At 45.1% G+C, this 144,179-nt stretch overlaps 2 protein-coding genes across 6 annotated transcripts; one reads left to right on the forward strand and one right to left on the reverse strand.

Annotated features, from left to right (window-relative positions):
* Positions 1-36,901: 36,901 nt before the first annotated feature.
* Positions 36,902-73,968, reverse strand: LOC140212002 (semaphorin-7A-like). 3 transcript variants are annotated; one of them, XM_072282346.1, is made up of 14 exons: positions 73,750-73,968; positions 72,264-72,400; positions 58,555-58,599; positions 57,658-57,756; positions 57,073-57,175; positions 56,878-56,985; positions 55,846-55,967; positions 54,518-54,696; positions 53,505-53,616; positions 51,298-51,493; positions 48,227-48,342; positions 47,753-47,913; positions 40,472-40,521; positions 36,902-39,912 (listed from the first exon to the last, which is right to left on the reverse strand). In XM_072282346.1, the coding sequence occupies exons 1-14, from the start codon at positions 73,826-73,828 to the stop codon at positions 39,548-39,550; spliced, it is 1,872 nt and encodes a 623-aa protein (XP_072138447.1). In that variant the 5' UTR covers positions 73,829-73,968; the 3' UTR covers positions 36,902-39,547. The 3 variants fall into 3 exon arrangements, with proteins under 3 accessions (XP_072138447.1, XP_072138448.1, XP_072138449.1); XM_072282348.1 differs by having other exon boundaries at positions 36,903-38,552; XM_072282347.1 differs by lacking the exon at positions 58,555-58,599.
* A 369-nt stretch (positions 73,969-74,337) lies between these two features.
* On the forward strand, positions 74,338-107,207 carry LOC140211805 (NACHT, LRR and PYD domains-containing protein 12-like). 3 transcript variants are annotated; one of them, XM_072281954.1, is made up of 11 exons: positions 74,451-74,486; positions 77,164-77,285; positions 77,443-77,594; positions 77,882-78,053; positions 78,270-78,335; positions 78,872-80,561; positions 94,102-94,188; positions 101,170-101,331; positions 104,569-104,733; positions 104,955-105,122; positions 107,040-107,207. In XM_072281954.1, the coding sequence occupies exons 2-11, from the start codon at positions 77,180-77,182 to the stop codon at positions 107,128-107,130; spliced, it is 2,859 nt and encodes a 952-aa protein (XP_072138055.1). In that variant the 5' UTR covers positions 74,451-74,486; positions 77,164-77,179; the 3' UTR covers positions 107,131-107,207. The 3 variants fall into 3 exon arrangements, with proteins under 3 accessions (XP_072138056.1, XP_072138055.1, XP_072138054.1); XM_072281953.1 differs by lacking the exon at positions 74,451-74,486 and adding an exon at positions 74,498-74,544; XM_072281955.1 differs by lacking the exons at positions 77,164-77,285; positions 77,443-77,594 and having other exon boundaries at positions 74,338-74,486.
* Positions 107,208-144,179: the final 36,972 nt, after the last annotated feature.

The raw sequence follows: 144,179 nt of genomic DNA on the forward strand, positions 1-144,179 counted from the left end.
TCCCGTATCCTCGGGGAGCAGACAATTCAGGATTCACCACCCTCCAAGCAGAAAACTTTCTTCACACTTTGAGCAGCCCCTTATTTTGAAACTACGTCCGCTTGTTCATGACTCTCCCACCAATGAGAACTTCTTAACGTCGACCCTGCACAAGATCAGAAAATGCTGCAGAAGCTCATAAGCTCAGCCAGCTCCATCATGGTCAGAAGCCTCCCCACCAAGGACGTCTTCAAAATATCATGCCTCCGGTATGCGGCATCCATCATGAAGGACTCTCACCACTGTACCTCCTTTCTCATAACTCCAATGGGGAGGAGGTACAGGAGCCTGAAGACCCACACTTAACGTTTCAGAAACAGCTTCTTCCTCTCTGCCCTCAGATTTCTGAATGGTTCACGAACAGTCCCACTGCTTTTCTCTCTTCTTGCACAATTTATTTATTGATTATACACTCAGTGGCCATTTTATTGCACAACTTCTGTAACTAATAACGTGTCCACTGAGTGTAAGTTTGTGATCTTCTGCAGTAGCCCATCCACTTCACAGTTCGACATGTTCTGGCTATTTGAGTTACTGTCACCTTTCTGTTAGCTTGAACCAGTCTGGCCATTGTCCTCTGACCTCTTTAACAAGGTATATTTGCCCACAAGACTGCTGCTCATTGGATGTTCTTGTTTGTTTTCTGCACCATTCTCTGTAGAGAATCCTAGGGAGTGTTTTGTGTAAAAATCCCAGAAGATCAGCAGTTTCTGACGTGTTTCCGTCACATTTCTTAACCACTCTGATGTTTGGTCTGATCAACAACCTCTTGACCATTTCTGCATACTTTTATGCATTGAGTGGCTGCCACGTGATTGGCTGATTAGATATTTGCGTTAACGAGCAGGTGTACAGGTGTACCTAATAAAGTAGCAATGAGTGTAGATTTCTTGTTATAACTTACAGTACTTTTTTAATGTCTTGCACTGTACTGTTGCTGCAAATCAGCAAATTTTACAAGATACGACAGTGATTCCGATTCTAATTGGAGGGGCTAATTGGCCACTTCACTTCCTAGAGCATTTGGTTCATATAGGTCACAGAGCTGATAGATACATGACACCATCATTCTAAAACCAATCTACCACCCCTATCTAAACATCTCCCATCTTGCAAGTAGAGCAGTTTTGCACACAACATTAACCATTTATTCCCCTCTGCGGATGCTGCCTGACCTGCTGAGTTCCTCCAGCATTGTGAGTGTGTATCAAATACTCAATTAGGTTTTCTTCTGGAATCATCAGCAACCGACACGGGACACCCTTGAGACCACACAGGAGAAAGGAGATCGTGCATCCTGTGTGCTGGTCCCCAAGCAGATTGTCAGTCATTTGGCAGAACTCCCAAACAAGCACCAGGTCAAAGTCAAAGTCAAAGTCAAACTGCACTTACTGCCAAGTGCACAAGTACATGTACGCACCGTGCAATGAAACACAACAGCATCAGAAACACATAAATTATTCAAGAAAGAATAAATTGTACTTTCTGTAGATCAGCTAGTGCCTGTCTTCACTGAGACATTTAATGCCTCCATCCAATTAGGCAGGGTTCTGGACTGCTTTAAAGTTGCTATAAATATTCCAGTTCCCAAGAAAGGGAAGATCACAGGACTTACTAATTATAGGCCAGCGGCTTTGATTTGAGTAGTTATGAAAACCTTTGAACGTCTGATGTGGGCCTACTTTAAGTCCATTACTGATCCTCTTCCTGACCTGCTACTGTTTGCTTATAGAGAAAACAATGTCTCTATTGTGTTGTCCGTTACGGTATTGTCTTGTGTTTTATGCTTAGCACCAAACCATACCAATCAATTCTGCTTTGTTTCACATACTGACAATAAAGTGACTCTGAATTAGAACAAACAAAAACAAAGTCCATTGTCATGCGATGTGGTCAGTGTTGCTATAATAACGTAGAGATCAGGGCTGTAGGGATTAGTGATTAGAGTTGTGCCACTTGGTTCAGAAACCAAATGGCTGAAGGGGAGTAGCTGTTCCTGAACCTGGTGGTGTCGGGCTTCAGGCTTCTGTACCTCCTGGCCACTGGTGGGGATCTTTGATATTGTCTTCTTCAGTTTAAACCTCATGTGGATACTACTGGTGGTGGAGCAATGGCCCATGATGTACTGGACTGAGTCCAACTTTTTGAATTCCTACGCATTCGAGTTGCCATACCAGGCTATGATGCAACCAGTCAGGATATTTTCAACTGCACATTGCTTGGCTGCTGAGGAGAAGGACCTTTCCCATCAGATCCTCTGAGCACAGAGTCCTTCTCCTTTGTATCCTGTCCTTGAGGTGGCTGTGGTGCAGATGAGACAGTTGTCCACCTTCTTGTCGACTCAGTACCTGAAAGGAAAATTGATCTCGCACTAACACTAGATGAGGGAGGTTTTGGTGCAAACTTTATGAATGATCTTCAATGAGTGGAATAAAGTTATGATGGTGCCATAGAGAGACTCCTCTGTTTGCATCTTTGGAAACAGCTCTATTTCTATCTTTGATATCTCTTTTATCCCTTTTAAGGGTTTTGTGAAGACCGTGACCTGGAGTTACACCCTGACTTCGGTTCTTTGCGGGAATGGGACCTGCTCTCACGGCCTCACGAGCGGGCACTTTTTGATATCCCAAGGACCCGGCCTGGAAGACTAGCGTGCCTTCAGGGTGCCGGATTTTTGTGGCTCTGGAGACATGAAGATTCAAGGTCGGTGCCACTGACTGAGGCGTCGCAGGAGAACACAGAACTTTGGGAGCAGTGGGCTAGCTGCCGACTGTGTGTCCAGAGACGTGAAACTCTCCGGGGCCGATTCTCTGGGTGCAGAGCTGGGAAAAAGTGATGCAACAGACTTTTAACACCATAAATCAGCAGGTTGTTTGTTATGTCTCTCCTCTCACTGTGAAACGGAGACATCTCTTTTTCCCCTTATTAGGGAGAGAGAGAACCTGCGGTACATCGAATACCGGGTGAACGAGTAGTCCTCGGGGTACTGCAAGTCTGTGTCTTTATTGGTGCTTTGCTGCATGCTTGAGTGCTCGGTGGAGGGTGCTGATGCTTTTTTGCTGGTGGGGGGGTGGGGAGGGGTTGTCGTTGCCTTGCTGCTGCTTGATCATGGGAGGGGGGAAAGCTGGGGGGCGGGGTTGGAGTCTAATGTTTTAACTGCAGGCCAAATCATTGGGTATACTTAAGGTGGAGGTTGATGGGCATCAAAGGTTAGGGAGAAAAGGCAGGAGAATGGAGCTGACAGGGAAAATAAACCACATGAAGGAATGGCAGATCAGACTTAATGGGCCAATTAGCTTAATCCTGCTCGGAGGTCTTACGTTCTAACAGATGCTGCTCGACCCACTGCCAATGGCAGATGCAATCTCAATGGCTCTCCACATGGCTTTAGACCACCTGGGCCACACAAGCACCGATGTCAGGATGCTGTTCATCGACTGTAGCTCAGCATTTAATACCATCATTCCCACAATGCTGATTGAAAAGTTGCAGAACCTGGGCCTCTGTACCTCCCTCTGCAATTGGATCCTCGACTTCCTGACTGGAAGACCACAATCTGTGCAGATTGGTGATAACATATCCTCCTCGCTGACGATCAACACTGGCGCAGCTCAGGGGTGTGTGCTTAGCCCACTGCTCTACTCTCTGTATACACATGACTGTGTGGCTAGGCATAGCTCAAATACCATCTATAAATATGCTGATGATAAAACCATTGTTGGTAGAATCTCAGGTGGTGACGAGAGGGCGTACAGGAGTGAGATATGCCAACTAGTGGAGTGGTGCCGCAGCAACAACCTGGCACTCAATGTCAGTAAGACGAAAGAGCTGATTGTGGACTTCAGGAAGGGTAAGATGAAGGAACACATACCAATCCTCATAGAGGGATCAGAAGTGGAGAGAGTGAGCACTTTCAATTTCCTGGGTGTCAAGGTCTCTGAGGACCTAACCTGGCCCCAACATATCGATGTAGTTATAAAGAAGGCAAGACAGCGGCTATACTCTATTAGGAGTTTGAAGAGATTTGGCATGTCAACAAATACACTCAAAAACTTCTATAGTTGTACCGTGGAGAGCATTCTGACAGGCTGCATCACTGTCTGGTATGGAGGGGCTACTGCACAGGTCTGAAAGAAGCTGTAGGAAGTTGTAAATCTACTCAGCTCCATCTTGGGTACTAGCCTACAAAGTACCCAGGACATCTTCAGGGAGCGGTGTCTCAGAAAGGCAGTGTCCATTATTAAAGACCTCCAGCACCCAGGGCATGCCATTTTCTCACTGCCACCATCAGGTAGGAGATACAGAAGCCTGAAGGCATAGACTCAGTGATTCAGGAACAGCTTCTTCCCCTCTGCCATCCAATTCCTAAATGGACATTGAATCTTTGGGCACTACCCCTCCTTTTTTTATTAAATATACAGTATTTGTGTTTTTGCACTTTAAAAAAAATCTATTCAATATACATATACTGTAACTGATTTACTTGTTATTGATTATTATTATTTTTATTTTATCTATTTTTTCTCTCTGCTAGATTATGTATTGCATTGAACTGCTGCTGCTAAGTTAACAAATTTCATGTCACACGCTGGTGATAATAAACCTGATTTTGAAGTTCCTACAGCAGATTTTTCGCTGTTCCAGATTCCAGCACCTGTCATCTCTTGTGTCCCCAGAACATATACCAGCTTTATGAAACTTGAAATGGCCAAGGAAGTCTTTTATGGCTGTGCCAATGTGACATAAAGGTGGCAAGCAGCTGCCTTGAACCATTGTAATCCCTCTGATGAAAGTCTCTCAGGGCCCGTGGGAGAGGAAACTCCAGGATTTAGGCCCAGCTACGATGGAACCTGCTTATTTTTGACCAATTATTTCCAGGCTAGGAGGGCTTGCAACTTGTAACCTGGGTCTCCTGTGCACCTGCTGCCCTTGAGGTTGAGAACCAAAGTCTTGAGAAGACAGCATCAGTGAACGACTGCTATGCATTGTGTAGGTAGCAGAGCGTCATAGATAGGGTGAATGTGCACAGTACTTTTTCCCCCACAGGTGAGAAACCAAGAACCGGTGCAGACAAGTTTAAGGTGAGAGGGGAAACATTTAACAGGAAGTTGAGGCGTAACTTTTTGTTTAACACAAAGAGTGGTCAATATATGGAATGAGCTGCCAGAGGATGTGGCTGAGGCAGATATAGTAAACGCAGTTAAAAGACATTTAGACAGAGACATGAATGGAACAGAATAGATTAGAACTTTACTGTCATTGGTCAAGACAATGAGTTTGCGGTTCTACTCCGGTCTGTGCAAAACCAATATTTACAATGCACGTGATATGGCTTAATTTTTTTAAAAAAATCCTAAATTTATGATCAACAAGTGACTTTGATGGCACCTCACACTCAAAGGTCATTGACAAGCCGGGGCGTAGAATTATTCAGCTGCACAACAGCCTTTGGGAAGACCCTGTTTTTCAGTCAAGCCGTCTTGGCTAAGATGTTTCTGTATCTCCTACCAGTTGGCAGGAGATTGAACACCCAGTGTTCAGGATGGGATGGGTCTTCAATGATGTTACAAGCATTGAGAGTTGTAGATTGTCTCTGGTCCGGTAGTTGAGTCCTATTGTTGTGCTGAGCCATCCTAATCTCCTGTTGGAGTGCTTTGTGATCTGTCTCGCTGTGACGAGAGTACCACACTGTCATTCTGTATGTCAGTATGCTCTCTATCACACATCGGTAAAAGTTGGCCAGCAATTCCTGAGGCAGGTTAACTCTCCTTAAGCACCTCAGGTAGTAAAGCTGCTGCTGTGCCTTCCCTACTATCAAAATTGTGTTGACGGACCAAGAGAACTCCTCTTGGTCCGTCAAGTGGATAGGAACTGTTGAGAAGTTTACGGAGTGAAACTTAGGCAAACAGGCCTTGTTAGGATGGGCATGGACTAGACGAGCCGAAGAGCCAGTCTCTGTGCTGTATGACCCTACGGGAACGGGCTTGCATCGGTTACAACTAGTGCGACTCCGAGGAGTCAAGTACGAAGCACTTCCACTCTCTCAGCTCAAGACACTGTGGACCTGCCACTGGGCTGAGAGGTTACTCTGTCAGAGCCACCAAGACCACCACCGGTGGTTGTAGGTAGCCACCTGAGGCCTCCCACTGGTCAGGCGTGTGAGTCTGAGATGGAGAACACTAACCTTTCAATGACAGCAAATTCTATTAGTCTACCATGTATACTGGTCCTAATACTTGATCGGTTCATCTATTGCCCCCTTATCCTGATCTCATCAGTCTATCTTGGCTTGGAGTTTCAAATGTCCCTGAAGGACCAGCATACAAGTGCCAGTTGGTGACCGTTAGGTTGGTGACCAAAACTGTTCACAGTACTCTAAATTATGTCTCATCAATGTCTTATACTTCAACATAACATCCCAGCTCCCATACTCAATACTTTGATTTATGAAGGCCAATGTACCAACAGCTCTGCTTATGACCCTATCTACCTCTGATGTTACTTTCAAGCAATTATGGATCTGTTTTCCCAGATGCCTCTGTCTTACCATACTCAGTGCCCTACCATTCACCGAGTAAGTCCTACGCTGGCCCGTTCTCTGAAAGTGCACCAGTTTACACTTGCATTAAATTCCATCTGCCATTTTTCAGTCCAGTTTTCCAGCTGGTCCAGATCTCACTGCAAATTTTGATAGTCTTCCTCACTGTCCACTATCCCCCCCAATCTTGAAGTGAGTGATACACAAATTTGCTGACACAATTTACCACATTATCATCCAGATTGTTGACAAACAGCAATGGACTCAGCACCAATCCCTGCAGCACATCACTAGTCACAGGTCTCCAGTCAGACACGGGAAGTTGCTCACCAAAAGGCAAGAAGGGCCACATTGAATGGGAACATCGCCATCTGCAGGTTCCCCACCGAACTGCGCACCACCCTATCAGGAAATAAATCACCAGTTCTTCTCCAGCACTGGGTCCAAATTCTGAAACTTCTTCACCAACATCTTCACCAGAAAGGAGCAGAAGTCCAAGCTCATCAGCTCCTTCTCCGTAGCATCATGGATGAGTAAGAAATGCTGGCGTGGCTGAATGCACAAAGGACAAATGATGTTAGAGTGAAGCAGCTGAGGCGATGACTGCTCCCTTCCTTGTCCACCCAGCCCTTGTTTTGTCCCCATCTCATTCCAAGCCTTCGACTGAATCATTGGAAATAGGATGGGAAGAGTCTTGCAATTCATGTGGTCCTGCTAACCCTCCCAGACCAACACATCTGGCCACAAATGAGCTCACTCTCAGCATGACCACATCTGCAATCCACCCACTTTGGAGAGAGCTCAGATCCCATGGGCAATCTGCCTGTAAAATCCTGGGATTGAGCAGGATTAAGTGTGGGATTAGACCAAGAATATCTCACTCTGTCTGGAGAACATCCTGTGCAATTGAACTTAATCGTGAACCATGGTTTCAAATGAAAATATCAATTATTCCTTTCTTCCCACAGATGCTGCTCAACCCACTGAGTTCCTCCAGCAGATGCCATCGGTCCAGATTCCAGCATCCTATTTCGTGTTAACTTTATCCCTACTCACTTTTAAAATCAGCTGAAAAATGTCACTATCAGAGTGGTGACGTCTCCTTGATACAGGGAGCCCATTGTAAATTTGAGAACTGCTTCACTGAACACCTCCCTCCATCTGCCAAAAGCCGATCTTCCCAGTGGCCAAACATTTAAATTCCCATTCACATTCCCATTCCGACATGTCGGTTCATGGCCTCCTCTTGTGCCATGATGAGGTCACTCTGAGGGTGGAGGAGCAACACCTTATATTCCGTCTGGGCAACCTCCAAACTGACGGCGTGAGTATCGATTTCTCCTTCTGGTAAAAAAAAATTCCACCCCTCCCCTTTTCTTCTATTTCCTCTCTGACCTTTTGCCTCTTCTCACCTGCCTATAACTTCCCCCGGGTCCCCTCCTCCTTCCCTTTTTCCGATGGCCCACTCTCTTCTCCTATCAGCGTCCTTCCTCGCCAGTCCTTGACTTTCCCCACCCACCTGACCTCACCTATCACCTTCCAGCTAGTCCTCCTTCCCCTCTCTCCAGCTTTCTATTCTGGCATCTTCCCCCTTAATTTTCAGTCCTGAAGCGTCTTGACCTGAAACATCGACTGGTTATTCATTTCCATAGATGCTGCCTGACCTGCCAAGTTCCTCCAGCATTTTGTGCGGTGCTTTGGATTTCCAGCAGCGGTAGTTTCTCATGTTTATAGTCAGCTTACTCTGTTCTCCCTATGATCTTAATAGACTATCAAAATTGACATTGAAATATCATATTAAAATTACTATTGGATTGGTCAACACACAAACTGACTTACCCCAGCAACTTGGGGCAGGCCTGTTGGTGATTCTTGAAACAGTCATTTCCCTGATTCCCACACACGGGGATCAGAAATGGTCAGCATAGATCCAGACAAATCTTTTCCTGCACTGACAGCATTTGGGAATTATAACAGCCAGTGTTTATTGATCGTTCATCACTAACCTCCCTGAAGAGGGTGCTGAAGCTGTATCTTCTCCAAAGTCAACACCCTTGCCGAGCGGTTCCTGTGCATCATATGCTGTCCCCACAGACTCCAGCCGCAGCAGAGAGAAAGATGCCAATAAGACTTCACCCCATCAATAATGAGAGCCAGGTGGAGTCATGCTGACGCCAGGTGGAGTCATGCTGACGCCTTGTGGTAAAGAAAAGAACTGCAGCTGCTGAATGAAACTGCAGCAAATCCATTTGTTAGTCCTGATGAAGGGTCTCGGCCTGAAACGTCGACTGTACCTCTTCCTAGAGATGCTGCCTGGCCTGCTGCGTTCACCAGCAACTTTGATGTGTGTTGCTTGAATTTCCAGCATCCAGCATCATGTCTGAGCAAATCCATTTAATAGCTCCCGCCTCCTACTCTCCTTTCCCACTCACCTGGGTTCTGGTTCCTGGTTCCTGCACTCTCTTTCAAGTTATTTGATTCACTAGAAAATGTTTTATATTGCAGTTCTATGTAACATCTAAAAAGAGTGTCAATCAAGTATAACGGAAGTGACATACCCGGAAAGTGAAATACTGTAAAGAGTAAACGAAATCAATACGAAAGACCAAAAAAAAACATTAAATAGCCCGGAAAATGTAAATGCACGAATTATTAAATGTTTACTGCATTTGTCAAGTCTATAAAACTTTCCACGTAAAACTGAATTGGAGGGAATCAGAAATACTAGTTCGGCCACTCATATAAAGCATGTTTCACTTTAACCGGACATGGATACAGTACCGGTGATAAGTGGCTGAAACTTTGTATGTGATACCATTTGACATTAAAGTCACTCTTCTCCTGCCTGGACTCATCAGCACACACAATATTCTGCAGTGCTTGCCTCACCAGAAATAAACATAGAGCATGCTGGTAGTGGCCAGGAAACAGTCGTTATTTGCATTTCACTGGGTTCAGTACTGGCGAAGCAGTGCGGTCTCATTTAGCAGTGGAACAGATATTTCTGCCAGACACTGCCACTGTCCGCTGGAGGAAATCAGGGGAGTCGAGCAGCACCTTCTGAGTTCCTGCAGTGTTTTATCTGAACACAGACCGTAGAACGGTACTGCACAGTACAGGCCACTCGGCCCATGATGTTTAACCTACTCCCCTTCCCTCCTACGCAGCCCATATCCTGTTGTCCTCACTTAGCACGCCAAGACCCGGCACATCATATTCTGCATCTTCCGCCGTCTTCAACGGGGCCCATCATCAAACACATCCTTATCTCCTCCGGCCTGACTCTTCGCTTTCCACAGGGATTGCTCCTTCCGTGATTCCTTGTCCATTCGTTCCCCCACCCCCACCCCCCTGCCACTAATCTCCCTCCAGGCTCTTATGCCTGCAAGTGGAAAAAGTGCCGCACCTACCCATTTCCCTCCTCCCTTGCCTCTATTCAGGACCTCAAGCACTCCTTCCGAATGAGGCAACACTTTGCCTACTGATCTGTTGGGGTATTCGATTGTATCTGGTGCGGCCTCCTCCTTGTCGGAATCAGAATCAGGTTTAATATCACCGGCGTGTGTTGCGAGATTTGTCATATTAGCGAAGCAGTGAAATGCAATGCATGATAAAAAAAAGATAAACAAATCAACTACAGTAAGTATGTACATGTATATTAAATAATTAAATTTAAAATAGTACAAAAAGAGAAATAATATTTAAAAACCGAGGTCGTGTTAATTGGTTCTATATTGGAGAGATCCAACGTTGATTGGGGGACCGCTTGGCTGAGCACATTCACTCCAGCTGCAAAAGGCAGGATTTCCTGGTGCTAACAATGTCAATTCCAATTCCCCATTTCCAATCCATCATGTTGGTTCATGGTTTCCTCTTTGGCCATGATGAAGCCTCTCTCAGATTGGAGGAGAAACACCTTATATTCTATCTAAGTGGCCTCCAACCTGTAATTTTATCCCCCTCCACCATCCCTCTTCTTCAATTCTCCACTCTGGCTCTTACTTCCTCTCCTCACTGCCTATCATCTCCCCCGGTGACCATCCACCTTCCCTTTTCTCCAGAGTCCACTCTCCTCTCCTATCAGATTCCGTCCTCTCCAGCTCTTTGCCTTTTCCACCCACCTGGCCTCACCTGTCTCCTTCCACCTTCCTCTTTCCCCACTTTCTTGTGTCTTCACCCTTCCTTTCCCGTCCTGATGAAGGGTCTCAGCCAAAAACATCAACTGCTTATTCATTTTCCTAGATGCTGACTGACACATTGAGCTCCCAAAGCATTTTTATTTATTGAGGTATAGCAAGGAACAGGCCCTTCGGCCCTTCAAGCCATGCTGCCCAGCAATCACGTGATTTCATCTGAGCCGAATCTCAGGACAATGACCAATTAACCGACCAATCGGTACATCTGTGGGGTGTTGCTCTGGATTTCCAGCATCTGTGATGTGCAGTGTATATCCCTCAAGATCGGAGCCCATGGTATTACAGGAAAGGTACAGCGTGGATAGAGGTTTGGCTGACTGTCAGGAGGCAAAGAGTGGGAATAAAGAGGCCTTTTCTAGTTGGCTGCTGGTGACTAGTGGAGTTCGCAGGGGTAAGTATTGGGACCCCTTCTTTTCACATTATATGTCAACGATTTGGATGACAGAATTGATGGTGGTGTGGCCAAATTTGCAGATGATACAAAGATAGGTGGAAGGACAGCCTCAGAGTAAAGCGGTACCTATTTAGAACAGAGATGAGGAGGAATTTCTTTAGCTAGAGGGTGGTGACTCTGTAGAATTCATTGCCATGGTGAATCTGTGGAGGCCTAGTCATTCAGTACATTTAAAGCTCCAGTTGATAGGTTCTTGATTTGTTAGGGCATCAAAGGTTACGGTGAGAAAGCAGGAGAATCCAGAACCCCATGCAAGTGGTCTAAAGAACTTCCACCTTTCTGTTGTGCATTCCCCGGAATACCCAATTTATACTCCCAAATTCTTGAATTGAATTGAATTGAGTTCACTTTATTTCTTACATCCTTCACAAACGTGAAGAGTAAAAATCTTTATGTTGCATCTCTGTCTGAATGTGCAATGTGCAAATTATAGTAATTTGTCATAAATAGTATATACAGTAAGATATACAACAGAACCGTCATTACGGCTTAGAAATACAATTGTGTCAGCATGAATTAAGCAGTCTGATGGCCTGGTGGAAGAAGCTGTCCCGGAGCCTGTTGGTTCTGGCTTTTTATGCTGCGGTACTGTTTCCCGGATGGTAGCAGCAGGAACAGTTTGTGCTTGGGGTGACTCGGGTCCCAATGATTCTTTGGGCCCTTTTTACACACCTATCACTGTAAATGTCCTGTATAGTGGGAAGTTCACATCTACAGATGCGCTGGGTTGTCCGCACCACTCTCTGCAGAGTCCTGCAATTGAGGGAAGTACAATTCCAGGTAGTGATGCAGCCAGCCCCTGTAGAAAGCCCTTAGGATTTGGAGACTCATGTTTTCTTGCCTAATACTGTGATAATCAGCCCTCCTCCATTTGAACACTTTCCATACTGTGCTATATTTATGGTACTGGGAAGCCGGGTAGCCGTGAATAGCACACACGAGGGACAGAGAGATGAGGAACAAACATACAGCTGTATAGTTTACTTATAAGTCATCGACCCAGAACGCTCTCTCACATTATGCTCAGTACGTAACACACACACACTAGCTCGAGAGCAACCCGGAAGGGTCAAAATACGCATGAATACATAACATATCCCTCTCCCCTTATTTTGAAGGTTTCTCCCCCTTCCCACACACAGACCAGCTGCTGAACTATTAACATTCAATGGAGTAATCATCAGATTCAAACAAAACCAAAAAAAAAAACATTTTTTTAACTAAACTTGGGAAAGAGAGCAGACTGCCTCTATTCCCAGACATAACCGTGGGGATTATTCTTTCCCATGTGCTGAGAGTTAGTCACTAAAAATTCAGTCTGTCCAGGGGCTGCCTCTTCCTGTGAGGGTACCAATGACCTGGGGATAATATCAAAGCCATTCTATCTCATAGTGGCATATGTGTGTGTGTGTGTGTGTGTGTGTGTGTGTGTGTGTGTGTGTGTGTGTGTGTGTGTGTGTGTGTGTGTACGCGCACGTCTTAGCCTGGGTACTGCATTGTCAGTAGGGGGCACCTCAGAAAGCACAAGGGAGGGGGAGTCTAAGCAAGTCAAACCGGGTGTGAGGCTATTTTTCCATCAGTGCAGTGGCTGGAGCCATTTTGCTGGTGGTGTGAGGGGTGTTGCGGTATGTCACCAAGAAGGCGCTAACACATTGGTTGAGGGATGCCCTTCTCGCTAAAGTCTTGAGGGCTTGTTTCATTGTTTGTACAAATTGTTCAGCAAGGCCTTTAATGGCTGGATGATATGATGCTCACTTGATGTGCTGAATACTGTTTACTTCCATAAATTTTTTTTATTTCAAAATATACTTTATTCAAAAATAAAATTATGTACAATAAACCATTCAATAACTTTCCATCCTTTACATACGTTACTATTATAGTCAGTACATATCCATACTTATGGCTACCCATGTGGCACTCCAGATGTTCACCTTACCACACCACTGTTGAGGGGTATACTCCCCGCCACCCGACCCCTCCCACTCCCATGGGAGAAGAACCCTAAACTGTGGTCCTTCCCCACCGGGCCCTTGCGGCGGCTGCACCAAGTTTCAGTGCGTCCCTCAGCACGTACTCCTGCAGCCGAGAATGTGCCAGTCGACAGCATTCTCCCACGGACATCTCCATGTGCTGGTAGATCATCAAGTTTCGGGCCGACCAAAGAGCGTCTTTCACCGAGTTGATGATCTGCCAGCAGCACCGGATGTTGGTCTCCGTGTGTGTCCCTGGGAACAGCCCGTAGATCAGAGAGTCCTCTGTTACGCAGCTGCTGGGGATGAAACGTGACACTAGCCCGTCCATCCTCCTCCACACCCTCTCTGCGAACTGACAGTGTGCAAAGAGGTGGGTCACAGACTCCTCCTCACTGCAGTCCTCCTTCCATAAATGCCTTCAGACAGGAGATGTAGGCTATTGCCACTGCTGAGGAAGCCCAAAACAGCTGAAGATGGAACATAGCTCCTCAGTGCATTTTTCAGCTGCCGTGTTCTTTATGATGGCAACCTCTGCTCACTTGCTGTGTGTGTCCACTATGACCAAGACCATGTAACCTTCTACAGATCCTGCATCATCTACAGTATATGAATCCTCTGCCATAGTGATTCATTCCCATGGATGCAAAGGAGCTAGTGAGCAGTATTTCTCACTGGCTGACAATGTGGGCATGGGCATGCTTTAATTGTTAAATCCCGTCCTGTTCATGCCCGTTACACCCAAGTGTAGTGTGCATGGAAGCACTCGCTTTCTAAATGGTGGAGGAATGAAAACGCGGTAGCTCCGTAGAAACATCCTGCTTGCACTGTGAGCTCCTTCCATCGAGCCTGGTAAGTTCTATGGTTGGCTTTCCTTCCTATTCATGAGTTACCACGTCCACCACTTCAGATGGAACAGGGTCAATATGTGCACTTTCCTATTTGCTTTGGAGCTATAACAGCTAAAGGAAGTCTGGATAGTCCACCAGCATTTGAAAGGAGCTCAGACCTCCGGTATTTTATATCATACTGATCTGCCATTCCAAGGAAACCGCAAACCTCTGATATACTTGCAGGGTTTTCCATGTTCCAGACTCCTGCCAGTTTGTCTGAATCTGGTTACACTCCCCCGAGGACAGTTGGTGGCCTAAGAACTTCACTTCCAACTTTCCAAATTCGCATTTCTTTTTGTTTAGGGTGATTCCAGCCTGTTTCACTTTCTCCAAGGCAGCTTCCACTCTTTTGTCATGTTCCTCGCTTGAGTCTCCGAAGGTGGGTATATTGTCCATGTGGCAGACTACTCCTTCCAGTCTCTCCAAGGTTTGGTTCATCCTCATCTGAAAGAGTTCAGGGGCTGATGAGATGCCAAAAGGGAGTCTCTTGAAGGCATGGTGTCCATATGGTGTGATAAAGGTTGTGAGCTTCTGTGACTCTGGAGCTAAACAGATCAGCCAGAAGCCTGAACTTGTCATAGGGAGGTGGCTGGGAATGGACCCAAGTGCAAGACACAGACACTGAAGTACTAGGGACAGGACTAGGATACAGGGTGAGGGCTAGGACATGGATGCAAAAACCGGGAACCCAGAACAGGACTGGACAAGAGAGCTAGGAGCCCAGGCTTGGATTTCGAGCCAGAGACTGGACAAGGACCCAGAACCTGGGTCTTTCCTCTGGCTCGAACCCCAGAACTAGGCAAGGGCTTGACTTGGCTGGCAGGCAGGATGAGGCTGGAGGCCAGAGACTTGAGGCGAGGCTTGGCTAGAGACTTGAGGCTTGGGGTCTTGAAGCTCCTCCTGGGCAGCGCGCAGATCACCTCCCGGAGGCAAGGGACAGGAAGGGACAGAACCAACTGCAGAGTAACGGCAAGACGGCCTGACTTACCTGGCGGAGGCAAGGGACAGGAAGGGAGCTAGGTACAGAGTAGCTCCAAGACAAGACTTCAGGCAAGATGAGGTGAGAGTTACCAGCAAGACAAGGCAAGGCTTCAGGCGAGGAAACAGAAGGCAGGGGAAGGGATACAAGGAGTAAGGACAAGAACAATCCAGCAGCCATGCCCTGGTCTCTGAAGGTATTTATGCAGCCAGCCCCAACGAGAATCAGCTGCCTCAATTAGTGTTCAACAGGAACAGAAACAGGGTAGACAGGAAAATCTGGAGCAAGGGTCGATGGACCGGACCGTGAACTGGAATGTGGACTTCATGGACCGGACCATAACAGAATTTGCATCTAGTCTGGAGAAGAACTTTGCTCCACTCAACATATCCAATGTGAGCTCAGCGGAGGGCAGAATAAACTTCTCCCGCCTCACAGCATTATTCAGTTTTGTTAGATCAACACAGATCCTCATTGTGCCCTCTGGCTTGGGAACAGGAACAATGCCCGCACATCAGTCAGTAGACCCATTCACTCTAGTTATGATGTCAAGCACCTCCATTCTTTGAAGTTCAGCTTTGACTTTGTTGTGCAATGGGACTGGTATATGCCTCACTGTGGTCAGACAGAGTAGGGTGTCACTCCTGGCCTCAGATGGATAGGGTACTCTTCCTTCTGTGTCCCCAGGCCTGTGAACAACTCCGGGTACTTCTCCTGCCACTGAACATTGTTTTGCAAATCCAACTTTGCAATGAGATTCATCTTTACAATAACATGTCTCCCCAGTAGTGGTGAAAAGAAATTCTGAACAACATAGACATCCTCTTTTAATTGTATCTCATTTTTACAGGTGGAAGTAGTAAACATCCCATTCACACTGAGCTTATGTTTCCTGGGCCCAGGAGCATTTTCTTTGTTGGGTTTAGCATTATGCCAGCTTCCTTGGCCAGTTTTGTGAACAGACATTCGGGGACGTCTGCCCCAGTGTCCTTTTGAACATCACTGCCTCATTTTGCAATTAAACCATCTTACACCAGCCTCACCTATTTGAATCTAGAGCCCCAAGAAAAGCTCTCTCTTCACCTGAATCATGGTGTTCTTTGACCTCCCGAAGAACTGTTTTTGAGTGTTTTTATAACGGCCAGTTCTATTGCATTGGTGACATTTCCCTTCGTTTGCTGGACAGAGCTCTTTGATGGGAATGGAGACTTGCCGCATCTCCTGCATTTGGACATTTTACCTGCTCTTTGTTTCACTTGTCTGTTTTGTTTGAGCTGAGCTCTACTGTCACCTCTGTCTGCAGTCTTTCTGACTGCACCTTGTTTGTACCCTTTCTTTTGTACAGCTTCTAGCTTTCCCTCAGCATCGTTTTCATGCCTGCGTTCTGCCTGTTGCTGGTAAACATTCTCACTCTGCCTGACCATAGTAATAGCTTTCTGTGAGATTTGTCTGCAACTGAAGTCTCTCTGACAATTTGGTGTCAAGTAGCCCAACAACAATCCTGTCTCCAATGAGCTCATCTCTCAGATTTCCATATGCACAGTTGTCAGACAGGGCATACGATGTTGTGATGACGTCATTTATATTTTCATCTGTCTCCTGTTTTCTGGAGTTGATCTTCGCCCTCTTATATATCACACTTCAGCTTCCTGTGAAATATTCTTTGAATTTGTCCTGCATTGTTTTGTACTTTTTCTGAGCATCTGTCAGTCTCAATCCTCCCGATGATGTCATCTGCTTTATCGCCCATGCAGTATATCAGTGTGCTTACTTGATGCTCTTCTGAAGCCTTGCAATCAAGTCTTTCACATGAGGATGAACTAAATTTTGGTGCCACTGCAAGGAGTAGTCTGCCACATGAACAATATACTCATCTTCGGAGACTCAAGCGAGGAACATGACAAAAGAGTAGAAGCTGCCTTGGAAAAACTGAAACAGGCTGGAATCTCCCTAAACAAAAAGAAATGCGGATTTGGAAAATTGGAAGTGAAGTTCTTAGGCCACCAAGTATCCACAGAGAGAGTGTAACCAAACTGACGGGAGTTTAGAACATGCAAAACCCTACAAATATGTCAGAGATCTGCAGTTTCCTTGGAATGGTAAACACTAGGAAAGTTCATTCCAGATTTGGCAGAGAAAGCAAAGCCATTCCGAAACCTCCTCTCTCAAAGAAATGTTTGGACCTGGGACGCATCGCAGGAAAAATCATTCTTACCTCTTAAAGCAGAATTTATCTCTCTGTGTTCTTTGATCTGATAAATTGCACAAAAATGAGGTTAAGCGCTTCTGTCCCACTGAATTCTTAGACTTCCCACAGCAAATTGCAGGAACAGACATTTCTGAGCTGAAAAGAGACACAAACATCTTCTCACTGTGGGTTACCACTCACAGAATGGTAATAAGCTGTCCAAGCTGTCCTCCATATCCTCAGCAGCAGTCATTCAGCACCTGAAAACTGTATTCACTCACCATGGAATACCAGAGACACTTGCATTAGACAACAGTCTACAATTTAGCTGCTCAGAATTCATAGCCTTTGCTAGGGGCTATGAGTTCAAACACCAGACAAGCAATCCACGGTACCCACAGGGAAATGGTGTAGTGGAAGCCGTTACGAGTCTCCTACTGAAGGAAATAGACCCCAACAAAGCACTGCTAGCTTATCGCTCGACACCTCTTGTGAATGGTTACAGTCTGTCAGAGCTGTAACCACTGAGAACAAGTCTGCCCATTCTTCCTTCCCTCCTCCAACCTCACTTACCAGACTTAGACAAAGTGAGAAATTCTGAGACAACAACAGCACGAGAAAACGAAGGGCTTGCATGATCTCAGACACTGATCTTTGTCGCCGCTCAGGAGTGATGAAGCTGTTTGGGGATCAGACCAATTCACCAAAGGAACAATAACATGCACCACAATTGTTCGTGGCAAGAACATCACAAGGTGAAATCACTCTAACACTCTGGTTCCCTCCTCCCTACCAATTTAGTTCAAACAGTCCCCAATAGCTGTAGCAAACCTGCCAGCAAGGATATTTGTCCCGCTTGGGTTCAGGTGTAACCCGTCCCTTTTGTATAGGTCATACCTTCCCCAGAAGAGATCCCAATGATTCAGAAATCTGAAGCCCTGCCCCCTGAACCAGTTCCTCAGCTGTGCATTCATCTGCCAAATCATCCTTCCAAACATTGCCACCATTTTCAAATACAATCTCCTTCCAGAGAAATTAACTAGCCTCTCTCTCCCTCTTTTATTTGTTTTAAGTAACTATCCCATTCTCATTCTCTCCCCTCGGATTCTCCAGTTCCCAAGCTTCCTGTGGCTGTTTTCTTTTCTCTCACTCACTTTACCACCAGCGCTGCACATGGACTTTACTTGCCAAAGGGTATAAACCAGTAACTATTGCATGAGGAATTGTCGCCTCGTCACCAGGTTGCTATACCTGTGGTCCTGGGAGGATGGGTGGCCATGAATAACACACACAAGAGACGGAGAGGTGAGGTACAGCTGTTCAGTTTGCTTGTAAGTCATCTACCCTGAAGGCCCTCTCACATTACGTTCAGTACGTAACACACAGAGAGGTTTGAGAGCAACCCACAAGGGTCAAAATATATATGAATACATAACATACCATCTGCTCCTATCCTTGTCCACCGCTATGCAAAGGGCTAGGGCGCCATGGTCATCTCGGTAATGCTCGCCCACTAGAGATCTGTCCCTTGATCCAGTATGGCCTCTCCTCTAGTCAGCCTGTTCACGTACTGTGTCCAAATTCTTCCTGGACAACTAACAAATTCTGCGCCATCTAAACCTTCTGCACAAACGAAGTGCCAATTTATATTAGGGAAGTTGAAATCTCCCATGACAACAACCTTCAAGGGCCAATAAAAAGAAGTTAGGTTGAGGTGGAACAGTCATTGTGGGAGCGACTTTAGTGTGAGTGGGCAGAGTTAGAGGTGGGTAGCTGAGGCTTTGGCTCAAGAGGCAAAGGCAAGAAAATTTGGAAGCCAATGTGAGTTTCTTGTACGTTTTCCTTCTTTTTTTGTTATTGGATAAACAGGAGTGGGATCAAGGGCAGTAGTGTGCTTATCTTGTATGATAGGAAGTCAGGGGGACATCCTGTGTCCCTGGTGACTACATCTGCAAGAGGTGCATTCGGCTGTAGTTCCTTACAGACTATATTAGGGAACTGGAAATGGAGCTGGATGATGAATGGATTATTTGGGATAATGAGAGGTTGATAACAGGAGCCAGAGGGAGGCAGTCGCATCTAAGTTGAAGGAAGCAGGTGGCTGTGTGACTGTCAGGGCATAGACAGACTATGCAGAGTAACCCTGTGGCCGTTCCCCTCGATAACAAGTGTGTTGCTTTGGATACTGTCGGGGGGGAATGACCTACCCGGGGAAAGCTGCATTGACCAGTCTCTGACACTGAACTTATTTTATCTATTGACATAGAGCATGGAGTAGGCTGTTCCGAAACTTCGAGCCGTGCCACTCAGCAACACCCAATTTTACCCTAGCCGAACCACAGGACAATTTACAAAGACCAATTAACCTACCAACTGGTACGTCTTTGGACTGTGGGAGGAAACCAGAACACCCAGAGGAAACCCACGCTGTCATGGGGAGTATGTACAAATTCCTTAAAGGCACCGATGGGAATTGAACCCAGGTCGCGGATACCGCAAAGCGTTGTGCTAACCACTAGGACACCATTCCGCCGCACAACCTGGCTCTGTGGCTCAGAAGTGAAGGGGCTGAAGAGCTGAGCTGTAGTGATAGGGGATTCCATAGTTAGAGGGACAGACGGGGTATTTTGTGGATGGGGAAGAGACTCCCAAATGGTATGCTGCCTCCCAGGTGCCAGGGTTAGATTGAGTCCACAGCATTCCTAAGGGGGAGGGTGAGCAGCCAGAAGTTGAGGTACATATTGGTACCATAGGGAGGAAAAGGAATGAGGGTTAAAGAGCAAATACAGGAAGCTGGTCGGAATCTCAAAAGCAGCACCTCAGAAATAGTAATCTCTGAATTGGTCCCTGTGCCATGCACCGGTAAGGGTAAAAATAGAATGCCATGGTAGATGAATGTGTAGCTGAGGAATTGGTGCAGAGGGAAGGGTTTCAGACTTGTGGATCTTTGTAATCTCTTCTGGGGAAGGTATGACTTGTACCAAAGGGACCGGCCACACCTGAACTAAAGAAGGACCAATGTCTGGGCAAGTTTGCTGGGACTGTTGGGGAAGGGTTAAACTAGTTCCCAACCCCCTAACAAACCAGACTGATGGGTCAGAGGATGGAGCAGTTGGTGTAAGGATGCCTGGAGTTGGAGGAGGTAGGGGAGGTCTTTGATGTATACTTTGCTTCAGTCGTAGGGATTTCAAACCAGGGGTCCATGGCCTCCAGGCATAAAAGAGGTTCGGAACCTCTGAGTGAGGGAACGATGAATGTGTGGTCATCATAGATCAGGCTCATGTTTTGGAACATGTCGAGGTTAAGAAAGAGGATGCGTTGGACCTTGTGAGAAGTATTAGGATAGATAGGTAAGTCCCTTGGGGCCAGACAGGATATGTCCCACATTACTATGGGAAGTGTGGGAAGAAATTGCTGCAGCTTTGGCTGTGTGAGGGGCAGGTCGTGCCCCATGAGTATATTTTACATTTTTGAGGGGGTGACAAAATAAATTGATGAAGATAGAGTAGTGGATGTGGTGTATATGGGTTTTAGTAATGTGTTTGACATGGCTTCTATGGTAGGCTCATTCAGAAAGTCAGGAGCCATGGTATCCATGGGGGCATGGCTGCGTGGATTCCAAATTGGTTTGCCAATGGAAGGCAGAGTGTGGTAGTAGATGGGGAGTATTTTGCCTGTAGTTTGGTGACTAATAGTGTTCTACAGAGACCTGTTCACTGATGTTTATAAATGACTTGGATGAGTAAGTGGAAGGGTGAGTTAGTAAGTTTACATATGACAAAAAGGTTGGTGGTGGTGTGGATAGTGTAGTTGGCTACAATGCAATATAGACAGGATGTAGAGTTTCTCAGAGAAATGGCAGGTGAAGTTCATCCAGAGAAGTGTGAAGTAATACACGTATGAATATCAGACCTGAAGGCAGAATACAAAGTCAATGACAGGTCTCTTAGCAGTGTGGAGGAGCAGAGACTTCTTGGGGTCCAAATCCATAGATCCCTCAAAGTGGCTCTGCAAGTTGATAGGGTGGTTTAGAAGGTGTATGGTATGTTGGCCTTCATTAGTCAGGGATTGGGTTCAAGCACTACAAGGTTATTTTGCAGCTCTATAAAATTCAGGTTATTCCACGTTTGAAGTATCGTGTTCATTTTTGGTCACCTCATTACAGGAAGGATGTGGAAGCTTTAGAGGATGCAGAGGAGATTTACCAGGATGCTGCCTGGATCAGAGGACATGCCTTGTGAACAAAGGTGAGCCAGCTAGGGCTTTTTACTTTAGAGCAACGGAGGATGAGAGAGAAATTGAAAGATGTGTATAAGATTATGAAAGGCACAGACAGAGTGGACTGTCAGTGCTTTTTTCCCCATGGTGGCAGTGGCCAATACCAAAGGACATCTGTTTAAGGAAAGTTTAGGGGAGATGTCAGAGGAAAGTTTTTTTACAGAATAGTGAGTACCTGAAGCAAAATGCTGGGGATGATGGTAGTGGCCGATACGAAAGAGATATTGAAGAGACTCTTAGGCACATGAACGTTTAGGATTTGTTGGATTACGGAGTGTGTAGGAGGAAAGGAAGGATTGATTGTTACCAAATTTTTTTAAAAAAAGGACTTGGGGGAAATAAAAGCTATGTCTGATGCAGTGCGGGAAAGTGAGAGAAACATAACAAACTATTATAAACTAAAGATATAAAACTGTTAAAGGTGGAATTAGTAGTGAGTATCTCTACCCTACTTACTTGAAAACCTCAGGGTGGAACCCCTGGAGGAGAGACAATAGCCATGAAAGATCCATTGAAGCTACAGCTATAACAAACAGCGGCTGTGACAAGACAATACTGGCAGAGACAAGTGTCCCAAGATCTCTACTGGGTAACCGGGAATTAGTTTTGTTAATTCACACCAAGGGATTTGGTCAGGTTTTTTTTTTGTATAAGTTTGCGTATCGACTTGCTGTGGATGATCAAATATTTCATCCAACAAACCAGAACAAGATGGCGAGCCACCCAAGATCGAAGAACCAGTGCGGGAAAAAAATGTTTCACGACATAGAGGGTTTAATACGGTTGGATATATAAGTTTAATTTCAATTGAGGGATCTGAATTTGATTTTCTGCAAGAACTGATTATTTTTTGCAAAGACTTTGATAAGTTACTGAATGAGATTGACTTTGGTTAAAAGTTGTGACTTTGGAGGGTTGTCATGAAAGGAGTTAAGCTGTATAGATATATGATTTTTGAATTTAAATTTAATTTGTAGATATACTGACAAACTGAAACTGAAGTTAACCATAATACTTAAAAATAGGAATTCAGTCAGTTTTCTAACTAACTAGGGATAAAACAAAAAAAGGAAAGGTTAGTCTGGAAAACTTTAAATAGGGAATAACACTAGATCTAATTAGGTAGAGAAATTAGAGTAATAAAGGTTATTCCAATGAATATCACTGATTCTAACGCAACAGGAATTTGGTTTTTGTTGATATCTGATATTTGGAACCTAAACAGAATGTTGGAATTTTGAATTGTTCTTACTCATGTAAATACTTTGTAAATCTTGTTTTTTTTAATATAAACAAAACTTACCTCAGAAGCATGTGTTTTCTATTCACTGCCTCCTTCCACCATCTAGAGCTTCTGATGACCCACTAGCACCTAGTGCAGTACTATGTCATTTGACTTTCTCACAAAGAGTGCGCCGACCAGTCATACGAGATAAGACAAATGTTACACAGGTGTTACATAAAACTTGGCCAGCCAGCCAGGAGACACTGTACTAGGTAACCAGTAACACACTGTTTAGTGTACAGAGCACTAAAAGAATCTAATTGTTCAAGCTCACTTATTCAATTAAGACCTACAATGAAAGAAAAAGAAAGTCATAAAGGAAAAGGAAGTCAAAATCCCAAATGCTGTTTTAATCAATTGTATTACAGGACAGAAAAAGATGAGGAAATACTAGACTTTTTGAAAGAAAATGGCTCAATTGCCAGAGTTATTCCTCTAACTGACCCTAGTGTAGAATTTCTGAAGTCCCTCATAGTAGAGTACAATTTTGGTTCTGGCGTGCATGCTACCGTACACTCAAAAGGCAAGCGGTGACCAAAAAGTTTCCTACCATGTAGTTACTTTAGCCAGTGTTTACACTCAGAAAGTTGGAAAAGACACCACTGAAGCTTACCTTGGTGAGTTGAAGACCTTAGTGAAGCACAGTGGGAAAGAGTATAATGAAATCTTGAGAGAGATGTTAACCCAGATCAGAGCAACCTGTACTATCGAGAGCAGGGAAACAGTCTACTCTTTTTTGTAATTTATTTTTTGTTGAAATTCATCATCAAACAAACATTTCCATAAGATGTATTTCAGATACTGTACATATATATCATATAATCATATTTGTCACAAATCTCCACATAATATTTATCTGAGGTATACACTCATAGAAAGGAGAGGAAAGAAAGAACAATCGAAAGAAGAAAACTATATACAAAATAGGGAGTGATCTTTTTTTTCAACATATTCATTGACTTGTGAGAATAAAATCAGCCCTATAAGGTGTTATGTAGTTAAACCATTTTTCTCAGTATGAATCAAATTGTTCCAACTTATGATTAACAGATGCTGTTATCTTCTTCATTTTGTAAATGTCTATTGTAATTTCCATCTATACATTTAAAGTTGGGCTCTCCTGTGATAACCATTTCCTGGTAAGGGTCTTTTTACAAGCCACCAGCAGTATATTCATTAAATATTTATCTCTTTTCAACCATTCTTAAGGTACGTACCCAAAATATATGGTCTTACTTTCTAACGGTATTTCACATTTAAAGATGTCTTGTAGGGCATTATGTATCCCACTCCAATAGTCTTTGATAACGAGGCATTCCCAGAAAACATGATAATGGTTTGCATTTTCATTTCCACAATTTCTCCAGCAAACAGGGAGGTTACTATCATAACGGGATTTCTGAGAGGGTGTAATAAAATATCTTATCAAGTCTTTCCCCTGAACTCCCTCCATTTCTGTGAACTGGTACACTTCCATTGATACCTCCATATTATTGTCCATTCTTCCTCAGATATTATTATCCCTCCTTCCTTCTCCCATTTTGTTTTAATGTATGAAGTCGAATGCGTTTTAAGATATGACAAACCCTTATACACACTTGAAATGATTCTACTACCATTGACTGAATTATTGCTTTTCTAAATAGCTCTATTAGACATGTACTTGCCTTCGTTACATTTTTAACTGTCCAATTAACATATTGTCGCATCTGTAAATACCTGTAAAAGTCTTGTTTTTCTAGAAGTGTTTCTCTTTGAGTATTTCAAAACTGAACAGTGTTCCTTCTTTCTTTATATTGCAAATAGCTGTTATTCCTTAAATCTCGCATCCAGTTTAATTGGCGTAAAATCTGAGTCATATGCACACCATTTAAGAATTGCAATGTCTCTCTCTAGTTTATATCCTTTTATAATAGTTTTCCGTAGTATTTATGTAAGTTTGTAGGTTGTTATCAGCCAAAATTGCCTGTATGGGGATGGAAAGTATCCTCTCCTCAATGTTTTTCCATTGAGCGCCATATGATGGGTTGCACCAGTATATCACAGCTCTCAACTGTGCTGCAAAATAATAATCTCTAAGAGAAGGTAGGCCCCATCCCCCTTTTTCCTTGGCTAATTGCAAAGTTTTGAGATGAACTCTAGGCCTTTTACCTTGCCATATATATCTTGATAGCATCTTGTTCTATTCATTGAATTGATTTTGGTTAATTTCTATTGGTAGGGTCTGAAAGAGATATAGTAGTCTGGGCAGTATATCCATTTTAATAGATTCAATCCTTGAACTGAGACCAAGAAAGGGAATTAGGTTCCATCTTGTTATATCTTCTTTAATTTTTTTTATATATAGGTTGATAATTGCAGTCTGATAATTTTGCCAAATCTTTTGGCATAATGATGCCCAAATATTTGACAGACTCTGTTTGCCATGCCCAAGGATATCTACTTTCAATTTCTCTTGGTGGGCTATAGTTCTATGAAAGTAGTTGGGTTTTATCTATGTTGATCTTGTATCCTGATAATTGGCCATATTGTTCAAAGGATTGCATCAATTTAGGTAAAGAGTATTTTGGTTGCCCTAGATAGATCAAAATGTCATCTGCGTAACAAGCCAGTTTATGCTCCGTCCCCTTAATAGTAATTCCCCTGATATCTTCATTTTCTCTGATGTATTGAGCTAGCGGTTCCAGATATAATGCGAAGAGTAGTGGTGACGAAACAGTCTACTCTGCTGAAGATGTACCTTACAGGATCACAACTCTTAAATTCAGTCAGACTCCGCTGATACTAACCAGCAAGAAGCAGCTCTAGCTGCTATGCTGAGTAACACCACCCCTGTAAAACAAGCTAATGGAGTTGCAGTGAAGCCACCCCTCTCTCCCAGTGATCCAAACCCTCCGGGTTTTCAAAGAGCCATAGTAGAACACATAGTGCGTAGCAGTGACTTGATGGCTCATGGCAATCCTCCAGTAAAGCTCTGAACTTTTATGAGACTTGGCGTGCAAGTGTTGAACTGTTCTTGCAAGACCCAAGTGTGACTGATCTTCATAGAACACAGAAAATATGTACAAGTATTCTTCCATCAGCTTCTGACATATCAAGTCAATCATCCCTGAAGGTTCACCCACTATTTACGTACAGTTCCTGGATTCAGCTTTTGCCACCATGGAAGATGGTGATGAATTATTCGCCAAATTCATGAACACGGTACGGACCACTGGTGAAAAGCCATTTGCCTACCTACAGCGGCTACAGGTAGCGTTGACACTGACTGTAAAGCGAGGCGGAGTTGCTGAAACTGAGGCTAACAAGCATCTCTTAAAGCAGTTTTGTAGGGGATGTTGGGACCACTCCCCAATGTTACAGCTGCAACTGGAACCCGCCATTGTTTACAGAGCCATTGACATTTCTACGCTCCAAGGAAAACAAGCTTGCTTCCAGAGCTGCACGCATGAGACAGCATTTAGTCACAGTCAAACAACGTGCTGCTATATAGGCTCAGACCACAGGCGCCTGTAAAGAAAATTCTGAGCCACAGCTAATTTCAATCAGCTACTCAACTGACTAAACAAATCGTTGAGCCTCAAAGTCAACTAGCTACTCTACAAGCTATGAAACAGCGAAGGGAAAAGTGAGGTCGAAGACAGCAGGTGATATGCTACCAAAAGAAAAGGCTGACATAAAAAATAAACAAGAATCCACAACCACAAACAGCCAAATGTAAAACCAAAACCTTGCAACTGTTTTAAATGCGGTGAAGTTGGGCACATAGCCAACTCTGTAGGAAGAGGTACAGTTGACGTTTCAGGCCGGGGCCCTGCGTCAGGACTAACTGAAGGAAGAGCTAGTAAGAGATTTGAAAGTGGGAGGGGGAGGGGGAGATCCAAAATGATAGGAGAAGACAGGAGGGGGAGGGATGGAGCCAAGAGCTGGACAGGTGATTGGTAAAAGGGATATGAGAGGATCATGGGACAGGAGGCCCAGGGAGAAGGAAAAGGGGGAGGGGGGGGAAACCCAGAGGATGGGCAAGGGGTATAGTCAGAGAGACAGAGGGAGAAAAAGGAGAGAGAAAGAATGTATGTATATAAATAAATAACAGATGGGGTACGAAGGGGAGGTGGGGAATTAGCAGAAGTTAGAGAAGTCAATGTTCATGCCATCAGGTTGGAGGCTACCCAGACGGAATATAAGGTGTTGTTCCTCCAACCTGAGTGTGGCTACCCAGACGGAATATAAGGTGACTTAAACTGTTGTCTGAAAACCCCTTTTGCCAATCAACTTTCCAGCTGTTAGCTCCATCCCTCTCCCTCCTGTCTTCTCCTATCATTTCGGATCTCCCCCTCCCCATCCCTCTTTCAAATCTCTTACTATCTCTTCTTTCAGTTAGTCCTGACGAAGGATCTCAGCCTGAAACGTCGACTGTACCTCTTCCTGGAGATGCTGCCTGGCCTGCTGCGTTCACCAGCAACTTTGATGTGTGTTGCTTGAATTTCCAGCATCTGCAGAATTCCTCTATCCACTGTACCCTACCTGATGAAAGAAGTCTGAAAATTTTGTCAATCCCAAATTTGACAAGAAAAAGAGACGTGATGAATAACAATTTGCACGGAGAAGAGCCTGAACTCAGATCTTCTAGACACAGAGAAAAACCTAGAGCCCTAACATATTGTGAGCTAAGAAACCCTTTAGTAACAATACTTCAGTCCCTTTTCCAGGCTCTAATTTCAGCCATTGTAGAGTCTCTTCCAGATTTCACATATGTTGAAACACCCCCAAACCCATTACAGTGCAACCTGTAGCCATATGCAAAGGGACGTATAAATTCAAAGTGGGGAGGTGTAATCCAGGTTAAGTAAACCCAAAGATGTAACATTAGAAAGCTCCACCTGTGGAAGGATTAAAACAAGGTTTGCCAATTTTTTTTAAAAAATGGACTTGAGGGAAATAAAAGCTATGTGAGAACGAGGCGTCGCTGATGCAATGCGGGAAAGTGAGAAAAATTTTCAATAAATAGATAAATAAATAAGGGATGGGGTGCGAAGGGGAGGTGGGGCATTAACGGAAGTTAGATACTATTTTTTTCTTTCTCCCTCTTTTCTCTCTTTTTTCTCCCTCTGTCCCTCTCACTATAATTCCTTGCCCATTCTCTGGGACCCCCCCCCCCACCTTTCTTTCTCCCTAGGCCTCCCGTCCCATGATCCTCCTCTCCCTTCTCCAGCTCTGTATCCCTTTTGCCAATCAACTCCCCAGCTCTTGGCTCCATCCCTCGCCCTCCTGTCTTCTCCTATCATTTTGGATCTCCCCATCCCCCTCCCACTTTCAAATCTCTTACTATCTCTTCTTTCAGTTAGTCCTGACGAAGGGTCTCAGCCCAAAAGGTCGACTGTACCTCTTCCTATAGGTGCTGCCTGGCCTGCTGCATTCACCAGCATTTTTTGTGTGTGTTGCTTGAATTTCCAGCATCTGCAGATTTCTTCGTGTTTGTGTGCCTGAAACATTAACTCTGTTTCTATCCCACAGATGCTGCATGACCTGCTGAGTGTTTCCTGCATTTTCTGCTCTGCAGTCTTTTTTATGCAGAATGAAATTATTAAAGAAGAATGAAACAAGATTCAATTAAGTAGCCTCAAAGTCCACTTGACACCTTGCATGAACATTGTTTAATATTAATAGAAAATTTTTGGATCAAAACTTAATTAATCAGCTGCAGAATTAAAAATACTTGAATTTTCATCAAAAACATCCTTTGAATCCATATGCTCAGTTGGGCTCTACAGGATACAGAAGGTTAATACATTTCTGTTAGTACAACAGTAGTAGCAGCCTTTGGTATATTTGTGGCCTTGAACCCATTTCCAAACAAAATGGGTGTCAAACATGACATGAGAGTGGGGATCTGAGTTACGAGCTGACACCGACAGTGTATCACAGCAGCCAGAACCCATGGAGTTTGTGACTTGCCAGGGGTCTGACCTATGTGCAGGGAGACTAGGAGTGAGGTGAAAATGTTGCATCTTTTTAAAATTAGCATATTGATTACAAAAACAAGAAAACAATTTTGGAAAAACTAGTGGGTCAGGCAGCACCTGTGGAGGCAAGTCGACTTTACAGTTTGAGACCGTGCATCAGCATCAGGACTTGCCCCAACACATCGATTCCATCCTGGCACCTCCACAGATGCTTCCTGACCCACTGAGTTTTTCCAGCATTTTGCCTTTTGTTGTAGATTCCAACATCTGTGGTTTCTTTTGTGTCTTCAAAGTTTTAGTTCTCCTGGTAAAGCAGTAAATGTTTTAAAACCAGCAATGTGATGTTGCTACGACATGGACCTTGAGTCTCCAGGAATTAAAGCAACATGGCAAAAATGTAATTCAATGTAATTATGTTTTTAAATGTCTTACAAGAGGACCACTGTTGCTTCAGTCACAAGACACATTGCATTCCCTTCAACAGTATGGATCTGTTCACTGATGTTCCCTTCTAGTTGTGTGAGCACTGCGTCACATTGCTGAACACCATTGAGTACAAACCATCCTGGGTAACAAACAGGTTCTGTCTTACAGACATCTGTAAATTGACCTTGCCCATAGATTGGAGCATGCACAAAAACAACCACTTGATATGGTAACTGTACTTCCACAGTGTTGTAATAGAAGCATCAAGAGTGATAAGAAAAAAAAACAGTTCTTAAATGTCTAGAGAGAGAGAGGAAACTAGTTCTGCTGCTTCACACCACAGTGGAATGCAATCATAACATGGGCACTTGGCCCTGTGTAGTAGGTGTCTACAAGTTGGGGGCTTACAGACCACCAGGATCATTAGCCAGAACTCCAGTTCCATTCTCAGAACCATTTCACGTTGAAGGACCCTCATCAACAAAGCCTCCAGAACTCATGCAGTTAGGGAGAACTCTCTTAAACCTGCATGCCCTCCCCCCCATGAGCGTCACTATTGATGGAGAAATAACTTGTAAGATTACTACGTAACTGCTGATCACCAACCCATCAAACACCCATGGCACCAGCAAGTAGAGACGATAAGCCTTCCACCTGGTAAGCTCCAACGGCAACTCGTCCCAGCACCATAGCCTGACTTTACTCTCTCTGTTCTCCTCCAGAATCCAACGGCTTTATGCACACAGGAATCTCTGGTAGATTCTGGCACAGCAGGCAACTTTCTAGACTAGACTCTGTGTGCAGCTTGTACTTCCTACCGAGCCTATCTCTCATCCCTTCTACATCATGGCCATCGATGGACGTTCCTTAAGATCTGGGATGGTCCAAGCATGCACACGGCTTGTGCACATGAGTTTTGGAGAGCACCATGAGTCCATCCAATTCCTCTTGATTGACTCACCCAACACTCCTCTCACCTTGGGTTATCCCTGGCTCTTCACTCACTACCCTCAGTTTACCTGCTCATCTGGTTCTCTGTTCAGTTGGGACCCACCTGCTTGCAGCCTCAGTTGACCTCACCCCATAAGTTCATGGAGATGGTGGAAGCTCGCGACCTTACCAAATTCCCATATGTGTATCACAACTCAGCCATAGTTTTCAGTGAAAGGGAGACCAGCACCCTGCTCCCTCACAGACCACACGACTGTGTGATTGACCTCCTCCCAGGCACCACACTCTTCAGAGGTCATCAGTTCTCCCTCTCCCCTCCTGAGACCCAAGCCATAAATGACTACATCACTGAAATGCTACAGCACAGCTTAACTTGACCATCCCAGTCCCAAGCTGTAGCAGGACTCGTCTTTTTCACGGAATAAGATGGGGTTTTCATCCCTGCATCAACTAACATGAACTCAACAATATAATCATTAAGAACCGCTACGCTCTCCCCTTGATGGATAGTAAATTCAAAACACTCCTAGGTGCCCAGATCTTCACCAAACTGTATCTACAGAGCGCGCACAATCTGAACCGCAGCAGCCAGAAGGATGAGTGAAAGATGATGTTCAAAACATCCACTGACAACTGCAAATACCTAGTGATGCTTTCTGGACTTTCCAGCAGTCCAGCCATTTTCCAAGCCTTCATCAACAAGATCCTCTGATATATCCTTCACAGGTAAGAGTTCATCTACATCAGAGATATCATCATCCTCTCCAAGGACGCCCAAGTTTACGTCTGTCATGTCCATTCAGTCCTACACTGTTGCCTCATACACCGTTAGGAAAATGTCAGTTCCACACCTCAGTCTTTTCCGTCTTGGGTTACGTCCTTTTACCACAAGGCACAACCATGGACCCGAAGAAGGTGTGTATCATCACTGAGAGGCCCCAGCTCCACTCCCTAAAACAGCCACAGTGCTTTGGGATTCTCCAACTTCAACCATGAATTCATCAGAAACTATAGTCAAATTGCTGCTCCTCTCATCAAGTCACCCACCTCACTAGAAACTTACTCTCCTACCACAGACTACGCTTTCGAGGAGCTCAATAGGTGCTTCATCATTGCTCCCATTCTCCTCCACCCGACCCCTTCCGAACCCTTTGTGATAGAAATGAACATGGGCACCAGGGTCATCTCTCCCAGCAAGGACGAGATAGGAAGACACTTCTGTAACATCTTGTCACACAAGTTCAACTCTGCACAGTGCTGTAATGGAGTAGGAGACAGGAAGATGCTTGCCATTAAATGGGCTTAGGAAGAATGAAGAAATGGGCTGATTGGAAACGCTGAGCCTTTTCTGATCAGAACTGACCACCAGCACCTCATATCTATTCAATAGACCCACCAACTCAACCCACATCAGCCTTGCTGGACTCCCTTCTACGAGCAATTCAACTGCACCATTTCTTACAGAGCCAGCTCCAAGAACACTAAGTTGGATATCCGGTTTGATCCAGCTGAAACAGAGATCAACCCTCAGCCTATCATTCCATCCTCCCAGATATCACCGCAATCATCTTGGACTTTGAGAACCAGAGTTGCTGCCTGCCCTCAATGTGTCCAGTCCAATTCCTCTAACCAGCAGCACTCTGGGCTTCTGTTGCCCCTGCCGGTCCCCCAATGCCCTTGGTCCCACATTGCCATGGAATTCATCATGGCTATTTTCCACCTTCTGATAGGACCATGGTGATCATGACATTGGTAGACTGGTTCTCCAATGTGGCCCTTTTTATTGCTTTCCTCGAACTTCCAGCAGCCACTGAGAAGGTGGACCAGGTTTCTCCAACATGTAGTTCCCTCCATGGCTTCATCCCGGACATTATGTCAGAGCAGGGCCCAGAATTTATCTTCTGCTTCTGTCACACCTCAGTAAGTTTGTCCTCTGGCCATCATCTGCAGACCAATAGACAATCAAAAAGAACCAATCAGCAATTTCTGTGATGCTTCATTGCCTCCATCACTTCCATAGGGAAGAAGTATCTGTACTGGGCTGATCTATCCCATAATATACACAAATCCTCTGCCACAGGTATTTCACTCTTTGAAGTGTTTCATGGCTACCAAACCCTGGTGTTCCCTCCAGAGGAGCAAATGGTGGAAGTCCCATCTGCCATGGCCCTAGTTTGCTGCTGCTGAAATGCTTGTAAGAGGGAATGGAGGGCTATTCTAGCTGCCAACTGCACCGCTAACCTCTGTTGGCATCCAGCCAGACCACACTAGCCTGGGGACTGTGTCTGGCTGTCCATTTGAGATCTGCCCCTGCACACCAACTCCCATAAGCTGTCGCCCCCGTTCATTGTTTCCTTCAAGATTACCCATTGTATCAATACAGTTACTTACTGTCTCTAGTTGCCACTAGTCCCTCAGGATCACACCTACCTTCCATGTGTCCTGCTTCCAGACCATTGTCCATGGACCACTCTACCCACCTGAGCCTACGTCTCCGGAATGTAGGATGGTGCAAGGTGCTTCAGTGTACATGGTTGACTGGTTGATGGATTCACGTTGTTCACAGGGTGTGCAGTACCTGGTCAAATGAGAAGGGTATGGCCCGAAGGAGAGATTATGAATGCTGTCCAGTTACATCTCGGATCTTTCACTCATTGGGGAGTTCCACTGGATCCACCCCGGATTATCCTGGGCCATCTGAGGCCAGCCATGGTGGGTCCTGTCAGGCTTGCACATGCAGGCTCCTGCCATTCTCCGCCCAGCTAACACGAGTTACCTGCCACTCATTTCCAACTCATGACCTGCAGCCTATTTAAACCCAGCTCTCATCCACAAGTCTTGTTCACTCATTCAAACCAGCCAGGCTCAGCCACTTGCTCTTAACCCTTCAATCCAACTCCAAAACAAGAAAACTGATTAAAAGAAAGACATGGAGCTAGGAAATAACATGCACATTCTTTTGTGCTTTAAGCAAGGCGTGCACGTATGACATGGCAGCGTAATGACGTATGCCTTTTATGTACATATAACCTACAATGCATGACATAAACAACAAAAAATGAATAATCAAACAACATTTTACAAAATGCATACACAGTGGGGGATTTCTTACTCTTGTGGGATAATGTCTTTCCTGACAAGAGGGGTCACTCTGCCTGGCAGGTGAGATTTGTGGCAGTAAAACAATCTCAGGTTCTGGGGGCTTCCTCTGTGCTGGTTCTACCAGTTGACTGCAGGAAGTGGCTCTGACAGCTCTGGACACCTTTCTTCTCCTTTCTCCAAGATGCTGCACCAGCATTTCCATGATTAGTTGGCCTCTTGAATTCAATCTTGTAATGGTGTTCTCCAAGTAATAGAGTCCACCTCTACAATTGTGGTGCTGCTGTTAGTGGATCAATCTTTGGATTGAAAATGGCCACTAATGGTTGATGATCAGTAATGAGGGTACAGTAAACCCTCTCCCATACAAGTACTGGTTAAAACTTTTTTACACCCTAAACCAGACTCAGGGCATCTCTGTCAATGTGTCCATAATATTTCCCTGCAGTGGTAAGAGAACGTGATGCAAAGGCTATGGGGCATTCATTTTCATCACTCATAACATGTGACAAGACTGCACCCATACTATAGGCAAGGTATAACAGGCAAGCTTCACTGGGCTATGTGGACCATTACATATGAGCACAATGCCTAATATCACCACTTCCTTTACCTTTTTGAAAACCACCTCACACTGCTTTCTCCATTGCTATTTCTTCACTGCTCTATGATGAGTTCAAGGGGTGGATCACAGTAGCCAAGTTTGGCAGGAACCTGTTATGTTAATTGACAACTGTGACATGTATTTGGGCCTTGAGGCATCCACCGCTGCTTGAATTTTCTCAGTACGTTGTGTAACCCTTGTGAGTTGATGGAGTGACCACAGTAAGTGATGATTAGTTGTTGTTCAGTCATTGAAGCTGACTCTTCGTGACCTTGTAGACTCCTGCACACCAAACCTTCTTGTTAGAAACTGCCTAAGATCTCGAAGGTCATATGCATTGTCTGAATAATACTATCTACCATCGTAGACTCCGACATCCTCTCCTTCTTTTACTTAACATGAGTCTTCTCCAAGGAATCCTGTCTGAATTGATGGTGACCACAGATCCTGATAGACCTATTCTTCTTGGCTGTTGCCCATTGGCTTCACTGAACCTTGGAAAGAACTCCTTCAGTCTCCATGCGATTTAGCTCTCCAGCTACTTTATCATGGATGGTAAAAGGAACCAAATGGCTTTGTAAAACTTGGGTATGGCATTTTCATTTAACACTATTTTACTCTTGATATATTTAGGATTTCCAGTGCTATCCATGAACACTGGTATGGCATCATCCAGGATCTTTCTTCTTTCACTTCCAGTTGACTCTGTTGCAGAAGATGTGGCATGCAAATAGTGGGTGAATCTCCAATCAAGTTATAGTTGTCTCAGCCAATCATAACCCCACAATGCCGGCCCTCCTGTTTTTACCATATACAAGCCCTATGTGACTTGCTGGTTGTTGTATCTCACTGTCATATGTGACGCCAAACCCAAGTTATCAGACGATTGATGCTAATGAGAGAGATAAGGGAGACAATGGAGAAACGTTCAAAATGTTAATGAGAGAGGAGAGAGAGAGTAACGGAAAAGAGACACAATTCAGAATATTGACAGACCGGTTGCTTTGAACCTAAACTGTTTGAAGTTTGATGGACAGGCGATACCCCAGCAGGGGAATAAAAAGAACAGGTTCGCTAAGGCACGGGACACACCACGAGGTCACGAGATAATGAGACCCTAGAAGAGCGGTTTGCCCCCACAAGTTGGTGGGAGTTTGGAGGTCCGGTTTGCGGAACCGACCATAGACTCACAGGGTGTAAAGGTACGATCGGTGGGAAACTGGTGTGTGTGTCCGCCCTTGCCTGGGTGCCAGGTTCACCGCGGAAGAACGGTCGTATCCGGAACAGAGGGGTCACAGTCAGTGACCACAGCGGGATGGAAGACATAAAAGGGTCCACCCGAAAACCAACTGCGAAGGCATCAAAGGTCTGTCTGAATCAAACTGCAATCCCGCCCCCCCTCTCTCTCTCTCTCTCCAATGGCACAACAGCGATTACTGTGAACAGTACTAAGCTGAACTGAACTCTGAGTCACTTAAGACTGATCATTTTACCCCTAGACTGCGATACAGCTTGGTTTGATTCCTATTACCCTAGTTCTGTGTAAATGTGTGTATTATCACTGCTAACCTGTTGCATTTATATCCTTACGATTAGAGTACTGTGTTACCTATTCCTTTAATAAAACTTTATTAGCTCCTAGTAATCCAGACTCCAACTAGTGGTCTATTTCTGTTGGTTTGGTAACCCAGTTACAGGGTACGTAACACATAAAAGTCATTCCCACAGGAGTTATCTTTTCTCCAGTACAAATCCTTAGTTGGATACTTACAGGCTTCAGTTTAGTATCTTTGAAATGCATTCAAATTTATTTTGTGTCATGCCTGAAACAGCTGCGCCAGTGTCCAATTCTATATTATTTCATTTGCTGTTCACTTCTGGTGTAAGACATTTTTCTTGTCTCCTGTTAGTTTTCATATTGTAAATCTCAAGGCTACTCAGTCCTGTGTCACTCTCATCATTATCAAATCTTTCATTAACAGCATGCAGAAACTTTTTGAAACTGCAACTTGACTTTTTACCTTTTTCTCTTCCCTGTGCAGTCCATTTATTTTTGTCTGCCCAACATGCTCTTTGTGCGTGTCCTACATTGTTGCATTTTCTGCAAGCTCTGCCTTTAAACCTGCCTTAGTCTGTTGTATGTGAACCCCTGGCACAACGGTAACACAATTCGTTCAGCCAGACCAGTTTTTGTTTATACAATGAAATTTTGTTCATGCTTACTTTCTTTACTGACTGCAACTTAGTTACGTTTCTGCCAGCTGTTTCCATTGATACATTTAAAGAGCAGTTAGAATAGCTGTAAGTTGTGCTTACAGTTAGGAGCCATTTTTGAACGCTTTCTTGTGATATTCCACAAACTAAATGATCTCTCAGTGCATCATAAAGTCTATTATGCAACTGACAATGCTCAGACAACTTCTCCAATTCAGTCATGTGTGCTGAAATGGACCCCCGTCCCTTTGATTCTGCTTATGAAACCTAAAGCGTTCTGCAATCAACAATGGTTTCTGTTCTAAATGGTTGCGCATTTCTTTCACAGCATCAGCAAAGCTTGATTCGCTTGGCTTGGATGGAGCATGATCCAAACTGTATGCTTTTCTACCCAATGCACTCAGCAAAACTAACACTTGTTTCTCATCGGCTATTCCATTTACTTTAAAATACTGCTCAATTTGTTCAGTATCTGTATTCCAGTCATGACTTGTGTAAAGTGTGTCTATCTTTCTGATGTAGCCAGCTATTTCTGCATTTATGATTATCATGACCTGGGACTCACAGCTTATGTATCCATGAATTTAGTCTGTTTTCTGCCTCTTTTTAAACTCAACCTCTCTACCTCCTTGCAAAGAAGCATGTGCTGTGCTGCTTTTTTAACTACTCAAACATCTCACAGTGCTTCTTTTTAAAAATGTGAACATCTTGCTGCGCTTCAACAGGTAGGTAATCATCTTAGTTTCATTTAAAAAATCTCATCACCATTGTTATGTCTTGTAACTCCAAAACATTAAAAAAAACTAATTAAAAGAAAAACATGGAGCCAGGAGATAACTCATGTACGTTTGTTTTTACTTTAAGCAAAGTGTGCACGTAGACATGGTGGTATAATGACGTGCCATTTACATACTTTTCTATACAACCCACAGTGCATTATGTAAACAACAAAGAATGCTCAATCAAACAATATATTTACAATGTTACGCAGATATTGCCTATGAAGTTCATCTTTTCTAAACAAAATTCAAGTGCAAACTGTTGATATACAACATCAATGGTTGCGGTTCTTGGTGTTCCTTTGGGAACAATAGCATTTTGTGTGTTTCTCAGGATTAATACAACTACAATTAGGTGAAGCACCACTGAACTAGTTGTGACATCAACTCGCTCAGCCGGCACTTGTGATGAGCTCTTGCTTCCTGAAGCATCTTATGGAGCTCTGATCATCTGGACATCAGCTCAGAAACAATAAGAAATAGGAAGCTACAAGCACATCCCCACCATTGTTGGTTGAGTTCAGTATCCGCTGAAATAAACATTTGCAAACCATGTTCAGCCAGAAATGATGAATAGTTGAAAAATTTTGCATCCGGTTGAGATCCTCATTGGCAAGTCTCCAGCCAATTCCCTTCATTCCATGTGAGGTCACAACCCAGAGTACAGGACTGGGTTATGATCTCACAAAGGCTGTGGGGTTAGATAAATCTGTGACTCTGGTGCTAAAGAACTGTGCTGGTGAACTTGGTTGATTCCTGTCTAAACGGTTCTGGCATTGACCCAACAAATTGGAAAGTTGACCAGGCATATCCTATTCACTGAAACAGTATGAAGCCAATCCAACAAATTACCGACCATTCAGATTACACTCAGTCATCAGCCATGATGAAAGCTGTCAATGGTGTCTCTGAGTGTCACTAATCTACTCAACTGATTTCCAGTCAGGACCCAGGACCATCCAACTCCAGATATCACAATGTTGATCTAAATATGGAACCAAGAACCAAATTTCAGTGGTGAGATGAGTCACTGCAATGGATATTATTTTAAACTTTGACCAATTGTGGCATTAATGGGCCCTGCTAAAACTGAAGTTAGTGAGAATAGAAGTGAAAATATTGCAATCAGACAGAGTGAAAGTAACATTCAGAATGATAGGTCTCACTATCTGACTGACACCCATGCTGGTGATCACCGGAAGCTGTGACTTCTGCAAGGTACCCATTGTGTCTGAAGTGTAAACAGCTGAAGCTTATTTCACAGTGGGAACAAATTGACTTTATTGGATAACTTTGCAATGTGCAAATAACATGCATCCCTTACAATTCAGATGAATCCGTGTTGTACATAGGCTTTTTTGGGTCAAAATAAAGCTATTGCCAGCTGTTGGTCAGGACACAACATCCCCAATCACAGTAAGACCACTGTAGACTTCATAGATTAGGCTTCACCCCCACACAGTCTGGACAGCAGGGGTTAGAATACACCCATGGGTGAAATTCTCTCAACAATACAACACGTCTTCACCCCAACTGCACAAGATCTTGCCTGGCTTCGAAGTTACTATAGCAGGGTCATAGTAAACAAGAGGTGTGTGGCTATCTCCTGTTTCAGGCTTTTCATTGTCGCGAGCCAAGCTTCTCCTATCGGCTCCCACAAACATCTACTGAACAACACAGTAATGCAGCCCTGGGCAAGTAGAACAGACCTCAGTTCAGAGAGCAGGGAGTACAACACAAAGATGAAAACACGAAAATCACAAATTTTCATATCAGTAGTGACAATTAGAAAAAAATTTTATCCTGGAAAAAACTTAACAATTACAATTTCTAATAAAGTGCAGCAAATACACAGTCCCTGAGTTATAAAACTGCACTAGAAATACAAATATCCAGAATGTACTGAGTCTTCATTTTTGTTTAATATTCCTGTGAAGCATGTATATAAACAGCACAGATCTGACCGGGGCTCACTGCACACTGTAACTGAAACGAAAGGCATGAGCTGTTGCTGCCTTGACAGACGATGCACTTAGGACATGCACCAGAGCCTTCCACAACAGTGCACCACTGTTAAAATACCAAGTGGTGACTGCTGCCTGATGGCATTTCTTAAACTGACAAATTATTGGTGTGAAACATTAACTCTGGTTGTCTGTCCATAGGTGCTGCGTGGCCTGCATTTTGATCACTCTTTAGTTGGTGTTTCGGTGATTAGGGATTTAGAGGACGAACTCTTGATTCCCATGATAATAAAGTGTTGTGCTATTCTGCAACCTTTCCAGTCTCCCACATTAAAACCAAGCTTCTTGGAATTAGATAAAGGACACCCAAACAAGCTGAACATTAAAAACCTAGATGTTTGGGTGTTGGCAGGCCGATTGAACCTGGAGCCTTAAGGGGAAAGGAAGGAAATTGTTGACCCATCAGTTTGTTGTCAGGAAATTTCATGAAGGAAAATTGTTCTTTATTGTCAGGCTGCGTGGAAATGGGCCTTTTGCCCTGACTTGTCCATGCCAACCAAAGTGCCCTCCTTAACCACTCCTGATTGTGTGCACTTGGCCCAAACCCCTCTGAAATTTTTCTCCCCATGTACCTGTTCAAATGTCTTTTAAACCTTGCAAAATGATTTCCCAGTACTTTTTTGTCAGGGGAAACATAGGCTAATGCGAGGGGAAACACAACTCAAAAACATTGCCAGATGACTACAATTGACATAGAATACAATGCAGCACTGGACAGATATATTGAAGAGTCACCAGTGTTCTTAATCATGAAAGCAGCATGACGATGTTTCACTCCTCTTTCATTTGAAATACATTTGTAAGAGCCAACGTCACTCTTAGAAAGTTCACTTATGGACAGCAGACAATTATCGTCATTTGAAGAACAGGGTAGCTCCTTGAAGCTATCTTTGAAACTCCAGAAGTAATGAGCATGATAGGAATGCTTCGGGCAGGACAGGTACACAGGAACACATTCCTTAAGGGGGAAAGTGAGTACCAGCCAGCCAGAGTGATTTGCTTGCCTTAAGGAGCATGAAGATTCAGCTAGGAGGAGGAAAACAGCAGTCATTACTTTGCTGGATTGTTACAGCTCCCTTCAGCTCACTTTGCTGCTAGACTTTCTAAGGTCTTACATCTTTCAAGGTTCAATTACTTTTAACAATTATTTTAGTTCAGGTACCTGACCTCTGGGGTTTCTAAATCTTGTCAGCACAGAAGACCATTTGGCCAATTCAATCCATGCAAACTCTTTGCAGAAATTATTCCTACCCTCCTGTGTTCTCCTCAAAGCTGTGCCTCTACTGTGACCACAGTGATCTTTGCCCAAGTTGCTGTCTCACAGGAGACCTACTGTTGTTCCTGTTTTGCATGGACTAAACAGAAAGAGGAAGAGAGTCATCATTTCCTAACTCAAAAAATCAGAAAGCCAAGGGAGCTTGAGAAGAGATTTACCTACATGCACCTTGTTTAGAAATGGTCCAGACCATGTTGTCCCAGTGGCCACAAACGGGCCTTATAAGAAACATTCCCTGAAGTGAGAACTGAACCTGTGACCAGACGTATGAAACAGTACAACTTTGGGTTTTTGTCAAAGCAATATTACCTTCAGTTGGAGGACAGCTGTCACCTCTTTTGAGATCTTGAAGGGTATTCCTGCAAAAGGAAATGGAAAATAGACATCAGCATCTGGTTATGGTTTATTATTGTCAAATGTCCCGAGATACAGTGAAATGCTTTGTTTCTGATGCCATCCATACAGATAACTTTTGAACAGAAGTATATTGAAGGAATTTGAAAGGAAAAAACAATTACAGAATGCAAAATATAGTATTACAATTGCAGAGAAAGTAGTGCAGGTGGACAACTAAAGTGCAAGGGACATGTTGAAATAGAATACGAAACCTAGAGTTCATATTTATCATATGAGTGTGGATGCATTTGTTTTCAAGCTTTTGTATCTTGTGCCAGATGGGAGAGGAGAGAAGAGATGATGACTGGGGTTTGATTGGTCCTTGGTTATATTGGCTGCATTCCTGAGCCAGCACAATACAGTCACAGGAGGGGAGATTAGTTTTCCTAATAGACAGGGCCAATGTTCAAAACTGTCTGCAATCTCTTGCAGTCTTGGACAGAGCAATTGTTGCACCAAGCTGTGACGTCTCTGGATAGGATGCATTCAAATGTGCATCTGTACAAATTGGTCAGTCCTTGGGACCATGATGAAGTAGAGGCATTGGTGAGCTTTCTTCACCATAGTGTCTATGTGGCTGGACCAAGTGTTGAAAGTGGTGAAGTTATCACTGACCAGTGAGTGTTGGCAAAATAACACTTTCACCCTCTTAGACACCTCCCTTTCACAACTTCATTACTTGGTCAGCAGTACTGGACATAAATAATTGTTTGCTTTAGTTCATGCTCACCAGATCCTCTTTAGTGAACCAACTTGGCACAGGCTCTTGCCCCTCCATAACTCTGCAATGTTCTCAAGCCCTACAACCCTTCAAGGTCCCTGGCCACTCCATTTCCATGTTCTCGTGCCCCCCACATTTTCTCGGATTTGCCATGGGCTGCTATAACTTCAGCCGCATAATTTCCACTCTTCTGCAGATGGATGTCAAATACTGTGACACATCTTGTTTGGTTACATTGGGAGTGCTAATTTAAGGCAATTTGTTCAAATGGTTCAATAAAATATCAGAGAATTTATAGAGCATACAACCTGAAATTCTTACTCTTTGCAGAGACATCCACAAAACAAATCCAGAAGAATGAATGCTGGTAATAGCAGAACCCCAAAGTCCCCTCTCATGCAGAAGCACGAGGCCCCACCACCACCATGCAAGGAATAACAAAAGCCCTCAAAAGAGACCGATCTAGTCCATAACCTAGCACTTCAGTATCTCAGAAAAGACAGAGCCAGAGACATCTTGCAACAACAAGTGTGAGACCAGTAGCTCACTGTTCCAATGCTACAATCTTCTGCATTGCTTCTGCAAGCTCCCCGACTCAGGCACTGACAGGCTCACAAGAGAGGGAGAACTGTAAGTGGAAACGGATTGGTCAATACTTTAATTTCCATTGGATGTGGGTTACTGCACTGATAATGGGAGCTGAATTGGACATTGGGCTCTGAGCTGATGGTAGACATTGATGAGGGTATTGTGAGCTGTACTAATAATGGAGCAATCATAATCAATAGATAAATGTCTCCACGCAAATGAAGAATGTATTGCACATCTAATCCATGGCTGCTTCTGCACATACACACACAAATTAATTACTTACAATCAAAATCAAGTACTTAATAACTAGCATGTTATGTAATATATTATATATATATATATATATATATATAACTATTTTTTTAATAATTCACTACAGTTTATATGTAAAAGTATGTGTTTAGCACCGAACATCACACCACCTGGTTATAAGTGCATGATTCAATTAAAGACATAATGATGACCCATTCTCTTGAGCTCCAGCCTTTTTCTTGCAATTAGTCTTGCATTGGAGTTATAAAACAGAAGAGGCAACAAGGTATTTTTAAAACAAACCCAAGAAGACTGCCTATCTGTTGAAGCAGAGTGAGATGTTAGAGTTAAAGCAAAACAGTACAGCATGTGACTCTTTGGAAGGGAGAAAGATAACATGGTCAAGTTTAAAGAAAACAGAAAACGGACAAATTCTTGGGTTCATAAACAGTGAGTATCAGAGATTAATCACAAATGGAAAAAAGGAGCGGAAATGGCTCGTTACATTGGAATGACTTGGGCAGAATTTTGAAACAAATGAAACGGCCAATGAGAAGGGAGTAGAGCTTCGAAGTTTGACCGCTCCAACCACATCAGCCAAAACCAGCTTTGCTGATATTGTAAAAGTAACGCAGGAACACTGAGAACTGAAATCATTGTTGATTGCACAATGAATTAGGTTGCATAAGCGGAATGAAAAGGAAGGGGAGTCCATTTCAGAGTACATGGCTGAATTGAAGAGATTGCCTGAGCATTTAGTTCAGTGACAGGCTTAATGATGCACAGAGAGATTATTTAGTTTGTGTAATTTTAACAAGAAAGCATACAAGAACACTCAGAGATGAAGCACAGCTTACATTCAAAAGACCATTTAACATAGCTGTATCAATGGAAAAACCAGACAGATGCAATTGAGTTAAAGTCAGGAATGAAAGTGCACGTGAACAAAATTGTAGCATCTAGACAGAAACTTGCCTGGCTTAACAAATTGTATTACCATTGCAGCAGCTCACATACACCAGACCAAGGCAGGTTTGAAGGCAAAACTTGCAGAAAATGCATCAAAGTAGGACACATACAAGGACTTTGGACAAAATTAAATGGACTGCACAGGGAATGGAAAAAAATGATCAATTTTCAGTTTCAAAAAGAGCACTAATCTGCAAGCTGTTGATGAAAAATCTGATAATGATGAAAGTGATACAGGACTAAAGCAAAACAGTACAGCATGTGACTCTTTGGAAGGGAGAAAGATAACATGGTCAAGTTTAAAGAAAACAGAAAACGGACAAATTCTTGGGTTCATAAACAGTGAGTATCGGAGATTAATCACAAATGGAAAAAAGGAGCGGAAATGGCTCGTTACATTGGAATGACTTGGGCAGAATTTTGAAACAAATGAAACGGCCAATGAGAAGGGAGTAGAGCTTCGAAGTTTGACCGCTCCAACCACATCAGCCAAAACCAGCTTTGCTGATATTGTAAAAGTAACGCAGGAACACTGAGAACTGAAATCATTGTTGATTGCACAATGAATTAGGTTGCATAAGCGGAATGAAAAGGAAGGGGAGTCCATTTCAGAGTACATGGCTGAATTGAAGAGATTGCCTGAGCATTTAGTTCAGTGACAGGCTTAATGATGCACAGAGAGATTATTTAGTTTGTGTAATTTTAACAAGAAAGCATACAAGAACACTCAGAGATGAAGCACAGCTTACATTCAAAAGACCATTTAACATAGCTGTATCAATGGAAAAACCAGACAGATGCAATTGAGTTAAAGTCAGGAATGAAAGTGCACGTGAACAAAATTGTAGCATCTAGACAGAAACTTGCCTGGCTTAACAAATTGTATTACCATTGCAGCAGCTCACATACACCAGACCAAGGCAGGTTTGAAGGCAAAACTTGCAGAAAATGCATCAAAGTAGGACACATACAAGGACTTTGGACAAAATTAAATGGACTGCACAGGGAATGGAAAAAAATGATCAATTTTCAGTTTCAAAAAGAGCACTAATCTGCAAGCTGTTGATGAAAAATCTGATAATGATGAAAGTGATACAGGACTAAGTAGCTATGAGATTTACAATGTGAAAACAAGAGACATGCAAAATGGCTTATAGCAAATTAACTAAAATATATTTGGACACTGGCTTGGTTGTTTCAGTCATTCCATGAAATGGGTTTGAATGGCATTTCAAAAATACTGAACTGAAGCTTGCAGATATCCAACTAAGAAATGTATTGGAGAAAAGATAACTCTTGTGAGAATGACATTTGTAACAGTGAAATACAACAACCAACAAGCCAGATTGGGCTTGTTTCTGGTAAAAAAAAAATCTACAATTTGCATGTCACATCCCCTGAATAAAGTCAACTGCAAGCGAATTAAGATAGATACTGGATGATGCCACAGCAGTGTTCAAGGATGGCATTGGAAAACTCAAACATATTAAGTGTAAAATAAGGTAAGTAAAGGCATCCGTTAGTCTTGCGAGACCATGGATCTGCGCCTAGAAAGTCTTCACTCTCCAGGGCGCAGGCCTGGGCAAGGTTGTATGAAAAACCAGCAGTTGCCCATGCTGCAAGTCTCCCCTCTCCATGACACCAATGTTGTCCAAGGGAAGGGCATTAGGGCCCATACAGCTTGGTACCAGTGTCATCGCAGGGCATTGTGTGATTAAGTGCCTTGCTCAAGGACACAACATGTTGCCTCCGCTGGGGCTCGAACTCACAACCTTCAGGTCGCTAGTCCAATGCCTTAATCACTTGGCCACGTGCCCACATTTTACACATGCCCAGTGTAAAATAGTGTTAATGAAAATGCCACACCAAAGTTTTACAAAGCCTGTGTGGTTCCTTATACCATCTACGATAAAGCAGCCATGAGCTAGATTGCATGGAGACTAAAATAATTCTTTCCAAGTTTGAGTAGGGCCCATGGGCAATGCCGATGATCCCAGTAGCCAAGAAGAATGGGTCTGTCAGGATCCGTGATGATTTTAAGGTCACCATCAACCCAGTACTGAAAGTAGATCAATACCATCTGCCCAGGATAGAGGATATATTCGCAAACCTTTCTGGAGGAAAATACTTCAGCAAAATGAACTTAGTTGAGGCTTTCCTGCTGATGGCATTGAAAGAAGAGTCTAAAGTATTGCTCACCATAAATGCTCACAAAGGGCTTTATCTCCACAATAGGCGTATACTTGGAGTAGCATTTACACCTGCACTCTGACAGAAAGCTATGGACCAGGTGCTGCAAGGCTGCCCAGGCAGTCAGTGTTACCTGGATGACATCGTTACTGATAAGGATGACAAGGAACATCTCCAAAATCTCAAGACAGTGCTAAAAAGATTAGAAGATTATGAGCTCAGAGCAGCACACAACAAGCGTGAATTCTTTCAATCAAGCATCACTTGCTGTAGTCACACTATCTACATAGAATGATTACCCAAGTGCAGAGAGAAAATTCAAGCATCGGCGGATGTCCCAAGGTCAAAGGACATGTCACCCCTTGAACTCATTACTACAGATCAGGAAGAAATGGTAATGGTCAAAGCAGTGTGAGGTGGCTTTCCGAAAGGTAAAGGACATTGTGATGGCAGACACTGTGATCTACATCGTCCAGTGAAGCTTGCCTGTGACGCCTTGCCTTATAGTATAGGTGCGGCCATGTCACATTATGAGTGATGGAAGTGAATATCTTTGCACCACGTTCTCTTACCACTGCAGTGTAAAATAAGCACAGATTGACAGACAGGCCTCAAGCCTGGTTTGGGGTGTAAGACGTTTCAACCAGTCTCTGTATGGGAGAAAGCCTACCCTCATTACTGAGCATCAACCACTAGTGTCCATTTTCAATCCACAGAAGGGTGTTCCACTAACAAATGCAGAGATTAGATTAGATTACGAGGACACCCAGTCCTCGTTTATTGTCATTTAGAAATGCATGCATTAAAAAATGATACAACATTCCTCCAGAATGATATCACAAGAAAAACACAGGACAAACCAAAACTAAAACTGACAAAACCACATAATTATAACATATAGTTACAACAGTGCTAAGCAATACCATAATTTGATAAAGAGCAGACCATGGGCACGGTTAAAAAAAAAGTCTCCAAGTCCCGAAAGACATATCATCTCAAGCAGGCGGCAGAAGGGAGAAACTCTCCCTCCTATGAACCTCCAAGCGCTGCCAACTTGCCAATGCAGCACCATTGGAAGCACCTGACCCCGGCGGACTCTAAGTCCGTCCGAAAACTTTGAGTCCCCAACACAGCCTCTCCGAGCACCATCCTCTGTCGAGCACTTTGACCCCACCCTGGCCACTGAGCAACAAGCAAAGCCGAGGACTCGGGGCCTTCTCCTCCGGAGGTTCTGGACCACACAGTTATAGCAGCAGCGAAGCAGGCATTTCAGAAGTTTCACCAGATGTTCTTCCGTGCTCTCACGTCCGTCTCCATCAAATCAGGATTGTGCACGGCACCCTAATTGACAAATAACAGACATCACCACCGGAGTGGCCGCTGCGAGCTGTATCACACCGCCATCTTCTCCTCCCGCTACAGATGGGCTCTGTTCTTGGAGAACAGGATTTCAAGATTGAATTCAAGAGGACAACTAATCATTTCAGGAGGAAGTGCTGATTGAGCATCTTGAAGAAAGGTGCCCAGAGCTGTCAGAACTACTTCCTGCAGTCCCAGAGTCAATTCCTACAACCAGAACAGAGGTGGCCCCAGAACCTGAGATTGTTACACAGCTGCAAGTCTCACCTGCCAAGCACAGTGACCTCCCATGTCAAGAAAGAATAAGAAATCCTCCACTGTGATTAAATCTTTCGGCCTGAATGGGACAATTTAAAATTTACTATGCTGTGGATGACCGTATAAATAGTTGTATTATCTCATATACTGTACACGTATACAAGTTGAGATGCATTCTATATTGAGTTAGCGTTTACAGCCAAGTAGGGAGGAGTGTTGAATTTTTAATATTCAGTAATATTGTAAATATATTGTTCAATTAAGCATTCTAGCTTGAATAATTCATTACAGGTTATATGTAAAAGTTTGTGATGGACATACATCATTGTGCCTCCGCATCATAAGTGCGTGCCTTGTATAAAGTAAAAACGAAATGAAGACTTGTTTTCCTGAGCTCCCATAAGTGCCCCTTTACTCCCCATGAACTACTGTGCAAGGTCAGAAAATATTGAGGCTAGAGAACTCTATGGAACTCAGGAATCCAGTAATTTTCCTCCCACAAATATGGCTTAACCAGAATTCCTCTAGCAGACTGTTGCTTTAGATTACAGGTTCTGCAATCTCTTGCATCTCCAATTCTAAAAATAATTTATACACAACAATTCCGGCTGTGTGATTACTAGGTAATGTATTTTATTGTCAATGGATGAGGGACAGTGACTGGATAACCTGGGGGAATTCTCTTGTTACATGGACATGCTTAGTGAGATGGTTCCTGTCCAATTGACAGAAGAGGTGGTGCCCTGGTTTAATGGGTCACTGGAGAGTTGATCCCTTTGACAGTGTTGCTCTCTCTCAGTACTGCATAGACCTTCAGTCTGGATTTCATACAAAGGAAAAAATAAAAGACTAACTCAGAATTGTGTGTGACTTGAACACATTCCTTTTTCTGGTTACTCCACCCACAGTAAGGATCCCTGGCCTGAACACATCCTCCACACGATCTACAGTATTCCTCACACTGCACCAGTGGGAATCGAAGCAGCTCTTTGGCAGATGTGACGTACAGGAATTTCTACAAAGAAAAGTACATATTCAATGTCTATTTTAAAAATTATTTACAATGCTTGTGTATGAATATTAAGTACTGGAAAATAATTCTGGTCAGTTCTACCAGGGGTGATCATTGACACACTTTTTTTTAAAATTCCTTTTTCAAAGGAGGTTTATTCAGTGATTACAGAGCCACACATTACAATACTACAGCATCCCACAACTTAGACTATTTCAGTTAATAAAGTCATCTCTATCCAGAATGTACTTAAACCCATGGTGCCCACCAGTCCCATTGGACCTGTAGATACGCATACTCCTCCAGGGATACTTACTCTCACGGAGTCAAGGGACATTGATAGGATTAACGCAGGTTCCTTTAAAAGGGTTAGTTCTGCTATGATGAAGGCTGAGTGACCAGTCTCAAGAACCTTCTGGACTTTACCATCTCCTGTATAAACAAAAATCATTCCCAAATTTCAGAATGTGGAGAACATTAGGAATTCATGATGCGCATATTATATAGCGAGAGATACAATATAGAAACAGGCCACTAAATCACCAGAAGTTCCAACCACACCCATTTGCTGATAAGGCATATTGTCACTTGCCCACAGGGTCACTCAAGGACCCAAAGCACTAACCAACTCTCCCACATCACCACTGAAAGGCAGCCGGAAGCTCGTTCAATTGTAACAATGACATTTAGGGGGCAAGTCTGGGTCTTGGGCAAAGTTTAATCGGATTGGTTTATGGATTTCCCTCTGTAGTTCATGCTGTGTGCTTCTGTCAATTTTTTTATTGCTATTTTGTGTGACTTTGAATTGGGGCAGCCTGCAGATAACAAACACTGAGCTGAACTAAATATGCCTGAACTCTTTCATTTTTGTGGTTTATATTCTGTGTTCTTTGTTTGTTTATTTTTTTTGTTGCCGTTTGCATGATTTTTTTGTGTGTGTGGGGTTGGTCTGATGTTTTTCTTTAAATGGGTTCCATTGTTTTCTTTGTTTCATGGCTATGAGGAAGACAAATCTCAGGGTTGTATACTGCATACATACCGTAAATTCCAGTGTATAAGCCGACCCCCCATTTTCAAGGTTAAAAAAGTGACTTTTTCATGTTACCTTTGTATAAGCTGACCCCCTTTGTAGAGGTTTTTGATTTAACCAGAAAAGACCACAAGATCTCACATGCTGGTACTCAGCTTTGCTGGATCTGGAACCTGGAAACTTTGTGAACCAGTACCTGCTAAGAAAATAGGCCTACACATTATAGAGCATTATAAGCAAATTCTTAATAAATAAATCAGGCAGGGAAGTTTTGGATTAGGTTCCCAACGGTAAAGAATCCTCGGGAATGTAACCCCCGTGAAACCATTTAGCGCCCATTGTAATCTCGTTAAAACATAATGCGGGGTGGTGGGATTAGTACGTGTACTCAGTATTGAGTTTGCGACCACCAAGTACAAAAGATTAAAACAAATCCGATATGATGCTGGCTTCAAGCTGAAGGTGGTTGATTTTGCTGAAGGAACGAATAATTCTGCAGCTGCTAAGGAGTTTAGTGTAAACCAGAAACAAGTGAGAGAGTGGAGAAAGGCAGAGGACATGCTAAGGGAAATGCCACAGAAGAAATGTGCAAACCGCGGGAAAACATGCCAGTGGCCAGAACTGGAAGAAAAAGTTTTAGAGTGGGTGAATCACCAGCGATCATCTGGATACATTGTTACCAGAGAAATGATTCGAGTTCAAGTGTTGAAATGGGACGAAAAACACCATGAGGTCAGCGAAAATTTTAAAGCTACGCGAAACTGGTGCACTCGATTTACGAATAGACGTCATCTTGTGTTGAGACAAAAAACAAAGATTGCTCAGAAGTTGCTGAGCAACCTTGAGAATAAGATTACTGCCTTCCAATCGTTCGTAATCAAGCATCGAAAGGCACATTCTTACCCGCTCTCACTGATTGGTAACATGGATGAGACACCAATGTGCTCTGATTTTGCTGGTAACCGGACTGTCAGTCAGAAGGGGGAGAAAACAGTCCTTGTCAAAACAGCTGGACACCAGAAGCAACATTTACTGTCGTGTTAATGTGTATTTCTGATGGGACCAAACTACCATCGATGGTGATTTTTAAGAGGAAAACATTCCCAAAGAAAGAATAATTCCCGCGGGGTGTTGCTATTTACGTTCAAGAACGCGGCTGGATGGACGAAGTGGGCTGCTTGAAGTGGGTTAAAGAGGTGTGGTGTCGACGTCCCAAAGGTTTCAGGAAGGAAAAGTCACTACTTGTCTGGGACATGTTCAAAGCGCACTTGTCAGGTGAGACAAAAGCAGCATTGAAAGCTGAAAGTATGGACATTGTAGTCATCCCTGCTGGTTTGACGTCCATGCTCCAGCCACTAGATGCGAGTTTAAAGTGACAACAACAGTGTGTACAAGTAAATTGAGAAACAGAATGTGTTTGCTGATCTTTTCTTTTGTGTAGATTTCATAAGTGTTTGTATTTTCTTTTATATCTGACTCAAAAACAGCCAATAAATACAACTTGTCTTCCATGTATTCATTTTTCCGAAGTTGGTACCCTCTGTATAAGCCGACCCCCTAATTTTAGGACCAAGATTTAGGGCCAAATTCTCAGCTTATACACCGGAATTTATGGCACTTTAATAAATGTACTTTGAATCTTTGAATCCAGCAAGTTGTTTACCCACTTCATGGATCCAGTAAGCAGATATTGGGAGGGCTGGTGTGGAGAGATGGATCTCCAGGACAGGGGCACCAGAGTTTCAACCACACCCATTTGCTGATCAGGCATACTGTCACTTGCCCACAGGGTCACTCAAAGACCCGACACACTAACCAGCTCTCCCACACTACCACTGAAAAGCAGCAGAAAGCAGGTTCAGTTGTAACAAAGAGATTTAGATAAGAAACGAGGCCAGGAAGCTGGAGTGTAGCTTAAGTGCTGGCATGGACAGGTTGGACCAAGTGGCCTGTTTCTATATTGTATATCTCATGCAAGTAGGATCTCATGCAAGTCATCTCAAGTGGGAGCCATTAACCCTTGTGTATCTTTCACTTATGGAAATCATATCGTAAATTGCCATATGAATATTTACAATAGTAACACTCTATGGAAACATGTTGCTCTGTAACAAAACCCACCTATGGGTGGAACTGTATCCCTACTGTTGGAGAAAAATAATGCCAATTCAATATGGAAAAAAAAGCTTCAAATAATTAATTTGACTGCTCCAAAGAGCCAGGATTAGAATTATGAACAAAATGAATGTACATTATACAGTTTCACTGTACCTTTGACAGTCAACACATTGGACTACAACAGTCAGCAACAGCAAAATTGGGCACCTTCCAAACTATTGCTGGTTATCAGCCCTTACCCATCGCCACATACAGGATACGGGACACATCTCCATTGGGGGCAAGAACAGAATCCACAACTATTTTCTTGAAGCGATTCTGATGATTGATAATGAGGGGTCTTTTTCCAATAGGATATATCCAAGACTCCATCTCTGGATTGTTCTCCACAACAGTGAGTACTTGATCTGGTAGTTCTTTTGTGTTATTGACACACTGAAATAATGAGCAAACAATAATAGAAATCATGTTATTTACCAATTCAATGTGCATCAATGTGAAAGGTGAATATCAAAAGAGTCCTTCACCAATCTAAGATATTAAATGAAGAGGTAGTGAGAGAAAAAGTTTGAGACTGAGTCAAAAGGTTTTAGTTGAAATGTGTTTTTTAAATGCATGATAAGTTACCAATCAATAAATGCAATAGGAAGAGCAGTGAACATGAAGAAGTTGACAGATGAGCACCTGGTAAAGTTGAGAGAAACAAACATTAGGAAGCTTGTTCTTTGGTCAGTTTGACTGTGTGGAGACTGGCTGACATTGTGGTGATGATAAACACTTTTACTTTTGGAATTTGGGATTTCCCAGTATGAATGAATTGAACATTTTGCCTGTAATATTTGGATATTTATCATAGATATCTTTACAGATTGGTCTTGCTATCTACCTACATATTTGAATATTTAAGAGAGACCAGTCAGGCTTAAAATTTGAAATTTGCAGATGTAGAAAGTATTATGCTTCATTGTCTTAACCTGTGAATCAGCTAATTTAGTTTGAGCTGCAAGTTTAATCAGACACTGATATTCTGTGTAATGGACGAGTCTGGTGTGTGAGAAGGAAGTGTGGAAGTCATGAATAGTGCTTGATTTTAGTTTAAAATAGATCTAAAATGAACAAAGTATTTTTTTCCTCCAGGAAATGAAAGCTATGGGGAGTGGGAGAGAAGATCTGGTTTGAAGTCCTTTAATTGACTGCAGATTTCGACAGAATGAACAGAAAGAGCAGAGCCCATTTGTGGAGACGAATGTGACCATGACCAGAGGCCACCAATACAACAGAAACACCAGGAAACTTGAGGAGAATGCAGAAGAATCTTCTTTACCCAAAGGGCAGTAAGAAAGTGGAACTCACTCCCAGAGAGGGACTGAGCTGACGCTGTTGATGCATTAGGTTCATAGTCATACATCATGGAAACAGGCTCTTTGGCCCAACTCATTCATGCTGACCAAGATGCCAATCTCAGCTAGTCCCATTTGGCTGCATTTGACCTGCATCTCTCTACTTCTTTCCTACTCATGTACCTAGCCAGGTGTTTTCTTTAAATGTTTGAACTGGACCCACCCCCAGCAATTCCTTTGGCAGAACATTCCATATATCCACCACTCTGTGTGGAAAAACCTGACCCTCAGGTTTGCTTTAGAACTTTCACTTTTCATCTTAAGCTTATGCCTTCTAGTTTCACCCTTCCCTATCTGGGGAAAAAATACGGATCATCTACCCTACAATGACTGTTGTAATTTTATTAATCTCTAAATGGCCATCCTCAGCCTCCTTTACTTCAGAGAAAAAGTCCTGGCAAATTCAATCCCACCTCATAACTCAATGTATAGGGGAGAAAGGAATACAGAGTACCACCGGTAGATTTGCATGGGAAACGAGGTGAGAAACTTGAGTGGGGCTTAAATGCCGGGATGGACTGGTTGTGCCCAATGGTCCGTTTCTGTACTGTACAGCCACGTAATCCTGTGCAAGGAGGGATCCAGTCATCCCAAGGTGAAACCGTTAAACCTTCTGTATCCTTCACTTACTTTATAAATTGCCATCTAAACATACTTAATGATGATTCTATGTAAACATGCTGCTCTGTCATTTCTCCCACCTACCGTGAATAGAACTGTGTCCCTGGTGTTGCACCTACCAGCTCCTCCCATTGTACTGCAGCCTTTCCCAGACACCACCCACCTCTAAATCCCTACTGCTCAAACTTCTGCCAGTTTTCATCCTGAATCACAAATGCTGACATTAAAGCAGTGGCTCGGACAGGGATTTAATACAGTTACTAATTGACATCCACATGCACTGGTCCAATTTTCCCCTCACTATACTGCTCACGTGCAACACCATGAGAATGTGATTACTCTAATAAAGCTAATTAAAGCCCAGTTTTCATGGGATAATTACTCTGCATTCACAAAAGTCAAATATCCAATTGGCAGTCTCTCACCTGGCCAGGTCTGGGATTGGAGGGAATACTGCCCCCGTAACCCTTAAAGGCAGATTGTCCAAACACGTCACTGATCTCCTTCATGGAGTACACACACACGGCTGTTCCGTTCCTGAAAAAGGCACAACCTCAGATAGGCGTCCAGTGAGGGAGAGAAACAGAACAAACTGAGTCATTTTTCACGCACAGCAATGAAATCCAAAAGCACCTCACCTAATGGCCTTGGGTAAGTTGTCTTCTGCCCTAAATGAACAATTTAAGAGTACCTTAACTCATCTTTTACCTTTATCTCTTGAATGTAGATCACAATTGGATTAATTTTACAGCACAAGCTTCAATATTACAATGTTGGATCTGGATCAGATTCACACGTTGAGATCTGATGAATGTTACGCTACAGGATATTGATCTTACTGATATTATAGTATTACTGTATAGAAACAATCAGATTGATAATAGTAACTCAAAGAGATCCGTACATATTGTGACCCTTTCTAGCCCTTTGTTCAGGCTTTTCTCAGTGTAAGGATGCCTCTGCACACCCTGTCCTGCTCTCTTTCCATGTCCCACAGAACACATTAGTACAAAGGTACTTAACGACAAGGTACTGAGCAGTACCCTCCCATCCTGGGACAGTTTGTTCCTTTGTTTCCAGGGATGAAGTGCCCCACGATCCGTGCACAGCTTCAAAGAGCAGTCTCTGCAGAGTGAACTTCAGGTCAGGGATGTTAACATCAGCTGGCTTACCTTTCACAAATGCCTTCTGCTCAAGGAGTTCTGAAGACAATTGGCCAAAGAAGGGCTTCTTGTCACACGAAAGTTCTTCCTAACCCTCAATGTTGAGAAAAGTGAAGCAATTCCAAGTTTGTTTAGAAAAAAAAATTGACTGGTTGGAAGAAAGTGGGGATGGTGGTGCCTTTTATCACTTAAACTGTATCAGGGTAGCTCAGGCTCACATGGAACAGCATTACATTTCATAGGTTTGATTTGTTCCACTATTCTTATAAACTCACCAATTGCTGCTAAAGACTCCATACACTCTCCCTTCACTATCATTGGGTGTCTTGTAAATAAACGCATCTTCAATCCTGTTGTAAAGGACACTGTCAGCAGGGTTGCTACAGATCAGACGGGCTTTGAGAAAGGTTGCCCACTTACTCAGCAGCCGTTGTCTGGATCCACCTCGGTCATTCTGTGAACAAAACAGATCCGAACCTGTGATAAACATCACATCGGCAGTTGACCCAAGAAAGGTGGAGTGGATGGTTGCCTACCGTCAGGTGACCAGAACATGTGGTCACAATGACTGCACGCTTTGAACCACCTTAAATCCTGGTGTCATCTCACTGAGGAGCACAAGGTATTAATTGAAGCTGTGAGCAAGTTTTATGATGAGGTCAAGTGTCCAGAGTAACGTGTGAAGAGAAAGTTACAGCAGAAATGACCACTTCACAGCAGATAGTAAAAGGGCTCAAAATTTCCAACCAACTTCAAGTAACCTGTCTGTACTTTCTCCATCGATGCTGCCTGACATGCTGAGGATTTCTAGCATTTTCTGTATTTACTTTACGCTTCCAGCATGTGCAGTATTTTTGATGATCAGCAACAATGATTTAGTTCGAACTATACCTCTTAATGGCATAAAGTTTCATAACAAAATCATCAAGGTTCTCATTGAGGACAAAGAGGTTTGAGGAATATGTTTCCAGGTTTAGGGCCTAGACTTATGAAGATGTCAACAGAGTTTGCTATTTTAGTTACTTACTAGATTAGCAAGTTTAGGCAATAAATATTCTGGACTGCATGCTCTTACTGGCTTGGTTGAGGAAAGTGGTTCAACAAGTGGCTGTGATTCAAATAGGTTCAAATTAGTCAGGGTTTATACACCTAATCATTGGCTGACTCAGATCAAGTTAGACTTACAAAAGACAGATGCTGGAAGAGCAGAGCCGATCAAACAACATTTGTGGAAGCAGAAGGTCCAAGTCAAATGTTTTGGTTAAAACCCTGCATCACGTCAGACAGCTGTGAACAGCAGGAAGACTGGAATAGGTTTGGTGGCAGCGACAGATTTAAATACATTCAACCTTTATATAAATTGTCTGCGCGGGCCGTCAGTGATTTCAGCAGTGTCCCGAGGCAGGGCTAGACCCTTCCAACATTGGGCTTGGACCTGGAGCTCGCACTAATGGGAGGGATAGAACTCTGGTTACCAACCACACTGTCCGGTTTCCTTGCAGGGAAATAAGGCGAGGGGCCGGAGGGAAGTTTCTCAGTGATGGAATAACAATCCAACTCAAGGTGACAGCAAATCCAGTCACAGTCCATGAGGCACACCCACCTTACACACTTGGCCAATCCGTGAAATCCATGGGTCAACATCCGGGTTTACCTGCGCAATCCTTTCTCTGAAGAACACATAAACCAAGTCGCCCAGCGGTGACATTCCCACAAATTTGGGATCTGAAGGGAAGGAAGCGTGATTACAGATAATTGATGAAGTGAAGGCTGTGGAAGGATCAGAGAGCTCACAATGACCAGGAAATTGAAGGGTCGGGAAATGGAGAATCCCAAACCTAACTGGGTGTCTTTGCTGTGGTAACATAGGAAACATGACAACCAATTTGAACACAACAAGCTCCCACAAAGAGTATCTTGGTTAATAAGTGGATGACCCATTTTGGAGACCTCAAAGAAATCTTACCTCACTCAAAATGGCAAATTGGACTTTGTCTGTACTCAAGGTATCAGACTGAAGATGGGACCCCTCACACTACAGCTCCACAAGTTTCCCACTGACATCCCATTGATAGAGGGCTGAAGACATCCCACACATTATAAATGTTTGAAGTTCTAGATGTTCTGATGTTCTGTTGTCACACATCCCATTTAAACCCAGGAAAATCTTCACCCTTCCCCCAAGTGAGTTGGCATTCTTTCCGGTGGTGGAAGTCTCCAGTGACCTTTTATCAAAGCACAAAAGAAGAAGGGAGCAGTGCAGGCTTAGTCCATCACCATCTCCTTTGTCTTACTGAAGTTGAGCTGCAGATGATCAGCTTACACTATTTGACAAAGTCCTCCACCAGGGCCCTGTATTCATCCTCCTGTCCTCCCTTTATACACCCAACTATTGCTGAATCATCAGAGTATTTCTGCAGATGACATGACTCAGTGTTGTATCTAAAGTCTGATGTATACAGCGTTTCAGACCCATTCACTGAACCAAAACTGGTGACACTTGTGGAAAAGGTCATGGTCCCTTCTGACAGAAGGGGTCATGGAAGAATGACAGAGACAGAAAAATAAATACTTGAGGAATTTGTAGGAAAGAAATCTATGCAGGAGAAGCCAGAGAATGGAATGTCACACTTACCTTTCATCCATTCGTCGTGAGACTTTAATCGTGAGAGTTTATCACCTTTCTTGTAACCAGTAAGGACCTCTTTGTCTCCATTAGATGCTGAAGAATAGATTCTTTCCTCTGTAAAAGTAGACACACACACACACTCTGAGTGAACTGGTTCTGGATCTCCAAATTAATGTGAATTGAAACTGCAAGAGGGCCTACCAACAACCAGTGAAGCAAAACCTCGTTGTGGAGTTTCAGGACAGATACCTCGTCCCACAGTTATGTTCTTTTCATTGAGAAATTCCTTTAATTCATTTTTAAACTGTAAAAAAAGAAAAAAGTTGGTAAGAGATACACCTTTTAAAATTAATGTTTTTATCTCTAATAGTGGAGGTAAGGAGGAAAAGATTATTCCTGACATGCAGAGGGAAGCATTAGACTCATAAGCCTAATGGTTTCTTTCCATGCTGCAACCTCGAGTAAGAAGTTACGCTGATAAGATTAGAGAACGGCCACATAACCCTAACAGGTGTAGGAATTTCTTCTTGCAGACGGTGGTAAATCTCTGAAATCATTGACTCCAGAGGATTTGTCACTAGGCAGGTTCATTCTGGCTCCAGGAGACTGTGCACAATGAACTATATTTGGGTAGCAGCCAAGGAGATGCAGACAGCAGGCAGGAGGTCCAGCCACTTCACACCATCATATAAGATTAAAATTGCTCCAAATTTGTTTTTCCAAACCTTTAAGGTGAAAGGCACAACTCAAATGAATATGTTAAAGTATTAATCGCCAGTTACTTACAAGCAGCCAACACTTTGGTCTCATCCAATTGGTTCCACACAGAAGGAAATTAGTTTTATTGAATTTGTGCAAGATCATGATATAATTCCCACAGGTACCCTGTAAAATAAAGGGGTTCAATATTTAAACAGCCAATCAGTCAAAGAAACCAGGTTCCTGATACCCAGTGGAAGAGACATTGTTCACAATGTATTCTGATACATGAAAAGGCTAAATATCACTAACTCCAAGAAGTGCAACGCCTGGAATGGACTGAGGCTCGAGGAGAGTTTGTTTGATTTGGAGACAACATCCCTGTTAAATGCTGACATTGTTTCCGTAGCCATCAAATCTCAGAGGCCATCAGGCTGAGAGGAAAGAGTTGGAGGACCACCCACTATAGGGTTTGAGAGGGTTGATGGAGATGATGTCGGGAATTTCAGAGGGACTTGGGTGGGAACAGATGTGACATCCTTTACAAACCAATGTTGGAGAGTCCCCGGGCAATCAGAAAGCTCTACAGACACATATGGCCATCAGTCCGACACAAAGGAAGAGTCTTCAACCAAGATCAGAGTCTACAGAGGAAGTCTTGCCCTCAGCACTCAGATTGCAGCTCACATAACTCAATGCACATAGATCTCTGGATTAGAGATATAATTAAAACAGACAATCAGTAACTGACTTGCAACATGATATCACTGGAAGAGGAGATTCCAGGAGCCACATCACAGTTCAACAACATTTAAAAACCACCGACTCCTTTTGGAAGCTGGCTCAGTGCTAAAAAGACGATTTAATAACAAATAAACACTCAAAACAGTTCTACCAGAGCTGTGTAAACATATCAGGATATTGCATTCCTGAAGAACTTAAGATAAGCGAATGGACTGAAAAGAATTCTGAAGCAGAACTCACCAATTTGTCCCCTGGGCATTCTTTAGGATCACCAGGCACTTTGATCTATAAGGTGAAGAGACAGGATCCATGACCAGTGACGGACAATTCCCATCAAATAACTGATTTCCATCATTGAGAAATGTTCTGTACCGTACAGGTCTATTACTGAGACAGAGAACTATCCTGCACTTGTTACTACAGCAGTCAGAATTTGAAACACATTAAAGCATCTTGCAAAAAAAAAACAAACTGTCGCAGCGCCTCACTCTGCTGAACCTCACTGGTAATTGTTTTATATTGTCACATGTACCAAGATAGTGAAAAAAAATTCTGCAAATTATCCATAGTGATCATTTCAAAACATAAGTACTTTGAGAAAAACAGGAAAAGCAGTAACAGAATGCAAAAAATAGTGTTAGAGTTACAGTACCTGCCTCAACCACTTCCTCTGGCAGCTCATTCCATTTAAGAACTAGCTGCAGTTGAAAATGTTTCCCTCATGTTCTTATTAAATCTCTCTTCCAACCTTAATCCTATGCCCCCTAGTTCTTGATTCCACAGCCCTGGAAAAAAGACTATTTACTCTAGCTATGTTTTTGATCTTTTGTACCTCTATAAGATTACTACTCATTCTCCTACACTCCAAAGAAAAATGTCAGAACTTGCTGAACCTCTCCATAACTCAGTCCCTCAAGTGCTGACAGCATTGTCTGTGCTCTTTCAAGCTTATTGACATCTTTCTTATAGCAGGGTAAACACAATATTCCAAATGCAGCCTTGCCAACATCTTGTACAACTGCAACATACAAGCAATACTATCTGTAGGAGTCATGCATTTGTTTTCTATCTACATTTCTACATTGTATTCTATATTACACATTTATTAGGGTAGCTAGTCACATAGTGTAGGGGGTGGTAAAAGTGAAGGGAATAGTTATGTATTTGTGCTTTGTTCTGGGCAGCATGGAGCTGGGACCAATGGATGTTATACAGTATCTTTTGTTGACTGCTTAGTTACGCTTAACTTTGAAACTGCTTAACCCCGATTAAGTCTGCTTAAGTACGTTTAATTACACTAGTCTTAATTTCATCACTTCAATACTCCATGTTTTGCTAGATGCTAATAAAGGATTACTTTTGGAACATTATTATTGGATTGATTAGAGGGCATGTCATACAAGGATAACAATCTGTGGGGAATTGCCAGTAGTGGCATTAGTTTGTTAGAATTGGCCAGTACATTCTGTCAGGAAAAATTTTTCACAGTTATACCAAACCAATGTCAACACTTGGATGTGACTGTGAAATCAGAAACACCGTAGCCTGTGTGCTTGGGTGTTAAACAGCTTGGAATGGTCAGCACTCACTGTAAGCTCCATAGGACGGTATTTGGCGAGGAATTCAGCACTTGGTTCCATTGAAACACTGAAATATTTTGATTGTTATTGTTTTGTCCAGTTTGCACACTTAGAAAACACCATGAGTCAAGCTGGACACAGTAACCTTGAAGTCAGGACTAAAGGCAAAATTAAAATTAGTGGGAAAGCTTTGGAGACTAGAATTGACAATGTTCAGGACTACAATAAAATTGTTAAGAAGACTGATGGTTTAATACCATTAATTAGAAGTGTTCTGGTATCAGAAGGGCAACAAGATGTTTCAAGAGTGCATTCTCATTTGGGTGAAGATGTTGCTTAGCAGCACAACTTGCTGCTGTCTTTAATGCCCATTTCAGACAAGATCAACTGAAAGCTATTAAGTATTGATATGCTTATTAATACAGCCACAGTGGAGGCTGAACAATGGTTGGAACAAACATGCAAAGTTGAAGGTCAAATTGCTGGAGGAAATGAAAATTTATAAAGCCACAGAGCATACTGTGACTACATATGAAATTGATGATTTTCAGGATAACATACTACCCTGAAGACTGTATCTAACATGCAAGCTGCAGGCTCTATTGCCAGCAGAGCATCCCATGTGTCTGATACCTCTGCTAAAATGGTGGCTAGCGTAGCTTCATTATTCACATGGCAATAATTACCGCAAGACAAACATGCGTTGGAAGAGCAAGAGCAGCGGCTTCGGAGAAGAAGCAGCAGGTCAAGTTGCAGGAAGAAATTGCAGTGCAGATGGTCAAAGTTAAGTGGTAAGAGCTTCAAGTGCTGTGCGTGCTAAACGTGCTCCAGCAGGACAGTCCTATGGTGCGAGTTCCTATGCTGACATAGCACTGAGAAAATCCAACTTGCTCGATGTCAATGTGGATACATTTGTTCCTCAAATGTCTATGAGCTACAAGTTTGGACCCCAAGGGGTAGTTCAGGATGTTTACTCTCAGCCTGCACCAAGGAGGCACTCTGAATCTGTGCCATAGCCAATAGCACAAGGTGCTTCTGAGGAGATTAATTTGCAGTATGGTGACACTCGTGTCTCAGTGCACTGGAGGCCATAAGGATGAGAAAAGGAAATAGCAAGCTTAGTGATGCAACAACATCGCAGAGCATTTCTGCCTTAAAAGAGAGATTCAATTCATCAGTGGTGATCCATTGCAGTACCATTCATGAGGGCTTTCAAGAATAGCACAAGACAGATGATTATGGCGATCGTCTCTATTTTCTTGAACAGTTCACTGGAGGTTATCCTAGAGAGCTGGTCAAAAGTTGCCAGCAAGCCAAGCCAACCCAGAGTAAGAATATCTCAAGGACAAAGCTTTATTACATGAACATTTTGTTAATGAGTGGAAAATTGCTACAGCCTACAAGAAAAAGGCTCTTTCTTAGCTGCATATCAAAACAGAAGATGTGAAAGCTCTTCAAGACTATGCAATGGGCAATGCTTGGTACATGTGAGAGCTGGACATGCCTATTAATAGCAACACTCAAAATACAGGAGGAACTCAGCAGGTCAGGTTGCATCTATGGAAAGGAGTGAACAGTCAACATTTCAGGCTGAGACCCTTCATCAGGACTGGGAAAAAAAGATGAGAAGTCAGTAAGAAGGTGGAGGAGGAAGAAGTACAAGCTTTTAGGTGGTAGGTGATAGGTGAAACCGGGAGGGGTGAAGTATAGAGCTGGGAAGTCGACTGGTGAAAGTGAGAAAGGGCAAGGGAAGGAGAATCTGATACGAGAGGTTAGAAGACCATGGAAGAAAGGGAAGGGGGAGGAGCACCAGAGGGAGGTGATGGGCAGGAAAGGAGATAAGGTGAGAGAGGGAAAACAAGAATGGGGAATGGTGAAGGTAGGGGGTGCGATTACCAGAAGATCGGGAAATTGATATCCCATGCCATCAGGTTGAGGCTACCTGGACGGAATACAAGGTGATGCTCCTCTAACCAGTGTGGCTTCATCGCGGCAGAAGAGGAGATCACAGACCAACATGTCAGAATGGGAATGGGAAATAGAATTGAAATAGGTGGTCACTGGGATAACCTGTGTTTTTGTGTCAGGCAGAGCATAGGTACTCAGCAAAGTGGTGTCCCAATCAACATTGGGTAACACGGATATAGAGGAGGCCACACTGGGAGCAACAGATACAGTAGATGACCCCAACAGAACAAGGTGAGGCAAAATATCACCCATGGAAGGACAGTTTAGGGCCCTGAATGGTCATGAGGGAGCAGGCGTGGCACTTGTTCTGTTTACAAGGACAAGTACCGGGAGAGAGATCAGTGGGAAGGGATAAATGGACAAGGGAATCATGTAAGGAGCAATCCCTGTGGGAAGTGGGGGGGGTGGGTGGGGACGGGGAGAAGAGAAAGGGAAAGATGTGCTTGGTGGTGGGATCCCATTTTAGATGGCAGAGGTTACAGAGAACTATGTGCTGAACGGGGAGGCTAGCAAGGTGGTAGGTGAGGACAAGAGAAACCCTATCCCTGGTGGGGTGGAGGGAGGATCGGGTGATGACAGACGTGTATAAGATGGAAGATGTGCTGGTGAGGACAGCATTGATGATGGAGTTCCTCCCGCAGTTTGAGGGTGTTATCTGTTTTTCCAACATCTGTTGAGTTTCTCACATTTGTGACGCCTATTAATATATAGATTGTTGTAAAGAAGTCGTCTTACATGCTTAGGGATGGGTTTTATGTGCTTGGAGATGTTTTGCCTGTGAGCTACTACATAATCACAACTGTGAAACTACTTTCACCAATCTTGTTGAGTTTATTGAAAAACAAGTGATGAGTTATTGATTTACTTATTTGACATACACCTAATGTATGGATATATGTGGGATACTACAGCACCTGCAGTAAGCAAAAGTGTGAAGAAAACTAAGTCACAAATTTATTGTAAAGCTTAAGGAAGCAGCTTTACCGCTACTGCGGCTACTGCGAAAGGCGAAGCTAAAGCGGAGCCTAGAACTGATGAAAAGGGTGCGGATTTAGAACAAGCTATGAAAAATAAGCAGCGAGTAACACTCTGCTATCTATTAGGTTATGGGGCTAGTGATAATGATTGTAAACTTTCTGCAATTCCAGTTCAGGTGAAGTCTAAGAAGAGTAAGAATTCAGTGGTTATTTATGCTTTCAAGTAAAGTTCCTGGGTGTCAAAATGCTTGAGGATCTACCCTGGTCCCAAAATATCGATGTAGCTATAAAGAAGTCAAGACAGCAGCTCTATTTCATTAGAAATTTGAAGAGATTTGGTTTGTCTACTAAGACACTTGAAAATTTCTATAGATGTAGTGTGGATAGCATTCTGAAAGGCTGCATCACTGTCTGGTACGGGGGGTGGAGGGCTACTGCACAGGACCAAAAGAAGCTACAGAAAATCATAAAATTACTCAGCTCCATCTTGAGTACTCGCCTCCATAGTACTTAAGACATCTTTAAGAAAGCCTCAGAAAGATGACGTCCATTATTAAGAAAGCCTCAGAAAGATGACGTCCATTATTAAGGGACCACGGCACCCAGGCAATGCCTTCTTCTCACTGTTACCGCCAGAGAGGAGATACAGAAGCCTGAAGGCACACACTCAGTGATCCAGGAACAGCTGCTTCCCCTCTGCATCGAATTCCTAAATGGACATTGAATCCATGAACATTACCTCACTTTTTAAAGAATAAATATTATTTCTGTTTCTGCACCAGTTCTAATCTATTATATATAATTACTGTAATTGATATATTTACTTATTCTTTCTATATTATCATGCATCACATTGAACTGCATGTAAGTTAACAAATTTCACGACACTGATAATAAATAATATCTGCCATTGATAATAAACCTGATTCTGAAAAACAGCAATGTTCTGCATAATGAGCCTCATGAACAAACTCATCTTGATGAGAAAAATAACTCATTTTCTTGCCCCATGGTGTACAAGAGAAGGTTGATTAGCTACATCATTTCAGGATTGGTAGTGGCTGGCTTAGTTTAAAGTACTGTGAACTACCCAACATCTATACGCAGGAAAGTATGTCTGCCCATGAAAGGAACATCTTTGATGGAAGATCTTCAGAAATGGTCTCACCTGAAGCATATTCGTTTGCTGGAAATTGATTCAGAAATTGAGTTGTTGATACGATCAAGTGTGCCAAAGGCACTGAACTGTTGCAAGTGATTTGCAATGCTAATGATGGACACTATGCAACCAGAACAATGCCGGTTGGACTGTTAACGAACCATTGAAAGGAGACCCTGGTGGTGGAAGAAACTATGCTCGGCCAAAGCTACCAGTTAACAGGATTTCAGTTTTACACTTAGATGAGCTTTAGCAGCAGCAATTCAAGACAGATTTCTCTGAAACAGTCAAGAGGAACAACGTAGTTTGTCAAGAGAAGATCACGATCCAGGATAGAACGCTTACCAGAGAAAGGACATTTGTATGAATATTACCATTTCATGTCTCGTGTTTTGGTAATATGTAGTTGGAATTATTATAGTATAATAATTAAGGGCTGGAATGTCGGAGCCATGCATCTGCTATCTGTCGTATTGTATTCTGGGATGTGTGCTTATTATGGTAACAAGTCACGTAGTTGGAGGTGTGGTAAAGGTGAAGGGACTAAGTTACTATTTGTGCTTTGTTCTGGGCAGTTTGGAGTCAGGGACCGACAGATGTCACGTTGACCACTTAGTTATGCTTAATTTTGTTTAATTACATTTGAAATAGTTTAACCCCACTTAACTTTGATCAGTACTTTTAACATTGCTAGTTTTAGTTTCATCGCTTCAAGATTATTAGCAACTAGCAAAACAAAGGATTGAATTTGACTTTTTTCTTTGACTTTGTCATACAATAACAATCTGTGAGGGTCACCAGCAGCAGTACTAGTTTGTTAGAATTGGCAGCTAAACTATTTATCACATTATCTATCTTTTTAACCCTTAAAAATAAACCTAGCAGACAGGTAAACACTTGAAATAGCTAAAATGACTTGAAGTAGCTTTATCATTCAAACTGGTACTTCAGTCACATGAATGCTGCTGTGTTCTATTCATCAGCCTTAAACGGTTTACAACAGAGGAATTAGATAAACGTTCAATACATGACAGAACTGCCTGGACTGAATACAGAGTTCAACAGTGTAGCACTAGGCCAGGTGACCTTACTGTTGACCTCCAGCATGTTCTAAACCTCTGCGGAGTGTAGATGTGTACAGAATACACCGCAGAATGATCAGCCCAATTAAATCTACTCGATCAGAAGTGGAGAGAGTGAGCAATTTCAAGTCCCCGGGTGTCAATATCTCTGAGGACCTAACCTTGACACAACATCTTGATGCAGTTATAAAGGTGGCGGGACAGCAGCTATATATCATTAGAAGTTTAGGGAGATTTGGTTTGAAGGAGACTAGTGTTGAAATTGCAGGGGCCCTGGCAGAAATACTTAAAATGTCGCTGTCTACAGGTGAGGTGCTGGAGGATTGGAGAGTGGCTCATGTTGTGCCATTGTTTAAAAAAGGATCGAAAAGTAATCCGGGAAATTATAGGCCGGTAAGTTTAACGTCCGTAGTAGGTAAGTTATTGGAGGGAGTACTAAGAGACAGAATCTACAAGCATTTGGATAGACAGGGACTTATTAGGGAGGGTCAACATGGCTTTGTGCTTGGTAGGTCATGTTTGACCAATCTATTGGAGTTTTTCGAGGAGGTTACCAGGAAAGTGGATGAAGGGAAGGCAGTGGATATTGTCTACATGGACTTCAGTAAGGCCTTTGACAAGGTCCCGCATGGGAGGTTAGTTAGGAAAATTCAGTCGCTAGGTATACATGGAGAGGTGGTAAATTGGATTAGACATTGGCTCAATGGAAGAAGCCAAAGAGTGGTAGTAGAGAATTGCTTCTCCGAGTAGAGGCCTGTGACTAGAGGTGTGCCACAGGGATCAGTGCTGGGTCCATTGTTATTTGCCATCTATATCAATGATCTGGATGATAATGTGGTAAATTGGATCAGCAAATATGCTGATGATACAAAGTTTGGAGGTGTAGTAGACAGTGAGGAAGATTTTCAGAGCCTGCAGAGGGACTTGGACCAGCTGGAAAAATGGGCTGAAAAATGGCAGATGGAGTTTAATACAGACAAGTGTGAGGTATTTCACGTTGGGAAGACAAACCAAGGTAGAACATACAGGGTTAACAGTAAGGCACTGAGGAGTGCAGTAGAACAGAGGGATCTGGGAATACAGATACAAAATTCCCTAAAAGTGGCGTCACAGGTAGACAGGGTCGTAAAGAGAGCTTTTGGTACATTGGCCTTTACTAATCAAAGTATTGAGTATAACAGCTGGAATGTTATGATGAGATTGTATAAGGCATTGGTGAGGCCATATCTGGAGTATTGTGTTCAGTTTTGGTCATCAAATTACAGGAAGGATATAAATAAGGTTGAAAGAGTGCAGAGAAGGTTTACAAGGATGTTGCCGGGACTTGAGAAACTCAGTTACAGAGAAAGGTTAGGACTTCATTCCCTGAAGCGTAGAAGAATGAGGGGAGATTTGATAGAGGTATATAAAATTATGATGGGTATAGATAGAGTGAATGCAAGCAGGCTTTTTCCACTGAGGCAAGGGAAGAAAAAAACCAGAGGACATGGGTTTAGGGTGAGGGGGGAAAAGTTTAAAGGGAACATTAGGGGGGGCTTCTTCACACAGAGAGTGGTGGGAGTATGGAATGAGCTGCCAGGCGAGGTGGTAAATGCGGGTTCTTTTTTAACATTTAAGAATAAATTGGACAGATACGTGGATGGGAGGTGTATGGAGGGATATGGTCCGTGTGCAGGTCAGTGGGACTAGGCAGAAAATGGTTCGGCACAGCCAAGAAGGGCCAAAAGGCCTGTTTCTGTGCTGTAGTTTTTCTATGGTTTCTATGGTTTTAACCAAAACGCTCAAACTTCTGCAAATATACTGTGGAGAGTGTTCTGACTGGTTGCATCACTGCCTAGTTTGGGGAGACTACTGCACAAGATTGAAGTACAGCAAGTTGCAGAAACTTGTAAGATTAGTCAGCTCTACCACGGGTACCAGACTTTGTACTATCCAAGATATCATCAAGGAGCGGTGCCTTAAGGAGGTAGTGTCCATCATTAAGGACCCCTACCACCCAGGACATGCCCTTTTCACACTTATACCATCGGGTAGGAAGTACAGAAGCATGAAGGCAAACACTCAGCGATTCAGGAACAGCTTCTTCCCCTCTGCAATCCGATTTCTAAATGGATAATGAACACTACCTCACTACTTTTTTTACTTCTGTTTTGCTTCCACTTACCTTAACTACATAATAGACATATTATAAACAAATAAAACTCTTGACTTTTCTTACTGTAGCCTTATGAAAAAGTGAGGTGAAGCTAGTAGTGGAGATATTGCAAGGATATTTTCATTACTGCAGACACTGGTCACTTACAAAGCAACCATAGAAGGTGTAACACTTGCTTTTGCACCTCTTTCCCCGGCACAACCCAGGGACCTAAACAGCCCTTCCAGGTAGGGCAAAGTTTCATGTACAACTTTCCTAGCTGCGCAAGTGGCATTTGGTACTCCCCATGTGGCCTCTTCCACCTTGGCAAGCTGAAGCTCAGATTAAGTGACTATTTTGCAGAGCACTTGTGCTCTGTCTATAATGGCCACACCAAGCTCCCATACATGTCATATCAATTTCCCTGCCCAACCTCAGCCTTCTCCTCTGCCAGCATGAGGCCAAACAGAAACTTGAATTGAATTGGTTTCATTACTTACATCCTTCAAATACATGAGTAAAAATCTTTTACGTTACTTCTCTGTTCAAATGTGCAATTTCTAATAAATATTATGTACAACAGGGTAGTCAATATAACATAGAAATACAGCTGTGTCAGCATGAGTTAAGCAGTCTGATGGCCTGGTGGAAGAAGCTGTCCCGGAGCCTGTTGGTCCTGGCTTTTATACTGCTGTACCATTTCCCAGATGGTAGCAGCTGGAACAGTTTGTGGTAGGGGTGACTCGGGTCTCCAATGATCCTTCAGGCCCTTTTTACACACCTGTCTTTGTAAATGTCCTGAATAGAGGGAAGTTCACATCTATAGATGCGCTGGGCTGTCCACACCACTCTCTGCAGAGTCCTGTGATTGAGGGAGGTACAGTTCCCATACCAGGCAGTGATGCAGCCAGTCAGGATGCTCTCAATTCTGCCCCTATAGAAAGTTCTTAGGATTTGGGGGCCCATACCAAACTTCCTCAACCGTCTGAGGTGAAAGAGGCGCTGTTGTGCCCAATTCACCACCCAGCCAGTATGTACAGACCACGCGAGGTCCTCGGTGATGATTATGCTGAGAAACTTAAAGCTGTTCACCCTCTCAACCTCAGATCCACTGATGTCTATAGGAGTTAGAGAGTCTCCATTCCTCCTGTAGTCCACAACCAGCTCCTTTGCTTTTGCCACATTGAGGGAGAGGTTGTTTTCTTGACACCACTGTGTCAGGGTGATGACTTCCTCTCTTTAGGCTGCCTCAATATTATTTGAGATTAGGCCAATCAGTGTAGTGTTGTCAGCAAATTTAATTAGTAGATTGGAGTCGTGGGTGGCAACACAGTCATGGGTATACAGAGAGTAGAAGAGGGGGCTTAGTACATAGCCCTGAGGAGCACCTGTGTTGAGGGTCAGAGGGTTGGAGGTGAGGGAGCCCACTCTTACCACCTGCTGGCAATCTGACAGGAAGTCCAGGATCCAGCTGCACAAGGCAGGGTGAAGGCTGAGGTCTCTGAGCTCCTTGTCGAGCCTGGATGGAATTATGGTGTTGAATGCTGAACTGTAGTCCAATAGCAGCATTCTCACATAAGCATCCCTCTTCTCCAGATGTATAAGGATGGTCTGTAGAGCCGTGACTATTGCGTTGTCCGTCGATAGGTTGTGTCAGTAGGTGAACTGTAAGGGATCCAGTGTAGGTGGCAACATGCTGCAGATGTAGTCCTTGACCAGCCTCACAAAGCATTTAGGAACTTGAAGAACAACACCTCAAATTCCACGTGGGTAGTCTACAACCGAATGGCATGAACATTGAGTTTTCCAATTTTAGATGAATCTCCCCTCGAGTGGATTTTCTCCCTCTACCCCTCCCCCTAATTTTCCTCTAGTCCTCTCATCTTTTTCTTCCCTTGCCTCACCTCTGCCACTGATTCTCCTCGACCACCGCCCCCCAGCTCCACGTCACGCATCTTCAACCTTTCCTCTCCTGCGTCCATCTACCCACTTACATACAGAATTCACTCACAGGTTACCCCTCCCCACACGCCCCAACACCTCTTGTTCTGGTTCCAATCGCCATTCACCTGTCCTCATCCCCCTCCAGTTGTCTCCTCTCCCTCCACCTGCCTCTCACTTTCTTCTTTCTCTATTACCAGTACATCCCACCTACCCCCTAACTCTTCTTTTCCTGATACATGTCTGTCACCCTTCACATCTCTCCAGTCCACCAATCACATCAGGGTCCTGTTTTATTACTTCTCTCTTACTTATGCCGGAGATTGCCTCTCCTCTCCACTCAGTCCTTTGGCACCTTCAGATACCAATCAACCCACTAACTTCCTTTAGCAGATTATTTGTTGTGCAAGATCGCAGCATCTGTTGTCACTTGTGTCTCATTATCTTCCATGCCCTTCTCCACTATAAATATAGACAAGATGTATTCATTAAGACTTCACCCATCTCCTGTGGTTGCACACACAGATTACCACAGGTCTTTCCAAGAACCTACCCTCTGCCTAGTCACCCTTTTGCTCGTAATATATCTGAAGAAAATCTAGGATTCTCATTTACCTTATCTGCCATGGACAACTTGTGTTCCTTTTTGTACTCCTGTTTAACTTCCTCCCTTCACAAGATGCTAAGGAGAGTGCTAGTCACAGCCAGTTCAATCATTGGCACAGTTCTCCCCACTACTGAGGTGACATTCACCATCAGGGACCCCCACCAACCGGTGCACACCCTCTTCTCGATGCTGCCACAGGAGCATAATGACCCACATCTCAACAACAGCTTCCTCACTATCAGGTTCTGAGCTGACATGAAAACTACTGGGCTTGACTTCAGCCCAATGAGACATCAACGAGCTTCACTTCAGCACTCCATTCTCCTCTTCAAATGTTACCCCTCTGACACTTCACACACTACCCTTCACACTTTCCACCAATCCCAACCTCACGATCAAATCTGCAGACACAGTGGAGAACTGACCTCTCCCTTGCTCGAGCCAGGCGGTAGCTCTCAGATGCCTCCACATACCTACCTCTTGAAGAGGACTCCACTCCACACCATTAGAAAACTGTCTCTTGACTTCAACTCCGGAGAACTCCCATCCACTGCTAAACTTGGTTCCCTTAGCCTGCATGGCTCACTTTTACCTGCTACCAAGATCGACAAACCTAACTGTCCGGTTGGTCCATTGTCTCTGCCTGCTCCTGCCCCACTGAACTCATATCCTCATACCTAATCTCCATTATATCCTCCTTGGTAATACTTATGCTCTCGATCTCCTCTCTAACTTTCAATTCCCTGGCCCTGACCACCTCATTTTTACCATGGATGTCCAGTAAACCCCATGAAGAAGGCCTTAAAACTCAATAAATAACCAACCAGTTCCCCTCCACCATCACCCTCCTCTGCCTGGACCTCACCCCCAACAATTTTTCCTTCAGCTCCTTCCACTTTCTCCAGACTCAAGGGGTAGCCTTGGGCACCCACATGGGCCCCAGCTATGCCTGCCTTTTCGTTGGCTATGTAGAACAGTCCATAGTTGATGCTTTCCTCGTCAGTACTCAGCTCTTCCTCCACTACATTGACAATTGCATTGGTGCTGCTTCATGCACCCTTCCTAAGCTCATCAATTTCATTGACTTTGCCTCCATCTTCCACCCTGCTTTTAAATTCACTTGGTCCATTTCTGACACCTCCCTCCCCTTTCTCACTCTCTGGAGACAAATTGTCAACTGATATCTCATATAAAGCTAGTGATTCCCATGGTTATCTTGGAATATATCTCTTCCCACCACCTCCTGTAAAAATGCTATTCCCACCGTCTCCTGTAAAAATGCTATTCCCACTTCTCAGTTCCTTCATCTCTGTCGGATCTGTCCTGATCGAAAAACTACAGAATCTAGGCCTCTGTACCTCCCTCTGCAACTAGATCCTCGAATTCCTAACCAGAAGACCACAAACTGTGCAGATTGGAAATAACATCTACACCTCACTGGCAATTAACACTGGCACTACATAGCGGTGTGTGCTTAGCCCACTGCTCTATTCTCTCTACACCTGTGATTGTGTAGCTAGGTATAGACTCAACATATCAATACAGCTATAAAGACAAGACAGCAGATACAGTATATTTTGTTAGGAGTTTGAGGAGATTTGGTTTATCATTTAAAACACTCGAAAACTTCTACAAATGAACCTTGGAGAGCATTCTGACTCGCTGCATCATCCGGTATGGGGGGAGGGGGGGAATGCTACTGCACAAGATTGAAATAAGTTGCAGAAACTTGTAAAATTATTCAGCTCCATTATGGGTACTAGCCTCCGTAGTATCTAAGTCATCTTCAAAGAACGGTGTCTTAGAAAGGCAGTGTCCATCATTAACGATCCCCACCACTCAGGACATGCCCTCTTCACACTGTTACCGTTGGGAAGGAGGTACGGAAGCCCAAAAGCACACACTCAGCGATTCAGGAACAGCTTCCTCCCCTCTGTCATTTGATTGAACCCTACCTCACTACTTTTTTTTTAAATTGCTATTTTTGCACTAATTATTTTAACTTAACTATTTAATATATATTTAATATAACAGCTTTTTTCTATACATTTATCATGTATGTCATTGTACTGTTGCCGCAAAGTTAACAAATTTCACAACATATGCTGATGATATTAAATCAGATTCTGATGTGTTCCCAGGATGCGGTTTTCCTTTCCAGGACTTCACAGGTGTCTTCCATTTCAAAGAATGGGGTTTCTCCTCCTCCACCACTGATGCTGCCCTCACACGCATCTCCTCCATTTCCCAAATATCTGCACTCAGCCCATCTTCCCACCACCTTTACAGTGATAGAGTTCCTCTTGTCCTTACCTACCACCCCATGAGCCTCCGCATCCAACACATCATTCTTCAAACACACTCTCTGCCACTTCCTCCTGCATCTTCAAAGGAGACCCACGACCAAACATTATCTTTACTTCCCCCATCCCTCCCTTAGGTATCACTCCTTTGTGATTCCCTTGTCCATATATTCCAGAAACAAGTTGATTCTACTGTACCATTACAGGTGTGGGTGATTTATCAAAGTTTATTTGATAAAGTACTCCATTTCCACCAACGTAAACAGTGCTTCCGACACGAAGAGTGGTGGCAAATCCTTCAGCTCGCTCAAACACAGTCCGATTTCCAGTTTCATCTGTCAGGAATCAGGGAATAATTTTTATGACTAACTAACATGGAAGAAGTCTGCCCTAACATAGAAGAGTACAACACAGGAATGGGACATTCAGTAAATGCAGGCTCTCAGCACGATTCCAATCTACCTAATCCAATCTGTATCTCTTTATTCCCTGCCTGCTTATGTACCTGATGAGATACTCCTTACGTGTCGCCATCGTATCTGCATCCATCCCCTTTCCTGGCAGTATATTTCAAGTACCTACCACTTTCCATGCCTCGCACATCTCCTTTAAAGTTTATCTCTCTCAACTTAATTGTACGCCTCTAGTATTTGCCATTTCCACACTGGAAAAAAAGGATCATTCACTCCATCTATGCCTTTCACAATTTTATATACCATCAGATCAACTCTCAGTCTCCAATGCCTCAGAGTAAACAATTCAAATTTGTCTAACAGCTCCTTATAGCTGATACTGTACTCTTAATTTCAAGCAACACCCTGGTGATGCTTTTCTGCACCTTCCCCAAAACCTCCTCATCCTTCCTGTGATGTGGCGTACAAAACCATATACAATTCTTCCGATACAACCTAACTGAAGTTTATACAATTGCAACACGATTTCACCACCTTTTATCCTCAATTCCCTGATCAACTAAGGCCAACATGCTGTATGTCTGGTTTTGCACCCTATCCATCTCGGTCAGTGATCAACAAACTTGTACCCAAGATCCCTCCATACAAGAGTGCTCCATTCACTCTATAATTTCTCTTTGTATGAGACCTCCTAAAACAAAACACCTTACATTTGCTCAGATTAAATTCCATCTGCCATTTCCCCACCCAAATTTCCAACTGATGAATGACCCATGGTACCTTTCACAACCTGTCTCAATATCCACAATTCCAGCATTTGAACAGATATTGAACCCATGAACACTACACTCCTTTCTTTTATTCCTCTCCTTTCCCCTACTTATTAAACTTTTAAAAATATATACTTTATGTAATTTACAGGTTTTATGTGTTGCTATGTACTGCTGCTGTACATGACATACGACTGTACTATTAAACCCGATTCATATTTTCAAGCCTCCTGCAAACCAGGCCGCCTACATTTTCATCCAAATCATTTATAATTTTACATATTACAACAGAGACTGCAGCACTGATCCAGATGGAACATTACTAGCCGCAGACCACCAGTCAGAGAAGAAACCCATACTGATCAAGCCACTGGATCACATGGGCATTAATCTCCTGGCTCGCCTACCATGAAAGCCCTTACCAAAGTCCACGCAGACAACATCCACTAACCTACCTTTGTCACTCGAGACCCCGCACCCACTCAAGGCCCCTTCACTCACCGCTGAAGTCCAGTTTGAGTCGGGGAGAATTAACCGCCACAAGGCTAGGCAACAGGAGAATAGACAGCAGAATAACCATATTTACAGCAGTAACACAGACAGCAGAGTAACCATACTTATAGCAGTAACACCACCCGCCGGGGACTAGGGGTGTGGTACCCGTGGCCGTCTGGTAACTGCTGATAAGGGCAGGACCTGGGTCTGACACTAACAGTGAAGGCATGACATGCTAAGACCGGGGCCTTTAATTGGGTGCAGGCTAGGGCGACGCCTAGTGTCTCGGTGGAGTATGTGACGGTGATGGGGGGCGCAGGACCTGGCGTCAGGGTGGAGCATGTGACAGGGGCGTGTTGCTAGGGGCGGGGCCAAGCGTGCGTTGGACAGTGAGGAGGGGCGTGGCTGGTGCCCTGGAGCTGGAGCTGGAGCCAGGTCGGTCACCCCAATTGGTCAGTAGCCGAAGGGCCGTGGCCGCATGTCCGTCCCGTCCCGCCCACTCCCCCATTCCTTGTGGCCACCACTCGTTCTTCCGGGCCACCTGCTCTCACGGGTCTTGGGATCAGACACCCATGAGGGGCGGGATGGCAGGCTCTGGGACGGAGGTGTCAAGTTTTGATTCTAACTACCCGCTGCTATCGTTGTAGCGTTACTGAACTGTAATTTTTTTGGGATCAGTGAAGTATCTCTAGGTATATAAATGTATGAAGGAAGACAGAGCGTGCTGACAGTTATAACTCCAGGTGAAATACATCAAATTACTTCTTTTTAATCTGCATTCCCGTGATCTGGGCATCGCCGGTAAGATCAGCTTTTTTTATCCGGCTCCAGTTAGACCCATTTGAAATTACGTTCTCGACATTTCAGACCTTCCTAAGATTACAGACATGCACCAAATATCCAGCGTCTTTCGAGGCATCCCTAGACTCACGCCCAATGTGTTGTGTCGGGAATATTCATACCGTGAACCTGCGACATCGACTCATTCAACCTCAAAGTTATCCGCAGTTCCACTTTACTTTTTTGCTGTATTCGGTGTTGCGTTCGGGGACTTTTATCTTCCCTGTACGATTGAACTCTTGCATTCCCACATCTCCTGGGATCTTCCTTCCGTTTCTTTCCTCAGCCCACGTCTCCCATTCCAGTCCCAACCCACTGTGTTTTACCACCTCTTTTGGTCTTCCGCTCTCTGATCCTCAACAGTCAGTCCTCTGTTTCAACTCCTACATCCTGATTTGATGAATACTGAGCTTCACCCCAAACCCTGAAGTACTGTATTTGCTGCGAAAGTGGTATTGTGGTGTGAGACACGCAGAAGTCTACAATTTCATTACTTTTGCTGTCAACAACTTCTTTCCGTCTCTTTCACGTGGTCAGACTCTGGCTTTTTCAGTTTTTTTATTATTTATCTGTCTCAATCTCAGGAGATAAACTGGCTAAAACGACGTAAGACAAGTTGATTGACGCCTCATAAAGCTCTGTCGGGTCTCCAGACAGCCTCCGGAGCAGCAGCGAAAACCGGGTTTATCCAACCTGTCCTTACAGAAAGTGCCCTCTATAATCCAGGCAAATCTTGGTAAACAACACACACAAAAAGTGCTGGTGAACGCAGCAGGCCAGGCAGCATCTCTAGGTAGAGGTACAGTCGACGTTTCGGGCCGAGACCATTCGTCAGGACCTTTTATCGACGCCTCGACTCGAATACTATTTATTCCCTTCCAGGGATACTGCCTGACTTGAGCTCCCCCAGTATTTGGTCAAGATTTCCAGCATCTGTAAAATCTCGTGTCGTTTCCCCGGCGATGTCCTCCGGCCATCGAACGGCAATCCCCGTCGAGCGTGTGCGCGCCGGCAGCCGAACTCCATCCACACCTAATGCGCGGCTTGGCTAAAGCCAGGCGGAGGACTTTCCAGGTTCCTGTCGGATCTTCGCAAGTCTCCTGGAGGCCCCAGCGAACCCACTGGATCAATCAGTAACCCAACAGCCCCATGGAAACCCCACAGATCGACGCACAGTAATCATTTAGATGCCATGGCCACTTCTCCCCAAATCCATCAGAAACTCCGTGGATCCCGTTAGAAACCCCATAGGCCCAATGGATCCCTGCAGATCGTCGTGGGATCCCTATGGAAACCCCCTGTACCCCCATAGAACCACTATAAACGCCATAGATATGACGAGAAGCCAAGAGAAATTAAAAGAAACCCTTTGACTCCTGTAGATCCTAGAGCACCATAAGATCCCATAAATAACCAGTAGGTTATCCATTGTAGGGAGAGAGAGAACTTGTGGTATGTCAAATTACTGGGTGAACAAGTAGTCTTTGGGGTACTGCAAGTTGGAGTCTACATGCTTGAGTGCTCAGTCAAGGGTGCTGGTGCTTTTTTTGCTGGAAGGGGTGAGGAGGGGTCATTGCTTGCTTCTGCTTCTGCATGGGGGGAGCTGGCGGGGCTTTAGGGTTCTAACGTTTAACTATCATTCATTCTTTGGGGCACTCCTCTGTTTTGTTGATGTTTGCCAAGAAATAGAATTTCAGGACGTATATAGTATACATTTCTCTGACATTAAATTTACCTATTGAAACCTATTGATCATACAGATAACAAATAGAAACCCTTTAAATCCTATAGAACCACCAGGAGCCTTTCAAAATAATGACCCCTTAGAAAACCTGATAGGTCCTCATAGGTTATGAGGACTCCATAGAAACCTTTAGGCTTACTTGGAAAGCTAAAGAACCCTTCTAGATATATTGGAAACTATAGACCCCATTCAGCTCACACAGTGAGAATGTACTCATAAATTCCGCAATTTTTTCTGAATTTAAGTTGCTATTTTTTCCGAATTCCCAACAATTAATTAGTTTTGTGTTGAATTATTCGTCATAGGTAATTACTTTTTGTTCATTCCTGCAGTAATGCAGGTGCGTATATTAGTGTGACAGAAAAGGAGGGGTGCAAGGGGTTCCGGAGATCAAGAGGAGTTTGTGAGAGTTGCAGAGACTGGGAGGAGATGTAGAGCACAGAGGGAAGGATGTAGGAACCACAGACAGTTACAAAGGAAGGGAGAACTGTGGGGCCCAGACGCTGGAGTGGAATTACAGATGGGGAGAGTGTAAGGCCAGGGGAGGTAACGGAGATGGGCAGACTTGTAGGGGCCGGAGGAGGTAACAACAGTGAGGAGGAGGACTGGTTATTAGGACCGGTCTTGATGAAGGGTCTTGGCCTGAAAGGTTGACTGCACTGTTTTCCATAGATGGTGCCTGGCCTGCTGAGTTCCTCCAGCATTTTGTGTGCATTGCTTCCTAGCATCTGCAGATTTTCTCTTGTTTGGTGATTAGGGTTGGGGGGTGGTCACAGAGATAGGGAGAGGAGTGTGAGTTTCCTGACATTAAATCTGGTTTCTGGTCTGGATTCCAGTCTGTGAGAGGGGGGAATGGGTAGCATTCCGAGTAAGAGGGTCCGTACCTCAGGGAGGAGGGGCCGATACCCACATGTGACCTCAGGCGAGGAACCAGAAGAGGGACCGTTAGAAGTTGGAGGTGAGTGGAACATGAACAACCTTTCCCAGCTATTTCCTTCAAACGTCTCCATATGTGCACTGAGACTAACTTGCTCTCTTGAAACTTGTCCGCTTCTGTCTCACCATGCCCCCTGACCCCTGCCCTCTCACCCTGACCCCCCTCCCCACTTCCCCAGGTGTCTCCAACATGCTGCTACGCCTGACAGACGCCGAGCTCTGCCGGGTCACAACCTTCTACCAGAGTCGCCTGGAGGAGGTCATGACCTCCAGCACGCAGGACCTCATCACTACCCTCTCCGAAGCCCCCGCCTTCAAGGAGGAGCTGAAGGTCAGAGGCCTGAGGCCTTGGGACGAGGTCAGGGATGAAGGTGGTTCGTGAGGTTGTGGGCTGAGGACTTGCTGGGTCAGGGAAGTGGGGTGTTCTCTGGCTGTCTTAGACAGGAGTTAGTATTAGCAGGCAAGGGGCAGGCTGAGAGAGAGGAGGTGGAGGCCATGAGTCATGGTTAAAGATAAAGAGTCTGGGTCATGAGTTCAAGACTGGCTCAAAGCAGGTTCGTTAACCCTCTGACCTGACCAACCTTCCTTCCCTCTCCCCCCGCCCCAACCTTGAACCAGATTGTGAAGAAGCGGCTGCTGATCGGCCAGAAGAGGGTTCGGCTCGATGGGCTGCTGAAGGTAGCAATGGAGGCGGGTGGGAGCAATGTGAGGGAGCTGTGGAAGGCGCTGGGACAGGTCTCTGTCCGAAATCCAGCCCTACAGGACATCCTGCAGGAGGTGCAAGCGAGAGGTAAGGAAGCCCCTCTTTCATGCCCTCTTCTACACCCCACCCCCACCATTCTGTCTTTCTGTCCCAGTTCCCTCCTCCTCTCCCCACCATCCATCCCCTCACACACTCCTGCTCTCCTTCCTTTTCCTGGGTTGGGTGTGGGTCGGTGGCAGATAGGTGGGAGGGGCTGGGATCCTTAATAGTGATTCTCATTGCTCTGCTCTCCCCCCTTCGCAGGTCCTGGCCTCCTGTTTTACATCACCTGGAACTCACTGAGTGAGAAACTCCCGAACTACATGGAAGGTCAGTCCTTCCCCCCCCCCCACCCCGACCTCCTCCCCTCCCTCTCCCTCTATTCCCCTCTCTCCACTTCCCTCTCAATCTCACATCTTCCCTACTTGCCATCTCTCAACCTCCCCCCACCGATCTTCTCTCTCCCATCTGCTCCCATTCCCATCCCCATCACCCTAACCTTTTCCACTCCTACTTGCCCATCCCCACCACCTCTTCTAACCCTTCTCTCCCCCCCCACTCTGCCTCTCTTCCATTGTCTCTAACCTTTCTCTCCCCAATCCTCCCCTCCCTCACCCCCTCCGTCCCCCTACCACTACCCCACTGGGTAAATCCTCTATGCCCTGCCACTTCCCCCATTGATTCAAACCTCTCTCCATCACCATCTATTGCCTCTAATCCTCTTTCCCCCTCCCACCCGCTCTCTGATTCTCTCTCTCCCAATCCCTGCCTGCACTATCTCTCTGCCCCAACTCCAGTCCCACACAACCCCATTCGCACCCACTTTTTTTTTAACCCTCTCTCTCTCTCTCTCTCTCCCCCTGCAGTGATCCAGCAAGCTAGCCTCCGCCACCGCAGGGATGTCCTGCACCAGCTCGAGCTGCTCTGGGCTGCTGGGTCTCATGACCCATGGCCCAGCCCACGCCCTGAGGACTACCCTGACTTGCTGGCCATCTCCCAGCCCACCGAGCCCAGCTTCAGCCCCGGGATGGGGGAGGGATCTGAGACTGTAAGAGTACGCCCCCTTGACCCCCGTCTCCACCTCTTCCCCCCATTCTCCAGCCCTGGAAGCCCTGGGTGTCTGACTCTGCTGACTGGAACTCCAGGGATCGGCAAGACTGCCTGCCTGCGGAACCTGGTGGCCGAGTGGGCCTCCAGTCCCTCTGTCTACCCCGAACTCCACTTCATCTTCTACATCGAGTTCCTAGCACCTGGCCCAGAGCTCAGCCTGACGGCGATGGTGCTAGAACTCTACCCTGGCCTCGCACCCCTGCTCACCACCCTCTACTCCTGCCCCCAGGCTCTGGCCTTTGTCTTTGATGGTCTAGAGAGACTGGATGCCTCCCCGCTTCCCCCCGAGAGGCCTGAATCCGTGCCCGAGGTCACGCCTGAACATAGCATGCCTGCCTGGCAAATGCTCCTCTGGTTAGCCCACGGACACCTGTTGCCTGGCTGCCAGGTGCTCCTGTCTGCCCGGCCCCACACCGCTGAGCCCTTCCTCCTGCTCCGGCCTCGGCTGTGGGCTGAGGTGCGGGGCCTGCGCCCCGAGGCCTGGCAAGCTCACCTATTGCGCTCCTTCTCGCAAGAACCCGAGGCCGGGCAGCGGCTCCTAGCTCGCTTGTTAGTCAGCCCGCTATTGAAGAGTCTTTGCTCCAACCCAGCCTACTGTTGGCTGGCTTCCCACTGCCTGGCTCCCAGAGCCAATGGGCAGGGCAAGGAGGAGGAGTGTGAGGAAATGCCGGCCACCACCACCGAGCTCTTGGCTTGTTACCTGCGCTGGGCTCTGAGCCAGGAGGGTCGTCCGCTTCTGCCGGCCCAGGGCCTAAGGAGCCTCCTCTGCCGCATTAGTGTTGTGGCCTTGCGTTGTCTGGCCGATGGCGGACGGCCCTTCCAGCCAGCTGAGTGGGCCCTGCAACCTGCTGAGCTACCACCAGGCCTAGCCCATCCTGCCGCCACCAGCAATGGCGCCTACTCCTTCCGCCAGCCCCCTGTGGCTGAATTCCTGGCAGCTCTGGCTCAGTTCCTGGGCCCTCACTCTTGGGAGGCACAGAGGGAGACCCGGGAGGCCACAGTCAGGGACGGGCGGTATGCGGGCTTCCTGTATTACTCTGCTGGTCTGAGCCGCAAGGCGGCCACCCAGCTCCTTTTGTCCCTGCTGGGGCCCCTGTCCCGTCGCTCAGTTCGCGGTGCCCTGCGATGGCTGGATAGACTGAGCCAGGACGGGGCAGGCTGGGTTACAGAAGGTGACCAACGTGGTCTGCTGGAGCTCGCCCGCTGTCTCCACGAGGCCCGCCGTCGGCGGCTGGCCCTATGGGCTGTGACTGGCTTGTCTGGCAAAAGGCTGGAGCGGTCGGGGGAACTGCCAAAGGCCAGGATGGACGCCCAGGACTGTGCTGCCCTTGCCTATCTCAAGGGCCTGTCTGGGAGCACTGACATCTATGACTTCAGTGGCTGCTGGCTCGGTGCCGTGGGGCTCCACATGCTGATGCCAACCCTGCTCCACTGCAAGAAGCTCTGGTAAGGCTCCTGACCTCCTACTTCTCGATCTTCTCCACTCTCAGGTCTTCCTTCAACCCTACTCCGGTCTCTTTCCCCCCTCCCACTGTCTTTTCACTTCCATCTTGACCTTGTCCCCACCCCAACCCTACCCCAATCTCCTCAAATCCATCCGTCTTTTCCAACACCTACCTCCGTCTTTTTCCAACGCCCCCGTCTTTTCCAACAATCCCATCTTTCCTAACACACTCCCCGTCTTTTCCCAACGCCCTCTGTTTTTTCCAACACCCCTGATCTTTTCCAAAACCCCCCATCATCCCCCGTCTTTTCCAACACTCCTCATCTTTTCCAACAACCCCCTGTCTTTTCCAACACTCCCCGCCTTTTCCAACAACCCCTATCTTTTCTTTTTTTTTGTAACTTACTTTTTGTTGAAGTTCATCATCAAACAAACATTTCCATAAGATGTATTTCAGATACTGTACATATATATCATACAATCATATTTGTCACAAATCTTCACATAATATTTATCTGAGGTATACACTTACAGAAAAGAGAGGAAAGAAAGAACAATCGAAAGAAGAAAACTATGTACAGAGTAGGGAGAAATCTTGTTTTTTACAACATATTCATTGACTTGTGAGAATAAAATCAGGTCTTTGAGGTGTAATGTAGTTAAACCATTTTTCCGAGTATGAATAAAATTGTTCCAACTTACGATTAACAGATGCTGTTAACTTCTCCATTTTGTAAATGTCCATTGTAATTTCCATCCATACATTTAAAGTTGGGTTCTCCTGTGATAACCATTTCCTGGTAAGGGTCTTTTTACAAGCCACCAGCAGTATATTCATTAAATATTTATCTCTTTTCAACCATTCTTGAGGTATATACCCAAAATATATGGTCCTACTTTCTAACTGTATTTCACATTTAAAGATGTCTTTTAGGGCATTGTGTATCCCACTCCAATAGTCTTTAATAACGGGGCATTCCCAGAAAATATGATAATGGTTTGCATTTTGATTTCCACAATTTCTCCAGCTAACAGGGAGGTTACTATCATAATGGGATTTCTGAGAGGGTGTAATAAAATATCTTATCAAGATTTTCCATCCAAACTCCCTCCATTTCTGTGAACTGGTACACTTCCATTGATACCTCCATATTATTGTCCATTCTTCCTCAGATATTATTATCCCTCCTTCCTTCTCCCATTTTGTTTTAATGTATGAAATCGAATGTGTTTTAAGATTTTACAAACCCTTATACACGCTTGAAATGATTCTATTACCGTTATCAGAATTATATGCTTTTCTAAATAACTCTATCAGACATGTACTTGCCTTGGTTACATTTTTAACCGTCCTATTAACATACTGTTGTATTTGTAAATACTGGTAAAAGTCTTGTTTTTCTAAAAGAGTTTTTCTTTGAGCATTTCAAAACTGAACAGTGTTCCTTCTTTCATTATATTGCAAATAGCTGTTATTCCTTTAGCTGTCCAGTCGTTAAATCTAGCATCCAGTTTATTTGGTGTAAAATCTGAGTCATATGCACATCATTTAAGAATTTCAATGTCTCTCTCTAGTTTATATTCTCTTATAATAGTTCTTCCATATTTTAAGAGTCCATTTCACCCATGAGTTATCAGTAGTATTTATGTAACTTTGTAGGTTGTTATCAGCCAAAATTGCCTGTATGGGGATGGAAAGTATCCTCTCCTCAATATTTTTCCATTGAGCGTCATATGATGGGTTGCACCAGTATATCACAGCTCTCAACTGTGCTGCAAAAATTCAGACAAGACGAGGGGAGGTGGTGTCTGCCTACTGATCAACACTGGGTGGTGCTCGGACACAGTGGGACTGACAAGCTCCTGCAGCCCAGACCTGGAACACCTGTCGGTGAAGTGTCGTCCCTACTATCTGCCATGGGAATTCACCTCGGTCATACTGACAGCGGTCTACATTCCCCCCCAGGCGGACATGTAGTGTGCTCTGAACATACTGTATGCCAACATCAGTGAACTTGAGACCAGGTATCTGGAGGCTTTGCTCATTGCAGCCAGGGACTTTAACCAGGCCAACCTCAGAAAGGTCCTGCCAAAGTTATACCAACATGTCTCCTGCCCCACTAGAGGCCCGAATATACTTAACCACTGCTGCACAGCAGTCAAGGATGCCTACCGTTCCATCCCACGACCTCACTTCGGAAAATTGGACCATCAGGCCGTACTCCTCCTCCCGGCTTACAAACAGAAACTGAAGCAGGAGGTCACGGTGTTAAAGGTAGTATCGCATTGGACGGAGGAAACGGATGAGGTCCTCCGTGACTGCTTTGAATCGGTGGACTGGTTAGTATTCAAGGACTCGGCAGCTAACTTCGATGAGTATGCCTCAGCTGTCACGGACTTTATCTGGAAATGCACAGAGTACTGTGTGTCTCGCAAGATGATCCGGGTATTCCCTAACCGGAAACCTTGGATGAATTATGATTTCAAGTCCCTTTTGAAGGCTAGAGCTGCGGCTTTTAGGTCCGGAGATAACAGTCGCTACACAGAATCCAGGCGTGAACTCCGGTAAACCATTAAGGGCGCCAAGAGGCAATATCGAGCCAAGTTGGAAGCCCAGGCTAACCAGAGGGATGCCGGTAGACTATGGCAGGGTCTAAATGAAATCACTGGGCGCAAAGAAAAGGCTGGGAATATCAATAACTGTGGCGCTTCTCTTCCTGACGAACTTAACATATTCTACGCAAGATTCAAACAGAAGAGCGTTCCGCTCCCTCCGGATAAACCGGACCTGGTGGCATCGAGATTCATCGTCACCGAGGAGGACGTTAGAAGGGCCGTCCTGAAGATAAATCCAAGGAAGGCAATGGGCCCAGATGGCATCCCAGGACGGGTTCTCAGGGCCTGTGCAAGTGAGCTAGCTGGAGTGTTTGCTGACATCTTCAACTGCTCCTTGCTTCAGTCTAAGGCTACGTCCAGACTATGCAGGATAATTTTGAAAACAAAGCTTTTTCTCTTCGTTTTGACCCTCTGTCCACACTGAAACGGCGTTTTCATCCCCTGAAAAAGGAGATTTTCGAAAACACTCTCCAGAGTGTGTAAATTTGAAAACGATTGTTTCGCGTTGTAGTGTGGACGGGGTAACTGGAGAGATTTAAAAACGTTGTCATGACAACACCACAACAACAATGCTTTTTCTGCTTCTGCTTGGTACTGCACAAGCACTGCCAGACGGCTGTTATAACGCACAGTCGGTGTGAATGGCGTGAGAGTTAAATTATAAAGTGAGCTTTTTTAATTAGATCCCCTAAATTGATTTGATTGAGTCTATTTTTAAAAATATTAATGTCAGAAATACTGTGTGGGTCTGGCGGCAGAAGATTCCACTCACTTGTTGATCTTGGGTAGAGGACGGCTTTGTACATGTATTGTTTACCTTATTGCCTATGTTAATAGCTTGTTTGGAGTCGAACATCTCCCTCCACGTTCTCCACTGCTTTGCTGACTTTGTAGTCGTTTGTAACTCGCAGAAACAGCTTGACTTCATCGTCTGTCCAAACAAAGAAGTCCGGTCTGCTTTTTCCAGCGGAGGTATTCTTTATATTCCTCGAAGACATTTTTGAAAACTTTCTTTCGCTGTTGTTGTAGGTACACTAGTTTTTGACCAATGGAAATAGCACAACGCCGCCGCAGAAACGTAAATATTATACTGTTTCTTCTTCGTTTGTTTTCTGTAGATGAGTCTGCGCATGCCCAGTAGGAGGAGATTCGCCCGAATATCCATTCTGGTGTGGACAGAGATATTTTGAAAAACGCCTAGTGTGAATGCCTATCATTTTTACTCGAAACCGGCGTTTTCAAAATTATCCGGTCTAGTGTGGACGTAGCCTAAGATCCCCTCATGTTTTAAGAAGGGAACGATAATCCCAGTGCCGAAGAAGAGCAAGGCAGCATGCCTGAATGACTAGCGACCTGTGGCTCTGACATCAATTGCTATGAAGTGCTTCGAGCAATTGGTTATGGCACACATCAACCACAGCCTACCGGTCAACCTCAACACTTTGCAATTCGCCTACCAGAGCAACAGGTCAACGGCAGATGCCATCTCTCTGGCCCTACCTTCATCCTTAGAACACCTGGAGAATAAAGACGCATATGTTAGGCTCCTTTTCATTGACTACAGCTCTGCCTTTAATACCATCATTCCAAATAAATTGATTCCTAAGCTCCGAAACCTGGGCCTTAGCACTCAGATCTGCAGCTGGATCTTCCAACTTCTTCACAGACAGGACCCAGGCTGTAAAAATAGGGGACAAGGTCTCCTCTACAATCACTCTGAGTACTGGTGCCCCACAAGGCTGTGTACTCAGCCCCCTGCTGTACTCACTGTACACCCATGATTGTGTAGCCAAGTTTCTATCGAACTCAATATATAAGTTTGCTGATGACACCACAATTGTAGGCCGTATCTCGGGTAATGATGAGTTTGAGTACAGAGAGGAAATTAAGAACCTGTTGGCATGGTGTGAAGACAATAACCTATCCCTCAACGTCAGCAAGACGAAGGAATTTGTTGTTGACTTCAGAAGGAGTAGCGGACCGCACAACCCTGTTTACATCGGTGGTGCGCAAGTGAACAGGTCAAAAGCTTGAAGTTCCTTGGGGTCAATATCACAAATGACATGACTTGGTCCAACCAAGCAGAGTTCACTGCCAAGAAGGCCTACCAGTGCTTTTACTTCCTGAGAAAGCGAAAGAAATTTGGCCTGTCCCCTAAAACCCTCACTAATTTTTATAGATGCACCATAGAAAGCATTCTGCTAGGGTGCATCACAACCTGGTATGGAAGTTGTCTTGTCCAAGACTGAAAGAAGCTGCGGAAGATCGTGAACACAGCCCAGCACATCACACAAACCAATCTTCTGTCCTTGGACTCACTTTACACTGCATGCTGTCGGAGCAGTGCTGCCAGGATAATCGAGGACACAACCCACCCAGCCAACACACTCTTCGTCCCTCTTCCCTCCGGGAGAAGGCTCAGGAGCTTGAGGACTCGTAAGGCCAGGTTTGGGAACAGCTTCTTTCCAACTGTGATAAGACTGCTGAACGGATCCTGACCCGGATCTGGACCATACCCTCCAAATATCCGGACCTGCCTCGGTTTTTTTGCACTACCTTACTTTCCCTTTTCTATTTTCTATTTATGATTTATAATTTAAATTTTTAATATTTACTGTCGATTTGTACTCCAGGGAACGCAAAGCGTAGAATCAAATATCACTGTGATGATTGTACATTCTAGTATCAATTTTTTGGCGACAATAAAGTATAAAGTAAATAATAATCTCTAAGAGAAGATAGGCCCCATTCCCCCTTTTCCTTGGCTAATTGCAAAGTTTTGAGACCAACCCTAGGCCTTTTACCTTGCCATATACAGGTGTCCCCCGCTTTTCTAACGTTCGCTTTATGAAACCTCACTGTTACGAAAGACCTACATTAGTACCCTGTTTTCGATTTCAGAAGGTGTTTTCACTGTTACGAAGAAAGGCAGCGCGCGACAAAAAATCAGCGCGCGATAAAAGGCAGCGCGCGCCCCGAGCAGCCGCTCTCCCCTGGATTCGGAACTGCATTCTCGCCGGCATTGCTTTAACACATGCCTGTGAGCAGCCGTTTGCAAGATGAGTCCTAGGGTGTCGGAAAAGCCTAAAAGAGCTCGTAAGGGTGTTACACTTAAGGCTGATTTATACTTCTGTGTCAACGCGTCGCCGCAAACCCTACGCAAAGCCGACGCGGAACCCTACGCGAGAGCCTGTGTTGCTGCGACGCGCACCTCTCCCAAAATGTAACCGCACGCCGTGGCAACACAGACCCAACAACTGTGATTGGTCCGCTTGGTAGCATCGCATTTCATCCTACGCTGCAATAGCTTCCCATTGGGCGACTAAAGGGCAGGGAAGGAACTCTGGCTGCAATGATTTCCATAAAGCTTTACAGGCCTCCGAAATTATGGAGGACACATTTTGCATGAAAAAAGATGCTCGTGTCTTGTTATAACCTGGGCTACCATGACCATGGAGCCTTGCGCGGGTAGGTGAGTGCACATACCTGACGTGCGCGAATTGCCGAGCACTGTAGACACACCAACGCAAAAGTATAGAAGCTCACAACGTGCGCAGGCTATTTGCGTAGGTTACAGCGTCCAGTTAATGCAGAAGTATAAATCAGCCTTCGGCGTAAAACTAGACATAATTAAGCGTTTCGATCATGGTGAACGAAGTAAGGACAAAGTGAGTTTGGCTTGTGGAAGCTGACGAAGATAATGTTGAAGAGGTGTTGGCATCCCATGACCAAGAACTGATAGATGAAGAGCTGATGCAATTGGAAGAGGAAAGGATAACAATCGAAACCGAATGCAGTAGCGAACTGAATGTGAAGCAACACGTGAGATTTTCACTGCAATGACAAAGTACGACTTTAATTTTGAAAGGGTACGTAGGTTTAGGGGATATTTGCAAGATGGTTTGAGTCCTTACAAAGAACTGTATGATAGAAAAATGTGCGAGGCTCAGCAGTCAAGCAAGCCTTCCACATCAGCCACAGCAGACGACGAACCTCGATCTTCAACATCGAGGCAGGCAGTCATAGGAGAAGATGAGCTGCCTGCTCTAATGGAAACAGACGACGATAAGATGACACCCTAGTGTCCCACCACCCCAACTCCCAGGCCACGGACAGATACCGATTCGTGGAGAATGCAACGGTAGCCAGGAGGCACACAGCACATCTTTAAGAAAAAAGCCGAAATAAACATGCTAATTAATTAGGTGCCGCCTGACACGTAATTGTGGGCCCAGGTCAGAGACAACGCAATCGGAAATCGGCACTGATCTGGGCCGACAATTACGTGCCGAGCGGCACCTAATTAATTAGCATGTTTATTTTGGGCTTTTTTCTTAAAGATGTGCTGTGTGCCTCCCGGCTACCGCTGCACCGCTGCATGTTTTGCGGTTCGGAATCGGTCGGCGGCCTGGAGGGTGGGGGCCACTACGCCACCCCAGCCTGTGATGACTCAGTCTAACACACCATCATCAGTGTGCTCTGCGCTTTCCCAATTCCGGTAAGTGATACTACACTGTACAGACATTATTTCTACTTTATATAGGCTGTGTATTTTTACGTGTTATTTGTTATGATTTGGCAGCTTCATAGCTTAAAGGTTACTGGAGAGTGCTTGCGCCGTGTTTTTGCCGACAGCGCTTGCGTGAGATTTTCTGGCGACGCGTTCACTACGGAGAACAGTACAGCAATGATTGTGGAAAAGTATTTCTACTTTATATATGCTGTGTATTTATCATATCATTCCTGCTTTTACTATATGTTACTGTTATTTTAGGTTTTATGTGTTATTTGGCATGATTTGGTAGGTTATTTTTGGGTCTGCGAACGCTCACAAAATTTTCTCATATAAATAAATGGTAATTGCTTCTTCGCTTTACGACATTTTGGCTTACGAACCATTTCATAGGAACGCTCTACCTTCGGATGGCAGGGGAAACCTGTATATCTTGATAGCATCTTGTTCCATTCATTGAATTGATTTTGGTTAATCTCTATTGGTAGGGTCTGAAAGAGATATAGTAGTCTGGGCAGTATATTCATTTTAATAGATTCAATCCTTGAACTGAGACAAGAAAAGGAATTAGGTTCCATCTTGTTATATCTTCCTTAATTTTTTTATATATAGGCTGATAATTGCATTCTGATAATTTTGCCAGATCTTTTGGCATAATGATGCCCAAATATTTGACAGACTCGAATTTGCCATGCCCAAGGATATCTACTTTCAATTTCTCTTGGTGGGCTATAGTTATATGAAAGTAGTTGGGTTTTATCTATGTTGATCTGGTATCTTGATGATTGGCCATATTGTTCAAAGGATTGCATCAATTTAGGTAAAGAGTATGTTGGTTGCCCTAGATAGATCAGAATGTCATCTGCTTCACAGGCCAATTTATGCTCTGTCCCTTTAATAGTAATTCCCCTGATATCTTCATTTTGTCTGATGTGTTGAGCTGATGGTTCCAGATATAATGTGAAGTGTAGCGGTGACCATTCACAACCGTCTCGTGCCCCTTTCTAGGGTAAAACTATTAGATAAATATCCATTGATTTTAATCCCAGCAGTAGGTTTGTCATATAGTGCCTGTATAGTTTTACTAATTGTGTCATGTAGACCAAATCTATGTAAAACTCTGTAAAGAAAATTCCAATTAACCAAATCAAATGCCTTTTAAGCATCCACGCTTATCACTATTGCTTCAATTTCATTTTTTTATATGATCCATAATGTGAAGTGTCCTTCATATACTGTCTTGTGTTTGGCGTTGTGGTATAAAACCTGTCTAATCATTATGTATCAGTGTGGGTAGAAATTCTTCGAATTGTTTGGCCATGATGGAGGTAAATATTCTATAATCCATATTAAGAACAGATATTGGTCGTGCCCATGTTCCTTTTTTTACCATGCCCATGGTTTAGTCTTCATCTAATTACGGTATTGCTTTGCACTGCTGTAACTATATGTTATAATTATGTGGTTCTGTCAGTGTTAGTCTTTGGTTTGTCCTGTTTTCTGTGATATCACTCCGGAGAAACATTGTATCATTTCTTAATGCATGTATGCATTTCTAAATGACAATAAAAGAGGACTGAGTGTTCTCATAATCTAAAATGACCCACATTCCATTTTATCCTTGCCTTCTTTCGGTATAGCTGAGATTATCGGCTCCTTCCAGCTGGGTGGCATTTGTGCCTTTCTTAGAGCCCAGTTTAGTGTGGGGAGTAAAACAGGAATTAACTCACTTCTAAATTCTTTATACCACTCTGCCGTATATCCATTTGATCCTGGTGACTTGCTTAATTTAAGCGTACTAATTGCAGTTTTTAGTTCAGCTTCAGTTATGTCAGCAGTCATCGTTCTATTTTGTTCTTTGCTTAAAGTGGGTAAGTCTAAAGCAGCGGTCCCCAACCACTGGGCCGCGGACCGGTACCAGGCTGCAGAGCATGCGCTACCGGGCCGCGAGGAAACGATATGATTTGGCGATAGGAGTCATCTGCACCTTTGCTCATTCCCTGTCACGTACTGTTGAGCTTGAACGCACGCAAGGTCATTACCCGCGCGTCATCCATGTCAACGCGGGAAGGAGATCAGCTCCTCGAGCTTGCAAATGACGGCGGGCTGAAAAGTATGTTTGACATAACATCTCTGCCGGCATTCTGGATCAAAGTCAAGGCTAAATATCCTGAGATAGCCACGAAAGCACTGGAAACGTTGCTTCCATTTCCAACATATCTCTGCAATGAATGCAATGAAAATTATAAATTGCGGAATAGACTGGACATAAGGAACCCCCTTCGAGTATCGCTGTCTCCCATTACCCCTCGATGGCACCGTCTTGTTGCAGGAAAACAAGCCCAGGGCTCCCACTGATCCAGCAATATTGGTGTGTTGCAATGATTTTATATGTTCATATGGGGAAAATATGTGCTGTGTGCTTAATATCCAAACGTTACTTAAAATGTTATGATGCTATTGACTTATATAACCATATAACAATTACAGCACGGAAACAGGCCATCTCGCCCTTCTAGTCCGTGCCGAACTCTTACTCTCACCTAGTCCCACTGACCTGCACTCAGCCCATAACCCTCCATTCCTTTCCTGTCCATATACCTATCCAATGTTTCCTTAAATGATAATATCAAACCAGCCTCTACCATTTCTACTGGAAGTTCATTCAACACTTACTTCAAGCTCCCCTGATAATTGACTTATCACTATATTCATGCGAGGGAAATATGCGCGGTGTGTTTAATATTAAATTCGTTAGATAAACCCTTTTAGAAATGAAATTGACTGTATTAGCCACTAATCACCGACATTCCGGTCGTGATTAACACCACCCCCACCGAACAGAATGGACAAAACCGATTTGCAGAGAAAAAAAATTGGCAGGTACACGCATGCGCACTGGTGCCCGCGGAACGCTTCATGGTAATTGTAGTCTTTCTCTGGGTAAACTCAACGTATTTGACTGCTACTCCTACCACCTGCCCCCCCCTCCCCGGGGTCGGCCGGTCCACAAGGATATTGTCAATATTAAACCGGTCCACAGTGCAAAAAAGGTTGGGGACCCCTGGTCTAAAGAATTCAGGAAGGTGTCAATCTGGGTTATGCTTCCCCCTGGAACTTTGGCACATAGAGTTTTGTAAAACATTTCAAAAGCTTCTTGAATTTCATTTAGCTTATTTTTTATCACTTTTGTTCTTGGATCCCTAATTCTATGAATTGTATCTTCTGCTATTTTTTTTCAGTTTCCACACCAGTATTTTCATCGATTTAGATCCACTTTCATAGTGTCTCTGTTTCAGAAACAGTGAATTTTTAAAAATTTCTTGTGTAGCCAAACTATTAATTTCATACCTAATTTTTTAAAATTTTCTCTAGTGTATCCTGTGCCAAACTCAATGTGTTTTTTTCCCTAGTTCCTTCAGCTTATTTTGTAATTCCTCTAATGTTTTATTCCTTATTTTTTTCTTATATGAAGATATCTCTATAATTTTCCCTCTTAAGACAGCTTTCAGAGTATCCCATTGAATGGGAGGTGAAACCTCTCCATTATCATTGAATTCTAAGTAAAGACCAATTTCTTTTTTAATTTGTTCCTTAAAATAAGGATCATTGAGTAGACTTGAATTTAGTTTTCAAATAGTATTCTTTGGTTGTAGGTCTAAATCAACAGATAAATATATAGGTGCATGGCCACTTACATCTATTGTCCCAATTCCACAGGTGATTATTTTGTCTCTATCTTTTCCAAATGTTATGAAATGGTCTATTCTTGTATATACGGAATGGGGGGGGGGGTGCAGAATAATGAGTGTAATCCCTTCTGTCGGGGAAAAGGTCCCTCCATATATCAATTAGAACAACATCCTCAAATAGAGCGTTAACTTTCTTACATAAGGACTTTGTTTCATAAGATTTTCTATTGGAAGAGTGTGACTTTGGTTGTAATTGTAAATTTAAGTCTCCCCCACATATCAAGAGACCTTCTGTTTCTGTTACCATAATATTAGTAATTTTCTGGAAGAAACTAATATCACTTCCTGGGGGTGCGTATATATTCAATAAAGTAACTGGATTTCAGTCTATATTCCCCCTTACCAGAATATATCTGCCCTCCTTATCTCTTATTTTGAATACTTTTTCAAAATTTAGTTTGCTTGAGATGAGAATATGTCCTGATTTATATGAGGAGAAAAACGAATTAGTGAAGCCTATTCTCTTTAATTTTCCATGCTCATTATCACAAGTGAGTTTCCTGTAAATATACTACATGGGCTTGTTCTTTTTTCATTTTTGATAGAATTTGACTGCGTTTGATTGGATTTAACAGCCCATTGACATTAAAAGGAATGAATTTTACTTTGTCCTTAGCCATGTGTATTTATCTGTTAGTGTATCATTGAAATTTGCAGAATATAACTTAATCGATCTACTCCCTGAACAAATAACAACCAAGAAACACAAATAATTTTAAAAAAAGGTAACAAAGGTGTAATTCGAAGGCTGGGGTCTCTAGATGACCCTGGGTTGAGCTAGAGGAAACGTCTAGCCGTGGGGGATAGCTCCTCCTACCTGTGAGTTGAGGGCCCCCGCTGCAGTACCCATAAAAGTAAGTTAAAAAAATCTATGTCCATTATACCGAAATGATTTCCCTGTGTATTCCTCCCATGTATATATTCTTATTTAGGTGGGGAAAAAAGAGTGAATGAATGATTTTTTAAAAATTGAGTAATATAAAATCCACATTATAATACGTATTTCTCGAGATAGGTATATCACTGTCTATTTTTGCTTCTATTTAGTTTATCAGCACTTAAAGTTAGCCAAACCTTATGGCTCTTCTGGAGGAGGTGAGGGCTGTCTTCGGAGAACTCACAGTCTCTTCCTAATATCCTTCTCTCGTCCTCCTCCCGTCCCCTGCTTTCTCGTTTCTCTTACTATTTCCCAAGCAGATCGGGATAACTGCTCAGCCAGGGTTTCCCTCGGTCTGACCACGCTAATGGGCAGCCCTCTGTTCTTCATGTCTGTAGTCGCCTCTTCCACCGTCTGATATAGCTGTATCCCTTCTTGGTAACATACCCTCAGTTTAGCAGGGTACAGGGTTTGGAATTTAATCTTTTCTTGCCTTAATATTCGTTCCGCTTTGGAATATTCCTTCCGTTTCTGTAGGACCGCCGGGGGGTAATCTTCATCTAAGTATATTAACTTCCCGTTCCAAAACACCCTCTTCTTATCCCAGGCCCTTCGTAGAATCTCCGGCTTGCTCTTGAATCGAAGGAATCTAAGTACTATTGAGCGCGGCTTACCTTCTCTGTCTCCGGGAGGCCTCGGGACGAGTGCACGATACGCCCTCTCAATTTCAATCTCCATAGTCGGGGGAATCTCCAGCGCTTCCCACAGCAGCTTGTCTACAAACTTCATCATTAACAACCCCTCCACTCCTTCGGGAACATTATAAATCCTGATAATTTTCCGTTGCGATCTTCCCTCCTGGTCAAGCAATTTACTTTCCTGTTGATATAATATTTTTATCGTCTTACTTAGTATCTGTTCCACGTTTTGCACGCGATCTTCCACCTTCTCAATTCGTGTCTCTGCCATCGCGATTTTCTAATTGACGTTGGCGAGCTCTGACTTTATATCACTTAGTTGCTGTTTTATATCTTTTTGGACTTCCCTTATCTTTTCCAGAATCTTTATCATATCAGTCCCATCGCCTGAACGAGACCCAGCGTCAGCTTCGCCGCCACGCACACGTGTGGAAGAGCCGCGCGTTGTACCTCTCTCTTCCATAGGCTCCGCAGTGGTGTTTTTTTAAATCTCCATTCTTGCCCCGCTTATCAATTCAGATATTTTTCGAAAGATCTTATATTTGATGGATTAACGGGGCAAAATATGCGTTTTTCCAGAGGAGCTATTGATTCATCGGAACTAACCCCTGTCTTTTCTGACACCCCCCACCGTCTTTTCCAACAATCCTGTCTTTTCCAACACCCCCTGTCTTTTCTAACAACCACCCTTTTTCCCACGCCCCCGTGTCTTTTCTAAATCCCCCCATCTTTTCTCACACTCCCCATCTTCCCTAAACCTCCCTCATCTTCTCTTCCTCCATCTTCTGTTCCCCATCTTCTGGTTTTACCCTGACTTCTCTTTCATCTGTTTTCTCTTCGCCACATCTCCGCAGCTACCGTCTCCTCTCATTCCCCTGACTCTATCTCCTTCCCCCCGACCACCTATCCCTTATCCCTCCCACACCTTTACCCCACTCTCTCCTTCCCATCCCCCCATGCCAAACACTTCTCCCCATGCTCCACCCCTCTCCACCTGCCCCACCATCCTTGCTCCTCCCCACCCTATCCTCCTCTCTCAGTGTCACCCGACTGGGGGCATCAAATTGTCTGTTTTTGTCTCCCCAGCCTCACCTGCAACAACCTGGGTGATGAGGGAATGAGAATCCTCGCCATTCTCCTTCGTGACCCCGAGTGTCAAATCACCCATTTAGAGTGAGTTTTGCTCTGACCCTCAACCCATCTCTTGGGAGTCATGGAGAGATGGAGGAATGTGGACATCAGGGGGGTTCGAGCAAGGGGGTGAGAGGGATGATGGAATGAGGGGAAGAGGAGGATGTAGGGGGAGAGTGGGGAGAGATGATGGGATGGAAGATGGAGGAAAGATAGGGGAGGGAGAGGTGTGTCGGGATGGGAAGGAGAGGTGCAGAGGGGTTGTGGAAGAGGGTAGGGGGGAGAGCTAGAGAGGGAGTTAGAGGAGAGGGATACATGGGGATCTAGAGTGGGAAAACTGGAGAGGGAGCATGGAGGAGTGAAATTGGAGACATAAAAGGATCATGCGAACACTCAGTCCTCGTTTATTGTCATTAAGAGATGCATGCATTCATTAGGAAATGACACAATGTTCCTCCAGAGTGATATCACAAAAAAAAGGACAAACCAAAGACCAACACTGACAAGACCAAATAATTATAACATATAGTTACAGCAATGCAAAGCAATACCATAATTTTATAAAGAACAGACCCTGGAAACGGTTAAAAAAAAAGTCTCAAAGTTCCGATCGACTCCCGATAGTCCCCGATAGCAGGCGGCAGAAGGGAGAAACTCTCTCTGCCATAAACCGCCAGGCATCGACAACTGTCGATGCATTGGAAGCACCTGATCCCAGCCGACTCTGAGTCCGTCCGAAAACTTCGAGCCTCCAACCTGAGGGACAGAGCTCGGGATGGCGGAGTAGGGTTGGGGGGAGAGAGCTCTCAAGGGCGTTGGAGTAGAGTGGGGGAGAGAGCTGGACAGGGCGTTGTAGGGTGGGGGAGAGAGTTGGGGAGGGTGTTGTAGTGTGGGGGAGAGAGCTGGGGAGGGTGTTGTAGAGTAGGGGAGAGAGCTGGAGAGGGTGTTGTAGAGTGGGGGAGAGATCTGGGGAGGGTGTTGGAGTAGAGTGGGGGAGAGATCTGGGGAGGGTCGTGGAGTAGAGTGGGGGAGAGATCTGGGGAGGGTGTTGGGGTAGATGTGGGGGAGAGCTGGGGAGGGTGGTGTAGGGTGGGGGAGAGAGCTGGGGAAGGTGTTGGGGTTGAGTGGGAGAGAGCTGGGGAGGGTGTTGTAGGCTGGGGAAGAGCTGGGGAGGGTGTTGAAGAGTGGGGGAGAGCTGGGGAGGGTGTTGAAGAGTGGGAGAGAGCTGGGGAGGTGTTGGAGTAGAGTGGGGGAGAGAGCTGGGGAGGGTGTTGTAGAGTGGGGGAGAGATCTGGGGAGGGTGTTGGAGTAGAGTGGGAGAGAGAGCTAGGGAGGGTGTTGTAGAGTGGGGGAGAGAGCTGGGGAGGGTGTTGTAGGGTTGGGGGAGAGAGTTGGGGAGGGTATTGTAGGGTGGGGGAGAGAGCTGGGGAGAGTGTGGTAGAGTAGGGGAGAGAGCTGGGGAGGGTGTTGTAGAGTGGGGGAGAGATCTGGGGAGGGTGTTGGAGTAGAGTGGGGGAGAGATCTGGGGAGAGGGTTGGGGGAGAGATCTCAGGGGGTTTTGGAGTAGAATGGGGGAGATATCTGGGGTGGGTGTTGGAGTAGAGTGGGCGAGAGAGCTAGGGAGGGTGTTGTAGAGTGGGGGAGAGAGCTGGGGAGGGTGTTGTAGGGTTGGGGGAGAGAGTTGGGGAGAGTGTTGTAGGGTGGGGGAGAGAGCTGGGGAGGGTGTTGTAGAGTGGGAGAGATCTGGGGAGGATGTTGGAGTAGGGTTGGGGAGAGGTCTGGCAAGGGTCATGGAGTAGAGTGGGGGAGAGATCTGGGGAGGGTGTTGGAGTAGAGTGGGGGAGAGATCAGGGGAGGGTGTTGGGGTAGAGTGGGGGAGAGCGGTGGGGAGGGTGTTGTAGGGTAGGGTAGAGAGCTGGGGAGGGTGTTGGAGTAGAGTGGGAGAGAGCTGGGGAGGGTGTTGTAGAGTGGGGGAGAGAACTGGGGAGGGTGTTGTAGGGTGGGGGGAGAGAGTTGGGGAGGGTGTTGTAGGGTGGGGGGAGAGAGTTGGGGAGGGTGTTGTAGGGTGGGGGAGAGAGCTGGGGAGAGTGTTGTAGAGTAGGGGAGAGAGCTGGAGAGGGTGTTGTAGAGTGGGGGAGAGATCAGGGGAGGGTGTTGGAGAGATCTGGGGGGGTGTTGGAGTAGAGTGGGAGAGAGATCTGGGGTGGGTATTGGAGTAGAGTGGGGGAGAGATCTGAGGAGGGTGTTGGAGTAGAGTGGGGGAGAGATCTGTGGAGGGTGTTGGGGTAGAGATCTGGGGAGGGTGTTGGAGTAGAGTAGGGCAGAGATCTGCGGAGGGTGTTGGAGTATAGTGGCGGAGAGATCTGGGGAGGGTGTTGGGGTAGAGTGAGGGAGAGAGCTGGGGAGGGTGTTGCAGAGTGGGTGAGAGAGCTGGGGAGGGTGTTGGGGCAGAGTAGGGGGCAGAGCTGGGGAGGGTCTTGGGGTAGAGTGGGGGAGAGAGGTGGGGAGGGTGTTGGGGGAGAGATCTGGGGAGGGTGTTGGGGTAGAGTGGGGGAGAGAGCTGGGGAGGATGTTGGGGTAGAGTGGGGGAGAGAGCTGGGGAGGGTGTTATAGGGTGGAGGAGAGAGCTGGGGAGGGTGTTGGGGGAGAGATCTGCGGAGGGTGTTGGGGTAGAGTGGGGGAGAGAGCTGGGGAGGATGTTGGGGTAGAGTGGAGGAGAGAGCTGGGGAGGGTATTGTAGGGTGGGGGAGAGAGCTGGGGAGGTTGTTGTAGAGTGGGGGAGAGATCTGGGGAGGGTGTTGTAGGGTGGGGGAGAAAGCTGGGGAGGGAGTTGTAGGGTGGGGGAGAGAGCTGGTGAGGGTGTTGTAGAGTGGTGGAGAGATCTGGGGAGGGTGTTGGAGTAGAGTGGGAGAGAGAGCTGGGAGGGTGTTGTAGAGTGGGGGAGAGAGCTGGGGAGGGTGTTGTAGGGTGGGGGGAGAGAGTTGGGGAGGGTGTTGTAGGGTGGCGGAGAGAGCTGGGGAGGGTGTTGTAGGGTGGGGGAGAGTGCTGGGGAGGGTGATGGAATAGAGTGGGGGAGAGATCAGGGGAGGGTGTTGGAGTAGAGTGTGGGAGAGATCTGGGGAGGGTGTTGTAGGGTGGGGAGAGAGCTGGGGAGCGTGTTGGGGTGGAGTGGGGGAGAAATCTGCGGAGGGTGTTGGGGGAGAGATCTGGGGATGGTGTTGGAGTAGAGTGGGGAAGAGATCAGGGGAGGGTGTTGGACTAGAGTGGGGGAGAGATCTGGGGTTTTGGGGGAGAGATCTGGGAGGGTGTTTGGGTAGAGTGGGGGAGAGAGCTGGGGAGGGTGCTGGGGTAGAGTCGGGGAGAAAGCTAAGGGAGGCTGTTGCAGGGTGGGGGAGAGAGTTGGGGAGGGTGTTGTAGGGTGGGGGAGAGAGCTGGGGAGGGTGTTGTAGAGTCGGGGAGAGATCTGGGGGGGTGTTGGGAAGAGTGGGGGAAAGAGCTGGGGAGGGTGTTGGGGCTGAGTGGGAGAGAGCTGGGAGAGTGTTGGGGTAGAGTGGGGGGTGAAGCTGGGGAAGGTGTTGGGGTAGAGTGGGGATAGAGGTGGGGAGGGTGTTGGGGTAGAGTGGGGGAGAGATCTGTGGAGCGTGTTGGAGTAGAGTGGGGGACAGATCGGGGGAGGTTGTTGGGGTAGAGTGGGGGAGAGACCTGGGGAGGGTGTTGGGGTGGAGTGGGAGAGAGATGGGGATGGTATTGTAGAGTGGAAGAGAGCTGGGAGGGTGTTGGGGTAGAGTGGGAGAGATCTGGGGAGGGTGTAGGGTGGTGGAGAGATCTGGGGAGGGTGTTGGAGTAGAGTGGGGGAGAGATCTGTGGAGGGTGTTGGGGTAGAGATCAGGGGAGGGTGTTGGACTAGAGTGGGGGAGAGATCTGGGGTTTTGGGGGAGAGATCTGGGAGGGTGTTTGGGTAGAGTGGGGGAGAGAGCTGGGGAGGGTGCTGGGGTAGAGTCGGGGAGAAAGCTAAGGGAGGCTGTTGCAGGGTGGGGGAGAGAGTTGGGGAGGGTGTTGTAGGGTGGGGGAGAGAGCTGGGGAGGGTGTTGTAGAGTCGGGGAGAGATCTGGGTGGGGTGTTGGGAAGAGTGGGGGAAAGAGCTGGGGAGGGTGTTGGGGCTGAGTGGGAGAGAGCTGGGAGAGTGTTGGGGTAGAGTGGGGGGTGAAGCTGGGGAAGGTGTTGGGGTAGAGTGGGGATAGAGGTGGGGAGGGTGTTGGGGTAGAGTAGGGGAGAGATCTGTGGAGCGTGTTGGAGTAGAGTGGGGGACAGATCGGGGGAGGTTGTTGGGGTAGAGTGGGGGAGAGACCTGGGGAGGGTGTTGGGGTGGAGTGGGAGAGAGATGGGGATGGTATTGTAGAGTGGAAGAGAGCTGGGAGGGTGTTGGGGTAGAGTGGGAGAGATCTGGGGAGGGTGTAGGGTGGTGGAGAGATCTGGGGAGGGTGTTGGATTAGAGTGGGAGAGAGCTGGGGAGGGTGTTGTAGAGTGGAGGAGAGAGCTGGGGAGGGTGTTGTAGGGTAGGGGAGAGAGCTCGGGAGGGTGTTGGAGTAGAGTGGGAGAGAGCTGGGGAGGGTGTTGTAGGGTGGGGGTGAGAGCTCGAGAGGGTGTCGTAGGGTGGGGGGAGAGAGTTCGGAAGGGTGTTGTAGGGTGGGGGAGAGATCTGGGGAGGGTGTTGGAGTAGAGTGGGGGAGAGATCTGGGGAGGGTGTTGGAGTAGAGTGGGGGAGAGATCTGGGGAGGCTGTTGGGGTAGAGTGGGAGAAAGATCTGGGGAGGGTGTTGGGGTAGAGTGGGGGAGTGAGCTGGGGAGGGTGTTGTAGGGTGGGGGAGAGAGCTGGGGAGGATGTTGGGGTAGGGTGGGGGGGCGAGCTGGGGAGGGTGTTGAAGGGTGGGGGAGAGAGCTGGGGAGGATGTTGTAGGGTGGGGGAGAGAGCTGGGGAGGGTGTTGTAGGGTGTGAGAGAGAGCTGGGGAGGGTGTTGTAGAGTGGGGGAGAGAGCTGGGGAGTGTGTTGTAGGGTGGGGGGAGAGAGTTGGGGAGGGTGTTGTAGGGTGGGGGAGAGAGCTGGGGAGGGTGTTGTAGAGTAGGGGAGAGAGCTGGGGAGTGTGTTGGGGGAGAGATCTGGGGAGGGTGTTGGAGTAGAGTGGTGGAGAGATCTGGGGCGGGTGTTCGGGTAGAGTGGGGGAGAGAGCTGGGGAGGGTGTTGTAGGGTGGGGGAGAGAGTTGGGGAGGGTGTTGTAGGGTGGGGGAGAGATCTGGGGAGGGTGTTGGGGTAGAGTGGGAGAGAGAGCTGGCAAGGGTGTTGTAGAGTAGGGGAGAGAGCCGGGGAGGGTGTTGCAGAGTGGGGGAGAGAGCTGGGGAGGGTGTTGCAGAGTGGGGGAGAGAGCTGGGGAGGGTGTTGGGGCAGAGTGGGGGCAAGAGCTGGGGAGGGTGTTGTACGGTGGGGGAGAGATCTGGGGAGGGTGTTAGGTTAGAGTGGGGGAGAGAGTTGGGGAGGGTGTTGTAGGGTGGGGGAGAGAGCCGGGGAGGGTGTTGCAGAGTGGGGGAGAGAGCTGGGGAGGGTGTTGGGGCAGAGTGGGGCGAGAGCTGGGGAGGGTGTTGTAGACTGGGGGAGAGATCTGGGGAAGGTGTTGGGTTAGAGTGGGAGAGAGTTGGGGAGGGTGTTGTAGGGTGGGGAACAGAGCTGGGGAGGGTGTTGTAGGGTGGGGGGAGATCTGGGGAGGGTGTTGAAGTAGAGTGGGGGAGAGAACTGGGGTGGGTGTTGTAGGGTGGGGGAGAGAGCTGGGGAGGGTGTTGGAGTAGGGTGGGGGAGAGAGCTGGGGAGGGTGTTGTAGGGTAGGGGAGAGAGCTGGGGAGGGTGTTGTAGGGTGGGGAGGAGATCTGGGGAGGGTGTTGAAGTAGAGTGGGGGAGAGAACTGGGGTGGGTGTTGTAGGGTGGGGGAGAGAGCTGGGGAGGGTGTTGTAGGGTGGGGGACAGAGCTGGGGAGGGTGTTGCAGAGTTGGGGAGAGAGCTGGGGAGTGTGTTGGGGTAGGGTGGGGGAGAGAGCTGGGGAGGGTGTTGTAGGGTGTGGGAGAGATCTGGGGAGGGTGTTGGGGGAGAGAACTGGGGAGGATGTTGTAGGGTGGGAGAGAGAGCTGGGGAGGGTGTTGTAGAGTTGGAGAGAGAGCTGGGGAGGGTGTTGGAGTAGGGTGGGGGAGAGAGCTGGGGTGGGTGTTGTAGGGTAGGGGAGAGAGCTGGGGAGGGTGTTGTAGAGTGGGGGAGAGAGCTGGGGAGGGTGTTGGGGGAGAGCGGTGGGGAGGGTGTTGTAGAGTGGGGGAGAGAGCTGGGGACGGTGTTGTAGGGTGGGGAAGAGAGCTGGGGAGGGTGTTGGGGTAGAGTGGGAGAGAGCTGGCGAGTGTGTTGTAGGGTGGGGGAGAGAGCTGGGGAGGGTGTTGCAGATGGGGGGAAAAGCTGGTGGAGGGTGTTGGAGTAGAGTGGGGACAGCTTTAGAGCACAATGGGGGTGGGATAGCTAGGAAGGGTATTGGAGGGGTTGTGAGCTCAGGAGAGAGATGGGGAGGGTTTGGGGGAGTGTCTGGGAGAGGTGGAGAGTGAATGCTAGGGGGTAGTGGGGGAGAGGGGACTGGTAGTGATGTGAAGATCTAGGGAGGGAGAGTGGGGGAGAGGGTAGGGTGAGTATTGGTTGGGAGGAGTGATGGGATGGGGTTTGAGTAAGGGATAGAGTTTAAAGTCGAGATGGGGAGAAGTGAGGGATGGGTGGTAAGCTATGTGAAAGGGGAGGGAGGGAAATGAGGCTCCCTCAGGCAGCATCTATGAGGAGGATAAATAGTTGATGTTTCGGGCTGAGTCAGTTTATCAGTACCAGTGAGTAACTCTCTCCTCTCATTTCTCAACCGCCCCCCCCCCCGTGTATCCGTGTCTCTCACCTCCTTTCTCCCTCGCTCCCTGTCCCTCCCCCCTTTCTTTCTTCTGTCACCACCCCCTACAGTCTGACCCAGAATGAGCTCACCCCGTCCTGTGTCCCAGACCTGGCATCAGGAATCTTTTCCCTCCGAGGACTCAGCCTCAATGAAAACTACTTGGGTGATGATGCTGTCCAAGAGCTCTGTGAGGCCCTCTCTGGTCCCTCATGTCGTATGGAGGTGTTACAGTGAGTACAGAACCTTCTAGAAGGGTTGAGAGACCTCGTTTTAGCCCCTGCCATTAACCTGTCAACAGTTATAAAGTCCCACTGCGCGGAAACATGCCCGCTGACCTGCCTTCAATTTGCTTTTGCCCATATCCCACTAAACCTTAACCATGGGTAGCACAGCGATTAGCATAACTCTTGACATCACTATTGACGGGGGTTCAATTCCTGCCACTGTCTGTAAGTAGTTAGTACGTTCTCCCCGTGACCGTGTAGATCTCCTCCAGGTGCTTTGTTTTCCACCCACATGCCAAAGACATGGGTTAGGATTGTTAAATTGTGGGCATGCTATGTTGGTGACAGAAGCAGAGTGACTGTTGTGGGCTGACCCCAACACATGCTGGGACATAAGTGACGCATTTCACTGTATATTTTAATGCGCATGTGGCAAATAAGGTTAATCTTAGGCTTTAAAATCTCTCCTATTTATGACCTGTCCTTTTAAATATTATTAATGTGCCTACTGTATCAGAATCAAGTTTAATACCTCTAATATATATCATGAAATTTGTTGTTTTATGGCAGCAGTGCATTGCAATACATAACAATAAAAAATCATAAAAACTATAGATTACAATAAACAATACATATAAGAAGTTAAATTACCATGTAATGGAAAAAAGAGCAATAATAGTGAGTTTATGGATTCATTGTCCATTTAGAAATCTGATGGCGGAGGGAAAGAACCTGCTCCTGAAATGTTAACTGTGTGTCTTTAGATTCCTGTACCTCTTCCTTGATGGTAACAATGAGAAGGGGGCCTGTCTTGGGTAGATGGAGGTCCTTAATGATGGATGCTGCCTTTCTGAGGCATCGCCTTTTCAGGGTGACCTCGGTGTTGGGGTAGTGCTGGCTGAGTTTACAACTTTCTGCAGCTTTTTCCGATCCTATGCATTGTCCCCTCCGTACCAGATGGTGTTGCAATCGGTACAGTGCTCTCCACGGTACACCTGTAGAAACTTGTGAGAGTGAGAGTACCTATATATATAAAACAAAGGTTCCAGCACTGATTCTTGGTCACAAACCCCCAGCCAAAGAAACGCCTTCCACCCCTCTGTTTTACCTTCTATGGGCAAACCAGTTCCAAATCCAAACTTGCAACTCACACTGGATCCCATGCACCTTTATGTTCTGAATCAACCTACCATGAGGGATCTTATTAAATGTCTTACTAGAAGTCTGTGTAGATAACGTTCACTGCCTTACCTTCATCAAGCACCTTTGTCGCCTCAAAAATCTCAATCAAGTTTGTAAAGCATGACCTGTCCTGCATACTGCCATGCTGACTGTCCGAAACAGGCCATGCCCTTCCAAATGCACATTAATCTTATCTCTCAGTATTCTCTCCAGTAACTTCCTCACCATAGATGTGAAGCTCACTGGCCTATAATTACCTGGATTATTCCCTTCTCCCGTCTTGAACAAAAGCACAACATTACTCTCCAGTCTTCCATGACCTTGCCTGTTGCTAGCATGGACACAAAGATCTTTGTCAAATGGCCCAGCATTTTCCTCACTTGCTTCTTTCGTATGCAATCGGGCCCTGGGGATTTATCCACCTTAATACTTCTCAGAAACCCAGCAGCACAACCTACTTAATCTTAAAATGCCACAGCAAATTAGCATGCACCATCATGTTTTTTTCATCCTTCAAATTCTTCTTGGTAAATACTGGCACAAGGTACTCATTTAGTACTTCAGCCAATATCCCTGACTGCGAGCACAAATTTCCTCCTTTGTCCTTGAATAGACCTACTGTCTCCTCAGTTATCTTTTTTTCTGAAAGAAATACTACTTGTTACACCACTGGCATTTAGGGCAGCAACAAAAGTCCTGTCTCTGGTGGTGTTCAGGGCTTCCTTCAATGTGTCAATAGCTTACTCTCAGTTTTCACAACTCTCAGTCATGCAAGCCCTGGGTGGAGACTCAGGAATACCATCATACTCAGATGTAGAAGGATTCTTCACTGCTGTTTCTTTAATAATTTTGTTTGTCCAATCAGGGTTGTAAGTCCTGAGCTGAACCCCCAATGTGGAGGACCGATGGACCACTCTTAGTCTGACCTCTACCCTTTGACCTGTTTGGCATGGGTGACCCTACCAAGAACCAAAGCATAAAGCCCTGACTCCAGCCAGCATAGCTCTCTGAGTCATTGAGGCACACAAGCCTCCAAACCACGACAAAGTTGTTTCTCTTCAGATCGTATAAATTTTTTGCCTTTTTTTCTTAATAAAAGAATAAAATGCCTTGGGATTCTTCTTAATCTACTTGCCAAGGATATTTCATGGCTCCCTTTAACCTTCCTATTGTCTGGTTGAGTACCACTAGCAAACTTCCTGGTGATGATGTTAGTTCCCCTCCAGTTCAGATGAAAAGCATGGTGTTTGTACAGATACCAACTCTCCTTGAAGGGAGGCCAAGAATCAATAAATCTGAAGCCCTCTCTTTTGCACTAGCTCCTTAAACACATATTGAATTTCACCATGTATCTATTTCTCACCTCACCAGTATGTGGTGTGAGTTATAATCTTGAGATTACAACCCTGGAAACTCTGTTTTTAAAAATTTTCTACTTAACTCCCTAAAGTCACTTTACAGAACCTCACCCCTGCTCCAGCCAATGCCATTAGTACCACGTTGAACCACGACATCTGGCTGCTCACCCTTTCCTCCGAGACTGCCCCTTATGAGACGTGCTTGACCCTGGCACCAGGGAATGATGGGCATATTGAAGCAGATGCAGGTCACCTTTGTGGCAGGTGTTGATTTGCAACATAACAAACCTCTTGAAAGCCCTGCAGTATAAGAGATGGGACCCTATAAAGCTCAGAAAAGAGAGATTGAAGATTCCGTAAGTACTCCAGCCATTTGATCTGCACAGACCCTTAGCACTTGGCCAGGTATACTGTGTGGACCAGGGACTTCCTGTGGGTTCACCCTCTTCAAGAGTATGAGTGTCACAGACTGAGATTACAGGGTCATTTGGAGATGTTGGGGCACGCGTGGGTGTGACATTGTTCTCCCTCTCAAAATTAACTAACACTAAACTGAAAAACTCGACGCTCGATGAGTGATTATTGTTGCAGCACCACTCAGCCAGGCATCCTTGCTCACTCCAGTACTCTGCATCGTCCCCACCCGTGTTTTGTCCTACAACAAGTGGTGTGGTCCCCGTATTGTGTACCCTTTCTCCCACAGGTTGACGAGGAACAGGCTGACCAGCGCCATTGTCCCCGTCCTCTGTAAACTACTGAGTGTTTGCGACCGACTCCACTGGCTCAGCCTGGATGGGAACAGTGTGGGGGACGAGGGGGTGAAGGATCTTTCTGCCAGTCTCAACACATCAAGACTCCGTATGCTAGGGTGAGAGAAACTCTTGCTTTTTCTTTCTTTTTTTTTCTCTCTCTCATTCACCCACTTCTCTCTTTATCCTCCCTTCCCACCCCCTCTTTCCTACCCTCTCTCTTCCCCTCCATCCCTTCCCAACACCTCCCTCCCACTCCACAAGCCCTTTCCACCCCACAAACCCTCTCCCCAACACCCCCACCCCCAGCATGCACTGACACATCGCCTCTCTCTCCTAGACTCTCCTCCAATGGACTCACAGATGCCTCTGTCCCAGAACTGGTCAACGCACTTGGGGTTCAAAGGTCCATCCGCCACCTGAAGCTGTCAAACAACTTGATCACTGACATCTCCCTGCCCCACATCTCCAATCTTGTCAAAACCTGCCATCGGCTGCAGAAACTTTGGTGAGTTTCCGTCTCCCACTATTCCCAATCCTCACCGCCTTCTCTCCTCACTATTCCTCTCCTACACCGCTCCCTCCCACCTCCCACCACCCCTCTCCCCTACCACTCCCTCCTCACTCACACTCTCCCACACTCCTCTACCCTCACCACCCCTCTCCCACACAGCTCCCTCCTCACCACCCCTCTCCCCTACCACTCCCTCCTCACTGCCACTCTCCCACACGGCTTCCTCCTCACTGCCAGTCTCCCACACTCCTCTACCCTCACCACCCCTCTCCCACACGGCTCCCTCCTCACCACGTCTTTCCCCTACCACTCCCTCCTCACTGCCTCTCTCCCACGTGGCTCCCTCTTCACCACCTCTCTCCCCCTACCACTCCCTCCTCACTGCCACTCTCCCACACCCCTCCACCCTCATCACCCCTCTCCCACATGGCTCCCTCCTCACCACTCCTTCCACACCCCTCTCTCACACTGCTCCCTCCCACCACCCCTCTGCTTCACCCTTCCCTCCTCACCACTCCTCCCATACCACTCCCTACACACTGTCCCCTCCTGCATTACTTCCACTTGCCACCCCTCACTCCTCACCGTCCCTCGTCCTGCCCCTCCCGTGTTGTTTCCTCCTTGTCACCCCTTGAACATTGAATTTAAAACATAGTGTATGCGATCATGCTCTTTGTCCCACCCTCACAGGTAGACAAGGTGGTGAAAAAGGCTGTTAGCACACTGACCTTCATTAGTCAGGGCTTTAAGTACCGGAGTAATGACATTATGTTGCATTTGTATGTCACTGGTGAGGCCACACCTGGAGTACTGTGTACAGCTTTGGTCACCCTGTTTTGGGAACGATGTGGTGAGAAAGGAAAGCTTTAAAAGGAACCTAGGTTTTCACCAAGAGGATGGAACGAGCTTTCAGAGGAAGTGGTTGAGGCAGGTACAGTAATATCTTTAAAGAAACACTTAGAGGGTCTGAGAAAAATGCAGGAGATCGGGACTAGCTGGGTGGGCACCATGGTCAACATGTACTCATTGGGCAGATGGGACTGTATCTGTGCTGTATTGCTCTATAACTCTCTGAGTCTGTTTGTAACATGATGCCGAACTAAATCACATCTGCTTGCAAGTGATCCATACCCCTCCACTCTCTCCAGTTTCTGTGTCTAAGATCCTCTTAAACACCACTATTATATCTTCTTCCAACACCCCCCTCCTCCCTGCCAGCAGGGCATTCCAGGATTTCAGGCACCCGCCGCTCCCTGTGTGAAAGAAACTTGCCTTACACATCTCCTTTAAACCTTTGCCCTCTAGTACTTGGCTTTTCCACCCTGGGAAAAAGATTCTGACAGAATTCCATATTTACGTCCCTCATCATTTTATAAACCTCCATTAGGTCTTCCCACAGCCTCTGACACTCTGGTAAAAACTAGGTGCACAGGTGCGTAGTTCCCTGAACGTGACATCACAGGTGGACGGTGGTGCAGAAGGTGTGTGGCACGCTGACCTTCATCAGAGTAGAGAACTTGAGATGTCACGTTGCAGTTGACAACACTTGGAGTATTGTGTTTACTTTTGGTTACCCCGCTGTGGGAGAGAAACCATTAAGGTGGAAGGAGTGCAGAAGAGATTTATGAGGAACTTGCTGGGACTCAAGGAACTAAGTTCTGGAGATTGGTTGGGACTTTATCCCTTGAATGTACATTAACAACATCTAAAAGGTACTTGGACAGGTAATTTGACAAAAAGGTTTAGAGGGATATGGGCCAAACCCGGTCAGGATGGACCAGTTGGGTTGAAGGCTCTCTTTCCATAGTGGATGACCCTGCCACTCTTAAATAATTTCACTACTGTTAGGAAATCCTGCTGAAGGAACTGAACTGGACTCTCTCCTCCCTCTTTGATCCTCACTGCACACAGGGTGATGAACAACCTTTTCACCGAGAACGGACTGCAGTTCCTGAGTTCCCTCACTCAAGACCAGAAGTCGCTGAATTTGGTCATCCACTGAGGAGTGGGGCTTCTCCTTGGGAACAAGACTGCAGCTCCATAACCCAACTCCACGAAGGTCACCTTTTCTAATAAATCATCCCCTTAGAGATTTATCTGTCGATTTATTTCAGTCCCATTCTGTGACCTACTCCAGCCCTCTGCCCCTCCCTTCCCTGTCTCCATGAACCTTCTGGCCAAGTGCCCCTCCCTGTCTCTGTGAACCCCTCAGACTGCCCCTGTCTCCATGAACCCCCCTGGCTGTGCCCCTCCCTGTCTCCGTGAACCCCTCAGACTGCCTCTGCCTCCGTGAACCCCCCCGGCTGTGCCCCTCCCTGTCTCTGTGAAACCCTCTGGCCAAGTGCCCCTCCCTATCTCTGTGAACGCCTCAGACTGCCCCTGTCTCCGTGAACCCCTCCTGGCTATGCCCCTCCCTGTCTCTGTGAACCCCTCAGACCGCCCCTGTCTCCGTGACCCCCCCCCCCCCCGGCTGTGCCCCTCCCTGTCTCTGTGAAACCCTCTGGCCAAGTGCCCCTCCCTGTCTCTGTGAACGCCTCAGACTGCCCCTGTCTCCGTGAACCCCCCTGGTTATGCCCCTCCCTGTCTCTGTGAACCCCTCAGACTGCCCCACCCTGTCTCTGTAAACCTTCTGGCCAATTGCCCCTCTCTGTCTCTGTGAATCCCTCTGACTGCCCCTCCGTGCCTCTGTAAGTCTTCTGGCCAAGTGCACCTCTCTGTCTCCATGAACCCCTCTGACTGCCCCTCCCTGTCTCTGTAAACCTTCTGGCCAAGTGCACCTCTCTGTCTCTGTGAACCCCTCTGACTGCCCCTCCCTGTCTCTGTAAATCTTCTGGCCAAGTGCCCCTCTCTGTCTCTGTGAACCCCTCCTACTGCCCCACCCTGTCTCCATGAACCCCTCTGACTGCCCCTCCCTGTCTCTGTAAACCTTCTGGCCAAGTGCCCCTCTCTGTCTCTGTGAATCCCTCTGACTGCCCCACACTGTCTCCATGAACCCCTCTGTGCCCCTCCCTTTCTCTGTGAACCCATCTGGAGGTGCACCCTTCCCTTTCTCTGTGAATCCCTCTGGACTCTACACCACTTCCTGTCTCTAACATTTTACACTCCCCCCTTCCCACCCTCACTCTGATCTGGAAAATTTTCTCCATCTTTTCAATGGAGATGGCAGGCAGGAGTGCAGACTGTTTGTGTCAAGCGTGTAGTTTTATTGCAGAATCTTAGTCTCTGCAGATACAGACAGGAGGAGGGGTGTGGGGCTGTGTCTAGGATATCCACTCTCACCCCACAGACTGATGCCTCTCACTAGCTGACCCTTTCTGCCTCAGTGTTACCCTCAGCCCATTGACTCTGTCTTCCAGCCCATTGACAAGTGACTTGCATTCCTTCTCAGCCTGCGCCTGGGCTCTCTACTCCGCGCTCTCCACCTCTGCCTGGTCCCAAGGTATTGGCATGAGGAGGACAGTTGGAGCTGCATTGGGGTTGGCTAGAGAGCTGCTCCTCATGAGACAGACCTCTTCTGGCTGGGGAGATGGTCACACCCTGGAGAGGGTTTGATTGGACCTGTTTGGTGGTGGGGGGAGAGGGAGTGAAAGGGAGAAAGGAAGAGAAAGAATTCCATATTCAATTCTGCCACTGTTTGGCCCACAGTGTCCATACTGCATATGAAAACAAATCTTCAAGCACGCATAGGCCATCTGATACATTGAGCCTGCTCTGCTATAACAGTGGTCCCCAACCACCGGTACCGGGCCGTGAGGAAACGATACGGGTCAGCTGCACCTTTCCTCATTCCCTGTCACGCACTGTTGAACTTGAACATAGGGTTGCCAACTGTCCCATATTTGCCGGGACATCCCGTATATTGGGCTAAATTGGTTTGTCCCGTATCTCCCCCGCTAAGGTAGAGCGTTCCTATGAAACCTTTCGTGCCGAAATGACGTAAAGCAAAAAAGCAATTACCATTAATTTATATGGGAAAAATTTTTGAGCATTCCCAGACCCAAAAAATAACCTACCAAATCATACCAAATAACACATAAAACCTAAAAGAACACTAACATATAGTAAAAGCAGGAATTATATTTTAAATGCACAGCCTATATAAAGTAGAAATAATGTATGTACCATATAGTCGGGAAGATTAAGCCAAAGCGGATTTGTGGGGAAAAAACTTGGCACGTATGTGCATGCACACATCACACATACGCACACAGGTGCCCGCGCAAGGCTTCATGGTCATGGTAGTCTTTCTGGGGTAAATATACGTATCCCAGGATTTGACTGCTACTTTCGTCCCTTATTTGGGAGTGAGAAAGTTGGCAACCCTAACGGTAAAAGACATGTTGAGGTGAGTTTAACCCTACTTGAACACCCCCGGTCGGCCGGTCCGCAAGAATGTTGTCAATATTAAACTGGTCCGCGGTGCAAAAAAGGTTGGGGACCCCGGTGCTATACAATAAAATCAATGGTGATCATCTGAATTTGGGTTTCCTGTTCCAGCTTTCTTTTCCACATCCCTTATTCTCTCCAGCCCCAGGAATAACCCATGATCTTTTATGATCTGACCATAGTACCTGTCCATACTCGTCCACTTCCCAGTGCTCAAATACTGGGCCCGTAGCCTTCTGTGCCTTTGGTCATCTAACTTTCCTCCCACATTCCAAAGACTTGCAGGTTAGTAGATTAATTGTCACATGGGTGTAGTTGGGTGGCGCGGGCTCATTGGGCTGGAAGGCTCTGTTACCATGCTGTCTCTCTAAGTAAATAAATGGTACTTTATTGTAGAAGTGGGTGTCTCCATCCTACCCCCAACAGCTCCCCAGACGGTAAATCCCATATTCCAGCCAGCCTTTGGATGAAACATTCTTCTGGAGTTCCTATCAATACCTCCTAGTCCTGAGCTGAACTTTTGCCCATTAGCAGACAATGCTCTTGAGAAAATGCTGCCCCTTCTATATCCTCATGATTGTTGAATCCCTCTGTCAAAGTGTTTCTGCAGCCTCTGTATTCCTTGGGAAACAAATCCAACTTAACCACTCGGTGATATGGCTCTATTCCAGGCAACGGGATTTCAACCGGGTGTTCCTGTGTCCGCCCACATTCCAAAGATGTACAGGTTAGGATTAGTAAATTGTGGCGTGGAAAGTGTGGAGACACTCACAGGCTGCCCCCAACACATCCTCAGTGCAAACGACGTATTTCACTGTATGGTTTGATGTGCATGTGACAAATAAGCAAATCGTTAATCTGATCTGTTTAATTCCATCCCCCAGTTAATTAAAGCAAGTGTCCTGTGCGCACTGTTATCACCTGGGTCACACATGAAAGTCGTTGAAGTCACAACACAGAAATGGGTCTATCAGTGCACAGTCTGTGCTGACCAAGCACCCACTTATTTCCTTACCTCTGCCCTTAGCTCCTGGTGGAGCGTAGGCATTCGATGGCCTCCCATCTCTGTCCTCCTCTGAAGTCAATGGTGTGGTTGAAGTTCATCAACAAGTCTGCAATCCACTGTACAGGGGATTGGCCTGTACAGCTTCTCCAGAGCGCTGTTGGCCGGCCTTACCCATTTCCACCTCTCACGACAGGGACGTAGGGTTGGACTTCGGGAAGCCAAACACCCACTTACCCTCTATTTTGTTCTCCCCGCGTTCCTATCGTTCCCAGAGTCTACCTCTTACCTACACAGGAGGGGAGGTTGACATGCTAGCTCGCGGCATGGCGTGGGCGGAAATGAGCAGCCTGGGGAAAGGCAGTTGGTTACGAGGAGGAAATGTGGGAGAAATGCCACTCGAACACTGCCAGAGATCAGGATCACGAGCTGTGAGGCAGCCACCCTACCAGCTGTGCCATTACATCCTCCCTGTCGACAGTACTTCCTCGGACACTACCAATAAATTCTGCTCCTGTCTTTCAGGGTCTTATTATTAATGTGCCAAAATGCAACGCCTCATTCCTCAGGATTCAGATTCATTTATTCAGTTATCACAGGTGCTTCAAAAGAAACAGAGAAATGTGCTGCTTGCATTAACAATTAAGGATGTGCTGGGGCAGCTCGCCACACGTTCCAGCACCAATATAGCACACCCACAATGCTCAGCAGAACAACACAAACAACAACAACAAACAAAACAACAGCAAAACAAGCTACTTCTCTTCCCCAGCTCCCACCACCCACTCAATTCTATTCATCCAAGGGATTTTCGGGAGTTCTTTCCCTGAGGAGCACCTTGCGCAGGACAGCTTACAGGAAATTCCTGGGCTCATCACCCACTGCATGGGATGAGGCTACATTACTGGCGGACGTACGTCCGTGCTTCCAGGGTAAACCCATCAATCCAGTACATCAGAACTATTTATTTATTGGCAAAATTTATCTCCCAATTATTGCCAAAGTGCTAGATTGGATTATAATCAGGACATTGACCCCCAGAGGGGTGAGAGCTGCTGCTGGTTTAAAGGATGATGCGTGGGTCGGAGGGAGTGAAGAACTGGGCCATTTCTGAATTAACACTGCTGGCAGCCCGGAGCCGTGCTCTGCCCTTTGTTACTGAATGCCTGGTGTTTCTGCCCCTTCTCCTGTGCAGTGACTGTCACATGCCCCTGTTACGTGGAAAGAGGGTGTCACTGCTGTTGAGTGTCGGTCTGGGTGCCAGAAGCAGCGAGGAGCCTCGTCAGTGAATGTGTCACAGGCAGCGAGAACCACAGTAATAAGCAGAATGAAATCAATGGCTGTTAGCTGCCGATCTGATAAAGACTCCCATGGCCTTTCACTAAGAGCCGCTTTTGCCATCTTTGTCCCTCCGCTGCCGGATAAATTACTGACCGATCAGTAATTCATTAATTACTTCATTTTCATAATTTCATTATAGTTTAAATAGTCAAATTTGTTACTGCAGTTTCAACCAACTTTTTTTATCATTTTGAAATAAAACAGTGAGAGTATTGTACAGTTTTTGAGTTACACATAAATGAATAGTTACCTTAACTCCTGGCATTTGTACAGCTGGGGCCCAGCCATCAGAGTCTTTCACACTGAATGTGGCAGCGATCCAGTTCAAAGTGATTTATTGTATCATTGGCCCCAAGGACATGAGGCAGGGCCATGCAGTCAATCGGGGTCAGTCCCAATCCGCTGACTGAAAGTATTTCCACAGGTCCCAGTGTGGCCTGAGCCAGTCACTATTCTGAGATTCACACAGATAGTTCAGAAGTTTTCTTTTGGTCCTGTCTCTAATTTAACATCTAACTCCTCCTTCACCCAGTCACTTGCCAGGTTGTTTGATGAGGAAATGGACCCAGAAACTCCTCCAGGTGCCAAGCTAACCCTGGGGAGGAGAGCTCAGCAACAAAATGGAAAATAATTTCTCAAATCACCCATGTGGACTTCAGTGAGGAATTTCAGGATATCCCTGGGATCTGGAGTCAGGAATTGCATGAGTGTGGCTATGAACTCTTGGGTGGTGAGGTGTGGGAATGCCTACACCTCGTTCTTGTGGAATCCCTTCCAAAAGCTCCATTAGGAACTGGAAAGGCTGTAGTAATTCAAAGTTTCAAAGTGCATTTATTATCAAAGAATGCATAAATTATACAACCTTGAGCTATGTTTGCTTACAGGCAGTCGCAAAACAAGGAACCCAATTGAAAAAATAAGACCACCCTCTCACCAGTGCCCACAGAGAAAAAGAAAAAAACCATATAAACAATAGAAACCATCAACTTCAGCATTCCGAAACAAATTGAGTCCTGAGATCCAAATTCCCAGAGTAGGCCCAAAGCCTCGGTATTCAGTTCATCATATTAACAGGGCAAATTGCCGCAAAGTTCACAGACACGAAGCACAGCAGCCGGGGACAGTCTTACAACCTTAGCATTGTGGAACGAGAAGCTTGCACACTATCTGGGCCAGCGTTTAAATTGTCTGAGCCTCACACTAGGACCCAGGCCCCGTCGCTGGCAAACTGCTGTAGGCCTCGAACATGTCACTCCATGGATTTGTTTCGGACCTGGATTTCACTACGGAAGAGCTCATTCTTGACCACTCCAATCTGGCCTGGCATTTAAGGCGATCCACCCTCATACCTGGGTTAGCTAGACGGGCATTAGAACTCCTCCAAACCTTCTCCCCTCTGAATCATTCACTCTAAACACGGCTCCAATTCCAAGTGCATTGCTTTTGCAGCACACCAGCAAGGCACATCTCGCAAATTTGCTTTCCCCTCACTCACTTTTTCATTGCTTGTGGTGATAGCTTACCGCAATTTTCTTTGAAAAGTATTATTAATAATGGTTTTATTGAAATCTTTTGCTTTTGAAATACCAGTAAGTATGTCTTTGGCTGCATCATCTTAAACCGGACTTTTTTTTTCCACAGTCTAAGTACATTACATCACTTGCACCTAGGCCGGCATGCAGATGCAGAGAACAATTTGGATGACATATGGTATATAGGAGGTTTACTTACAAAACCAATGCATTATTGGAATAAAAAAGTTTAATGCAACTGTACAGGGCCAAGATCAGTCTGCATTTGAGTATCATAGGGGGACTAGTTACCTGTCAATCGAAAAATGCTTCTACCACGTCGATCATCGATTGGCCTGTTTGAAGAATGCAGCAGCTCTTTCCCTGTGGTTGCCTTGTGTGCCATGGCACTGGTGTCTGGTTTCAAGCACCTCTAGGGTATAAGAATAGCACATGCTGGAGGCTCGGCCTCTTTTCTTTCATCCCCGAGGCCTGCTGCACACTGAGGTGGCACCCAGTGCTGAAGAACCATTGGGAAAGTATGCTGCAGATAGGAGGGCCCTCGCACACTCTTAGCAAAGTATCTGTTTGTTAAATGTTTAGTTTTGTAGTTTGTGTAATTTGGGGAGGGGGCTTTGATGTTTGGTAGACTGTTTTACTGTTTGTGAAAAAAATATTAATATACTTACTCGTAATCAGTGCCTTCTGTCTCACTTAACAAACCCATGAACCAGCTTTCTCGCGACATTGAATTACAGCTACCTTTCCATGAAAGAGATAGAGGAAGTACAGAGAATATGATGCCAGGCTGGCAGGTTTTATGTATGAGAGGCTGAGCAGACTGGGAGAGGATTCCTTACAGATTAGAATGGGTGGCAATCACGTTGTAACATAGAGTTCTGAAAGTGCTTGGTATGAAGGCACAGACCAGACCGGGACTCCAGTGGGTCCCAGCACCCGGTGTTGGGTGGGTAGCAGGCTCTGGGCATGGGGAGCTACTAACCTCCTGTTGTGGCTTAACCGAAGGATTTAGGTGAAGGAAGCTGTGAGCACAGGAGATAATGTGCTGAGAGTTGCAACCCTAGATGAAATATAACAAATTAATTCTTTCTAATCTTCACTCCCATGATCTGGGCATCACCTGTAAGACCAGCATTTATTGCCGGGTCCATTTTGTCTGTACTGCTCTCCTCGAGTGTGAAGTAGGAAGTATACCCAAACACCACTTAATTGACACGGGAGTCAGGATATAGTGTTAATATACTGGTGCTTTATTGGGCAGCACTCACATGTATAATGGAATTGGAGTAAAACTGAGAGAGAACCAGAAAAAGTATCATAAGTACTTAATGCAGCAAAACTTACGATGATTAAGTGACACATTCATAAGAAATTAGGCATACATGAAGCTTGACTTACATGTAAAATAACCAAAAATTATACACAACATGAGTAAACAAAGTTTTACTTTTTGTGAGAAGATTAATATGTAAGCATTCCTTAAATTACCAAGGCTAGTTAAACACTGCATTGATAATCAGGAATATACTTTTCCACAATATTAAGTAAAATATTGCTCAGATATTGTGCTTCTTTATGATGTAAAACAACACTTACAGATGATTTGGATTGAACAAATTAAAGAAAGGCCACAAAGAATCATGTATATGTGCTTCAGTCTGACAAAAATAAAACCAATACTAAAAACAAAATGATTGTCCTGATGTGGTTCAATTGAACTTCAAAATTAAAGTCAGCATGGTTATATTTCAAAATAAAAGACTGAACACGCCACACTTGGCATCTATGAAAATGCCACAGGTATTTAATGGAATAGGATACAAAGTTCATAGAAACATAGAAAACCTACAGCACAATACAGGCCCTTTGGCCCACAGAGCTGTGCCGAACATGTCCTTACCTTAGAAATTACCTAGGGTTACCCATAGCCCTCAGTCCCGCTTTTTCAGAAAGAACAATCTCAGACACAGGCCTGAAAAATTTCTTGCTTGACCCTTGCTTTATCACTTTGAACTCTTACTTTGCAAACTCCACCATCTTCAGTTGAAAAGGTGTGTGTCAATAATGCCACAGACCAGTCATTTTGGGCTACTCTGCTGCCTTTCAGAAGCACGACATTACTGTCTTCACTCACAACACGCTGGAGGAACTCAGCAGGTCGGGCAGCATCCAAGGAAAAGATCGGTCGACGTTTCGGGCCGGAACCCTTCGTCAGGATTCCGACCCGAAACGTCGACTGATCTTTTCCACAGATGCTGCCCGACCTGCTGAGTTCCTCCAGCGTGTTGTGAGTGTTGCTTTGACTCCAGCATCTGCAGATTATTTTGTGTTTACATTACTGTCTTCAGTGTTAGAGCATGACTTGCCATTTGTGACAAACTTGCAGTGTCTGCAGGTATTCTTGTTCCCATCACCTCCAGAATTGGTCAGCTAAGTTCTGCACTTGAAGCCATTGCTGTTTATAGAGGTCATTTTCCGCAAAGTTTCCAGTTGGGGCCGGAGCAATATGTTGTTGTGTGAGAAGTATCATAGAAGTAAGGATGTAAGGTGAGGGTGAGTGCATCTGCAGAGACTGGAACCAATGGCCTCAAGTTGATAATTGCCATTTCTTCTGGCATGAGAGTGCATCAGACCTCTTGACTCAAACTGGAAGATCTTGTGCTTGTAGGCCTAGAGTCCAAGGTTCTCCTCGACAGTCCAATCGTGCTCCCATGCGCTGCCTGTGTGTGCGGTGTGTGGATTAAACTCCTCAGTGCAGCCTTGGCTGGTGATGTACCTCTGCATCTTAGAGGCCTTTGCTGCTTTCTGCAACTCACGGTCATGGCAAGCACCATCAAAAGTCATACCACAGTCAGAGTATTGTCCTTCAGAGCGATCACAGATGGCAAAGAACATCCCAGTCCATTAGTGCGACTAGATGTATCCACGGACTCAATCATTTCTATGTGAGCACCTTGAGTACTCAGGTTGCTATGAGCAAAACCTCCTCGTGTACATCTACTAACCACAGTCCGAGGACCAAAGACATGCTGACCAGTGTATGTGAAGGGTGCAGAGGTGCTTAGTCACTCCACTGGCAAGTCTGGCATCATTTGCCTTTCCACTTACCCCACAATTTACGACAAGTGGCACAGTCATGCAAAATGTTACTTGTGCAGCTCCTGCGCAACACATTCAAAATGCTGGACGAACTCAGCTGGTCAGGCAGTACCTGTAGAAATGAATGAATGGTCAATGTTGCAAGCCAAGACTCTTCTTTGGGTTGGGAAATGAAGGGGGACAATGCCAGAATAAAAAGGTGGGGTGAGGGGTAGGAGGCTAGAAAGTAATAGGTGAAGTCAGGTTGGTGGGAAAGGTAAAGGGTTGGGCAGGGAGGAATCTGACAAGATGCTTGCCTCCAGTCATATACCAGCAGCTCTATTGTCTCTGTCCGTGAATGTGTATCCTTGATTCTCCAGTTGCTCATGATAATGTCATATGAATAACATGGAGGTGTGATGCTTGCAAAGCAAGATAATGGGGTTCCCTTCCGAGCTCCTCAAATCTACATATCTTAATCTTCCTGTAACTCTGAGCAGGCTGCCTTTGCCTAAGATTGGATTCAATTTAGTGAGTGAGTTGTTCTTGTTGAGGTTTTCTCCCTCAAAACGAATTTCTAATTCATCAGACAAGGTGGTTGTATGCACAAATTGGATTATTATGTTCATTGCCTTGGAAAGTACTCCCAATGGTGTGGGGTCTCAAGCTAATCTCATGCCAACTTCTACACTTGATAGGAAGCTAAGTGGTAGGCTTTAAAGAGTAAACTATATGAACGAGAGTTGCAAGTACTCTTTGCAAGGAGTTCCAGAAAGAGAATTTTTCCAACCTCCCTGAGGTCAGCACCCTATCTGTTGTGCCAGTGGCCTAGCTTGTCACTTGTGGTTGAATGTCTCTATCAGCATCAGGATCAATTAGCTCATAGATTTGGTTGTGTGCAGCAAGTAGACTGTGGTTTGTACAGGAACACCGGTCCTGTGAACCAGTTGATGTCACCGCAGTTCGGATATGGCCCAAGTGCAGAGTGAGAGACACTGAAGCGGGTCGATAGTTCACAGAATTTAATGCGAAAAGAGTTAAAGGGAAAAGAAAACAATAAGTGCTAGGCCAAACAGGGCCATTAAGTAAAGCTCCCAAATGGAAAACGAAGCCTACGCTGTGGCTGAAAGGAATAACTAAATATAAAACGAATACCACTGGTCTTCAGAGTCAGTTGACTCGAGAGTCCAATTTCTCAGGCAAGGCCAAATGCAAACAGGATGTGAAGCGTTGCTGTGCTGTGTTCAAGTTTCAGCAAACGCTACAATGGAATGAATGGAGTTAAATACTATCACAATGAAATAATTAACTGACATGTGCTTATTCACGAGCGCAATTGCCATATCTACTGTGCTGCTGAATCTATGGTTATGACAGTTGATTGGTGTTGGTGAACTGTGAGGCTTGGACAGATCTGGAAGTGTGATCTGTGGGATTATGCTCTGTAGGTCCATACTCCACTGATCTGGCCGTGTGAACACTCAACTTCATTGGACCCTGTTATGGTTGATATTCAAGTCTGGTGCAATGAGCAGCACGTTATTCAGATTGATGCCACCGTGTTGTGCACTAGAGTTGAAAACCATCATGATCTGGTCTATCTTTTTGGAGTGGAAGACTCCAAAAGTGGGTAGATACCAGCTTTCTTTTCCTTAGTCAGTGGAAGGGCTAGCACTGCAAGGTCATTGTCAAATATCTTCCGGGTGAAAGAAACAAACTACTCTTTTATCTTCAGCTTTTGATCAAACATGCTCCACAGAGAAGAGAGGGGAGTCAAGGCTTGTTCTCTATTGTTGGGCAGAAGTGGTTTGGGAAACTTAAAGCTGTTGGGCTCATCTTGGGAGACCTGTTGTTCTACAGTCCTAAGAACGAGTTCATCTTTGAAAGCGAGTGCAAGTTTATGATCTTCCTCTGTCCTTTTGAAGACTGTGAGCCCAAGGCAGTCTTCATCTGTTCTGCTGATACTGATGCTTTGCAAAAGACCATGTTGAGGCTGTGAACTTGAGTTTACCTTTTTTTTTAAGGTAAACATGGATGGTGCAAGAGCTAAACAGTGAAAATTGTTGCATTCATCACACCTTATTTGGTCATGCATTTACGTGTGAAATGTGATGATGAAGAACAGCATTTGAAGCAAATCCCTTGCTCTTTCAGCTAAGCTTTTCATTCCTCAATGGTTTTTAGCCTAAAGCCATGGCACTCCACAATGGGTGAGGTTTATTATGCATGGAGCAATGTTTTGCTGGGTCATCTTGAAGTACAGTTTCATTCTGACCTGTAGGTTGGGAGACAGTGGTCTTGTGGACTGACACTACAGTCCTAATGTTTGTGTGCTTTAGAGGAGGTTTCTTGCTCCGAGTTGAGCTATGGTTGGGAAGAGCAAAGCTGGGTCATTTTTTCATTTTAGCTTGATGGCAGATGAAATAAATGAAAAACGAAAAGGAGGGAATATGTGACTCAATACTCCTCTTTATACTTTGAACCTTGACAAATCTATTTCTCTTGCAAAGAATGTGACAGCTTTTCAGCAATAGAACTAATGTTACAGCAATGTCTAAGTAAGCTAAGCCAGGCAGATAACCATCTTCCTTTGCTGCAAACAGCTCCATTAACAGATCCCCAAATTCTCGTATCTTATAGCTATCTTTATTTGCAATCTTTGGAAAGCTGCCCAGCTTCTTGAAAAGTGCACTTTCTATTACCTCTGGTGCACTGTAACATTCGACGAGCCAGTGCCAGATCGTTCTTAAAGCTGCAGCTGGGTTGATTATATGAACTGCTCTAAAGATCATGAGGCCATAAGGCACAGGAGCAGAATTGTACCACTCGACCCATCGAATCTGCTCTGCCATGCGATCATGGCTGATTTATTATCCCTCTCAACCCCATTTTTCTGCCTTCTCCACATAACCTTTGCCACCCTGACTAACCAAGAAATTGTCAACCTTTGCTTTAAATATACTCAATAGTTTGGCTCCTACAGCCATCCAGAGCAATGAATTCCACGGAGTCACCACTCCCTGCCTAAAGAAATTCCTTCTCACTTCTGTTCTAAACAGATGTCCCTCTGTTCTGAGACTGTGTCCTCTGGTCTCAGACTCACCCACGATGGGAAGCATCTTTCCACATCCACTTTGTCTAAGCCTTTCAATATTCAATAGGTTTCAATGAGATCCCCCCTCTTACTTCTAAACTCCAGCGAGTGCAGGCCCAGAGTCATCAAACAGTCCTCATACAGTAATCTTTCATTCCTGGAGTAATTCTCGTGAAGTTCCCCTGGACTGTCTCCAATGTTAGCACATCTTTTCCCAGATAGTGGCCCAAAATTGCTCACAATACTCTGCTCGGTCTGAAAACTGTCCCGTAAAGCCTCAGCATCACATCCTTGCTCTTTACGAATTGACAATAAACTGGACTGGTCTAAGAACACTGAGGCTGTCTACAAGAAGGGTCAGAGCTGTCTCTATTTCCTGAGGAGACTGAGGTCCTGTAACATCTGCCGGACGATGCTGAGGATGTTCTACAAGTCTGTGGTGGCCAGTGCGATCATGTTTGCTGTTGTGTGCTGGGGCAGCAGGCTGAGGGTAGCAGACACCAACAGAGTCAACAAACTCATTCGTAAGGCCAGTGATGTTGTGGAGATGGAACTGCACTCTCTGACGGTGGTGTCCGAAAAGAGGATGCTGTCTAAGTTGCATGCCATCTTGGTCAATGTCTCCCATCCACTACATAATGTACTGGGTGGGCACACGAGTACATTCAGCCAGAGACTCATTCCACCGAGATGCAACACAGAGCGTCATAGGAAGTCATTCCTGCCCGTGGCCATCAAACTTTACAACTCCTCCCTTGGAGGGTCAGACACCCTGAGCCGATAGGCTGGTCCTGGACTTATTTCCTGGCATAATTTACATATTGCTATTTAACTATTTATGGTTCTATTACTATTTATTATTTATGGTGCAACTGTAACGAAAACCAATTTCCCCCGGGATCAATAAAGTATGACTATGACTATGACTATATTCTAGTTTGCTTGAAATAAATGCTAACATTGCATTTGCCTTCCTTACCACTGACTCAACCTGAAAGTTAACCTTTAGGGAAACCTGCATGAGGACTCACAAATCCCTTTGCACCTCAGATTTTTGAATTTTCTCCCTGTTTAGAAAATGGTCTACGCCCTTATTCCTTCTACCAAAGTACATGCCCATACATTTCCCCACAATATATTCCATCTGCCGCTTCTTTGCCCATTCTTCCAATCTGTCCAAGTCCATCTGCAGATTCCTTACTTCCTCAGCACTACCTGGCTCTTCACCTGTCATTGTATCATCTACAAACTTGGCCAAAAAGCCATCAATTCTATCACCCAAATCATTTATATATAATGTGAAAAGCAGCGGCTCCAATACCGATCCCTACAGAACACCATTTGTCACTGGGAGCCAACCAGAATAGGCATCATTTATTCTGACACTTTGCCGCCGCCAGTCAGCCAAACTTCTATCCATGCTAGTATCTTTCCTGTAATACCATGGGCTCTTATCTTGTCAAGCAGCTTCATGTGTGGCACCTTGTCAAAAGCCTTCTGAAAATCCAAGTAAACAATATCCACCGACTCTCCTTTGTTTATCCTGCCTGTCATTTTCTTAAAGAATTACAACACATTTGTCAGGCAAGATTTACCCTTAAAGAAGCAATACCGACTTTGGCCTGATTTATAATATGCCGCTAAGTATGTCGGAACCTCATCCTTAATAATGAACTCCAACATCTTCCCGATCGCTGAAGTCAGGCTAACTGGGCTTTAATTTATTTTCTTCTGCTTCCCTCTCTTCTTAAAGTGGAGTGAAACTTGCAATTTTCCAGTCCTCCAAAACTATTCCAGAATCTAATGTTTCTTGAAAGATCATTACTAATGCCTCCACAATCTCTCCAGCTACCTCATTCAGAACCCTGGGGTGGAGTCCATCTGGTCCAGGTGATTTATCTCCCTTCAGACCTCTCAGCTTCCCAAGCACCTTCTCCTTGGTAATACCATCCACACTCACTCCTTCCCCCGACACTCTTGAATTCCTGGGATTCTACTAGTATCTTCCACAGTGAAGGCTGTCGCAAAATACGTATGAAGTTCTTCCGCCTTTTCTTTGTTCCCTATTACTACCTTTCCAGTGGTCCAATATCCACTCTCACCTCTTTTACTATTTATATACTGTATCTTAAAAATCTTTTGGGAACCTCTTTGTTGTTTTTGCCTAGCTTACCTTCATAATTCATTTTTTCTCTCCTTGTAGTTTTTTTTTGTTGCCTTCTGTTGGTTTTTAAAAGCTTCTCAATTCTCTAACTTTCCACTAATTTTTACTATATTATATGATCTCATTTTTACTTTTATGCTGTCTTTGACTTCCCTTGTCACCCACAGTTGCCTCATCCTTCCTTTAAAATACATTTTCATCTTTGGGATGTATTTATCCTGCACCTTCCAAATTGCCTCCAGAACTCCAGCCATTGGTGTTTTGCCATCATTCCTGCTAGTGTACCCTTCCAATCAACTTTAGCCGGCCCCTGTCTTGTGCCTCTGCAATTCCCTTCACTCCAATGTAATACAGATACATCTGACTTTATCCTCTCCCTTTCAAGCTGCAGGGTGAATTCTATCATATTATAATCACTGTCTCCTCTGGGTTCCCTTACCTTGAGCTCCCTAATCAAATCAGGTTCATTACACAACACCTAATCCAGAATTACCTTTCCCTTGTTGGCTCAACCACAAGCTGCTCTACAAAGCCATCTTGTAAGGATTCTACCAATTCCTTCTCTTGGGATCCCGCACCAATCTGATTTTTCCAATCTACCTACATATTGAAATCCCCCTTGAATATCACAACATTGCCCTTTTTACATACTTGTTTTATTTCCCGTTGAAATTTCTATCCCACATCCTGGCTACTGTTCGGGGCCTGTATATAACTTCCGTCAGGGTCTTTTTACCCTTGGAGTTCCTTAACTAACCACAAGAGTTCAATGTCTTCCAATCCCATTTCATCTCTTTCTAATGATTTGATTTTATTTTGTACCAAAAGAGTCACCCACCCCCTCTGCCTACCTACCTGTCCTTATGCTCCTAACTACAATCTTCTTTCAGCCATGTCGCAATGATGTCATAACTGCCAATCTCTAGTAACTGCACTACAAGCGCATCTTCCTCATACCATATACTCCGTGTGTTCAAATATAACACCTTTAGTCCTGTATTAATCACCCCTTTCAATTTTTCCCCCATGTTACACTTCAATTCATCCCACTGACTGCAATTTTGCCCTGTCACCTGCCTATCCATCCTCAAGTCTCACTACACATTGCTTCAACTTGTATCCCTACTGTCCCATCGCTCCAGTTCCCATCCTCCTCCCAACTTAGTTCAAACCCTCCTCAACAGCTCCAGCAAACCTGCCCGCAATGATATTGGTCTCCTTTGGGTACAGATGTAAGCTATCCTTTTTGCACAGGTCACAACTTCCCCAGAGATGATTCATAACTCTGAAACCCTGCCTCTGCACCACTTCTTCAGCCACTCATTCACCTGTCATCCTATTCCTGCCCTGACTAGCACAGTACTGGGAGTAATCCAGAGACTACTACCTTGGAGGTCCTGCTCTTCAGCCTCTTCCCTAACTCCCTGTACTCACTGCACAGGACCTCTTCCCCCTTTCTACCTATGTCATTGGTGCAAATGTGCACCACAACCTCGGGCTGCTCACCTTCCCTCTTGAGAATCATGTGTAACCACTCTGAGACATCCTAGACTATAGCATCTGGGAGGCTACATACCATCTTAGCTTCTCTTTTGCCACCACAGAATCTCCTGTCTGTTCCCCTAATATTGAGTCTCCTATCGCAATCCCTCTGCCTGACTTTACTCTGCTGAGCTCCAGAGCCTGCCACAGTGCCATTGGCTTGTCTGCATTAGATGGCTTTTCTCTTTCTTGTCAGATTCAAAGATGATAAATTTCAACTCTTGCTTTCCATATACCCCCCAGAAATTTCTCCCCCTTCTTTCCTTAGACCACGTCTCCTTCCCCAGTCTCACCAGCACTGTGTTTTCACCACCTCTCTAATCTTTTGCTTGTTGACCCTGAGTAATCAGATCTCAACAGAAGCCTCAACTTAACCCCCTATGTCCCATCTAATGAATTCTGAGCTTGGCATGACACCCTGACCTCTTCTTCCTCTAGCTCTGTGTCCATTTCTTTGGCCAGGAGCCTTCACCCCAAACTCTGGAGCATTTGCTCCATCTTCAATATTCCTGATCCACTGCAAACACCCCTTTGGCCAATGGTCCTCTCTCTATCTATTCATTACTAACGTGACATTGACCACTGTGGCTATTCCACTTCTCTGTTGCACTCTAACTCATCCCCTTCTGAGCTTGCAGTACTCCATTCACTCAGAACCAACCTCCACATCTTCTTCAGCGGGTCAGTGGCGCTGTGGACCTGAAACATACAATTTCATTACTTTTGCTGCTAATCTCCTCCCTGCGCCCTTCTGCCCCCTCCCCTCCACCCCCCTTTCACATGGTCAATCTTTGCCTCTGGATCTCTCTGTCTCCATCTCAGGAGGTAGACTGGCTAAATAGACTTACAGCTATCTTGATTACACTTCCTGTAAGGAACAATGAACAGTACAGCACTGGGACAGGCACTTCAGCCCACAATGCCTACGCAGACCATAATACCAACTCAAACTAATATTCTCTTATGTACGCTCAGTACTTCTGTCTCTATCACTTCCACTCTGATGATGACAGTTTTCATACTAGTGCCTCTGAAATGTCTTCCTGATCTGTGCTTCTCCTACTGTTGTTAACATTAACAGCCCTTGACCATATGTCACCAATTTCCTATACACACCAGTTCTCACCTTCCGCACTCCCAGTCTCTGTGTTCAACAGATCATTTTCTGTAGTTTCCATCACCTCACCTCCCTATTCAGTATTTTGCAGTGGCTATTCCCTTCTCACTTTCCAAGTGAATCTTCTATTCCCACAAGCCTTGTCCATTATGGCACTTTCCTTACAAAACTTCAGCTGATATAACACTTGCGTTTTCACCTCTTCTCACCATCCAAGCACCCAATCATCTTTCCAGGTGAAGCAGGGATTCATGAAACATAGATTGGTACAGCACAGTACAGGCTGTCTGATCCGTGATGTTTTTCCAACCTCTTCAGCTACTCTAAGATTGATCTAACTCTTCCCTCCTACATAGGCCTCCACTTTTCTATCATCCATGTGCCTATCTCTTAAAGAGTCTCTCAAGTGACCCTAATGTATCTGCCTCTACCACCATCCCTGGCAGGGCATTCCACACACTTACCACTTTGTGTAAAAAAACTTACCTCTGTCATCCCCCCCCCCCCCCAAACTTTCTTCCAATCATCTTAACGTTATGGCATCTGATATTAGCCTTCCCACCCTGGAGAAAGGTCTTTAGCTATCCATTCAATCTATCTCTCTTATCATCTAATACACATCTATCAAATTACCTCTCATCCTCCTTCACTCCAAAGAGAAAAACGCTAGCTCACTCAACCTATCCTCATAAGACATGCTGTCTAATCCAGGCAGCATCCTGGTAAATCTCCTCTGCACTCTAACGCTTTTACATTCTTCTTATAATCAGGTGATCAAAACCGAACAAAATATTCCAAATACAGCCTAATCAGGGTTTTATAAAGCTGCAACATTACCTTGTCCCTCTTGAACTCAGTCCACTGACTGGTAAAGGCCAACACTCCATATGCCTTTAACCACCCTACCAATTAGTGTGGCAACTTTGAGGGATCTGTGGACGTGGAGCCGCAACATCCTTCTGTTCCTTCACTCTGCTAAGAATCTTGCCGTTAATCCTCTATTCTGCCTTTGAATTTAACCTTCCAAAGTGAGTCACTTCACACTTCACCAGGTTGAGCTCCATCTGCTACTCCTCAGCTCAGTTCTGCATCTGGTCAATGTCCTGTTGTAACCTGAGACAACCTTCCACACCTCCACAAACCTTTGTGCCATCTGCAGACTTACTAACTCACCCTTCTACTTCCTCACCCAAATCACTAAAAAAAATCACGAAAAGCGGGGGACCCAGAACAAATCCCTGCAGAACACCACTGGTCACCGACCTCCAGGCAGAACGTGCTTCATCTAATACCACAACCCACCTTCTATGGACAAGCCAATTCTTTTTTTACTTTTTCAATCTTTTTATTAATATCAAATTCTCAAACAATACAAAGAATTGATACAAAGCTATTGGGATTACATTGTTAATAATTAGTATAGATAGATAAAAACACAGTTAATACACAGATATTAACCTCCCAAAATCTTACAAAGTACAAATATAGAAAAAAAATATACAAAAATATCGTGGAAAAAGAAAAAAGGAAAAAAATATGCCCCAATAGGAAAAAAATACCCTAATCTAAATCAAACTAATCAACTAAACTAAGAAAAGAAAAAAAAATAGGCTATTACGTAACATCAGATAAAACCGATAGTGTCATTAACTCCACTCCTCTCTCCATATATTTATAAGTAGCAGAATAGAATTGGAGAGGGTCAAACTACAACATATGAAAATATTGAATAAATGGCCTCCAAGTCTCTTCAAATTTAATGGAAGGATCATAAATAACACTTCTAATTTTTTCTAAATTTAAACACGACATAGTTTGAGGGAACCATTGAAATGGTTCTTCATCTTCATCTCCACTCCCAATGTAAATAATGTAAACTAGAGGAATGACATCTTACATTCTATCTGCAATGAAGACTGAGTTGTCCAACTTCAGCTAAATCACTTGGTCATTGTTTTTCATTGGAGACAGGCTAACCCCTATTGACATCAATGGATCTGGGGTTGAGAGGGTGAACAGCTTTAAGTTCCTCAGCTAAAACATCACCGAGGACCTCATGTGGTCTGTGCATACTGGCTGCGTGGTGAAAAAGGCATAACAGCGCCTCTTTCACCTCAGACAGTTGAGGATCTTTGGTATGAACCCCCAATTCCAAAGAACTTTCTACAGGGGCACAATTGAGAGCATCCTGACTGGCTGTATCACTGTCTGGTATGGGAGCTGTACTTCCCTTAATCGCAAGATTCTGCAGGGAGTGGTGCAGACAGCCCAGCGCCTCTGTAGATGTGAACTTCCCACTATTCAGGACATTTACAAAGACAGGTGTGTCAAGAGGGCCCAAAGGATCATTGGAGATCCAAGTCACCCCAACCTCAAACTGTTCCAGCAGCTACCATCCGGGAAACAGTACTGCAGCATAAAAGCCAGGACCAACAGGCTTGGGGACAGCTTCTTCCACCAGGCCACCAGACTGCTTAATTCATGCTGATGCAACTGTATTTCTATGTTATACTGACTATCCTGTTGTATGTAATATTTATTATAAATTACTATAATTGCACATTTAGACAGAGACGTAAAGATTTTTACTCCTCATGTATATGAAGGATGTAAATAATAGAGTCAATTCACTTCAATTCACTCTGATGCCCTTTCTCGTCAGGTTCTTTAAAATTTTTCCCCACTTGTCAGCTCTCATGCTCCTTATAGATGAGCTGTCTTAACCAAACCCGATAAAGTGTCTTGCTTTACATCTCACTCCTCCCCACCAGCTCTGTTCTGAAAGCTAACATCCCTCTATTTCCCCCACCCCCAATTCTGAGGAAGGGGCTCTTACCAAAGGGTTTTTTGGTTTCTCCTTCCACAGATGCTGCTTGACTGCCTGAGTTCTTCCAGCAATTTTGTTTTATTTCACATTCCTCCATCTGCAGTTTTATTTGCTAAAGAAAGTCGCAGTTGTACTGATGGTGAACACATCCATCTGTTACCAAATCCCATCTGGTTCACCAATGCCTCTATCAGGGAAGGAAGTTTCTAAGTGACTCCGTACTTTCCAATGTGCTGGCTCTTAACTTCCTCTCAGTTCCGGGGCAAATAAAGATAGGCAGTAAATGCTGGAATTGCCCGTGGCATCTACCTTCTGTAAATGACTAAACAAAACTCACAGTGTAGACTGCTGACATATAACGTTAATGATTTGTGGTTCTGAGTGTTCACCCGGGAGTGATAGAACATAAAACTGGGGAGAATGGGGTGGAGAGGAATATTAAGTCAGCCATGATGGAGTAACTCCTCCGCGCACGGACCCAAGCCTGGCTGCAAAAGGGGGAGGGTTAGGCATGGGCTAGCAACCCCATCCTGTAAAAACCCCGAGCTACAGAAACACCAACAGAAGCTCCAAAGAGCTCAATCCTGGGAGAGGAAGGAACTTCGCCTAGAAGACGTATGAAGTCATTTGGTGAAAGCTGCAGGTCTCTGGAAGCCACAGGGCTGATCATCCAGGACCACTGGAACATGGAATGTGAAGGACGTGTATGAAAGTGGAAAGACAGCGCATATGGCGGCCAGAACGAAGGACAACAATCTGAGTTGCTTGGCATCAGTGGGACAAGATGGCCACAGTCTGGGAACAGGCAGCTGGTGACAGGGGAACAACTGCTTTATTCAGGGCATGAGGAAGATACAATTCCAACGTGAGGTTATTTCCCCTGTACAGGGCAAAGACTTGGAGGACAACAAGACTATCATTAGGAAAGTGCAGATATTTATTAATAGCCGTCCGAGAAAAATCTTCCGGATCTGCTGTCCGGAATTCATCGATGGAAGAGGCCACATCAGCTAGCAGTGGAAGAATTAAGAAAAAGAAAACAGGGATGGAGAGGACATACAACAGAACTAACCCAACGTGTAAGCCAACTACCATTACCAAGCAAGCACTAACGTGGAATCCCCAGGGAAAGCCGAAGAGAGGCTGGCCAAAGAACACCTGGTGATATAACTTGAAGTTAAGGCCAAGAAGATGGGCTACACCTGGGAACAACTTGAAAGACTGGCCCTGGGCAGAGGATGCTGGTGAGCCGCTGTCAGTGGCCAACACCCCACTAAGTATTGATGGAATGGCAGAGCAGATTCGATGGGCTGAATGGCCTAATTCTGCTCCTATGTCTTATGGTTTTATTATACATAGAACACAGAACAGTACAGCACAGGGACTGTGGTGTTCACTGTTGAGGGATAGCTCAGAGCACACCAGGCTCCAGTATGCAGGATACTCAACTGAAGTTTATTGATAACCCTGCTTGTGCAGCGTGTGAACTCCTCCCCTGTGGGGGTGGCTAACTGAGTGGCATAGGAACGACCCTATTAACTACCACTACACCCCCCTTTCTTCGAGAAAAAAAAAGAAAAACTAGGTATGTACTTCTCGTCAATAGAATTGCACTGAAATTGAGTGATTCATTTCACTTTACCCATGGCAGGTAACTTATACTCCTTACACAAACATAAAAAAAAACTGACAATATTATAACCATCTTTCTCTTTGTTTTTAACAATCTCTCTCTTTGTTTTCCTCCTTTTTTCACCGATTCCTTTTCTTAAAGAACTGTCTCACTTTGTGAAATGTTCACAAAATTAGAATTTTAAAAAAACACTAAGTCTAACAGAGGTCAGGGTAGATGACTTGGACACTCTGGAAAAGTGAGAGGATTATTCTACCACCTTAGTTGCTTGCTATAAGCTATTAGGCTATGGAGTATATCTCTGTGGTGGGACAGATAGACGACCCAATCTGGTATAGGTTCCCAGAAGTGTTGGAGCAGATGGAGATTCTTAGACCAGTGCATCCACCTCAGGTAAATGATCCTCATCATGAAGATCAGGCCACTATTTTTTTTCTCTACTTTTTGTGTACTTGGAAGGTGCACGGGCACATGCCTGTTCCTCCTGATTTCACCTGGTGATGTTCTGATCACAAATGATTATGGTGCCTGCTGCCGGACTATTGTTCCTTTGGTGAATTAGTCTGAAACTCAAACAGCTTCACCATTCCTGAGCGACAACAAAGATTTTGTGCTGTGTCTGAGATCATGCATGCTCTTCGTTTTCTCAACGTTGTGTTGCCTCAAAACTTCTCGCTTTGTCTAAGTCTGGTAAGTGAGGTTGGAGAAGGGAAAGAAAAGCAGGCAGGCTTGTTCTCAGTCTCCAGCCCACTGACAGCTCTGATGGACTGTAGCTATTCACAAGAGGTGTGGAGAGATAAGCTAGCAGTGTTGTGTAGGGGTCTTTTCCCTTCAATAGGAGACTCTGAACCCTTTGCACTGCTTTTTCCATTTCTCCATTTACCTGTAGGTACCGTGGGCTGCTTGTCTGGTGTTTGAACTCATCATCCCTAGCAAAGGCTTTGAATTCTGAGCAGCTGAATTGTGGACCGTTGGCTGACAAGTATCTCTGGTATTCCATGGTGAGTGAATACAGCTTTCAGGTGCTGAATAACTGCTGCCAAGGATATGGGGGACAGCTTGGACACCTCACCAGTCCTTGAGTAGTAATCCACAGTGAGAAGATATTTGTCTCTTTTCAGCTCAAAAATAACTGTACTTGCAATTTGCCATGGAAAGTCTGAGAATTCAGTGGGACAGAAGTGACTAACATGATTTTTGTGCCATTTGTCAGATCAAAGAACACAGAGAAATAAGCTCTGCTTTAAGGGATGAGAATGATTTCTCCTGTGATGCGTCCCAAGTCCAAACATTTCTTTGAGAGAGGAGGTTTCAGAATGGCTTTGCTTTCTCTGCCAGATCTGGAATGTACCTTCCCAGTGTTTACCATTCCAAGGAAACTGCACATCTCTGATATATTTGTAGGGTTTTCCATGTTCCAAACTCCCATCAGTTTGTCTGAATCTGGTTACACTCCCCCTGAGGACAGTTGGTGGCCTAAGAACTTCACGTACAATTTTCCAAATTTGCGTTTCTTTTTGTTCAGGGTGATTCCAGCCTGTTTCAGTTTCTCCAAGGCAGCTTCCACTCTTTTGCATTGAACTGCTGTTGCTAAGTTAACAAATTTCACGTCACATGCTGGTGATAATAAACCTTATTCTGATTCTGATTTGTCATGTTCCTCACTTGAGTCTCCTTAGATGACTATATCATCCATGTGGCAGACTACTCCTTGCAGTTCCACCAAAATTTTGTTCACCCTCATGTGAAAGACTTGAAAGACTGATGAGATGCCAAAAGGGAGTCTCTTGAAGGCATGGTGTCCATATGGTGTGATACAGGTTGTGAGCTTCTGTGACTCTGGAGCTAAGCAGATCAGCCAGAAGCCTGAGCTTGCATCTAGTTTGGTGAAGAACTTTACTCCACCCAGCATATCCAATGTGAGCTCAACAGAGGGCAGAATAAACCTCTCCCACCTCACTGCATTATTCAGTTTTGTTAGATCAACACAGATCCTCAGTGTGCCCTCTGGCTTGGGAACAGGAACAATGCCCACACACCAGTCAGTAGACCCATTCACTCTAGTTATGATGTCAAGCACCTCCATTCTCTCAAGTTCAGCTTTGACTTTGTTCTGCAATGGGACTGGAAATGCCTCACTGTGGTCACACAGAATGGCTTCACTCCTGTCCACGTTTGGATAGGGTACTCTTCTTTCAGTATCTCCAGGCCTGTGAACAACTCTGGGTACTTCTCCTGCCACTGAACATTCTTTAGCAAATCCAACCTTGCATGAAGTTCATCTTCTCAATAACGTCTTCCCAGTAGTGGTGAGAAGAGATTCTGAACAACATAGACAGCGTCTATTCACTGCTTCTCATTTTTATAGGTGGAAGGAGTAAACATTCACAACACGCTGGAGGAATTCAGCAGGTCGGACAGCATCCGCGGAAACGATCAGTCAACATTTCGGGCTGGAACCCTTCGTCAGGACTGTAGAGGGAAGGGGCAGAGGCCCTATAAAGAAGGTTGGGGGAGGGTGGGAAGGAGAAGGCTGGTAGGTTCCAGGTGAAGAACCAGTAAGGGGAAAGGTAAAAGAGTGGGGGAGGGGAAGCAGGGAGGGGATAGGCAGGAAAGGTGAAGAAGGAATAGGGGAAAGCACAACGGGTAGTAGGAGGAGGCAGAACCATGAGGGAGGTGATAGGCAGCTGGGGGAGGGGGCAGAGTGAAATAGGGATAGGGGAAGGGAGGGGGAGGGAATTACTGGAAGTTGGAGAATTCTGTGTTCATACCAAGGGGCTGGAGACTACCAGCCCCTTGGTAAACATGCCTTTCACACTGAGCTCATGTTTCCCAGGCCCCGTAAGTACTTTCGTTGCTGGGTTTAGCATATTGCCTGTTTTCTTCACCAGTTTTGTGAACAGACATTCAGAGACGGCTGTGACATCTGTCCCGGTGTCCATTTTGAACATCAGTGCCTCCCTTTGCAACTGGACCATATTATTTGAATTCAGAGCCCTAAGGCAAACTCTCTCTTCCTCTGAATCATGGTCTTCTTTGACCTCCTGAAGAACTGTTTTTGAGTGACACTGGCTTTTATAATGGGCAGCTCAATTTTCATTGGTGACATTTCATTTCTTTTGCTGGACAGAACTCTGATGTGGAATGGAGACTTGTCGTGTATCCTGCAGCTGGACATTTTACCTGCTCTTTGTTTCACTTGTACATTTTGTTTGAGCTGAGCTCTCCTGTCTCCTCTTTTTGTAATCTTTCTGACTGCATCTTGTTTCCTCTCATGTATCATATTGAGCTTTCCTGTAAAAGTCTTTGAATTTGTCCTGCACTGTTTTGTGCTCCTTTTCCAGGGTCCTAATTCCCCCAAAATGTCATCTGCTTTGTCCCCTATGCAGTATATCAGTGTGCTTACTTGATGCTCTTCTGAAGTCTGAGTGAGAATGCTTGCAAACCTAAATCTCTCAAAGTGTCTGAGCCATCTCTCAAAATCTCCTGGTTTAGAGAAATCAAATGTTTTGGAGGGCTTTATTAGGTAAGCTGATGTAGGTTCTGCAGGTATTTGCGCCAATTTCCTGTTTGTTTGTTTATTTATTTATTATTTGATTTATTTAAACTACTAAAGGGTTCTTTTCTCTCCTTGAGAGCTTGACTGACTTCTCTAACTTCTCTGCTGTGTCTGTGTCTCTGTGCACTTTTCCAGGCCAGTGGCCCATAGTTTATTACAATGTATCCACTTTTACATGCAACCTGAAGGTGTTGCTTAGCAACCCTGGCTTTGTCTCAGCTCATGCTTCATGGTGCGTACAGTTAGCAAACTAACATGGGTAGTTTAGGTTGATGCCTCTGGATATTTTTCATAGATCTAGGTGACCAAGAACATTCTTACTGCAAACTCTTTCTTGTTGGGGATCTTATTTGGTCTGTAGCACCAATTCATTGATGACCAACGACTTCTAACACCATACTGTTGTGTTCATTATTAAGGGGTAGGGCAGAGCACTCCAGGACGCCAGTGTGAAGGATACTCAATTGAACTTTATCGATCACTCTGCTTGTACAGTGTGTGAACTCCTCCCATGTGGGAGTGGCTAACTGAGTGACATAGGAACAACACTATTAACTACCACTACAGGAACAGTCCCTTTAGCCCACAGAGTTGTGCCAAACTAATTAATCTGGTAATTAAAACCCTAACTAAATTAATCTGTTTGGCCTATACAATGTCCATATGCCTTCTGTCACAACCAGGGGTCATTTTTAAAAATAGTTTTTTTTTATCAGTTCATATGCGGACTGTATTTTCCCTTTCCCTTAGTGTCATCTTGTGGGTCTGTGTTATCCTTGGGTTGTTTACTTTTTATGTCTAATTGTTTGTCTTTGCACCAGCTCTAGGTTTTCACTTTGTTTTGCAGGTGTCTCATTTGAGATCGTGGAGATTGTTAAACCTTGTTCTTGTCACTTTTATTTAATTTGGGATAATTGAATTAGCATGGTAAGGTCAATGTCTGGAATTCCTACATGCTTCAGGGAGGCATGCCAAGACCTCTTTGTTGGGTCACTGTGGTACCTTGTTGGGTGAAACTTGACCGAGTATCTCTGCCTATCATGAGTAATTTCAGACTGTCAAGAATTTGTATTGTTTGCCTGAGCTCTTGTTCATTTACCTAGTTAATTTTTGTAATAAATCTTTGGTTTTGTTTGAATTGCTGAAGTCTCTACGATTCCTGCACTTGAGTTTGCTAGTGAACCTCAGACCTCCGTTCCCTATATGTTCATGTGCCACTCTAAGAGCTTCTAACTTCTCTGTTATGTTTGCCTCCACCACCATGCCTGACAGCGTATTCCAAGCACCTACTACTCCCTGTGAAAAAAGCTTGCCCCACACATCTCCTTTGAATTTGAGGTAATGTGCTTTAATGACTACCACCCAATTATGACCAATGATGAAGTAAGACTCATTATTTCTGGAGTCAATGTCTGGGGAAAGAAACCACAAGATCTTTATGGAGATGAATGTAACTGTGACAGTGTGCAGTCTGGTAGAACATTTGCGGTGGCACGTGACACGTGTCTCAGCCAGTCAGACCCTGTGTTACAGCTCCAGGGATCCTGATTCAGTCTTCTCTGCATGCTGTTTACATTTTCTCCATGTGACCAGGAGAGGTTTCCCCTCGATGCCCTGGTTTCCTCCCACATCCCTTATTAGTGTGGGTTGGTGGTCAATTAATCATTGTTAAATTGCTTTGTGTGTGGCTGTGGGTAGAATCTGGGGCAGTTGTTGAGAATGTGGGGAGGAAGAAAAATGGGAAGGTTCTTGGATCAAAATGTCGACTTTCCTTTCCATAGATGCAGCCTGACCTGCTGAGTTCCTGCAGCATTTTGTGTGTGTTAGTGTAAATGGGTTGTAATGACCGTACCACTTGGCGACAGCTGTGTAGGGACAGGGTTCGTATTCTGGAGATGGAAAGAGCAACCAGAAGACGGAAGAGAGCCAGGAGAAATGCAGCCATGGTTGCCACCACTACCACATATACATGTCCCACCTGCAATAGAGCTTGTGAGTCCAGGATAGGACTGTACAAATTAGCCAGAGAAAGTGGATCACCTGAGGACTGGGAGAAATTCAGAGTTCAGCAGAGGAGGACAAAGGGCTTAATTAGGAAGGGGAAAAAAGATTATGAGAGAAAACTGGCAGGAAACATAAAAATGGACTGTAAAAGCTTTTATAGATATGTGAAAAGGAAAAGACTGGTAAAGACAAATGTAGGTCCCCTGCAGACAGAAACAGGTGAATTGATTATGGGGAGCAAGGACATGGCAGACCAATTGAATAATTACTTTGGTTCTGTCTTCACTAAGGAGGACATAAATAATCTTCCAGAAATAGTAGGGGACAGAGGGTCCAGTGAGATGGAGGAACTGAGCAAAATACATGTTAGTAGGGAAGTGGTGTTAGGTAAATTGAAGGGATTGAAGGCAGATAAATCCCCAGGGCCAGATGGTCTGCATCCCAGGGTGCTTAAGGAAGTAGCCCAAGAAATAGTGGATGCATTAGTGATAATTTTTCAAAACTCGTTAGATTCTGGACTAGTTCCTGAGGATTGGAGGGTGGCTAATGTAACTCCACTTTTTAAAAAAAGGAGGGAGAGAGAAACCGGGGAATTATAGACCGGTTAGCCTAACGTCGGTGGTGGGGAAACTGCTGGAGTCAGTTATCAAGGATGTGATAACAGCACATTTGGAAAGCGGTGAAATGATCAGACAAAGTCAGCATGGATTTGTGAAAGGAAAATTATGTCTGACTAATCTCATAGAATTTTTTGAGGATGTAACTAGTAGAGTGGATAGAGGAGAACCAGTAGATGTGGTATATTTGGATTTTCAGAAGGCTTTTGACAAGGTCCCACACAGGAGATTAGTGTGCAAACTTAAAGCACACGGTATTGGGGGTAAGGTATTGGTGTGGGTGGAGAGTTGGTTAGCAGACAGGAAGCAAAGAGTGGGAATAAACGGGACCTTTTCAGAATGGCAGGCGGTGACTAGTGGGGTACCGCAAGGCTCAGTGCTGGGACCTCAGTTGTTTACAATATATATTAATGACTTGGATGAGGGAATTAAATGCAGCATCTCCAAGTTTGCGGATGACACGAAGCTGGGTGGCAGTGTTAGCTGTGAGGAGGATGCTAAGAGGATGCAGAGTGACTTGGATAGGTTGGGTGAGTGGGCAAATTCATGGCAGATGCAATTTAATGTGGATAAATGTGAAGTTATCCACTTTGGTGGCAAAAATAGGAAAACAGATTATTATCTGAATGGTGGCCGATTAGGAAAAGGGGAGGTGCAACGAGACCTGGGTGTCATTATACACCAGTCATTGAAAGTGGGCATGCAGGTACAGCAGGCGGTGAAAAAGGCGAATGGTATGCTGGCATTTATAGCGAGAGGATTCGAGTACAGGAGCAGGGAGGTACTACTGCAGTTGTCCAAGGCCTTGGTGAGACCACACCTGGAGTATTGTGTGCAGTTTTGGTCCCCTAATCTGAGGAAAGACATCCTTGCCATAGAGGGAGTACAAAGAAGGTTCACCGGATTGATTCCTGGGATGGCAGGACTTTCATATGAAGAAAGATTGGATGAACTGGTCTTGTACTCGTTGGAATTTAGAAGATTGAGGGGGGATCTGATTGAAACATATAAAATCCTAAAGGGATTGGACAGGCTAGATGCAGGAAGATTGTTCCCGATGTTGGGGAAGTCCAGAATGAGGGGCCACAGTTTGAGGATAGAGGGGAAGCCTTTTAGGACCGAGATTAGGAAAAACTTCTTCACACAGAGAGTGGTGAATCTGTGGAATTCTCTGCCACAGGAAACAGTTGAGGCCAGTTCATTGGCTATATTTAAGAGGGAGTTAGATATGGCCCTTGTGGCTCCGGGGGTCAGGGGGTATGGAGGGAAGGCTGGGGCGGGGTTCTGAGTTGGATGATCAGCCACGATCATAATAAATGGCGGTGCAGGCTCGAAGGGCCGAATGGCCTACTCCTGCACTTATTTTCTATGTATAGTCAACAAAGATCTCACCGTTAAAGGAGTGGACATTGTCATCGGATTTCGATGGACAACCGAATAAGAAGAAGGGGTGTAATAACTATTGTAAACAATGCGGCTGCATTGAACCAAGAGCCTGTTGTCATCTCTCAATGACTATTTCTGATGTCCTCTAGCCGGCACCATAATGGGCTCTTTACCCACAAATCAGTTCAATTCCAAAGACATCCTATTGAGCTTGGACCACCTGCATATCAGCTCAGCTTGTTCAGTAATCAGACCGGAGTGATTAACTCACACCTTGCAGTGATTTGACAAACCCACATCACCTGCTGTATCGACGGGCACTTTGCCAGAGGCCTGTGTTCGTTCTCTCTCCCATCTTCCCACACAGCATCACAGGGGTATCTTCACCAGAACGACCTCTGCGGTTTAAGAGGTGCCTCATTCCCTTTCCATCCCAGGATAGTTGGGGTAGATGCCCAAGTCCTGACGAGAGATGTGGTGAGAGAAAAGCTCCACACTGCAGCAAGGAATCGCATTCAGGTTGATTATCACTGACCCTTTTGCAGGTATTTCAGACGCAGGGTGAAGAGGTTCATTTCTGCAGCTCTCACAGACCCACACCTGGTCGCAAATCTCTCCCTCCTCCGACCTTCTTCATCCGTGACCAGCTGCTAAACTTTCTCTCACACACTGCGGAGGCAAACAGACGCTCTCAGATGAGAGGAATGAACACGTTTGATCATCTTGTTATTTCCCAGGAAAAGAACAATCACTCTCGGCTGGGGAACCCAATTCGCCCCTGGGTGTGTAAGTCTGGTTCTACTGCAGACGCAGTCTCACATTGTGTCTCCTTCCACCGGAATGAATTGCCCGCCTCAGGCTCTGCATCTCCAACATAGCCCGCAGCCACATCGACCTCCTGCATTAGAGGCTGAGAGACTGGAAAATATATCGCCACGGTGTTTATCCGGAGCTCAGCGTCCTCAGGTTCACGTGTTCTGGTGTGAAGGTTTGGCTAGGCACACTGGGTCAGTAACACCCCTTGCACTGTACACCCACATTCACATGAGGGCTCCCTGATACCTCGTTGATGCTGTGTGGCGAGGCTTAACCACGATGATGGTAAGGATCAGTATGCACAGGCACAGATCTCCCAGATGGACTGCTGACACTCTCCCAGCGAGCAGCACCTTCTCAATCTCCAGTTCCACACATGCCCTTTAACATGAGCTATTAGACTGATTGTTGCTTCCATCCTTTTCCGAGTGAGTGTCTGTGGTGCCGGAATCACGGGAACACAGGTCTGGCTGTGACAGCCTCCTTGATCCATCTCACCCCTTGTTCCTGCCCCCACCCCCCAACCGTCGGTGTACCTCGTTCAGGAATCTGAGCGCCTCTCACAGGGTGGACAGGACTTTGCTCAGCGAGCTGTCCGCCCTCAGATCGAGTTTCTCTACAACGTCTATTGGGTTCAGTACTTCCCTCCCTCTCCCACTGATTGGATATTGGCGGGCTAGGGTGTCGTGTGTTTTAAATACTGCCATAGCCACGTTATGAACTGACCAATATTGTCCATGCAGAGCAGGGGTTCCCAGCCTTTCTAATGCCATGGGACCCTACCACTAACCGAAGGGTCTGTGGACCCCAGGCTGGAAAACCCTGATGTAGAGGGAGATCCGTGCTGCGACATCTGTAAAATGAGGGACATGTGGTAATAGAAGGGTTTGCACTGTAGGGGAATGCCTGGCCATAAAGACCCAAGTTAGACCCAAGTTCAGTACAGGTCTTCCAGATCACAATATCTGTGCTGTACACAATGCCAAATTAGACTAAATCTCTTGTCTCATTGTCTCCATGTTTCCATCTAACAGGTTCTTAGGCAGCACTATCACATCTGCTTACTCCACTACACCAGGATCTGCTCCAGGCACCTACCACACTTTATAAAATAAAAACCTCCCCCTTACTCTTTCCCCTCTCACCTTGAATGCATGTCCTCTGATATTTGACATTTCTACCTTGAGAAGTGGGTGGAGATACATCTCTACCAAAAGAGGTGTAATGAGCTCCTTCCTTCCACTAGCCTGCAGGTCACCCTTGGGTAAGGTGTGGTACCTGCTTAGTCCCCCTGATCAGGGTCACGTGAAGCCACGGAAACAGCTGATGGATGGTCGTATGAGCAGCTGGTGTTACAACCACGCATTCGGCAGCACAGTAGATACGGCAATGTGTTTGTGAATTTGCATGTGTCAGCTAATTATTATTTAATCGTGATAGGATTTAACTTCATACTTGTCATCGTAGTGCTTGTCGAGACTTGGACAGAGCATAGCAATGCTTCACCCTTGTTTTGCATTCGTCCTTCCCTGAGATATTGGACTTTCAAGTCAACTGACTCTGAAAACTAGTGGTATTTGTTTAATGTTTAGATGTTCTTTTCAGCTGCAGTGTAAGCTTCGTTTTCCTTTTGAGAATTTTAGTTAACGGCCCTGTTTGGCCTAGCGTTTATTGTTTTATTTTCCCTTTAACACTGTTCGTATTAAAGTCTGTGAACTATCGACCCGCTTCAGTGTCTCTCACTCCGCACTTGGGCCATTTCTCAACCTGTTAACAGCTGGTGCATATCACAAATCCTGGTTATGTGACCAAGGCTGCCAGGAAGGCAATGTTTGAAGTGTATTGATGATGGATGGGGTCACCTGGCTTGTAAAGAAACTCTCCAGAAGAAGGCAATGGCAAAGCATTTCTGTAGAAATAAAATTGTCAATCAAGATCATAAGACCATGATTGCCTGCATCATGCGACACAACACATGATGATCCTGGGAAATTGATTCTAATCCTCTACCCTATCCACGTCTCTCATGATTTTGTAAACTTCTATACGGTCTCCCCTCAGCCTCTTGTGCCTCTCAACACAAGTTTGTCCAGCCTCTTCTTCGAGCTTGCCCCTCCAGTCCAGGGAGCTTGCTGGTAAATCTCTTCCATACAGTTTCTAAAGCTTCCACTCCCTCCTGTAATGGGGTGCCCACTGCTGCCATTCTGAATGGAGCTCGAGGTGATGGGGTGCCTGTAATGGGGTGCCCACTGCTGCCATTCTGAATGGAGCTCGAGGTGATGGGGTGCCTGTAATGGGGTGCCCACTGCTGCCATTCTGAATGGAGCTCGAGGTGATGGGGTGCCTGTAATGGGGTGCCCACTGCTGCCATTCTGAATGGAGCTCTGGGAACTAACAGTCAGTAACTGGAAAGTCTGATGCCCAGTTCCTCTAAGGCAGCCATAGCTGTAAATCATCAGTTTCATGGGGACTGAAGCCAAAGGTTATTTATCGAAACAGCACAAGGGCTTGGACTGTGGGGTTGTTTCTCCTGTGTTTCAATATTTTCAGTTTGTTGCTTCTAATTCAAAATTAGTTTCTTTGGGATATTTGGCATTCTCTCCCCCAGGACCAAACCCATTACACAATATACGCCCCACACCCTTCCTTTGGTTTTGAACATGCCTATTTCTCCCTTTCAGGTTCCCCATGGATCTTACAAACATCTTATAGTGATTTTGATATACTTTACAAATGCCTTTTTCATTCTTCCCACTTTTATAAACCACACTGTTCACTTTCTCCTGCTCTTTCTGACCGTCCTAGTCACTGCTTGATTTAACTTTCATGAACACAAGAGATTTGGCAGATGCTGGAAATCAAGAGTAACACACTCAAAATGCTGGAGGAACTGAGCAGGTCAAGCAGCATCTGTGGAGAGGAATAAACAGTTGATGTTTCCAGCTGAGACCCTTCATCAGGACACTTCATTAGTCCTGTGAAGGACTTCAGCATGAAAGATGAGTTGGACTGCGCCCAATCAGGGACTGGGAGTAAGAGAAGAAGTGATGATTTCACTTAGGTCTGCAGTTGAAGATTAAAAAAGGCAGCACTTTGCGGCAGTTATTGGAGTGGGACTGCACCCAAGCAGTGAACGGGATTCAAGAGAAAGGGTGAATAAAAATAAGGTGGGGCAATCGGAGCAGCCATTGTTGGAGTGACATTTGTGTGAATGGAGCAGTGTTGGAGTGGCATTTGTGTGAACGGACCAGTGTTGGAGTGGCATTTGTGTGAATGGAGCAGTGTTGGAGTGGCATTTGTGTGAACGGACCAGTGTTGGAGTGGCATTTGTGTGAATTGAGCAGTGTTGGAGTGGCATTTGTGTGAATGGACCAGTGTTGGAGTGGTCTTGGCTAATCAGGCTCAGGAATGCAAGTATCTGCAAAGTTTCATTTTCTTTATTCATCATTATTAGTCTGTCAGGGCACAGTCAGAGCAGTGAAAATGGCTCCAGCGGCTGTGTTTTGTTCAGTGTGTAAGATATGGGAATTCAGGAAGACCCTCATAATATCTAAAAATCCTTCTACAATCAAACCATTACCATCATTCTGTGAACAACCCCATAGTGAACTATGTGCACTAAAATCCCCCACACCTTACAACCCTCGATGAGCTAGAACTACATATACTTTCCAACAAATCAAAGTTTTCCACAAGGGTTATAAAATTTACTACTTTAGTACCCTTACCTGTTGAATCAAATACTTCTACAAGTGCCTCATACACTTCATTCGCATCCATAACGCTATCCTATCCCTTTCCTTAGGAAATTTGCAACATCACCCCCTCTACCAACTAACCTATCATGCCTAATTACAATACAACCCTGCAAAGAAAAAACTTAAATATGGTAACAGCCAGGTTTCCTGAATACTTATAACATCAGGTAGATTTGATAAATCACAAATAAACTTAAAGTCTTGACCATTAGAAGTCAGGCTTCTAGCATTCAACTGCAATTATCCCATTATGAACCTTCACAAGGAGACTGAAATACAAGTACCCCACCCATTAGAGCTTCATTTACAGCTTCCTACGGAACACCAGTTATACCAATGTACTTTTCAGCGGCTATCACAATAATTTTAATTTTCTCAGTGCAACTAGATGTCTGAGCAGTACAATTCACCACATCAGTTACAAACATCACAAACTTCATTTTATCAACTCGTGAAGTACCTTTAGCAAGAGAACTATGACACTGACATAGCCTCTGACTTCACATTCTGTTCTCTGACTGGTAAACCTTTATCAACATTTGGTTTAACTTTTTGCAAGGCCTCTGCACAAGACACACCTAACTGTACTTTAACCTATTGAACTTCAGCTGCCTTCTTAAGCACTTCACATCCTCTATAAGCTGTACTATGTTCTCTTCTGCAATTACAAAAATTAAACTTTATACCTTCACAATCTTCATACTTAAGTTCCCACCATACTTGCTACATCTTAGTTTCCCATGACATACTGCATCAACATGCCAAAACCTCTGATATTTGTAACATCTAAGCGGAGGTGGATTATAAACTCGTACATTATAACCAACAGATCCCAAGCTATCTTTATCAGGGAGCTTCACCTCATCAAAATATATCAATACTGATAAACTATCCATCCTTTCACCATTTCTGATCTCTTTACCTCCTCAACCTTGCCTCCCAATGAGATTTAATCTTTTCCATTGAAATCTCCACCAGAACACTCATTATAACATCCCTAATACTTCTATTTTCAATAGGCAACATAGATATTATATTTTTGTCAAGTAAAGTCTTCAAATGTAATGCCTTCTCCTCTGTTTCTTATCCTTACAAATGATTAATACATTATCTTCTCTTAAAGTACGAGCACAATTTCTATTCCCTATAGCTGATTTTAACACTGTAGTTAATTTAATGGGACTGATAGAAGGATGCTGTTCTGGGTCAAGTTTAAACAGTACCTTGAAGTCTTCTTTCCTTACCCCCCCCCCCAAAAAAAATATTCAACCCTTTCTCTCCATCACTTGAAATCACCCCAATATTATGTTTCTTTTTCTATTTTCCAGATCTAGATTCAACTTCATTCTAACCTCCTCCGCCAACCCACACTCACCAGAACCCTCCATTTGCAGTTCCTTTTCCCTACCCTCCTGATCCTTACCTGAACCTACACTATTTCCCAACATCCCCACACCATTCACAGCCAGCGCCACCAAAGGTAACTCCTCTGAGCTGAGCCTCGAATCTCGCTCTGTGAACGAGCCAACCCAATGCTCGGGCCAGAAACCCCCAGATATTCTCAAACGCAACCCCCCCCATCTGTCACACCCGTTCCAACTCAGTCAATCACAACTTCCACCATGAGCCCTGTGGGTCTGTGTACCTGTATTTGTCCTTTGTTGTTATCTATGGTCCTTAAGCTCTTGTGGTTTGTGTTTAATCTTGTCAAGTTTATTGTGACTGGCAGGGGTTTTCAGCATACTGTGCTTATTTAAAGCGAACTCCCAATTAGTGCTGATTAGCGGGGTCCTTGTGTGTTTCAAGAATGATTCATCTAGCGGCATTACTGATGTTCTGTTGAATAAACTTTTGTTTCTGTCTCTACGTGGGAGTCTGTCATTCCTCCGCACCTGGGTTTAGGTCCTCTGTCAGCGCACACCGTGACAGATTCAGAGATTCATGGTGCAACACCCAAGACTTTTCAGGCCTATTATTCCTGTGTTATCCTTGCTGTCCACAAACTCACTTATTTTGCATTGAATGCACTTCAGAAATATTTCATTGGTTATAAACCAGGTCGAGGTGTCTTGTGACGGTGATGTGAAGAGCAGAATATGAAAATAAAACCCCAATAATCTGCTTTTCGATGATTCAGAAATTCCAATCGCTTGGTATTGCACGCTGTGCGATGTTTGCTGTGCACTCTCCCATCTCACTGGATCCCCGCTTCCCATGCTCTCTTTGAACAGGGCAGGGCACGGGCGAGTGTTGGCCATAGGAACTAGTGCAGATATGTACTTGATAGTCAATTGTGATGTATTGCTTGTATGCGGTGTAACTCCATCACCCTTTTCCCAACACTTCTTTTAAATTTATTGTATTATAATACTGTGCAACATCTTAAAAATAATTAAAAGAGTGACGTTAATAGAAACAACACCCTATTAAACATCTTACAGGAGTTAACTCTACACAACTTTCCTTACATTGCCTGTTGGAATTTGTTCTTCATGTGTCAACACTGTCACTCACTGTTGAACTGTGGTACTGCAGATTCACCCCACAGCAGGAATCAACAGCAAAGATTGTGCTGGGAAAGAACTTTCATTTTCAAGCGAGTTTAGACTTTTTCAGCACATAATCCTACCGCTTAGGAAAAAGGGAACAGATCTCATTGAAGCTCACAATATCCTTCCAAGGCTCAATGAGATGTCTTCCCATGGCTGAAGAATCTAGAACTAGATGTCACAATCTCTAAAAGAACAAGTCAGCTGTTTCAGATTGAGATGAGGTGAAATTTCTTCATTGAGAATGGTAGACCAGTCATTGAATTCATTCAAAATACAATTTTATCGATAGTGAAGGAGTGAATGAATGGGGGGGGGGCGGTGGTTATTGCAGGAGATTGAAGCCATAATGAAGTGGGCTTGAATGGTCAGGGCAAAGAAAGTTTCCAATTTAAGAGGCAAGAGAACAAAAATTTAAAATTTCTTAGGAACAGTGTGGTTCACTAGAAGTGAACATCAGGAATTTCCTTCTTGATTCCAGCCCAGATAGAGAGATTTCCAGAAAGTTGCAACTCTTTCTCTCTCACACACACAAACACACATACACAAAGGTACAAACAGGAGGAAATCTGCAGATGCTGGAATTTCAAGCAACACACATAAAAGTTGCTGGTGAACGCAGCAGGCCGGGCAGCATCTCCAGGA

Source organism: Mobula birostris, chromosome 18, assembly GCF_030028105.1.
Source record: "Mobula birostris isolate sMobBir1 chromosome 18, sMobBir1.hap1, whole genome shotgun sequence".
NCBI lineage: Eukaryota > Metazoa > Chordata > Chondrichthyes > Myliobatiformes > Myliobatidae > Mobula > Mobula birostris.

Coding starts and splice junctions, on each gene's coding strand:
- LOC140212002 (XM_072282346.1), bottom strand. CDS start 73,828: ATGGTTATTCTGCTGTCTATTCTCCTGTTGCCTAGCCTTGTGGCGGTT. Junction 53,617..54,517: donor GGAGTCTTTAGCAGCAATTG/GTGAGTTTATAA, acceptor TGCCTTTTTCAG/GAACGGAACAGCCGTGTGTG. Junction 47,914..48,226: donor TGTCCCTTGACTCCGTGAGA/GTAAGTATCCCT, acceptor TTTTCTTTGTAG/AAATTCCTGTACGTCACATC.
- LOC140211805 (XM_072281954.1), top strand. CDS start 77,180: ATGGGTAGCATTCCGAGTAAGAGGGTCCGTACCTCAGGGAGGAGGGGC. Junction 77,286..77,442: donor GGGACCGTTAGAAGTTGGAG/GTGAGTGGAACA, acceptor CCACTTCCCCAG/GTGTCTCCAACATGCTGCTA. Junction 94,189..101,169: donor TGTCAAATCACCCATTTAGA/GTGAGTTTTGCT, acceptor CACCCCCTACAG/TCTGACCCAGAATGAGCTCA.